At 43.7% G+C, this 141,757-nt stretch overlaps 9 protein-coding genes across 14 annotated transcripts; 3 read left to right on the plus strand and 6 right to left on the minus strand.

The window, feature by feature from the left end:
• The first annotated feature begins 821 nt into the window (after positions 1–821).
• LOC306711955 (E3 ubiquitin-protein ligase MSL2-like) lies at positions 822–7,112 on the plus strand. Its single transcript, XM_079181044.1, has 3 exons — positions 822–1,898; positions 3,161–4,473; positions 5,548–7,112. Exons 1-3 carry the CDS (start codon positions 1,757–1,759, stop codon positions 5,845–5,847), a joined length of 1,755 nt encoding a protein of 584 aa, XP_079037170.1. The 5' UTR covers positions 822–1,756; the 3' UTR covers positions 5,848–7,112.
• A 439-nt stretch (positions 7,113–7,551) lies between these two features.
• tnfsf10 (TNF superfamily member 10) lies at positions 7,552–17,292 on the minus strand. The gene is made up of 6 exons (XM_079181787.1): positions 17,117–17,292; positions 16,136–16,261; positions 13,422–13,467; positions 13,207–13,323; positions 12,356–12,597; positions 7,552–10,575 (listed from the first exon to the last, which is right to left on the minus strand). The coding sequence occupies exons 1-6, from the start codon at positions 17,222–17,224 to the stop codon at positions 10,366–10,368; spliced, it is 849 nt and encodes a 282-aa protein (XP_079037913.1). The 5' UTR covers positions 17,225–17,292; the 3' UTR covers positions 7,552–10,365.
• A 9,815-nt stretch (positions 17,293–27,107) lies between these two features.
• LOC306712481 (neutral cholesterol ester hydrolase 1-like) lies at positions 27,108–32,452 on the minus strand. Its single transcript, XM_079181785.1, has 5 exons — positions 32,279–32,452; positions 30,633–30,855; positions 30,435–30,504; positions 30,130–30,301; positions 27,108–29,380 (listed from the first exon to the last, which is right to left on the minus strand). Exons 1-5 carry the CDS (start codon positions 32,411–32,413, stop codon positions 28,760–28,762), a joined length of 1,221 nt encoding a protein of 406 aa, XP_079037911.1. The 5' UTR covers positions 32,414–32,452; the 3' UTR covers positions 27,108–28,759.
• A 15,776-nt stretch (positions 32,453–48,228) lies between these two features.
• Positions 48,229–52,822, plus strand: emc9 (ER membrane protein complex subunit 9). Its single transcript, XM_079181588.1, has 6 exons — positions 48,229–48,382; positions 49,177–49,386; positions 50,156–50,232; positions 50,332–50,401; positions 50,482–50,576; positions 51,442–52,822. The coding sequence occupies exons 2-6, from the start codon at positions 49,192–49,194 to the stop codon at positions 51,620–51,622; spliced, it is 618 nt and encodes a 205-aa protein (XP_079037714.1). The 5' UTR covers positions 48,229–48,382; positions 49,177–49,191; the 3' UTR covers positions 51,623–52,822.
• A 135-nt stretch (positions 52,823–52,957) lies between these two features.
• On the minus strand, positions 52,958–62,722 carry irf9 (interferon regulatory factor 9). 4 transcript variants are annotated; one of them, XM_079181587.1, is made up of 11 exons: positions 62,645–62,722; positions 62,222–62,291; positions 61,666–61,788; positions 60,904–61,084; positions 58,330–58,469; positions 57,954–58,038; positions 57,208–57,267; positions 55,667–56,056; positions 55,376–55,491; positions 54,822–54,873; positions 52,958–53,799 (listed from the first exon to the last, which is right to left on the minus strand). In XM_079181587.1, the coding sequence occupies exons 2-11, from the start codon at positions 62,276–62,278 to the stop codon at positions 53,747–53,749; spliced, it is 1,257 nt and encodes a 418-aa protein (XP_079037713.1). In that variant the 5' UTR covers positions 62,279–62,291; positions 62,645–62,722; the 3' UTR covers positions 52,958–53,746. The 4 variants fall into 4 exon arrangements, with proteins under 4 accessions (XP_079037713.1, XP_079037712.1, XP_079037710.1 ...); XM_079181586.1 differs by lacking the exon at positions 54,822–54,873; XM_079181584.1 differs by lacking the exon at positions 54,822–54,873 and having other exon boundaries at positions 55,370–55,491.
• A 1,140-nt stretch (positions 62,723–63,862) lies between these two features.
• On the minus strand, positions 63,863–78,602 carry LOC306712290 (E3 ubiquitin-protein ligase RNF31-like). The gene is made up of 23 exons (XM_079181504.1): positions 78,446–78,602; positions 77,611–77,816; positions 76,821–76,967; positions 76,476–76,631; positions 76,336–76,392; positions 75,628–75,757; positions 74,801–74,972; positions 74,272–74,423; positions 73,983–74,125; positions 73,090–73,320; positions 71,968–72,270; positions 70,904–71,089; positions 70,512–70,718; positions 69,820–69,993; positions 69,377–69,475; positions 69,048–69,137; positions 68,751–68,865; positions 68,140–68,252; positions 67,437–67,550; positions 66,570–66,618; positions 66,180–66,276; positions 64,711–64,876; positions 63,863–64,350 (listed from the first exon to the last, which is right to left on the minus strand). The coding sequence occupies exons 2-23, from the start codon at positions 77,812–77,814 to the stop codon at positions 64,303–64,305; spliced, it is 3,153 nt and encodes a 1,050-aa protein (XP_079037630.1). The 5' UTR covers positions 77,815–77,816; positions 78,446–78,602; the 3' UTR covers positions 63,863–64,302.
• Positions 78,603–79,351: 749 nt separating this feature from the next.
• psme2 (proteasome activator subunit 2) lies at positions 79,352–83,973 on the plus strand. The gene is made up of 11 exons (XM_079181527.1): positions 79,352–79,543; positions 79,792–79,824; positions 79,910–79,972; positions 80,058–80,144; positions 81,379–81,427; positions 81,516–81,613; positions 81,707–81,775; positions 81,858–81,925; positions 82,090–82,144; positions 82,844–82,930; positions 83,023–83,973. The coding sequence occupies exons 1-11, from the start codon at positions 79,496–79,498 to the stop codon at positions 83,101–83,103; spliced, it is 738 nt and encodes a 245-aa protein (XP_079037653.1). The 5' UTR covers positions 79,352–79,495; the 3' UTR covers positions 83,104–83,973.
• Positions 83,974–89,931: 5,958 nt separating this feature from the next.
• Positions 89,932–91,961, minus strand: LOC306712020 (uncharacterized protein). 3 transcript variants are annotated; one of them, XM_079181116.1, is made up of 6 exons: positions 91,553–91,961; positions 91,248–91,455; positions 90,996–91,170; positions 90,725–90,908; positions 90,241–90,619; positions 89,932–90,147 (listed from the first exon to the last, which is right to left on the minus strand). In XM_079181116.1, exons 1-4 carry the CDS (start codon positions 91,889–91,891, stop codon positions 90,842–90,844), a joined length of 789 nt encoding a protein of 262 aa, XP_079037242.1. In that variant the 5' UTR covers positions 91,892–91,961; the 3' UTR covers positions 89,932–90,147; positions 90,241–90,619; positions 90,725–90,841. The 3 variants fall into 3 exon arrangements, with proteins under 3 accessions (XP_079037242.1, XP_079037241.1, XP_079037240.1); XM_079181115.1 differs by having other exon boundaries at positions 89,932–90,141; positions 90,232–90,619; XM_079181114.1 differs by having other exon boundaries at positions 89,932–90,619.
• Positions 91,962–102,847: 10,886 nt separating this feature from the next.
• jcada (junctional cadherin 5 associated a) lies at positions 102,848–115,263 on the minus strand. Its single transcript, XM_079181409.1, has 4 exons — positions 114,860–115,263; positions 111,496–112,437; positions 105,838–109,391; positions 102,848–105,148 (listed from the first exon to the last, which is right to left on the minus strand). Exons 1-4 carry the CDS (start codon positions 115,228–115,230, stop codon positions 105,114–105,116), a joined length of 4,902 nt encoding a protein of 1,633 aa, XP_079037535.1. The 5' UTR covers positions 115,231–115,263; the 3' UTR covers positions 102,848–105,113.
• Positions 115,264–141,757: the final 26,494 nt, after the last annotated feature.

The raw sequence follows: 141,757 nt of genomic DNA on the forward strand, positions 1-141,757 counted from the left end.
AAGAGGAAGAAAGCAGAAGATAAGGACGAGTTACATCGATAGATAGCATCGGTGTGAGTGTTGCATCAAACAGTGCGTCTGTGTGAGGGTGTTGGTTTGTTTCCATGACGAGTCCTCTCCTCTCTTTGTTCACACGGCTCGTTATCGCCACACATTCTCTAAAGATCATGTCCTCTGTCATGTTTCTGGAGATTTGTTTTATCTATTTTTTGTAACTGTCCAAATAAACCTTTTTTTACAGAAGTTTTTACATTTTTACAGCAGGAAAATAAACGGTGTAAACGTTTAAATTAATGCCTGAATTCCATTTAGCTGCTTCAGTTTCAGGTCCTGGTGTTGTATTGAACGCAGCCATAATAATACTATTAGTAACAATATGACAATTAAATGCCTGCTGAGAAGAAATACCTGAATCGTAGTCGGACTCAGCAACATGCTGAAGTGGATTTATTGATCCCTGTTTGGTTACTTGTGCTCATTTGTTTTGCTCAAAGCAGTGACTTTCTCATATATAACGTTCATAAACGAGTGTGTTTATAAATGGGAAGTTATTGTGAAACAGCATAAAAAAGTTAAACTGTGACTCACAATCATTTCAGCAACAATGATTATAACAACTTTTTTTTACATGCATATATATATATATATATATGTATGTGTGTGTGTGTGTGTGTGTGTGTGTGTGTGTGTGTGTGTGTGTGTGTGTGTGTGTGTATTGTTTCTTTTAAACTCGCCGCGTTACGTGTGTTCCCGCGAGATGTGAGCAACAGCGCCCCCTATGTTTGTGTGTGTAAAAGCAACGGGACGTACCGAGGAAATACTCCGTGGCTAACGATAGCAAGGTACACAAATAGGGATTTAATTCACTCTGGCTCTTCGCTGACACTCTGGGGGGCTGCAGGAGGACATAAGAATTAAAAACATACTTTGGGATAAACCAACCTCCACGGGTTTCCGGCTACATTCCCACCGAGACGAGCGGAGAAGAACGAGAGACTCCCGCTAATCCCGAGAAGAGGGTGACGTGGCCTGCTTTTCTAGCCGCTTTCCGGTGCACCTCGGGCGGCCAGCACTGTTACTCGAGCCCGGTGCTTCTGCTGGTTCTTTTTTATTTACCCCAACAAGAAGCGTCGGAGGTTTAAAATCAGTTTTGTTTCAATAACCAGGTTGTAGTTTATTTATATCCACGCCGACGTGCTGCTGTGGGTATTTCTCGCACCAAAAGGAGCATTTTGAAGCCGCTGCGGCCTGTTTTTGTTGTTTTTTTTTGAGCCGCCTTCACAACAACTCCTCCGGAACAATAACACAACCATAACGAGCCTGATGGGGCCGCACGGCGGAGCCTCGGGGCGAGATAATAACACGCGCATTGTGTGACACACCGCCTCTGGACCGACGTGAAGCATGCACGTGGACTATGGAAGTATCAGGAGGAAGTACCACCACTTTGTCACGAAAGCCCCGGTTTGAATGTCGGAGTTTCTGCTGGTTTTTTAAATAAGGGTTGTATGGGAACCGAGCCGAACCGAACCGGATGAACCAACAGGTGGATTGGACGTGTTTGGGGATGAATAACCTCGATTGCTCCACGCGCAGGCTGCTGTATATGTTAAATCTACGCACGTGGAACATCTCCATCTAATGCGCTCGTCAAAGCCACCAGACTCCATTGATAAAAACAGTGATTTTACGGGACACGGGGGGAGTCGCCGGTCCGCCTTTGTTTTGTTGTGTGTTGTGTGTTGACTTTGCGGAGATGAACCCGGTGAACGCGACGTCCCTCTACGTGTCTGCGAGCCGCTCGGTGCTGCAGTGCGACCCGCGAGACCCCCGGAGCCTCGCGGAGCTCTGCAAGCTGCTGCCGTTCTTCCGCCAGTCGGTGTCCTGCTTGGTCTGCGGTAAGTGCGCGCGCGTGTGTGTGTGTGTGTGTGTGTGTGTGTGTTTTATTATTATTATTTACATGTGATGGAATACGTGTGTAACGGGACTGTTTGGTAACGTGCGTTGTTGACAGCTGAGCTGGCAGTGGGAGCGAAGCTTTAAATAATGCTGCTTTCAAGTACAGTCGGAAATATTTCAATCGGCACTATAATAATAATAATAATAACTTTATTTATAGAGCAGCTTTAAAGGACAAAAACAGAAAGCTCAGTGAGACAGTTAATACGATCAAAATAAACTAAGAAATGAAGAAAGTAAAAAAAATAATTTAGCAAAATCAACAAAAAAAACAAAAATTAAACAAAACAGTTTACCTAATTTATAGTTTATTTTACAACAATAACCACATGACATAAATACAAAAATATATATGTTGACACTAGTATATATTGCGCTTAATACTACTCTGTTTACCTCGTAAAATATCTGCATACTTCTTCCACTACCGTGTTGATGAACTCTGAACAGCGCAGTGAACGCACCACGGTTGTCAGCACCACCCACCGTGACACACCCCCCTCTGGGTGCTGTGTGGCAGCATCGGGGCCTTTCTCCTGTTAAATAAACCTCATCTTTGATTTATGTCGCTGGAGAGTTTAATGCATTGTTGTCACTGCTCATGCATGATGCAGTCGGTGCTCCTCAGCTGTAGTGGATGCACAGGAGAGCAGCTCCTGAGGTAAAGGAGGTGTTTGTGTTGCAGCTTTACTACACTCCCTGAAAGCATCTCAGCGTGCAGGTAATAAACCACATAAAAGCACTCCGCACACCGTGGTCAATATAGATGTTCTGCAGTGATGCAGGGTTTTATCAGACAGGCAGTGCAGAGTGTGTACCGTCGGTTGTTTCTCATGAATGGACCTCCATGCCCCCCCCCCCCCCCCCCCCCCCCCCCTCTCTCTGCAGCTGCACTCCCTAGTGAGCAGCATCGTTAAGGAAGCTGCTCTCAAAGAGCGGTTGTCATCCAGTCTGGCAAGTTGCCGAAGCACCGCTGTGGTTTACAAGAACACCACAGAGGAGGACGTTTGTAAATCCTAAATGTCGACTGTTTTTAAAGCCGGGGCCGTCGTGGGCTTTGGACTCTTTGCCACATTTGTTGGTTAGATAACAATTCTCTAGACGTCAAGCTGTGTTGCTTTAATCTGGTTCCTGTGAATGAATCATCAGTGTGAGCGTTTGTGTTCCTGTGAGATGTGAGATTTCTTCTTCTTCTCTTCAGGTAACCTGCTGCAGGACCCCATCGCTCCCACCGACTCGTCATGCCAGCACTACGTCTGTCGAGGCTGTAAGGGTCAGAGGATGCAGCTGAAGCCGTCCTGCAGTTGGTGTAAGGACTATTCCCGCTTTGAGGAGAACAGACAGCTCTCCCTGCTCGTCCACTGTTACAGGAAGCTGTGTGTGTACATCACCCAGTCGCCGCTCGCCCCGCACATAGCCAGCGCCGCCGGAGACTCGCCGGAGCTCCAGGCCGTCCTCAACGAGGGCCTTACGTTGGCCGAGAGCGAGCCGGAGGCCGAGGACGTTTCGGACTCGGCCTGCGCTCTGCAGACGGCCTCCACCTCCGACGTGGTCCAACCCGACGAAGCTCCGCCCACGAAGGAGCTCAAGGCGGAGGAACCGAGCCCCGTCGGCATCAACGGGCTGCACGATTGTAACGGCCTGCTCAGTTCTGACGCTCTGCAACACATCACCGTAGAAACAGGAGGAGGTGTCACCAAGCAGGAGAGCTTTTCGGAGGAGGTCCCGGTGTGTGTGAGCATCACGGGGACGGGGGAGGCGGGGCTTTGTGACATCAGCTCTTTCGGGGATGACTTGAAACATGGCGGGGGCCCGTTGTTGTTGAGCGTTGAGGAGGTGCTCAGGACTCTGGAGACGGACGCCGACCCTGATCCCACCCCCCAGCTCAACGGACCTCACTGTCTCCCTGACTCCTCCCGCCTCTTCCCCTCCCTCCCCCGAGGGAACAGCCCTCGCCCCCTCCAGCCTCACCCCCAGCCCTCCACGCTCGTCCCCCACGCCCCCCCTCGGTACCACCGCAAGCGCTCCCGCTCAGAGAGCGACAGCGAGATGCTGCAGCCCCTCCCCATCTCCACCCTCTTGCGAGGGCCCCCCCTCGGTGCCAACAGCTCCCCCCACCACCCTAACCCCGGGGCCACCACCAAGCAGGAGCCTAAGTTCTCTGCGGCCACGTCCCACCCCCACCTGGCCCCAGTGCCCAACGGCGGCCCCCCCAAGGTGTGCAAGACTGTCCTCGTCTCCAACAAGGCGCTGAAAAAGACTGTGGAGCACCACGGGGGTCCCAAGAAGGCGTACGCCAAGGCCCGGCAAGGGGCCCCCAAGCCCCGCACACAACCCCGAGACAGAATGCCCCCACACCCCCACGCTCACCCCATGACGCACCCACCCAGCCCCTCCAAGCCGCTGTATAAGAAGCCTGTGGAGAAGAAGGGCTGCAAGTGTGGCCGAGCCACACAGAACCCGTCGGTGTTGACCTGCAGGGGGCAGCGCTGCCCCTGCTACTCCAACCGCAAGGTGAGAACGCCCAGCCTCCTGTGGGAGCTACAGCAGACATCCCATAGTGTCTACAAATATTGAAACACACACTCATAAACAACATACATGTTGTTGTGATTGAGTGCTCAGCACAGCTCAGAGCCCACAGCGATGTGCTGCCGGTGTTTGGACATGCATCCATCTTAATGGCTGAGCAGCGCAGACATACTAACTAAGTGGGTTTCCTCCCGCGGGCGCATTGCGTTTAACGATGCTGGAGTTTGTTTACACTGCGCTGGAGTTTTATGACTAACTCGTTTCTGTGGGAGGATGAAATACTGTCGACGTCGTCGTACAGAGCTTTGGCTATTAGTGAAGTCAGACCTCTACGCAGTCGCTCTGAAACGTTTAAATACCGCAGCCTCCCACACACGCACACACACACTAACATGTGCAACATTAAAGCTACAAATGACACCGTGAATGTCTGTTTGTTACAGATATAAGTTATTGTAACAAACTTTTTCACGAAAAAAGACATTTTTACTGACTGAGCTTTCAACCATATCACACAGTCCTCCTCAGCAGATGTGTTTTACTCATGTGAGAGAACTCAAGCATGACTTTAGTGCACAATAAGTTATAATGACATACATAAATCAATATAATGACATACATAAATCGTACATAAATCAAGTTGAATTTCTTTGATAATTTGTTTTATAAAAATTGGAAAACAATTGAATCTCCTCTCCTCTCACCTCTTCTCCTCCTCTCCCCTCCTCTCTCCTCCCCTCCTCTCCCCTCTCCTCTCCTCTCCTCTCCTCTCCCCTCCTCTCCTCCTCTCCCCTCCTCCCCTCATCTCCTCTCCTCTCCCCTCTCCCCTCCCCTCCCTTCTCTCCCCTCATCTCTCCTCCTCCCCTCCTCTCTCCTCTCCCCTCCTCTCCTTCTCTCTCCCCTCATCTCTCCTCCTCTCTCCTCTCCTCTCCTCTCCCCTCCTCTCCTCTCCTTCTCTCTCCCCTCATCTCTCCTCTCCTCTCCTCTCCTCTCCTTCTCTCTCCCCTCCTCTCTCCTCTCCTCCCGATGTTGTTATTGATTGTTGTTTTTTCTCAGGCGTGTCTGGACTGTATCTGCCGCGGCTGCCAGAACTCCTACATGGCCAACGGAGAGAAGAAGCTGGAGGCCTTCGCTGTGCCGGAGAAAGCTCTGGAACAGACTCGCCTCACGCTGGGAATCAACCTCACCAGTATCGCCGCGGCGGCCCTCCGTAGCCCGGCAACCAGCTCCCCCGGCAACACCCTTCTCAACGTCACCACGGCTACGGGGGCGCCCGTCACGGCCGCCTTCCTGTCGGGGGCGGGGCATGACGGCAGGGGCTTCGACGAGTCACTGGAGATGAGGTTCGACTGCTGAGGTCTCGCCTCCGGTCACTCGTTAACGCACATTCCCCCGACAGCTGGGCGTTCTCCCGCTGGGGCGTTCTCCCGCTGGGGCGTTCTCCCGCTGGGGCGTTCTCCCGCTGGGGCGTTCTCCCGCTGGGGCGTTCTCCCTCTGGGGCGTTCTCCCTCTGGGGCGTTCTCCCTCTGGGGCGTTCTCCCTCTGGGGCGTTCTCCATAGTGGCGTCCTCCAATTGGGCATCCTCCAGCTGGGTGTTCTCCAACTTTACGTTTGGGGCCGGAGCCAGAACAAGGCAGCTACAGTGATGGTCGCCCGAAAACTGCGGCGACTTGCGGTCGTGCATTCAGACTCTGTGTGTAAGAGAAGAAGAAGAGGAAGAAGAGGAAGAAGAGGAGATGTAGCGTTACTGTTTGTTCAGGAGGTTCTGTTTCTTTATGTTTTCTTCTCTACTTTGGGTCGTGTGTGTGTGTGTGTGTGTGTGTGTGTGTGTGTGTGTGTGTGTGTGTGTGTGTGTGTGTGTGTGTGTGTGTGTGTGTGTGTGTGTGTGTGTGTGAGGGGAAGACATCTTCATCATCAAAGACTGGTGTAATTTATATGAAAGGAACTTTTTGTACGTGGACGGTTTCCATTGAAGAAGACATTTTATGATATATTTTATAAGTTACATGAAAACAGAAACAATGGAGGATGATGTGGGGGGGGGGGGGGGGGGGGGCACCTGCATTCAACCAGAATATATTTCCTCACAGGTAAAAGAAGATAGATTGTATGTTGTCATTTCTGCTAAAATATAACTGATAAAAAACCTTTTTTAATATCTTTCGCTGTGATTTTAACACCAGCAGCCTGATGTTTCAGTTCTGTCTGTTGAATGTTGTGTAAACTGTGTGAGATATCGACAGACACCGCACTAAACGTTACTTCACAGTTAAAATGGTGATTTTTGGAGTTCTTGTGTTCTGCTCTGTGTCGGGGACTCTGGTTGACTGCAGGCTCCTCGTGCTGCGTTGTTTGGAAGCTACACACATGCTGCTAAATACCACAGAGGACTCCAGAAGGGTTCCTCGTCTTTTGTTCCGTTTGTTTTATTTGTTATTTTTTTAACATCGTCAGTATTTATTGGTCATCTCCTGACGCAGGCGTCCGTGTATCTGCCTGTCGGACTGTTTCTGTCTCCTTCTTCGTGTTAGTCTCAGAACGTTGTTTGTGTGTGTGTGCGCGTGTGTGTGTGTGTGCGTTCTCCCTCGGGGCATTTAAAGACCTGTAATATATCTGTAACATATTTCCACAAAAAAGAAAGAAAATCAAAAACTAACTGAAGTGTTTGTGTGATTATTTTCATGCTTCAGACAGACACTAGAGGGCAGGATTGTTCCATCTTCATGTCTCATAAACCATAAAGAGGGCTCTGATTCTGACCTTATCTCAGTTTCCAACTTCGTTCATCTGTTTTATGCCATTTAAATGAGGATTTAATCTAAATTAGAGCCAATAAAGAGAACAGTGGAGTGGATTAAAGACTGATCTGATGCTCCTGCTGCTTTGCTCTCTGGATCTTTTGGCAGATCGCAGCTCTAAAATGTTACACCGTCCTTCATTCATCAGATGTTTTCATGCTTTCTCGTCTTCATCAGAGTGTCTGAGGTTGTCTTTACAGAACGTAATGCTCTTCCTCTTGGATACAGACACACAAGGAGTACTTCTGTGTTTTAAAGGGTTCACACGATGAGTTTTATTTCATGTTTATTTACATTCACATCTAGTTTATCAGGTTTAGTTTCATTGACTAAAAGCTGATTAGAGTGCAGTCTCTCTTTTCTTTATTTTAATGTCTTTCAGGTGTTGGAGGCGGAGCTTACTGCAGGTGGATGTGTTTCCGGTTGGTGCAGAAGGAGGCGGAGCTTGTATGAAGGTACTGAACTTCGCCTACATCAGCGTGTAAAGTTTCATTCATCAGGAGCTCCTTCTGTTAGACTGCTGTCACATGTCAGTCCTGGTCGGTTCATGTGCGACAGTGAAAAATAGTTTCATCTGTCATGAGCTTCAGGTTTTCACTATTTGAGTGCAAAGTTGAATTATTTTGCATGTTTAAAATGGAGAAAAATAATAAATTCACAGATCATCGGTTCATAATAATGCAAATCTAGAAATACGGCAGTATTTTTAATCAGCGTCTCAATCACCATTGTGTTGATGGAAAGTGACTTAACAGACATTTATGCAAATAAAAGTCAGATTGTTACTTTAAACATCCACCTCACAGTTTGTGCATTCATATGAAGGATGGAACCGCAACTAACGATTATTTTCATTATCTTATGATCTGCAGATTATTTTATAAATGTCAGAAAAATGTGACAAATGTCCATCCTAGTTCCTCAAAGTACAAGATGTCTTTAAATGTCTTGTTATTGTCTGAAGATATTTGTTTTGTGGCTGAAAACAGCATTTTCTGCATTAAAAATGACTGAAACGATGAATCGATTATAAAAATAGCAGATTGTTTTTCTATGGATCGACTGATCTCCCCGTTATCGTTGTGGATGCAAACAAATAAAAAAAAAAACATTTGATGAAAGTTTATACATTCAAACAACAAATTAAGAACGTCTTGAGTGTTGTGATATTTACATAAGTGCTGCATTCATGTCATATTGGAAAAAGGAGAACTTAAAACTTGAAAATTGAAACTGGACATCCAAAAAGACTTCTGACTGAATTTAAAGGAGCTTTAACTCGGGGTTCATTCTTGACCTGGAAAATGGTAGTTTGACTTCTGGAGCTTTCGGCCACGTCGCATGGCTTTCATCAGCCGTTGGCGCTTGCTCAGTTGTTTTTTTTATTCCTTCTATTGTTACTCCATCCGCTGACGAAGGTCACCGGAGGAATCTAGTAATCAGACATGAAATTAAGGAGTATTTATAAATTCAAGAATGAACTCAGTCGGTCAAACATCTGATGCTTTGGGTTTAAATGTCCTTGAGCGTCGATGGATTCGCTTCAGTGTTCATTACAAACCGCTACAGAAAGAAACGGAAAACACATTTCTGCTGTTTGGATGCCGACGTGCGTGATCGTTTTCAAGGTTACAGCTAATCCAACGTGACATGAATACCCGAGAATTACCACCGTTCAGGGAACGCTTGAATGCACCATTTGGAGTTAACGTTGAGACGAAGGAGCCAACAGCAGCCGAGGAGCTGCTGCCAACAACAACACGAAGCCTGATTTGTGGTTTTTTAAATGGTTCTGTAAAACTCGTGAAGGAAAAAGGTGGTGATTTTACACCATTAATCTTTCAACATGGCCGTCACCTAACTAATGTTAGAAGCACATGATCAGAGAATTGGTTCAGAAGTTCATTGAGCGACCCAGAGTTTGTAGGCTTATTAGAAAAATAGAAACACAAAATATCGCACAATATTTACATCTTTACACACATTCAGGGACTCAGATATTCACTAATGTTCAGCTGATACCAAGCTAATGCAAACAATTCTTTGAGGCAGACCTTAGTTTTTCAGGCATTTAGACATCAAACCTGACAAAAAAAAGTAAAATGTTTGAAAAACTAGTGAGCATGTTGACTTTGAACATAGCAATATAGTTGGTATAGACTGAAGAAGTGGACGTAATCATTGGTCACCCATTGGTGTGAGGACTGTCGTTTTGAAGCATTGAGTTGCAATTTTGGACGCCACCATCTTGGTTTTTCGCCTTCGGTTTTGCCATCTTTTTTATTTCACCGTTTTCTGGGGGGGGTCTCTGGCTGTTGCTGTCTTGCCGTCAACATGATAGTTTTTGGTCGTCGAAATCTTGGTTTTTGTCAGTCAACGTTTAGTCTTTTGTTCGGCCATTTACTAAATGAACATCATGCTGTATTGAAGAAGACTTGAAACTAGAGATTGAGACAATAAACTCATGTTTACAATGTTTACTGAGGTAATAAATCAAGAGAGAAGTAGAGTAATTTTCTCATAGACTTCTATACAACCAGAGGAGTCGCCCCCTGGTGGACACTAGAGAGAATGCAGCTTTTTTAGAGACTTCCGCTTTGGTTTCACTCAGCAGAACCGGAGGTTGCCGCCTGCAGTTGGCGTTGGCGCTTGGGTCATTTTGCTTTTTTATGTGCGTAACTGCTTCAAAGATTCACTGGGAAAAAAGCCAGTAATGAATCAAGCGTCAGTGGAATATCAACAGCGAATGACACCGGAATTCAACCATGGTGGTCAAGAAAAGAAAATCTGTTACTTTTAAAAACGTTCTGCCTTAAAGAAATGTTTGTACAACGGAAACTGTAATCCGTTGAGTCCCAGCTCCATTAACATACACTCAAAAACAAATATCTGTTGATTGATTAGCCCTAAACATCCACATCAGTCTCTTCTCCAATCACGAAGCGTCAAATCCGCTTCAGTTTGTGACCCTGAAAAAAGAAAGACGGACTTCCCCGTGACTCCCTGTAGCAGTTTTTCGTTTGAGTTCATTTTTAGGGGAAGTCAAGCGGCTGCGACATTGTTTTTTTTTTTTAGACTAGCTGATGAGAAACGCCCCAAAGAAGCTGCTCTTCTCGTCCATGTCCACGGCGGAGGCGTTGGTCACCGTGACAAACAGCCGGTCTCCGGCGCTGAGCGGGAACAAACCGCCCTGGTGGGCGGAGTACAGAGAAAACTCGGAGCCCCGGGACCAGCAGGAGGTCCGGCTCGTCTTCATCAGCAGGATGGGAACCGGGTAGGAGCTTACCTGGCGGGAGAAAAGGGACAGGTGAGTGAGAGGTGGTGGAGGGCGTGAGGCGTTCAAAGACAGTCTTCGAAAAACTGCTTCACCAACTAAGGAGTTCTCCTCTCTACAGCCGATTGATCAGCAACATTGTTGGATCGTTTACGGTCAAAACTAACGGCCTTTACAAACACAGTCGGGGTTAATTCATTCGCACATTCATATTTTTTTGAACACTTGTTTTTATCATAAATACTTTCTTGAATATTATGCAGCAACAAAGCGACATAGTGAGTTTGATTTCTGAGCATAAAGGCATCAACCAATCAGGTTGAGCAGAACAGACATATTCAAAACAAACACTATAGTTTACAACAACAACAACAACATGGAGGCTACTTGTTCCAAACCAAGATAGCAAACTTTATGACTCCTTAAAGATGAACAGATCCACTCCTTCTGTTCTTCCCTTTCACAATAAAAGCCCCAGACATATACACTGTAACTGTTCACCAAAGTGAACTAAAATTCACTCATTTCTCTAAAAGGAAACTGGATGAAACGTCTTCCAGTAGCTTTAAGCTACACAACGCTGCTCTGGCTCAATAGTCTGTCCTCTCGTATGTGTGAATCTACTCAAACCTTTTATTGGAAAAGTTCTGCAACTGTTGCAAAATTGACATCGCTGCCGGTATGATTATTTTTAGGCCTTCAGAACAAATCTGATCTTTGATTAATAATAACATTCTTGACCAATGCTTTTACTTTGGTAAATCTAGCATTGGTTCCAAGAGTTCACCTCTTGCAGCTCAATAATAAATTCTCCGTCCTTTAGATCCATAACTCTTGATTACGAGCGGTTGAGAGATAGACGACTGCTTCAGTCCTAATACCTGGACCTCTCGCTTCCTTTATGAAAACATCACATTTGGTCTTCGTTTAAATTCCTTGACGACACATCTGTGATCCAAATGTAAAGGAAATGCAAAGCGCGTTGATTTGATTTCCAACATTCTTTAAGACACAAACCCAAAGATGTTACATTATGAACATGAACTGTTCGATTCACAGTTGCAGCAGCTTTCAATTCGTGGCCTTTTAAAGTATCACAACGTCGAGTAGATCTGCTTTTATGGGACAAAGCTGATTGTGCTTCAAAGTCCACAACATGAAGTCACTCCTACGTTGTGAATCGGTGCCACAAAAACTAAGAGATTGGAATTTAACTGGCAGACGGTCAAGTCGCATAAATACGACGTCGTCCACGGTTCTAATCTAGCCGGAGACGTTCATTCCACACAAGTCGTCTCACTGTCTCCTGTCCGTCTCTGGTTTGGTGTCAAATGAAGACCAAATTAATCTAACCAGGAAGGGACGTGAAGGAGTTTACCGAACAAGCTTGTGATTTGAAAAGCTTGGCGGTAAAATCAAAGGAAGGCTTTTTAATTTGAACTAATTTACCATCAGAGCTGAGATCGGGTCTTGACATCTTGACACTCTCGGTAACCAAACTTACTCATTAGAAATGGAAAATATAAGCCTATTAATAAATAAATACAAGTAACAAAAACATAAAACAATTTTTTTTTAAATGTTATCCTTTAACTTTATTGTCATTTCCCGCCGGCGATCGTCGATCTCGAGTGACGCCGATCGGTCGATATGAAAATAGAAACGCTCAGAGGTAGAACATATCCACGAGGAAAAGTTTAGTTCAGATATTTATTAAATCAACAAAACAAGCGAACCAGACGAGTTAAAAATCAGCAAAATGACCGATGACGGAGTTTTAAAGTCTCCTCACCTTTTTATAGACGTACTGCAGCAGAGGTCTCCCTCTGTCCTCCTCACCCTCCTCACCCTCCTCTCCCTCCAGGGAGGGGGTGTGTCTGAAGTACGTCTGGGCGTAGACGTAGTAGAGGCCAGGCAGCGGCACCACCAGCTCCCCGTCCACCAGCTGGACGTCCTGCAGGAAGGCCAGACCCTTCTGCCCCTCCCACCACGAGATCTTCTGGCCCTGAACTCTTCGCCCGGCCGAGGCTGGAGCTGTGGAACAAACACACGAACCAGACGGTGAGGATCTCTCATGAAAGATGGTTCACACCAAGAAAAGATTTCTATGTGTTTAATGGATTAATTATTACATTTAAATAAAATGTCTTGAATATAGGACCTCTAGTCTCGACTTTATATATTCATGTGTGATGAAATAGATGCAAATTAATTCAAATTAAAATACTGATTTATGCCAAAATCATGAGGTTTTGTCACAAGTCAAACTTGTGACATTTACTAAGTCTAAATTATGACTTTATTATGAGAAATTCTTGTCATTTTGATTTGCAAAAACATTTATTTAACTACATAACATTTATAAATAACCATACCTAGCTGTACCATCAGTACTTTTTCATCTGTTAGATTTGAAGGAACACATGTGAGAAAATGTGCTTTTCCTTGGAAAAGAAATCTCTTTGATAAAAACAGAAATGTCATTTTCTTGGCTACATGTTAAATGTAGTCTGGTGCAGGCTCATCCAAAGTCTAGTAGCAAAGACATTTTGTTCTGCTCCACTCTCGATCCCCTCCCACCGACCATCAATCACTCGCACAGTTAAAACCGGCCTGCATCCATTAGTAAATGGAGACGCTCACCTCCAGCCTCTCGCTCCAGTTTGGGCACAAAGCTGCCGGTGACGTGGGCGGCGACTTTGGGGTGAGGCGAAGCCCTGTCGACCATCACGAGTGAGGGCAGCACCCGAGACACCTCGTCTGAGGGGGGGGAGGGGGGGATGGGACGCAAAGACAGGAGTGAAAACAGGTAACGTCAGAAATAGAAGCACCACAGAAGGTCGGTTTAGTTTTCTCACCTCTGACGACCGATGAGATCTGCTTCTGGTAACGCTGAGACAGAGACTGCAGGTGGACAAGCAGGAAGACATTCATTAAAAGCCGTAAAACGAACTGAACTCTCACCTACAAATGAAATAAACAGACCTGACGCAGCTCATTCAGCACCCAGCAGCCTCTTGTTTGACATGAACCATGAACCCAAAGCCGCTGACATGACGTTCAGGTCGGTAACGGATACACACACACACACACACACACACACACACACACACACACACACACACACACACACACACACACACACACACACACACACACACACACACACACACACACACACCACACACACACTTCCTTGTGTTTTTACGTTCCTTTGCCCAATTGGCTCAAAAAAGATGCAAAGACTGCCAAACTGATAAACGATTTTCTGAGCCGTAGTGAACTCTGGAGCGTGTTTATTTCAGTTTTCCTATAATGTGACGTGTTGATTATAATACATAGCTTGTGTGGAGGGAGAGTTGTTTTGTAGAGGTTAATGATTCCTTTTAAAAGCTTCAGTAATATCTGGGGGAGAGGCAGAGGAGACCCTGCAGTCAGTCAGCGCGAAGCAGAATTTATGGGTGAAAGACGCCTTCAATGCCTCTCAGACAGTTATTGTCTCTTGAAGTTTGCAAGACTTCATCCTGAAGGAGCTCTCAGGATGAAATTCAAAGGAAGACCTGCAGCTTTCTATATGGGACACTTCTCTGTGGAGTTCATACATCTGCCCCCAAAATACATGCGAGGTGCTGAATGAAAGAAAGAAAAATAGATTCAATCGAATCCACATGTGGCTGAATGTGGTGCCCCGTATTCCTCCTGACACAGAGGACGAGCACACGTTTGAATCATGGTTATTTATAATAATACACATCTTACCTCCCATGTGTGATCACACTGAAAGTTTTCTATGAAATATGTTTGAGTTTATTACCAGCAGGAAGCAAGATCACCAAATGTAATGTTCAGCTTCACGGGAGCCTGAAATGTGCTTTCACTCTGCGCCAGAAGAAGAAACCGGTGTGGCTCAAACTGCATCATGTTTATGTTCTGAACTCAATTTAATCTGCGTCAGCCGAGTCAGAAAATACCTTCAAGAGAGTGTGTGTGTGTGTGTGTGTGTGTGTGTGTGTGTGCGCGCACAGGTGAACACATTCCTGTGCTGATTAAACCTCACAGGATCACATCTCAGCTATGAAGGAGCTCATTGTGCGTCTGCAGACGGTGATTTGGATCATTTCAGCATTTTTCTTCTGCTGCTAACGTTCAGAGAACGGCAGAACAGGAAGCTCAGGATAATACTAATTATTTGAGAATAATATTACAAAATAATAATGATAATAATATTTTGGTAATAATGATTATCAGTCCTTTATATCTACTCAGGGAGCAGGAGGCGGAGTCCGCCATGCTGCACCGCCGTGTTCCTACAGAAGCCCAGAACGGACAAACCAAATGTTCACGTTGTCACGTTACCTGAAGGCCACCGTAGTTCTCTACGCGCTGGTGAAACTGTGATAACGTGAGACGCTGAGAACAAAACCGTGGGAACAGCAGCCGCCGTCTGACTTCTGTTGCTCCTAAAGTAGTGTTATTATGGTCTGGATGACCCCTGAGCTCACGTTACCGCAGGAAAGGGAGGAGTGAGCGGACAGATATTCTGTAGTTTGTTTTATCTGGAACTACGCCGCTAGATGACACTAAATTCTACACACTGTCCCTTTAAAGACGCAAATAGAGTTATTTTTTAAAATCAAACAAACAGGAGGAAACAGAGCATTTGTCGGGGACTATTTTCAGCGGCGGATTAACCCACATCCAGTGATTTGCATGTGGGATTGATTTAAGATAAACTACAATGTGTGTGTTGGTGGTGATGAGGGAATGCTTTTAAAGGAGCACGTGTTAGTGGACACATTCACTGTCTTTTCATGGGATTTATTATGAATAATAAAAACAATCAGTTATTAAGCTCCTGCTCCGAACACATCCTCCCGCTGTACAGTAAAGTCTGAACTCCTATGCTGTCAACAAGGAGAACTTGTGTGATGCAATAACATATGTTATTGATTATGCACAAGAATCTAAAATGATTGGAAATAGGATTAAAGGGGAAACTCCACCCGTTCTGTATCAAAGTAGTGAAGTCGGATAACTCATCACGTCAAATACTCACATTTAAGAAACTATTTTTGCTTTAAAAAACGAGTGAAACAATAGTTTAGTTGCCAAATAATCTTCTGTCACAAATGAACTAATTGTTTAAACTCTACGGTGAATATTTGTCACACTGAAGTCTTCAAAACAGAATTAAACCTTCGACTCAAACGTGACCATCGGACTGTAATAATAACGACAATGAGCTCAAAACTGATTTTCATTTGCTTGGTTGGCCTTTCTGCAGCTGAAGCGGGGGGGGCGATTGGTAACACTCTGAACTCCAGTGGGTGGGGAGTTTTTGATCCACAGCTGGTGGTGGAAAAAAACCTTTAGCTTTGAAAAAGCAGAAATCTCAGCATCTGGCCAAATAATCATAATCAACAAATACTGATACAGTATGTGAAGGTCTCTGTGGGCTGTGAGGCGGTGACGTCATGCAGATGGAGAGCCACAATTACAATCACGTTTTTTTACTTTCTGGACGCGTGGGGTCAGTGGATTTTTTGGAGGTTTTTTGAGGGGTCAGCGTTACCTTCTCAATGAGCAGGTGGAGCTGCTGAGTGACCTGCCAGCACGGGTCTCCGCGGACCGCCGTGATGCTCTGCAGGTCGCCGCCCGTCAGGCAGGAAACGCTGCTCCTGGCGAACGTCTCCTTCATCTGCAACAAGAATAACAGAAAATGTTAAGAAAGAGCATCAAACAACGAGGACGAACGTGTGTTTTGATTTCTCTGATTTTCTTTTTATGGACATGAAGCACCTTTTACACTTTCACTGTCACCTGAGTCATCATGCTGAACCTGAGTCAACATGATTTCTTGGCATGTATCCCTGTTTTGTCATGTTTAGGTTTCATTTCCTCCTGTATTCCTGCGCATCTCATCTGGGTTAATGAGTCATTCCTGTAAACACACACTGACAGTGGAGCTGGACGGAATCCAGAGGACTCACCAAAACAAGCAGAGTGAGTCCAACACACGCACGCGCACACACACACACACACACACACACACACACACACACACACACACACACACACACACACACACTGAAAGGTCTTCCTGATAATCACAGCTAATCATAAAGAAGCTGCTACCTCTGCTGCTTTACTTCCTCGTCCTCCTCCTCTGCGTGTTTTGCGAATGCAGAGAAAAGAAACGTGCGTGATTTCATGAAGCAAAACCTGTCTTAACTGTGAAAGCATGATATGTGGCCTGCATTGCATTGTGCAAAAACGAAAACGAGTAAGAAATGAGATGTTTCCTGGACTGTTTGTGCTCTGGAGCGCTGCAACAGAACCAACGCGCATAAAAAACGAGTTCCCTGAAAAGTGTAAAACAATCATTTACACGCTTAAGTTTGTAGAAATGACAGTGAGATGTTAAAGATCAATAAAAAAGTCTAGTTTATTTATAGCTGCGTTTACAAGCCGAACACCTCGCGGGGTGCGCACTGCGTGGCGATGCGTAAAAGCGCCCGCGCGTCTCCGCTCCGCTTTTTGTTAAAGTCCTTACCGAGTTGAGAGCCGTAGTGAAGTGCAGCACGGTGATGGTGACGACCACGGTCTGCAGCAGGACCGCCAGCAGCAGAAGCACCCCGAGCTTCGGACCGGAGCCCGTCATAACGACAGACCGCCGTCCGGTACCCGACCAGCGCCGCGAGGTCCCACTGTGCCGTCCTTTAAGACTTCCAGAACAAGAACAATGGCAGAGGGCTGACTCCTTCACTTGTACCCTCCCCGTCCCTTGCAAGCAGGAGGAGGAGGAGGAGGCGGGGACAACAAGGGCCTTTTTCCCTCTTTGAATTTCTCCTGGAGAGATTATTGTTTTATTTCTGCGCTGTAAAAACACAGATAGCCTCTTTAGTTTATTGTGAAGCTTCATATCTGAGCAGCAGATCTCTGGACTGAACTTCACTGTGAGAAAAACACATTTTTACACGAGATAACAATGAATGAGTGGCACAGCATGCATGACTTTTATTAACGATGTTATGCCGTTTATACTTTTAAGTGACTTTTAATACATCTCTGTGACATAAATTCATATTGTCTGCCTCTCTGAAGAGACAGATTCAGGGTTTATCACTGAGAGGACTCTTCTCGGGGAAACCCATAAATTAAGCTTTTCTTCAAAGGCTTTGGCTTATTTGCTGTATGCTGACTCAGACCACATGTATCTAAGCTGTCAAGTTGTTTAGATAAAAACAAGTCTGACATTCCTGGCATTTCTTTTTTACCTCCAGATCTCCACCTTTATCTAATTCTGTGCATCCAAAAAGGTTTCTGAGGGCACAGATATGTCAGAGAGCGCTTATATGAGAATATAATCATCTTTGTGTTCATATGAGTGATGGGAGGTGTGAATCACGTCTTATTAATGTGATATATATGTTTGGACAGACATCCAATGATGAGATTCTTGGAAGCTTTTATCTAAAACACGATGCTTCTCTTTCACTCAACGTTGCTGCCACCGCGTTGAAGGATAAAATGTGATAACGATGCAAAACAAATATTTGAGGTTAGATGACGAAAGTCAAAACACAATTCTTCACAGTTGTCTCACAGCGTTGACCCGTCAAAATAAGATGGAAAACAGTTTTCTTACTGACTGACATAAAACTTGTCTAGAATTAAAATATGCTTTTTGTAAAACATGAAGCATGTTAAATTGACAATTTCCTTCAGGCCTTTATTTATTTAATTTTTTTATAAAATGTAAAATGCCACATGGTTTAAAAATCTGGAGGTTCAGATGGAACAAACGCCATTAAATTATATACCGATATAAACCCTGAGACCATTTTACACCACGATATCTCACGTTTTAATCATTCATTGAAGTCAATGTTTTAAATCATGAACATTGAAGTTGACACATAAAGTTGGAGCAGATCTGAATTATGGTAGTAATAATTTGCATCAATGGGATGAAACAATGTGAGTTTAAATGGTTTGATTAACTGAAAGCAGGTTATTTTATCCATAAACAGGCTCTCAATTGATTTGTCTTGCAACAATATCTTGATATATTATTTGCGATGGAGACACTAAAACAACTTTTACACAATGTCGGAGTGTAACGTGCAGCCGTCGCGCATGTTATGGACGCATTGTTGTGCGGCGAGGCGGGCTGAGCCTATAAATGGATCCTGGTCCCGTTTGGCTCACTCCTGCATCTGCAACATCTGGCCTCAATCTGGGTCCTACACCCCCCCCCCTCCAGGGAGATGCTCTCCGCTTAGGTTTCACTCTGCAGCGCCTGCAAGGTCCTGCTGGGGGTAACGGAGACTGTGAACCGTGTGTGTGTGTGTGTGTGTGTGTGTGTGTGTGTGTGTGTGTGTGTGTGTGTGTGAGGAAGAGAACAGAGGGCATCCTCGGTACAAGCCGGAGACAGACATAAATATCATGAAAAAACCTCAAAATATATCTTTGCCGTCTGATGACGAGCTTTTTTTGTCCAGAAGTCTCCGCAACGTGATCAGAGTTCCGTAGTCCCCACAATGTTCTCAAGACGGGCCTCAAATGCACACACACACACACTTGAGTGTATTTCTGAACGGCGGCCAAGTTTTTGATAGGGATACGAAGACGAGAACTTACCGACTCCCCCACAAAGTCGACTCCCACCTAAACTGTCTCCCTCTGCCCTCACTCTCCCTCTTTCTCTCCTTTTCCTGTCTTTTCACATTTCATCTCCCCCCGTTGACAATAAGTACGCACAGTATCTCTAAAATCGTGTTGTAAAAGGTTTACAATGTACATATAGTAATGCAGAAAGTAAGAATCATCATTTTTCATGGGGCTTTGGCAACAACACTGGGAATCCGGCACAGCTGGATCCCAGGTGCTTCGCGATGTGGACTTAAGACGTTTCTCTGTGGTTGTTTATTTAAATACAAACAAATAATAAATAGCACCTCATGTGTTGATAGCCTCGCTGACTAACACGCTAAGTTGTTTATGTGGAAGACGAGTTGGAAGCTCGTGTGGACTTTAATAGATCTGACTCTGACGAACAGTTTGGGTGCTTTTTGGAGACAGGTGGTGCGTTGAGTAAGCACTGCGTTCAAGGCTGCGAGTCGCTTTTGATTTAGCTGTTGTTTAAAAAACTTGTTTAATGATGTAAAAGTTATGTGGTGGAGCGCAGGCAGCCAAGAGGGCTTCATTAAGGTTCAAATGCTGATGAGGCAATACATCCAAATCAAAGGCAAAGATCACGATTACGACGGGTACGTGTGTCTATTTAAATGTGTATTACGTGTACAAATGTGTTTACACAGTCACATTATGACAAACAGCAGTTTGTTATTATAAACATTATCTGTTCAAACTAACCGGTTTAAATTTGAATGCTGCTCTTCCACATCATGGAATGGCAGGTGGAGTGAGGAGCCCCTAAAGCAGGGGTGTCAAACTCATTGTCGCTCTGGGGCCACATCAGCATCATGGTTGCCCCCAAAGGGCCGGTTGTCGGCGGGGGGGGGGGGGGGGGGGGGTGGGTGGTGCTGCTCCTTCTTCGTCGGCGGGGAGGGGGGCTGCTGCTGCTGCTGCTGCCACATACGCTGGTGGAGGTGTGCGCGGCGCGTGCGGATCGGGGAGGAGCTCCGCCGTGCGCGATACAACGGATATTTGTAAATTGTCCGACTTTTACATTTTTTTTTTTGCTGGCGGATTCGCGGGCCACATAAAATGACGTGGCGGGCCGGATCCGGCCCGCGGGCCGTATGTTTGACACCCCTGCCCTAAAGCATCCCCTGCTTTATGGTCTGTTTGACTCTAAATGGACCATCATTTACTAAATGAACATCACACTGTATTGAAGAAGACTTGAAACTAGAGATTGAGACCATAAACTCATGTTTACAATGTTTACTGAGGTAATAAATCAAGAGAGAAGTAGTCATTTTCTCATAGACTTCTATACAACCAGAGGAGTCGCCCCCTGGTGGACACTAGAGAGAATGCAGCTTTAACACACGAAGCATTGAACTCAGTTCATAAGCTGCTTGTGGTTTATTAAGGGAACAGTGACTACAGGTGTGCATGTTTTTATAAATCAGAATATATCTTTTGGTGCACGTCGTTTCAGAGATTTTCAACGTTTAGTGTAGATCCTACGCGCAGTTTAATAAATGAGGCAACAGGTACCAAGAGCGAGTCGAGTCAAACCAGGCAGTGGAAATCTTTCTTTCTCTGAGTGCTTACCAAGGAAAACACCCTCTTAACACACCCAACACACACTCACACACACACACACACACACACACACACACACACACACACACACACACACACACACACACACACACACACACACACACTCAGGAAGGGAGAGGTGGGACAACCGAGGCGGCCAATGGGCCCGCCACAAACCTCAGAGCCGACCAATAAGCAAACAGGAAACCTTTGGGGGCTTTCCAACGTTTCCAAACTTTTTATTTTTGGCTCCACTTGCTTTTTTTGTCAGATTTCTTTTTTGGAGGTGTGTGTGTGTGTGTGTGTGTGTGTGTGTGTGTGAGAGAGAGAACAGAAGACAGGATTTAGTTTATTTGTGGTTTTGAATCACTTTTATTATGTCTTGCTTGGATTACATTTAGATGTTTCCCTGAGAGATGTGAATAAACTCCAATATAGATGTTTTGTTTCTTCTTTTAATGTTAACTTGTCTACCTACCTGTGTACCTACCTGTGTACCTACCTGTGTACCTACTTGTGTACCTACCTGTGTACCTACTTGTGTACCTACCTGTGTACCTACCTGTGTACCTACCTGTCTACCTACCTGTGTACCTACCTGTGTACCTACCTGTGTACCTACCTGTTTACCTACCTGTATACCTACCTGTGTACCTACCTGTATACCTACCTGTGTACCTACCTGTGTACCTGGAGGGAGGAGCGGTCAGTGTTGATGACTGGGAGACTCTCTAGATTTAGAGTCTTTTGCAGCTCGTGCTGCTACTTTCATTGCAGAAGATTTGGCCACTCTGAGCTGGTTTTAGGTTTGAGGATTTTGTAATCTAGTGTACTAACCCTGTCTGTATCTCTCACAGGATCATGTTTTGTAAAAACTCAGCTTCATAAACATCCTCTTTGTGTTCTTCTTGCTCATGGAGTCACTTCCACCTGCGATCCAGACCTGATGCTCCGGTGTCTGATCGGGATCAAATCCCAGCAGCAGGTCCAACATCTGGAAGAAACGCTGAAACCAGGCTGTTCACATGTGGAGTCACATTAATGCTGATTATCAACCAGCACACATGGGGGCTGTCCACATACTTATGGCCACTGTGTGTGTGTGTGTGTGTATGTGTAACATGCAGAATGTGTCCTTGTGCAGTTTGAGGCCCACATTGTGGTTCTCTCTTCCTCCCTACCAATCCTTCTCTGTCCTCCCTCTCTTTCTCTCTCTCGCTCTCTCTAGCAGTCTCACCCTCCCTCCTTTTCTTTCAAAATTACCTTCTCTCTCTCTCTCTCTCTCTCTCTCTCTCTCTCTCTCTCTCCCCCCCCTGTCAGGAAGAAGTGAACAATATGACCTTTAGTCGCAGCGATAACATTCTCCCTCATGAATTCCCCGCCACTCCGGCTTTCCTTTAACATTCTCACCGGTTTGTTTTTGCTCCCGGCGCCTCTGTTTTTTTTAGAAACGATCGCCCTGTGATTAACGAGCAGCACCGATGGGTGAGGGGGGGGGGGGGGGTCAGGCCTCTACGGGGTCTCACACACACGCACACATGTTCACACCAAGAGTGTCTCATCACTGCTTGTACCTTCTCACATGTGTCATACCTGGTTTAATCAGTTGGTGTCTGCAAATGAGACCCGGAGGCAGACACACACACACACACACACACACACACACACACACACACACACACACACACTCAGAATCAGTATCAGAACCGTTTATTGCCAAGGAAGTTTGCACCTACAAGGAATTTGTCCTGGCGGGTGCATAACATTTAACAATAAACAATAACATTAAACCATCAACACACTGCAAGAAATAGAAACATATTTAACATTTACAATAGAATATAAAAGAATATAAAATAAAGTGCACAACAAACATAACAGGACTGTAAACAAGTGAAATGTTAAATGTTACTCACACTCACACACACACACACACACACACCAACACACACACACACACACACACACACACACACACACACACACACACACACACACACACACACACACGCACCTACACACACACACCAACACACACACACTCTATGTATCTTGTCATTTTCAAACCTTTAATAGTGGACACAGCTCTCAACATCGTGTCTGTGCTCCAGAAGCCAAACACTGTGGTCATTTTAAAAGAGATTAAAAGAGTGTAAATATGTAAAGATATGAGCAGATTTAAAGAAATGTTTGATCAAAGAAGCATGATGGGACTTTATCTGCTTTGTTTATTTACATCCTGCAAGTTCTTTCTAATGACTCACCGCGTTCCAAACACCTCGTAAAACTTTCTGATCTATTATTGAATACACATAAAATATGCTCTTTGTCATTAGAACACAAAGAACATCTACACACATTTTACCATTCTTTATCATTAATATGTCAATCAATCTGCCAACTAAACTTCATAAGGAGAATTTAATTATTATATTTTTGTAGCTGTCTCGCCACCATCACTAATGTGTTTTAATTTTAACACAGCTTGTGGGTGGAAGAGGATGTCCTTGAACGCACCATTTGAGGGGCTGCAGAGGATGAACCAGGTGTTCCTCAGGCCGGGACTTGTTGACCTGTTAAGACCTGATCCGTGGAAAGAGTGCATGCTGGGGATGCGGGGAGTTCAGTGTTTTGGCAGCAGCGTTGCTTCACTGATCTAACACACGCAGACACACACACACACACACACACAACCACACAACCACACACACACGCGTGCAGTTCCTTTGTAATGAAGTCCTGATGGTCAGTCTGACTCAGCTGTGAAGGATCCGAGCAGACAGACGCTGACCCGCGTGCCGCTCCAGGTGCAGGTTTTTTTGGGGCTGCTAAATGGTGCACGGAGCACACCTGTCCGTGTGTTGTTCTCTCGCGCGCACTCCTCTGGTCACGTGGTCGGACAGGCACGTTGCGCTCTTGTCACGCCATCATCTGACGGGGTTGGTTTCTGTTTCTCCGCAGGTTTCGACTTGAAGCACGGAGAGAAAACGGAAGAAGACGGAAGCGGAGAGCCAAGTCTCTGAGGTGAGGGAAGCGACGGCCTTTTCAGACAGATGGAGAAAAGTGCGGCATAAATCTTCTGCTCCGAAAGTGTTTTTATTACTCTGCAATATCGCAGGACGGAAGATCACACGTAAATCAAAAGCAAAGGCTTTTGTCCAGCGATTCAAATAAACTATTGGACTATAAATCCATCACAACCCCATACAATGTTATGGTGTTCATCTGAGATACAAATGAGAAGAAAGAATAAAAGACACGATTCATGTGATAAATATTATCTCTGCACTTATTTATAACAGCTGATGTGCTGATTGGAGGCTGGTGTCCACGAGGGTTTGGCGCCATCTCCTGTTTCAAACTTTTATTTTGAAATCACCCATGAAAAAAACATATTTTATATGTATTTTTAATGTATTACATAATTTGTTTAGTACCAATAGGATTTAATAACCTAGTAAACTGTACTACTTCATACAAATACTTTTTAATATGTATGATAACAAAGAATTTAAATATTAACACAAACTATAATTTCTTGAAGAACTTTAAACTGTAAATGTAACATGGGAGGTTATTAGCAGCCTAAGAAGGTTGGATTGATTGATTTCAATACATACATTAATACTCATTATTATAAATAGTAACATCATAAACTATAATTTAATAACAAATAAGGATTTCATACTTTTTTTAAAAATTATGATTATGACAAATAACTGAACAATTAAATATATTACCAATATATATATATATATATATATATTTTATCATTAAAAAAAAATCTTATATTATTTTATATTTTAAAGGATTATTTAAAAATTAATAAATATAACTAATTCTGGTTATTGTTTATTAGGGATATTACATTTATTTTTAAGAAAATATATTAACAAGAAAAAAAACATCTCAATGTGTCACATAAGCTTTAAATTCATAAATAAATCATAAAATAGTAAATTGTGCACATTTGACATTGTGTACAGAAACAGTAGCTGAAGGGATGTACGCACCTTTAAGTTTTATTTACCTCAGTGAAGTTTGTTGACTTTAAAAGAGAGAAGTATGTTTTACATTCATCAGCTGATAAAACGCGTGATGCTATTGCACTTTAAATATGTGATCGTAGCTCCAGAGCAGCTACTCAGTGCACCTTTTGGTGAGATTGATTTCATTATTCTATATTAATTCATCATTCAGTCTATAAGATGTCAGAAAACCCCCAAAATATGAAGTATGCAATGATTTTAAAACAGAAAAGTGATTTATTTCCTCTCAGTCGATCGATTCCACTCGTCACTTCAGCGCATCATGTGATCATCTACGTTGTTTTAGGCCAAAGAGAAAGTAAAACCTGTTTCCATTGTTCCGTGTTTTGATCATATTTCACCGTATATTTCTACAAATGTTCATACTGTATCAGCACTGTAGTTACAAAAAGAATACATATGATTTTACATGTTATTTCATTCTGAAACATTTGGACAGATATGTTTAGATATATTGTGGTAAAGTGTATTTAGCTTATTGTGGCTGAACAAACACATTCTCTATCAGTAGCTCCAGAATGGCCACCAGAGCTCTGCCTCCTGCAGCTCTTCTTGTCCGTGTTATCACAGTAAAAACACATACAGTACATTCTTTAAAAGAAGAAACATAAATAAACTATTGTGATCCCGCTCCCCTACATTCCACTAAAGCTGCTCCAGAACCCAATAATCATCTGCTTTATGAGCTTTAACAGTTCATCTGGGGCCGGTTCTACAGCGTAAACAAACTGTTGCGTAAACTTTACTTATATTAAAACCTTATTTATGTCATATCAAACTATTTAATGTGTCACAGACATACTTTCTTTATAGTCTACATCGCTTTAACTCATTTTAAAATCCATGTTTGCTATTTATAAATGATATATTTTACTTAATTTGCATATCAAACAGTCTCTTTACTAGAAAGTGTACAAATGTGTGCGTATGTTTAAAGGTTAATGTTTCACAGAAATACACATGTTGGGAATAAACTCACTGGAAACATTTCCCTTTACACTCTTAGAAATAAAGGCCCCAAAGGGTTCCTCCTGAACGGTTCCAGCCAGAACCATTTGCTTCTGATGTACCCATTTTTTTTTTAAGAAAGAGTTCTTCAAGGTTTGTTGAAAGCATGTGTGATTAAAAGGGAACGCCCACAACCCCACAAACTGGTTGAGAACCAGGATTGTTGTGTGGTTCTTTAAGGTTCTAGATTAAACCCGGTGGAATATTAGAGGGTTCACGGTAGAACCCCCTGAGTGGGTTCTAGAGGAAACCATTGGAATGCACACAGGTTCACGGTAGTACCTCCTGGCTGGGTTCTAGATGAAACTGCTGGAATATGAAGGGGTTGTCGTTAGAACCCCTTTGGTGGGTTCTAGATGATACCGTTTGTTTACACATGGTTTCACGGTGGAACCCCCTGGATAGGTTCTAGATGTAACCGTTGAAATATAAAAGGGGTCTCTGTGGAACTCCCTGAGTGAGTTCTAGATGAAACCGTTGGAATATGAAAAGGGTTCTTTGTAGAACCCTCTGACTGGGTTCTTGATGAACAAAAGAGGGTTCTTTGTATTTATAGATGAAACCCTTGGGATACAAATGGGTTCACGGTAGAATCCCCTGGGTAGGCTCTTTTTAGCACCCTAAGACGCTTCAAAGGTTCTGGATAAAACCCCCAGAGAGGGTTCTGTGTGGAACCATTTACACCAGACACCGTTCTCTATAAAAAAAACCTTCTCATACAGCGTTGTGGGTGGAACCTTTCACAGACGGTTCTAGGTAGAACCTTCTGAAAGGGTTTCAGGTGGAAAACCAAAAAGGGTTCTTTGAGAACAAACTTGAAGAACCCTACGTTGTTCTAGTTTGCACCTTTTAGTTGGTCAGAGCGTCAGGAAAGCAGAGAGCCACATTGTTACCACGTCATCACTGTTCTCCGTGGTTCTCGCCGTCCTTTTGGGCCCGAAGCCAAAAACCGAGTCCGCCTGACGCTCGCTGTCGTTGGTTCATTATAGTAGTTCTAGTCCAGGGTGGGGGGGGGGACATGATAGTCCATTTGGGATCCCTTCTCTCGTGGCGATACAGTAATTCTCACATACATGTCACAGCTATCATCATCATCATCATCATCATCATCATCATCATCATCATCATCATCGTTGCATTGGTGCTGCAGTACAGTGGTCATCAGAGAGGCACATACTTTAAACATACAATATTGCACAATCCAGTGAGTATACACAGCTGTGAACTCTGGCACACTTTTACCACACACACACACACACACACACACACACACACACACACACACACACACACACTGTAAACTCGCCTGTTTAGCGTGTGTGTGTGTGTGTGTGTGTGTGTTTGTGAGAGCAGACTTTTTCAGTGTCTTAAAGGAATAAAAGATAAACTTCTGCAGGACTTGGACCTCTTAAAGTAGTTGGATTAGGAGCTCGTTTGTCAGAATATTTAAGGCTTTTCAGTTTCAGTTTTTACACAAAGACTGTTGGAAGTTGTTGGAATTGTCGTCGTGCTTCAGTTTACTAACAGAACAAACTGTGGATGAAACGTGAATGAGTTTTAAACGATACACAGATAAATAAGATCACGTTTAGCTGCTATTTTCACCTGTTTATTCTATTTTAAATAAACACCATTACACCACACAATGGTCACTGAGAATTCTCACATTTGTTTGCTGGTGTTAATTTAACTAATATTAATGCCGTTTTGTTTTATGATTTTGATTGTCATCCCTAGTTACGAGAGGAAACATTTAAAAGTGTGAGCATCTAAAAACAATCAGACTTCAAGCATTCCTACAATCAGCGTTTCATAAAATCTCTTTTACTTGTATGTTGTTTTAAATGTTTCCTCTCGTGTTTAAATATTATTTAATCGTGCAAAGTCAAAGATGAACTGAAGCCCCAACATTAATTCTCTGGATTTTGTTCCTCCTGAAATCAGCGAACCTGAAGTAAACTGACAAGAGTTTCTTTGGTTTCAAAATGATTTGGTGTCCGATTGACCGGCGATGTTCAGCTAGTTGATGTACGTGTTTGAATAGAGAGCAGCAGGGATGAGGTATTCTTTGCAGTCCAACAGGAAGTTAACGTCCCAAAGGTTTCCTCCACAAAAAGACCCACGAGATTCTTAATTTGTATTTTGGATTATTGCAGTAAATGCAAGGAGACAAGGAGACAGGGCGAGGAGTCGGGGCGAGGAGTCGGGACGAGGAGTCGGGGCGAGGAGACGGGGCGAGGAGACGGGACGAGGAGTCGGGGCGAGGAGACGGAACGAGGAGTCGGGACAACGAATACAATCAGCAGACGTAAAAAGCTAACGTTAGGCTATAAAGGAACTCCACCACGGTCACATGACTTCACGTCTCATTGAGACTCTTTTTGAGATTCACCAGAGGGGCGTTCACTGACCTGTTTTAAATCAGACAGCTAAACGTGCTCGTGTTAAACACAGACCTCATTTTCAGACTTTTAACCAGAAACACATTGACTTTGAAACGAGGAAACAGGAAGTACAGAAACACCGACTCATTTCTGGGTTTTAGGACTCGTTCCTGCAGAACGTGGCTAAAGGGATTTTTGCCCCCGAGCACGTCAACGTTGGTGGACAGCAAGTATATCGTCAGGCCTTTTGGAGAAGATCTCTTGGTTCTTGTTTTTTTTTTAAATGTCACATATGAAGCAGATGCTCCAAACCAAAGCAGCTGATTGTCTGGCGTCTCGCTGAGGATGCAGTAGATCTAAACCTGTGACCTTCTGTCCACCATTTCCCCCCCCCCCCAAAAAAACCACGTTACCTCTCTGCAGAGCCAACAAAGGAGCTCTCGGTTACCGGACTTTTCTGCTTCAGTACATCTTTGGTGTCACAAACCCTTTTTCTGCAGAGCGGTTCTGTGTGGTCTACAGGTTCTGGTCCAGCCAGTGGATGTAGTTGTTCATGCTCCTCCATCCGACGCTGGACATCATTGGCGGGAACGCGAACACCATGCAGCCGTGGAACCCGTCCTCGTAGTGGTCGCTTGTCACTGTAATGCCGGCGTCCCGCAGGCGCCTCACATACATCAACCCGTCGTCCCGCAGCACATCGAACTCGCAAGTCATCACGTACGCTTTTGGTGTCCCGCTGAGGATGCCCTGCTCCGCCAGCAGCGGCGCCGCCCGGGTGTCCATCAGCTCCGGCACCGCGCCCATCACCTGCGGCGATCCCGTTTCCCTTACCACTGGCCGGAAGTGCTTCCTGCGTTCCGCCGGGAGCAGAGTGGTCCAGTCCAGCTTGGAGCGCGCGCCGGCACCGATGGCCCGCTGGTCCAGGGAGCTGTGGTTGTTGGCGAGCAGGAGGGGCTCCAGGGAGGCGTCTGCGCCCAGGTACTGCAGCCAGAAACGGGCCATGACGGGCCTGTAGAGGATGGGCACGGCCCGGTTCTGCTGATAGGACGGGGTGTGAAAGTCGAGAGCCTGCAGCACCGGGTAGATCAACGCCTGGACCTTGAACTTCACCGTCAGTGTGTCATCGGAGCCGAGCTGTGGACATGAGCAGCTTTTAGATCATTTTAAACTGGAATAGTTAGTTAACGACTCTAATCCCCTGAACGCCACACTGATGTCGCTTCAGAGCACCTTCAAACGTAGACCGAGACCACCGAGACCACCAAGGTGAACCACACAACGCCACAGTGAAGTCTGTCCTACCTGTGGCCATCAAACTGTATAACTCCCTTGGCTTTTAAAGTTACTGTGAGGAACTATAACTTGTGTTGGTTCTGGTGCCCCCTGTGGACTAAAGTGGTAGTGTCTCTGAGCACCAGAGTCTCTTTAGAAAACCTCTCATGTTACTGCAGCAGGTCTGACAGTCTGCCCCTCTCAGTCCTGGTTCTGGTTCTCCCGTGCCTCCCTTCCCTCTAGGGGGTCCAGCAATACGTCCTGGGTCTCCAGCAGCGTGTTGTTGGCTCCCAGAGAGGAGAAGCTCTGTTCCTGGAGGAGGAGGAGGAGGAGACGCTGTTGCTGACGGGAGCTGAAGGAGGTTCTGGTGAACCTGCATGATTTCATCTGGTTTCACCAGAATCAGACCCGGTGGCTCCGATGACGAGCATCAAGAATAACTCTATAGAAACAGACCATCTTCTCTCTGATGGTCTCTTTACTGATGGAGGCCTGATAGAGGATCAGGACTACACTGAGACTGGTTCAGAACCAGTTAAAGTTCCTCACAGTAACTTCCTTCTCATTAATGCCTGTAGATGAAGACTTAACATTGATGTTTTCTTGTCTACCTCTTGGGCCACAGCAGCCGCCAGGTTTCCCCCGGCGCTGTCCCCGGACACACACACCCTCTCTGGGTCGATGCTGTAGCGCTCCAGAACCTGAGCCGACAGGAAGGCCCGCGACGCCGCCAGCGCGTCGTGGTACTGATCCGGGAACACCGCCTCTGGAGCGAGACGGTAACTACAGCAACAGGATATGAAGACGAGATGAATAAGTTCCGTGATACTTTACAGAACCCAATGAAGTAATCCGTAAAATAAACAAACATTCATTACATTCAGATGTTCTCCTGCATACATTTAGCAGAACTTACTCGACAGACATGACGACAGAGTCTAGCTCCTCCGCCATTTTCCGACAGAGACGGTCGTATGATCGCATCCCTGTGGAGCAGGTAGTGATGATGATGTTATGCAAACTATAAGGAGAGCATTATTTATCCAATTGGTTTATCACAGTGATGAATGTTTTTTTACACATTCCTCAGAGTTTGTTTTAACTCAACACTCACGTCCGCTGCCCAGCGCCCATCCTCCGCCGTGGAAATATACCACCCCCCTCTTCGGCTGCCTCCCCCCCTTCGGCTGGAAGACCCGGGCCGGCACGCCGCCCAGCGAGGAGTCGGTCACTTGCACGGTGGGGCAGGAGCGAGCCTCCACTTCCTCCACCCAGGACACCACCTGGTTCAACAGGTGGACCCGATGGCACACGCCCAGCGCGTGAGCCACGTCGCTCTGCAAGTGCAAACACACACCTGGGGGTTGGTTCATGGCTAGAGGGAGTTTTCTACACCTGAGAGGACTTTTAGATTCCTGGCTCAAGAAAGACAAAACTTTATTCGTAGAAATGAAGTCATTAGATGTCTTTGAGTGGCATCTGGTTCCACAAATGTTTTACCCTAAAACTTATGACGTGTATCTTTATTTTCTTCAAATCAGAGTTGATCCTCTCCCTGACATGTGGAAATGACAAGTGACATTACTTTAAATAAGTTTAAATATTCTCCCTGCCACTGAGAAAACATTGGAATATGTTGAACTATTATTCTCCTTTAAATAAAATAAACAACATTTGAATAACGTGGAAATATTCTCCGTTAAATAAAATAAAAACATTGGAATAAAGTGGAAATATTCTCCTTTCATTACAAAACATTTGCATAAAGGTGCTAATAGACGAGCAGTGAATAGATTCAGCGGGCGTGTAAACCTGTCCTACGTGCTGAGTAGGAACTTGTTGCTCCAGAACAACACACGGCTTAGTGTGTGAGCTGCCGAGGCATGTTGTGTATAGCAGCAGGGTCAAAGGTCATCTACTTGTTACTTCGATCACCAAATGCACCTGGTACGCTGGTTCACCTTCTGACCTGCTCATGTGACCATCGGTAGTCCTTTTGTGTTCTGTTACATTATATATATTATTTATATTTATATACTGTTCTATTCTATAGAAACATGCATATATAACAATACTTATTACTTATTATTGTGTTCCATTGTACTCTCCTCTACTATAGTATTGTACAGTACTGCATATTACAAGATATAGTATTCTGTTCTACTCTCTATAGTGTGGTACAAAGCATAGTATTTTATTCTATTTCATTGCATTCTGTATGTTACAGTATATATTGTATTCTAATTTACTATAATATAGTATGTTACAGTATATAATATTGTATTAATTTACTATAATATAGTATGTTAAAGTATATATTATATTTTGATCTACTATAATATAGTATGTTACAGTATATAATGTATTGTAATCTACTGTAATAAAGTATGTTACAGTATATAGTATTGTATTTTAATCTAGTAGAATATACAGTATAATATAACAGTATATAGTATTGTATTTTATTGTCTCTTCTGTTGTGAAAATAGCATTCAGATGTTCTTATTAAATCGGTTGTGCTGAGTTACTCTGGTCTGTTATTTTACTATTCTGAATGTAAAATATTTCCCTTTTCTTTCCCACGTGATATTTCTATTTATTTCTATTATGACGTGCTCTGTGGCCTGTCCTGTTTACTGGTATTGTGTGTGTGCTGTCAGTCACATTACTCTTGTTGTTATTGTCTCTTATTGTCTCTTATTGTCTCTTATTGTCTCTTATAGTCTGACCCACATCAACCTGTCCTCCTCCAGCTCTCACCGCCTGCATGAAGCTCCGGAACAGCGCGTCCAGCAGCATCAGCTTCCAGGGCTCGCTCACGCCGCTCGGTAGCGGCAGGTAGACGTAGTAGGCGGCCGCGGACAGCAGCACGGCTCCGGCCAGACGGAGCCTCATCGCAGCGGGACCTTTGTTTTCTACCTTGAAGACGCACCGTTCGTGGTGCGATACGGGTCGAACTCCGCCGGTTGATTGTTGGCTCCGCTCAGGGGACGACGAAACACGGAGGAATGACCCCAATTTCAAAATAAAAGCCGGGATTAAAATATCCTCTCGATAACGCGACGACGATGGGAACAACATGGAGAAATTCTCTTATTTTGAAAGCGTGTTTTAGGAAGTTGTGTAAACCTTGCGTAATGTGGTTGCTGATGGGAAATGTCGTTTTCGAAAGCCAATATAAATATTTATATATTTATATTTACAAAAAGACAATTGAAAATGATAATGTAGATTATTCTTGATATTATTATTATTATTATGCTGATTATTATTATTAGTTATTATTATTATTTGTATTTTAATATTGAGAAAGATTGCTTTGATACATTTCACATTGATTTCTTCATTATTTAACCTTCCTCTGTTTGATTCGTTACATTTCCACCAAATATAATCATGTAATTAAAGTCTTTGTGAATCCAATTTTGTATTAAATTCAACGTTTTAAAAGCCAGACTACAAACATGTATTTGTCTGAATTATTGTGCAATATAGCCCCATGTGAAACCTGATGTGAAACTCTGATCTAGTTTCTTCTGCCCTCTTCTGGATGTTTACTGAAACGTTGTTCTAACTCATCATATATGAAGCATGGCTGAATTAACACTGTGATGAAGCTGAGCATCTTTTTTAATCATGTTCAGGAATGATGTGCATCCTTTCATGTTTCCCATAATGCATTATATCTCCGCTGTCAGATAATTAGCCATAGCTGCCTTCAACTGCTCACACCTGTGTCCAGTTAATCATCAAGGAAAGACGGGTGGGCTTAAAAAGAGCTCCAGTGTGGCTTCAGTAACTTCCTGTTTTCAGTCTGGTTCATTTGTGTGGTTTTGTAGGAGGAGTGATTGAGTTTGCTGCTTCACTGGCCTACAACTGCGGCTGAAGCCATGGGGTTTCTATTACAGTGAGTTTTAAACCTTTTTCTGTTTAATTGTTTAAGTTTTTCCACTCACTAGTAAATCCTAGTGACTCTGGAATGTCTTGTCTAGATGGTTTCTGTTGTCCTTGCTAGCTGTTGGAAGACATCAAGCACATGGTAAGTTTAGTCAAGTGGTGAAGCTTAAATGTTCGTATGAATGGACTAACGTGTCTGCTCTACAGGTTTCAGTATTAGATCTGCTGAGAAGCATGGCGAAAATGAAGTACCAGTTGCAGGCTATCGACCATATTCAAGTGACTTTAAAACTGGAGACGGATTTTCATGGAGGACTTGGCTTCTTGGTGTTGGTGGTTCAACATCAAATGTATATAAGGCAAGTAGCTACAAAACGCAACAAATTACCAGCCTGAAGCTAAATCTCAGCAACCATATGATCAGTCTGTGCCAGAAATCCAGTATTCATCAAATTATCCTCAACAGCCACAGGTAGCAGAGTCTGGGTATCAGCCCCAGTGGCAGGGGCCCCAGGTTCCGCAAGAGTCCCAGCAACCTAGCTATAATGCCCAGCAGCAGCAGCAGCAGCAGCAGCAACTTGGTTATTTTGCACAACAACAACAACAACAACAACCTGGCTATCCTGGCCAGCAGCAGCAGCAGCAGCAGCAGCAGCAGCAGCAGCAGCAATTTGGCTATCCTGGGCAGCAGCAGCAGCAACAACAACTTGGCTATCCTGGCCAACAGCACCAGCAACCTGGCTATCCTGGCCAACAGCCCCAGCAATCTGGCTATCCTGGCCAACAGCCCCAGAAGCCTGGCTATCTTGGCAAACAGCCCCAGCAACCTGGCTATCTTGGCCAACAGCCCCAGCAACCTGGCTATCTTGGCCAACAGCCCCAGCAACCTGGCTATCTTGGCCAACAGCCCCAGCAACCTGGCTATCCTGGCCAACCGCACCAGCAACCTGGCTATCCTGGCCAACCGCACCAGCAACCTGGCTATCCTGGCCAACCGCACCAGCAACCTGGCTATCCTGGCCAACCGCACCAGCAACCTGGCTATCCTGGCCAACCGCACCAGCAACCTGGCTATCCTGGCCAACCGCACCAGCAACCTGGCTATCCTGGCCAACCGCACCAGCAACCTGGCTATCCTGGCCAACCGCACCAGCAACCTGGCTATCCTGGCCACCAGCAACCTGGCTATCCTGGCCAGCAGGAGCAGCAGCCGCTGCCGTGGCTGCCCCAGCAACCTGGCTATCCTCCCCAGCAGCCAAAGTTGCCCTGCCCAGCTGCCACCTCGTGTGCCCCGGCAGCCTGGCTATCTTCTCCAGCAGCAGCGGCCCGAGGTGCCTCGGCAGCCTGGCTATCCTCTCCAGCAGCAGCAGCAGCGGCCCGAGGTGCCTCGGCAGCCTGGCTATCCTCTCCAGCAGCAGCAGCGGCCCGAGGTGCCGCAGCAGCAGCGGCCCGAGGTGCCCCGGCAGCTTGGCTATCCTCTCCAGCAGCAGCAGCAGCAGCAGCAGCAGCAGCAGCGGCCCGAGGTGCCCCGGCAGATTGGCTATCCTCACCAGCAGCGGCCCCAGCTGCCCCGGCAGCCTGGCTATCCTCTCCAGCAGCAACAGTTGTCCGAGGTGCACCAGCAGCCTGGCTATCCTCCTCCGCAGCAGCAGCGGCCCGGGGTGCCCCGGCAGCCTGGCTATCATCTCCAGCCGCAGCCGCAGTGGTCCCAGGTGCCCCGGCAGCCTGGCTATCCTCTCCAGCAGCAACAGTTGTCCGAGGTGCTCCGGCAGCCTGGCTCTCATCTCCAGCCGCAGCCGCAGTGGTCCCAGGTGCCCCGGCAGCCTGGCTATCCTCTCCAGCAGCAACAGTTGTCCGAGGTGCCCCGGCAGCCTGGCTATCCTCCTTCTCAGCAGCAGCAGCAGCAGCAGCCCGGAGTGCCCCGGCAGCTTGGCTATCCTCTCCAGCAGCAGCAGCAGCAGCAGCAGTGGCCCAAGGTGCCCCGGCAGCCTGGCTATCATCTCCAGCCGCAGCGATCCCAGGTGCCCCGGCAGCCTGGCTATCATCTCCAGCCGCAGCTGCAGTGGTCCCAGGTGCCCCGGCAGCCTGGCTATCATCTCCAGCCGCAGCGGTCCCAGGTGCCCCGGCAGCCTGGCTATCCTCCTCAGCAGCAGCCACAGCAGCGGCAGTCCCAGGAGCCCCGGCAGCCCCAGCAGCCTGGCTATCCTCCCCAGCAGTAGTTGGCTCAGGTGCCCCGGCAGGCTGGCTATCCCAAGCAGCAGCAGCCGCAGGTGCAACCAAATAATCAATCTTTGCTACCTGTGGCTGTCAGAGGTTAACGTTTTAATTTCTTGCAAAGTCTAGTTATCAGCCCCAGCAGCCTCAACTGCCCCAGCAGGCACAGATGCCCGCCCAAGCAGCCTCAGAGACAGCAGGTGCCCCAACCAGGCTCCTCGCTACCTGCCCAAGCAGCCTCAGAGACAGCAGGTGCCCCAACCAGGCTCCTCGCTACCTGCACCAGCAGCCTCAGAGACAGCAGGTGCCCCAACCAGGCTCCTCGCTACCTGCCCCAGCAGCCTCAGAGACAGCAGGTGCCCCAACCAGGCTCCTCGCTACCTGTCCCAGCAGTCGCAGAGATGGCAGGTGCCCCAACCAGGCTCCTCGATACCTGCCCCAGCAGTCGCAGAGACAGCAGGTGCCCCAACCAGGCTCCTCGATACCTGCCCCAGCAGCCACGCTACAAGAATTGTCCAACTTTTGCCTGAGGAGCTCCCCGAATGGATTCAAATAGTAAACTTCATATTAACATTGGGTATGGATATGGTCTTCAATCAAATCCAGAGCAGCAATGGGAAGGGTATGTAAAATAACTAAGTAATCTGATTTCAGGCTTTCAAATGCAGATTTTCCTTAAAACTATTTCTTTGTGTTTCAGGCATGGCAACACTGGAGGTTCTACAGACTGCTTGCAACTGAGCCATTGCATTGACTCGTCAAATTAACAAATAAACTTTACTTTGTTTCCTGTAATCTCTTCAATGAATTATCCTTTTAGACAACTGAAGTTTAGCATCAAGTAGTGATCTCACTGAGATTACATCTTTCAGGTCAGGTTTTAGGGTTGCAACATGAAATGTTTGGTTAGTTGGTTGATGTTTCCGATACACTCGGTGTATCTAACTTTGTTTTAGGCCTGTTCAGAACTGCACTGCTACACACCCTACCAACACCCCAATTCCTTTTGTGATAAAGGCTTACTATTAATGATCCAAAAATTGGACATGTAGGGTGTGACTATATAAGACTTATGATAAAATACCCTTTGCATCTGTTCCAGAACATCATCTTTGAACAAAGGTTGCTAGCATGACTGTATTGTGGGCACGAAGTTTTGCAACGTGCAAACCTTGTTTAAAATGTAGTATAATAGTATTTTGTATTACCCCATTGCTTGTCATTTCAAGGCACATCCAAGGAGAGGTGTGTGTCCAGTTTGGGGACCCCAGAATTGCGTCCCTGCTTTATGCAGATGATGTGGTTCTGTTTGCTCCTTCAGAAGGTGACTTTCAGATCGCACTGGGGCAGTTTGCAGCACAGTGTCTAGCGGTTGGGATGAGAGTCGGTACCTCTAAGTTTAAGGCCATGGTTCTCTGCTGGAAAATGGTGGATCGCCACTGTCCAAGTGAGGGAGTAAAAGTATCTTGGCGTCTTGTTCATGAGTGAGGGTATAATTGAGCATAAGATGGACAGATGGTTCTGTGCGGCATCAGCAGTGACGCTATCGTTGTACCGGATCTTTGTGGATGAAGAGGGAGCTGAGCTGGAAGGCAAACATTTCAATTTACCAATTTAGTTTTCATATTTGCTGATAACTCAAACACACTCCTCTTCGTTCCCAACAGTTCTGTCCCACTGTCAAATCGTTGAGTGTTTGAGGGCTCTCTGACAGACATTTTGAGCCCTTTATGAACCCTTTACTTAAGTCAGCATTAGATGCCGACTTTGCCTAAGGGAATTACCAACAAATCATTGCAATGTGACGTTAAACACGGGGTAACTGGGGAACGGATTAAAGATGGAACCAAGACAAACATGAACAGAGGATATTTATTTATTCATCAAATATTTGATTTTGTTATCAAAGCCGTTTTGACAAAAACAAGTAAATAGATTATATGAAGTTACCTCATCTTGTGAGGAAAGAGCCTTGAAGACATTCAAATCAGGGAGTACAAAATATAAAATAAATACACACAATTGTACATCTTATTTTTTGTCATTGTCATGGTAAAGTGATATGTTGTACAAAGTGCTGTTCCACTCGTATTTAGACCATTTCAAGCCCTAACAGTCACTCACACTCGACCACTTACCAGGTGACGTCAGTAAATCCTTAAGGGTTGAGGATTCGAGGCTTTAGTGGGGACATTGGGATTGGGCCTCTATACCTCGTCTGGCCTGGGAACTCCTCTGGATTCCATGGAAGGAGCTGGAAAATGTTGCTGTGAAGAGGGACGTCTGGAATACCCTCCTGAGCCTGCTGCCCCCGTGACCCGGCCCGTGATAAGCAGAAGAGAATGGAAGGATGAACATTTGTTTTGACAGCTTTAGTTACTTTTGAGATGACAGTTTTTCACCCCCTTCATGGTCAGGGAAAACCACGTATCTCCAGATGTGTTGATATTGAATATTCCTTTATATGTTGAGAGAATCCTCCTAATGCTTCAGCTAAATAAAGTCTTTGAAAAGCCTCTTGGATCAGCTGGAAAATGCATCGTCACAAAGCTGAAAACATGCTGTTTGTTCTTTTTAGAGATAGGTGGTTCTCACAGGACAGCAACGCTACAGACATGTATTATAGAATATGAATTATTGCTGTAGATTCTGAATACTTCTTCCACCACTGTGTTTTCTATTGTCATCCCTTACACAGAACTCATATTACAGGTGACTCCCTCCCAACTAATGGACACCCTGCTGTACATAATAAGCATTACACAACAGATGATGAAGGCCTAAATAAATGATTGACACCTCGTTGCCCCAACTGGAGTGCAATGATCGTCTCGGCCAATCAGATGAATACATTGAGCTTCTGTGGGCGGGACCAGAAGTAACTGTTCAGCCGTTTTTTTAATTAGCCGCAACAGCTCTCCAGAGACTTGAATGAACTAATATATTTGAAAGTTGGAAACTAGCCATTTGTTTGTTAAAGTGACCTTAATAAAAATAATTACATATAATACCAGTCGAAACCTATGTTATGTTATATGTTAGGTTATGTTATTTTCCTCATGTCCTTATGGCCCCCTTGTTTTCGTCTCTGTCTTACGTTGTATAATTTATTGGCTCCTATATGTGTTTATTTACTTGTCTGCACTTGTTTTGTATGCACCTTTCTACAAACAATCATGTTCAGTAATAAAATGCAAAAGGCCGTTCCTATAGTTAAAATAATGCAGTGGTTCCCTGACGTCAGATAATTAGCCAGACCTGACTTCAACTGCTCACACCTGTGTCCAGTTAATCATCAAGGTAAGATGGGTGAGCTTAAAAAGAGTTCAGTGACTTCCTGTTTTCAGTCTGGTTCAGTTGTGTGGTATTGTAGGAGCTGACAGGCGTGATTGAGTTTGCGGCGTCACTGGCCTACAACTGTGGCTGAAGCCATGGGGTTTCTCTTGAGGTAAGTTTTAAACATTATTCTGTGTAAATTGTTTGTTTTTCTGCTCACTAGTAAATCATAGTTACTCTGGGATGTCTTGTCTAGATGGTTTATGTTGTCCTTGCTAGCTGTTGGAAGACATCAAGCACATGGTAAGTTTAGTCAAGTTGTGAAGCGTAAATGTTTGTATGAATGGACTAACCTGTCTGCTCTACAGGTTTCAGTATTAGATCTGCTGAGAAGCATGGCGATAATGAAGTAACAGTTGCAGGCTATCGACCATATTCAAGTGGATTTAAAACTGGAGCCGGATCTTCATGGAGGACTTGGCCTCTTGGTGGTGGGGGTTCAACCTCAAATGTATATAAGGCAAGTAGCTACAACACTAATTACCAGCCTGAAGCTAAATCTCAGCAACCATATGATCAGTCTGTGCCAGAAATCCAGTATTCATCAAATTATCTGCTTTTTAATGAACAGGCAGCAAAGTCTGGGTTTCAGCAGAAGGTGATCCTGGTTCCCCAGCAGCCGCCAAAATTGCCCCAGCAGCCGACAGATTTGCCCCAGCAGCCTAGCTATCCGCCCCAGCCTGAAGCTCCGCAACCATATGATCCGTCTGTGCCAGAAATCCAGTATTCGTCAAATTATCCTCAACAGCCACAGGTAGCAGAGTCTGGGTTTCAGTCGCAGCAGAAGGTGATCCTGGTGCCCCAGCGGCGGCCAAAGGTGCCCCAGCAGCCGCCAGAGGTGCCCCAGCGGCCTAGCTATCCGCCCCAGCAGCCGCCAGAGGTGCCCCAGCGGCCTAGCTATCTGCCCCAGCAGTTGCCGCAGCAGCCGCCAAAGGTGCCCCAGCAGCGGCCTAGCTATCCACCCCAGCAGCCGCCAAAGGTGCCTCAGCAGCGGCCTAGCTATCCGCCCCAGCAGTCGCCCCAACAGCCGCCAAAGGTGCCCCAGCAGCGGCCTAGCTATCCGCCCCAGCAGCCGCCAAAGGTGCCCCAGCAGCGGCCGAGCTATCCGCCCCAGCAGCCGCCTAGCTATCCACCCCAGCAGCCGCCAAAGGTGCCCCAGCGGCCTAGCTATCCACCCCAGCAGTCGCCCCAGCAGCCGCCGCCAAAGGTGCCCCAGCAGCGGCCTAGCTCTCCGCCCCAGCATTTGCCCCAGCAGCCGCCAAAGGTGCCTCAGCAGCGGCCTAGCTATCCGCCCCAGCAGTCGCCCCAGCAGCCGCCAAAGGTGCCCCAGCAGCGGCCTAGCTATCCACACCAGCAGCCGCCAAATGTGCCCCAGCGGCCTAGCAATCCACCCCAGCAGTCGCCCCAGCAGCCGCCAAAGGTGCCCCAGCAGTGGCCTAGCTATCCACCCCAGCAGCCATCAAAGGTGCCCCAGCAGCGGCCTAGCTATCCACCCCAGCAGTCGCCTCAGCAGCCGCCAAAGGTGCCCCAGCAGCGGCCTAGCTATCCACCCCAGCAGCCGCCAAAGGTGCCCCAGCAGCAGCCTAGCTATCCACCCCAGCAGTCGCCTCAGCAGCCGCCAAAGGTGCCCCAGCAGCGGCCTAGCTATCCGCCCCAGCAGCCGCCAAAGGTGCCCCAGCAGCAGCCTAGCTATCCACCCCAGCAGTCGCCTCAGCAGCCGCCAAAGGTGCCCCAGCAGCGGCCTAGCTATCCGCCCCAGCAGCCGCCAAAGGTGCCCCAGCAGCAGCCTAGCTATCCTCCCCAGCAGTCGCCCCAGCAGCCATCAAAGGTGCCCCAGCAGCGGCCTAGTTATCCACCCCAGCAGTCGCCTCAGCAGCCGCCAAAGGTGCCCCAGCAGCGGCCTAGTTTTCCACCCCAGCAGCCACCAAAGGTGCCCCAGCAGCGGCCTAGCTATCCGCCCCAGCAGTCGCCCCAGCAGCCGCCAAAGGTGCCCCAGCAGCGGCCTAGCTATCCACACCAGCAGCCGCCAAATGTGCCCCAGCGGCCTAGCAATCCACCCCAGCAGTCGCCCCAGCAGCCGCCAAAGGTGCCCCAGCAGTGGCCTAGCTATCCACCCCAGCAGCCATCAAAGGTGCCCCAGCAGCGGCCTAGCTATCCACCCCAGCAGTCGCCTCAGCAGCCGCCAAAGGTGCCCCAGCAGCGGCCTAGCTATCCGCCCCAGCAGCCGCCAAAGGTGCCCCAGCAGCGGCCTAGCTATCCGCCCCAGCAGCCGCCAAAGGTGCCCCAGCAGCAGCCTAGCTATCCACCCCAGCAGCCGCCCCAGCAGCCATCAAAGGTGCCCCAGCAGCGGCCTAGTTATCCACCCCAGCAGTCGCCTCAGCAGCCGCCAAAGGTGCCCCAGCAGCGGCCTAGTTTTCCACCCCAGCAGCCGCCAAAGGTGCCCCAGCAGCGGCCTAGCTATCCACCCCAGCAGCCGCCAAAGGTGCCCCAGCAGCAGCCTAGCTATCCACCCCAGCAGTCGCCTCAGCAGCCGCCAAAGGTGCCCCAGCAGCGGCCTAGCTATCCGCCCCAGCAGCCGCCAAAGGTGCAGCAGCCTAGCTATCCACCCCAGCAGTCGCCCCAGCAGCCGCCAAAGGTGCCCCAGCAGCGGCCTAGCTATCCACCCCAGCAGCCGCCAAATGTGCCCCAGCAGCAGCCTAGCTATCCACCCCAGCAGTCGCCCCAGCAGCCGCCAAAGGTGCAGCAGCCTAGCTATCCACCCCAGCAGTCGCCTCAGCAGCCGCCAAAGGTGCCCCAGCAGCAGCCTAGCTATCCACCCCAGCAGTCGCCTCAGCAGCCGCCAAAGGTGCCCCAGCAGCGGCCTAGCTATCCGCCCCAGCAGCCGCCAAAGGTGCCCCAGTGGCCGAGCTATCCGCCCCAGTGGCCGAGCTATCCGCCCCAGTGGCCGAGCTATCCGCCCCAGTGGCCGAGCTATCCGCCCCAGTGGCCGAGCTATCCGCCCCGCCTGCCGGCCCTGCACCTGCCCCGCCTGCCGGCCCCTCACTACCCGCCCCGGCTGCCGGCCCCTCACTACCCGCCCCGGCTGCCGGCCCCTCACTACCCGCCCCGGCTGCCGGCCCCGGCCCCTCACTACCCGCCCCGGCTGCCGGCCCCTCACTACCCGCCCCGGCTGCCGGCCCCTCACTACCCGCCCCGGCTGCCGGCCCCTCACTACCCGCCCCGGCTGCTGGCCCTTCACTACCCGCCCCGGCTGCCGGCTCCTCGCTACCTGCCCCAGCAGCCTTGCTAAAATGATTATCCAATCTCTCCAAATGAATTCCAATGGTAAACAAAAAAGCAATGGTCAGGGTTTGTAATTTAACTCGGCAATCTGCTTTCAGGTTTTCAAATACTGATTTTCCTTAAATCTATTTTTTTGTTTCAGGTATCGTGACACTGGAGGTTCTACAAAGACTGCTTGCATCTAAGCTATTGCATTGTCAAATTAAAATAAACTCACCTTTTGTATAGTGTAATCTTTTCAATTATTTATTTTAGAAAACTGTAAAGTTTAACATCAAAATCCATGTACATCAAAACAAAAGATTCATAAAATCTTTTGCCTTCCAGTGAGCCATTTCATTTTAACAAACTGTAAATGTGCGCAGCTGGCTCAGCCTCACATCCCACACGCACACCTTCAACAGCCAGTTCTGTTTGTTATAGTGTGTCGGGCCCCAGGTCGGTATTGTGAATTCCTATCGGAATGTTTCAGAGTTCTTATCTTGTCCTTAAAACGGACAAAGTAATTATTGTAGGTGACTTTAATATTGATGTGGCTGTCGAGAATGATTGCCTTAGTACTGCCTTTATCTCATTATTAGATTTGATTGGCTTCTGTCTGTGTACAGAAACGCTTAACCACCCCCTCAACCTGGTTCTGGCTTATGACATTAAAATGGAAGATTTAATAGTCTTTCCACAGAACCCACTTTTATCAAATAACTTTTGAATTTCTACTACCTGAGTGTACACCATTAGGCAAATGTTTCGACAGTAGATGTCTATCTGATGATGCTGTAGCTCAATTAAAAGAAGCGATTCAGTCTATTTAACTCTATACCATGCCTCAATATAACAGGACTCCTGTGATAACTTTAATCCCTCCCAGATTGATCATCTTGTCGATAGTGCTTCAGGTTCACTGAGTGAAACTAGATTCTATTGTGCCTCTAAAAAATATGGTAAAACAAAGGAGGTTCGCTCCATGGTATAACGAAACTCTCAAACATCACGATAACGTGGCGTTCCACCAATTTGGAAGAATCTGTTAGTCTGTCGAGACAGCCTTAAGACATAAGGCCCTCTGTAATGCCAGACATTTAACGCACATTACTGACTTTGCTTCTTCACCAGAGTGTCTCTGCTTTCTCGCCTCGCAGGTTTCCGTGGATCCTGGTAATACCTGGACCCTGGTCTGGCCTCCTGCTGTGGTTGTCATATGCATTGAATGTGTTGTAACTCTGTTATGACTCTGTACACATTACATCTATTGCGATTCTGTCCATCCTGGGAGAGGGATCCCTCTGTTTCTCTTCCTCTTTTCTCCCTGTCAAAGGTTTTTGGGGGAGTTTTTCCTGTTCTGATGTGAGGGTCCCGGGACAGGATGTCTCATTTGTACAGATTGTAAAGCCCTCTGAGGCAAATTTGTAATTTTGGGCTAAACTATTAGATTTAATTGAACCGAACAATTAATGGTCAAGGCAAAGCACCTTATGAAACTTGATGCATAGAAATGAGCTGTTGATCAGTGGGTCTTTACAACGAATCACGTTAACTACCAATTCTTCCATTGGAGTAATCTGGAGTGAATGAGAAAGTATTCCTTTGTGTGTTGAGAAAATCCTCCTTCAGCTAAATAAACTTAAAGTACACTAGTATCCATTTGGAACATCTGCATTAACAATTTATAAGGCTAGTACATTTGAAGAGTATTTTAGCTGTTTTTGTGTAGCATTATTGAGATAAGTACAAGCTGTGGGGAGAAATGGATCATTCTTAGCACATGGTTAGGATCATGGTCAGGATCAGGAGTGTGTCAGACTCTGGGTGGGGTGGAATCCAATCTGGATTGGGAAACATGTCAGGATTATTCTGATCTAATTTGAGATAGCGACCTACTTCTCCTGTGACAGTGTCTCCTATCCATCTATACATCAATGATTTCATACAGGTCAAGGTACACGTGCAGACACAGGATTATGCAAATGCAAACAAAATGGGGATCAGAATCTGGACCAACATCACTCCAGGTTGTTGATATTAGGGAAGGACGACGTAGTGGGGATTGAGTCTATCGTCAGTGTAATCTGAGTAGTAATAGTTTCTGTGGACGGTAACCAGTCATGCATGAGTCAGCAGGATAGGTACAACAATTATACAGGCTGAAAACCAAAAACACATTGTGCCCCTGAGGCCTCATAGTCCTGGTTGCCTAAATGGGTGCTAGGGTCTTGGGCATTCCATCGCCATCCAACGGTGGTGAATTTGCCTTTTCACTCGTGTAGGTGTTTCTCTTGTTCCGTGTACGGTGTTTGGTATTAGGCAGCGTAGCCACAGGATCGGAGCTTGGCTCGCGAGTTGAACACTGGAGAGGATCATTCAGGCACTGATAAAACATGTTTTCATAACCAGAGACGGGGCCATGGGACACATGCGCGGTGCAATGTAAGTGTTCTGGAGACATAAGGTTTGCACACGCAGACACAATATCATGGGCCATGTTTATCAGGTGTGTTGCAACGGGGAGAGGAATTCTCCACTGATATACATACAGAGGGGTATCTGGACTTTACTGTATTATTGACAAATTGTTGTTGATGAACTTCAATCAAATCCAGAGCAGCAATGGGCAGGGTATGCACGTAAACTCAACAATCTGAGATCAGGCTTTGAAGTACTGACCTTCCTTTCAATCCATGCTTTGTGTTTCAGGCATCGCACAAATGGAGGTTTTCGAAGACTGCTTCCAACTGAGCCATTGTATTGACTTATAAAATTTAAATAAACTCACATTTGTATCCTGTGATCTCTTCAATGAATCTTTCTTAGTTGGTTGAGGTTTCAGATATACTCAGTGTATGTAACTTTGTTTTAGGCCTGTTCATAACTCCACTGCTGCACAACCTACCAACACCTCAATTCCTTTGGTGATTAAGGCTTACTATTATTGAACAGAAAAAATCTAGGGTGTGACTATATAAGACTGATAAAATACCCTTTATCTGTTCCAAAACATCAGCCATCTTTGACCAAAGGTTGCTAGCGTGACTATGTTGTGGGCAAAAACTGTTTCAAATGTATTTTGTAATGCACTACTGTTTAACACTGGGGTCTTACAGGATCTCAGAAAGGACTTTTGGTTGGCTTCAAAAGAAGTTCTGGCAAACTATTAGACAACTCAGAAAAAGAAAGCAGGGCTTGGCTAAGGCTGTGTTTAGCAGGGAAGAAGAATGGTGGACCCGTGATGGGGATATTGTTGAGTGGTGGAAATCAGAATCTGCTTTATTGGCCATGTATGCGTACGCATGCATGGAATTTGACTCACATGGCTCTCGATGTACATACATAGATGTTGGGGAAAATCTAAATGACTAATTATAAGGTGTGCTTTAAAAGCTTGGTGTCCTTATGTGTCCTTGTTGTGTGAACTGCCTCACCACAGTTGTTTAGTCTATGCGAAAGAACACTCAGCAGCATGTCCTGGATTGAAATGATAATAAGGACTGTGGGAGCGTTAAGATGGGTACAGAGCTATGTTATGAGAACTTAGCCTCCTGACTACTACATGGCGTGGAAGCCATTTTGTGTGTGTGTTATGCTTTCGTGACGTATTGCCTGTGACACTGTATTGTTTACTTGGTATAAATATCCGAGGCTCAGAGTCAGACCTCTGAGCAGCCTTGATCCATGTATACTGTATGTGAATCAACTCTGTCTCCTTCTTTGCAAAGAATAAATGTTAACTGATTAATGATTTTCAATCGGTCTCGCGAGAATTTTTCTAACAATAGAATATACAAATATAAAAAAGTGGAAAGAAGCTGTTCCTGTGTCTGGTGGTTTTGGCGTAGAGAGCTCTGTAGCGCCTACCAGAGGGGAGGAGATGAACAGCTTGTGTCCATGGTGTGAAGGTCTGCAGTGAGGTTTCCAGCCCGTCTCCTGACTCTGGAGGTGAACAAGTCCAGGATGGAGGGCAGGCTGGAACCAATGATCCTCTCTGCAGACCTGACAGTCTGTTGTAGTCTGTTCCTGTTTAGTGGCCGATCCAAACCACACAGTGATGGAGGAACAGAGAACAGACTGGATGATGGTGGAGTAGAAAATAATCAGCAGCTCCTGCGGCAGATTGAACTTCCTGAGCTGGCGCAGGAAGTATAACCTCTGCTGGGCTTTTTTCCTGATGGTGTTGATGTTGGAGGCCCACTTTAGGTCTTGGGAGATTGTGGATCCCAGAAACCTGAAATGTCTCCGCAGCAGACACAGTTTTGAGCTTGTTTAGCTCCAGGTTGTCCTGACCACACCAGAGGACCAGCTGTTCAACCTCCCGTCTATATGCAGACTCATCACTGTCGCTGATGAGGCGATCACCGTTGTGTTGTCTGCGAACTTTAGGAGTTTAACAGACGGGTCCTCTGATGTCACTTTCAGGAACTCCTGAACCTGACAAGTCCTTCGTGGAGGAGGCAGAGTTTGAAGACTTAGGGGAAGACTCACCCATATCCCTAGCAGAGGTTGCTGTGGTAGTCAAGAAGCTCCTCGACAGCAAAGCGCCAGGGGTGGATGTGATTTGCCATGAGATCCTGAAGACTCTGGGCTTTGTTGGGTTGTCTTCGCTGGAACACATATTTAGCGTTATGTGGAGTGGCAGACCAGGATGGTGGTTCCCATTTTCAAAAAGAGAGACCCAAAAGTGTGCTCAAATTGTCGAGGTATCCCACTGCTGAGCTTCCCAAGGGACATTTATTCCAGGACGCTGTAACAGAGGCGCTGATCGATTGTCAAACCTTACATCCAGAGGGAGACATGTGGATTCTGTCATGGCCGTGGAACAGTGGACCAGCTATTTATCCTTGCAGGTCTGTTTGAGGGGTCATGGGAGTTTGCCCATCCATTCTGTGTTTTGTGGACTTGGAGAAGGCCTACAACCGTGTCCCTTGGAGTCCTGTAGGGGGGTACTGTGGGAATACAGTGTACCTGGGTCGTCGAAGTCTAACATAGATTTTAGACACTAATGAATGTAACTGATTTCCTGTTTAGGCCTGTGCAGATCTCTACTGCTGTACTTGTAAAACCTGCTAACTTTGTTCTTTAGTATTTTCACATATGACATTATTGCTCACAATAAGACATGGGTTTGTTTTGGGAGAAAGGTGATAACTTAACAGAACCATCTGCTGGACGCTTGCGTGTTGTGCTAAGATTTGTAATGCAAAAGGTTTACCTTCAATTTAGTTTACAGATATGTCCATTAAAATAAAATTAAACCCAAAGTAGAATAGAGTAGCATCAGACAAATCTCCATATACATTATAGTGAAAATAAAAAAGGAACAAAAAGTCTAATATTCTCTACTTTGTCTTCCACAAGGGCTTCAGAGAAGGATGATGTGTTCATTGAGTTGTGAAAATCCTCGTCCTTCATCCACAACTCTTTAAAAAGCCTCAGATCAGATGGAAAATGCATCGTCACAAAGCTGAAAACAGGCGCTTCTCACAGGACAGTGATGCTGTAAACGTATGATCTTCTAGAATATGATGCATTGCTGTAGTCAACAGTATTTAGAGTTAAAATACTGCCGTAATATTAATCCAGAAACATCAGATATGATAAAACGGACTGGGAAGATTTACTGCAACATCAATGCTTTTAATTTAATTCAAGTGCATTTTGCAGATAATACTTGAATACTTTAACTTAAAGTATTATCACTGAGTTGTGTACGTGCTTCTCCTGAAGGGTCTGAATTCTTCCATCACTGTGTGTTGCTCTTAATTCATTGTTTCCCATTTATATACTTCAGAGAACTCACATTACAGGCGACATCCTCTCCTCTAGAGGGCGCCCTGCTGTAGAGCCTCAGCATTACACAGCAGCCGAAGAAGACTAAAAATAAATGATTGACACCTCATTGCTCCAATTGGATCACAAAGATCGACCCCTCGACCAATCAGATGATAGATCTATATTATGGGCGGGATCGGAAGTATCCGTTCAGACGCTTGTTAGAATGAGCTGTTAAGAGAAACAGTTAGCCGTTTAAGCTCTTTAAAAACCTTAAAAACGGTTAAAAACGTTCAATAAACCGACATATTTAAGAATCGGAAAGTACAGATTCGTTACCTTACGCTCACTCTGTTATATCGTATATCTCTGAAGGTAAGACTTGATTCAGCGTTGATTGGTCTGCTAGTATGCTAATGCTAATGAAGCTAGCTGGTTTATTTATTCCTTATTTTCAGGTGAATTAGTGACGACTGCAGGTTGTAATGTTTGTAAAAGTGTTGTCGTTCACATGTGACAGGTCACGTGTCTTCAGCCTCTGCTTCAGTGGGTTTATTTATTGGTTTATTTGATAAAAACGTTGCTGTAAATGCACCAAGAGGCTATTTTCTCATCTGTAGTCCCAAGAGGCAGATGTTACAAAGTTATGCAATATTGACCCTTTAGAAAGCGTGCACAAACTATGAAAGAAGTGAGAATATTAATATAAGTAGTATCATCATTCAGGAGACTCTTGTTCTACGTTGTCAAGAACTAACTAGACAAAATCAACACACAAGACAATACAATGAGGATAACTGTTAAATAGAAACACGGACTAAAGACAAGATTATGCTGCATTGTTGGACACTAAAAACATCCATGTAACATAAAAGCATGCAGTGTGTTTTAAATATATAAGTCAGACAGACACAGCTGAACAACAATAAAAGACATGCATGCAGGTAGATGGGGGTCGACCAGCAAGACAGCAGACAGACAGATAGATAGATAGATAGACAGACAGACAGATAGATAGAGAGATAGAGAGATAGATAGATAGATAGATAGATAGATAGATAGATTGAGGACAGTAAGGTGCAGTTCCAGTCTAGTGCAGCTTGTACAGTAACGTCAGACGTTTGAAGGTGCTTGTCAATGCTTCCGTGTCTCTCCGTGTGTCCTCACAGTGACGGTGAGGCATCATGGGCGAGGTGGAGCTGTCCTGTCGGGCCTACGTGAAGATGTACCTGCACGCTTGTCTCTTTCCTCGGTGCAGCATCAACGGGCTGCTGTTGTCCTCCGGCTCTGCAGGCGGCGCTGTGTGTGTGACGGACTGTGTTCCTCTGCTCCACTCACACCTGCCTCTGGCTCCTATCAGTCAGCTGGCTCTCACACAGGTAGGTCACACCTGAGTACTGTATTTAGACTCTTTACTTCAGTACACAGGTAGGTCACACCTGATTACTGTATTTAGACCCTTTACTTCAGTACACAGGTAGGTCACACCTGAGTACTGTATTTAGACTCTTTACTTCAGTACACAGGTAGGTCACACCTGATTACTGTATTTAGACCCTTTACTTCAGTACACAGGTAGGACACACCTGAGTATTTAGACTCTTTACTTCAGTACACAGGTAGGTCACACCTGAGTATTTAGACTCTTTACTTCAGTACACAGGTAGGACACACCTGAGTATTTAGACTCTTTACTTCAGTACACAGGTAGGACACACCTGAGTATTTAGACTCTTTACTTCAGTACACAGGTAGGACACACCTGAGTATTTAGACTCTTTACTTCAGTACACAGGTAGGACACACCTGAGTATTTAGACTCTTTACTTCAGTACACAGGTAGGACACACCTGAGTATTTAGACTCTTTACTTCAGTACACAGGTAGGTCACACCTGAGTATTTAGACCCTTTACTTCAGTACACAGGTAGGACACACCTGAGTATTTAGACTCTTTACTTCAGTACACAGGTAGGACACACCTGAGTATTTAGACTCTTTAGTGTGTGTGTGTGTATATATATATATATATATATATATATCTATATATATATATATATATCTCTCTCTCTCTCTCTCTCTGGGATGAGGAGTCAGATTTGTCTTTGCTCAGAAGAGACTCCAGTAAAGTGACGTCTCTTGTTTCAGGTGGATGTGTGGTGTTCACAGACTCAGCAAAGGATTGTGGGATACTATCAAGCCAACGCCTGCGTGTCAGATAGCAGGTGAGTTTATTTTGTTATTTCTGTACAAGATCTCACACCAGACGTTTAGTAAAATGTAAAAAAACCTTTTTCTATCTCTCTTTGTTTTGAACTCGACAGCCCGACTCCGTGTGCGCTGAAGATAGCCGACAAGATTTCTGAGCAGTTTGACAACGCAGTGTTGTTAATGGTAAGAATTTAAACCTGTTTTATAAATGCAGATCAGTTTGATGAATATGTTTAATGTGTTTTTTCTGTTTTGCTCCACAGCTGGATGGCAGTAAGATGACTTCAGACTATCGGGTTCCTCCCATCGTCATGTACGAGCGCAAAGATTCAAGATGGATGCTCAAAGACAAACACACGTAAGTGACCGTCAGAGGCGACGTTTTAACACGATGTCTCGGGAACGCCAGCAGAGAATTTATTCGTTTTTGGGACACAAACGATTCGAATTTAGAGCTCACATGTCACAGAGACGACACAAAATATGACCTTCAGGTCTGAAAGGTGAAGCCAGAGCTTCATGTCTTGAAGCTGCATTCTCTCTAGTGTCCATCAGGGGGCGACTCCTCTGGTTGTATAGAAGTCTATGAGAAAATGACTCTACTTCTCTCTTGATTTATTACCTCAGTAAACATTGTAAACAGGAGTTTATGGTCTCAATCTCTAGTTTCAAGTCTTCTTCAATACAGCATGATGTTCATTTAGTAAATGATGGTCCATTTAGAGTCAAACAGACCATAAAGCAGGGGATGCTTTAGGGCGGGGCTACAGTGATTGACAGGTCTCTGCCAGAGTCGTGTACAGCGTCTCTACGTCACTCCTCCTCAGTCCAGATATGGTCACTTCCTGTTCACTGGTTGCAAAAAACAAGATGGCGACAGACAAAATGCCGAACTTGAGGCTTCAAAACGAGAGACGTCATGACGATGACGTCAATCCCATGTTAATTTATTTTGATTGTGAATCAGAGCCACCCAGCACTGCTTCATGTTTTCATTTGAAGTCATTGTTTCCTGTGTAATTAAATAAAGATTTATCAGTTTTCTTTTTACTTGTAACATTAATTTAAACATATTTCTGCTTTTAGATTTTTGTCTCCCAAACTTGTTCAACCCTTCAAATCCGTTCTGCTTCGTAACAAATAAGTCGATATCGCTGTGATTTTTAAATGAACGTTGATGACAGTAACACTGACCTGTCCTCACATCTGTCCGCTGTGTCCAGGATAATGCTGAGACAGTGGGAGGAGACTCAGGCGATAGCCGGTCAGATGCTGGAGTCTGGCGATCAGGCGCTGTTGGTGGATTTTGACAGCCACCTGGACGACATTACAAAGGACTGGACCAATCAGAAACTGAACACCAAGATCGCAGAGCTCGCCTCGCCGGCCAACGGGAACATCTAGACGAGGAAGTAGCTCACATGTATCTATGTTCTGTGATTTTAACAACAACGACGCACCAGAGTTTAGGTTCGTTTTTAATGCAATAGGGACATAACATAGTGCATGCATAAATAACAACATATTTACAAGTCCCCCCCCCCCTCCCTCCTGTGTGCCTTGTGCTCCAACAACCCTCTGATTTAAAGGAACAATCACCTTAAGAACATCGTTTAACACTTTTGTATAATGCACCTGTGGTGTTTTTGGTCCCGTTTTGTCTTTCTTTTTTTTTTGTTACACTTTAATGTTATTCCTAGATATTCACAGGCTCCAGGAGGTGGACAAAATAACAGAAGCACCTGACAATACAAAAGTTCTACAGTAAAAAACCTTAATTTGTTGAAGCCCAAAAGTAAAAAGTTTGCTGTTGCGTGTCGTGTGCTCAGTGGTTCACATCATGAAAACCTCGTAGTGTGGTTGTCTGTGTCATGCTAAAAAACAGAAGTAATTAATAAAATATACACTGTAAATATTGGGGTAACGACTCACTTAACTGCCTCTATTTAGCTCTATAGCATTTGTAAATAGCGAATTGGTAATAAATGGTTTATAACGCGCTATGATGTAGTTTTAAGCGAAGATAATTAATGTATTTGTCAACAACTGTATCTCCTCCGGTGGCTGTTGGTATGAAAAGATAATATATTAAAACACAATATTATAAAATGTCTTCAAAGGAAAAGTCATAATCGCTGACATTACATTTATAAATACTTAAAATGTTCTATAAAGCTCAAACATTATTGTCGGAAATTATGTGATTCGTCAAGAAGAAAAGTCAAACAGACAAACAGTACGACCGAGTTCAATACACGCGGTCGACACTCGACAGAAAACTAACATTTTGAGCTTCAGCAGACAAGTTACTGCAGCACGTTAGCACTGAAATGTAGCATGTCTTGTTTTTTGTTCCCCCCCCCACATAATACAAATGCACTGGACGTCCCAGATGAACGATTTCTAACAGTGAAGATTTGGATTTGTCCTTTTTTTAAGAAGTCTGGACTGAAGCACTGCTACGAACCTAGAGTCTGATCAAATACAACCTTCAACCCACGTGTGTAATAAATGTACCAGCTACAACAGCCTAACATGAACAATAACTATACCCTTAAGAGTTAAGTTTGACTAACAGGCGCTACATTAAAAACGTGAAAACTATTGCGTATTTTCTTTCTACTCTACTGAACTATTTTGTGTTTTTTATCACAGCTTCATCTTCTATTATGATGTTTGCTTTATGTTACTGTAAGATTAATATTTGACATGTAAAGGTTTATTTAGTGCTGTAGTATAAAAACAATATCAGCTGCTGAGTGCAGCGGTTCCCAACCTTTTTAACTGGAAACAAAGCAGTTTAGTTTGGAATAAAAACCCTAAAATAATCCAGTAATTCATGAGAATAAAAGCTCAAATATCTTAATATTGTAATAACTCGCGACCCTTTCTGAGGGTCTCCACCCACAGGTTGGGAACCAGTGGCTGAAAGGAGAAACACGTGCATCACATTTTCAACATTTCCAGAAAAAAAACCCAAAGGAAACAAAGCGACTCATGCTGCCACTAACGGTTATCGTCGGTACCGGTTAATAAAAAAATGTTCTTCAATTTGTATGTTTTTTCTTCCAAAACCTTAAGATATAAAATGTTATATCAAACAGAATGTGACATAAAAAAAATAGAGATTGTCACATTTGAGAAGCGGAAACAGGAGGATGTTAACGAATCAATCAATTATCAAAATGGTTCGATCGACTTATTGTCTGCAGCTGCGGAGTCGACTTCTCAGTGTCTTCTTACATGTAGTGCTTCCAGTACACTCAGTAATCTCTACGTCCAGGAGATGTTTATGTAGTCTATTGTTAGATGATGCGTTTACCGTGATAAATACGTCGATGTATCGCTCAGCCCTGTATGCTCTTATTTTGAAAAGAACGGGTTGTCTCTTATTTTGAAATGGACAAAGTGCCTCAGAAGGTCCCGCAGACGGTCGTCTCCGAGTCGGCTGAAGACACGGCGACCAGGTTCAGAGTTATCTCTCCCAGCGGAGACTCGCTGGCCAGAGACTGGAGGATGTTGATGGATTCAAACAGCGACTGGACGTTCTGGACCTGCTGCTCTGCCCACGGGAAGCCGATCTGCAGAGGAGCGCGAGTAAAGTGTTATCAAAATTATTATTATTAGTAGTATTATTATTTACTGGGAGTTCGTTCTTCTTTTACGTAAAAGTTCAGTTTCTGAGTTGCTTTAATTTGTGTCACGCTGCACTTTCACTATTGGGGAAATATTTTTTAATTAAAAAGCTGATTTCAACCAATTAATATTTGACCGACAAACATCCATGAAATGCGAATAGTTTTAAGTCAGGAATAATTATTAACTATAGTTTTAAGTTGGGAATAATTATTAACTATAGTTTTAAGTCAGGAATAATTATTAACTATAGTTTTAAGTCAGGAATAATTATTAACTATAGTTTTAAGTTGGGAATAATTATTAACTATAGTTTTAAGTCAGGAATAATTATTAACTATAGTTTTAAGTCAGGAATAATTATTAACTATAGTTTTAAGTTGGGAATAATTATTAACTATAGTTTTAAGTCAGGAATAATTATAAACTATAGTTTTAAGTCAGGAATAATTATAAACTATCGTTTCAAGTTGAGAATAATTATTAACTATAGTTTTAAGTCTGGAATAATTATTAACTATAGTTTTAAGTCTGGAATAATTATAAACTATAGTTTTAAGTCTGGAATAATTATTAACTATAGTTTTAAGTCAGGAATAATTATTAACTATAGTTTTAAGTCAGGAATAATTATTAACTATAGTTTTAAGTATTGAATAATAGTTTTAAGTTGATAATGACTCATTAACAATATTTTTTGTGTAAATAATCAACAATAGTTTTAAGTAAATAATAGTTTTTTAATTAATTAACAATACCTTTTTACCTGGTAAAATTGTTTTAATTAATTAATATTGATCTAAAGTTTAAAGTAATAGACCATAGTTAACTTAGTAACGATTAACAATAAGTAATAAATAGTACGGTACAAATAAATGTACTTTAATAACTTGAATCTCTACTGTGGTAGAATTTGATACATTTCAAACTAAAGCTTTATTCTGGTGTTCATAACAGTTCTGAACACCTATGAAGACGTTCTGGACCTGCTGCTCTGCCCAAGGGAAGCCGATGCCGATCTGCAGAGGAGCGCAAGTAACGTATTATTATTGTTATAATTATTATAATGATAATTAGTATTATTTACTGGGAGTTCTTTCTTCTTTTACGTAAAAGTTTAGTGTCTGTGTTGCTTTAATTTGGGTCACACTGCACTTTCACTATTGGGGAAATATTTATAAATTAAAAAGCTGATTTCAACCAATTAATATTTGACCGAAAAACATCCATGAAATGCAAATAGTTTTAAGTTTGTAATGATTAATTAAATAATAGTTTAAATTAATTAATTATGAATACCTTTTTACCTGGTAACATTTTTAAAATTAATTCATATTGATCTAAAGTTTAAAGTAATTGACCATAGTTAAGTTAGTAATGATTAACAATAAGGTACAAATAAATGTACTTTAATAACTTGAATATCTACTAGTGTAGAATTTCAAACTAAAGCTTTATTCTGGTGTTCGTAACAGTTCTGGACGTTTTTAAACATGGAGATCAGTCAACACGTACATTTACCTGAACTATGATAAGTTTTCCAGACGGGTCTTCAGTGTTACTCAACTCTTCTCCGAAACACAGAGTGACGCCGCACTGAGGAGGATCGCCGCCATTTAAACGGAAGAGGTCAAGTTCTGATGATAATAACAATAAAAAGAGTTAAATACACAATTCATTTCACTGTACTGAGATTAGACTAGATTAAGGTTAAGGCAACATCAACAAATTCACTGGTATGAGAATCCACGGTGGGTCATTAAACTCCTTGTTTTATTTGAATATATCTGACGATTGAACAACTGAACTCACGTTGCTTGAAGGCGTCTTTACTGAAGAGCATCACCGGTTCCGTGTTTCTCTCCATCTTGTGCAGCCCCTCCGTGGCCCCGTGCGGCCCCGTCCAGAACACCCGCCCCTGGCAGAAGCGTTTGCCGTAGACGCCCTGCCGCGTGGCCGTCAGCACCACGCCTCTCTCCATGAAGGGCAGCAGGGTGAACAGGGCCTGGCGCTCCGAGCCGGCCGGCAGCGTGGACGGCGGCTCCGGCAGCGGGATGCGCGGGAACCGGCTCTTCAGGACGGCCGGCGTCGTCGGAGCGTGAGACGAAGGCAAGTACATTATCCGCACGTCGGTGCTCTGGATTTGACGTTTGAGAACCTCGTGGCCTAAATAATGAACCACCACGTTGAAGGAGTCCTGAACTGAAGAGACACAAACAGGGGGGGGTAAAAACCTTTCAAAATAAAAGGTCAAATAATGTAGCTCCGATAGATACAGACTAACGTTTATTATGTAGGGTGTCGCACTGTAGTTCAGAAATACAAGAGGAGAGGAGACAGGAGAGGGGAGGAGAGGACGAGAGAGAGGAGAGGAGGAGAGGAGAGGGGAGGAGAGGACGAGAGAGAGGAGAGGAGAGGAGAGGGGAGAGGAGAGGGGAGGAGAGAGAGGAGGAGAGAGAGGAGGAGAGGAGAGAGGAGGAGAGAGAGGAGGAGAGAGAGGAGGAGAGGAGAGAGGAGAGGCTGGAAACATGTGAATAGTTCAATATATAAAACACGTGGAACCTCCATTTTTTTCCAACATGTTAATACACAAAAATGTTTGATATACACTACCGTTCAAAAGTTTGGGGTCACCCAGACAATTTTGTGTCAATTTTCAGTTTCTTTGCAATGTCTCTCATGGAATAGCTTCATTTCTAAGAACAAGAATAGACGGCGAGTTTCACATGAAAGTTCTGTTTTTCTGGCCATGTTGAGAGTATAATCCAACCCACAAATGTGATGCTCCAGATACTCAACTAGCTCAAAGGAAGGCCAGTTTTATAGCTTCTCTCACCAGCAGAACTGTTTTCAAGGGTTTTCTAATCATCAGTTAGTCTTCTAAGGCGATTAGAACACTGGAGTGATAGCTGCTGGAAATGGGCCTCTATACACCGATGTAGATATTTCATTAAAAACCAGACGTTTCCACCTAGAATAGTCTTTAACCACATTAACAATGTATAGAGTGTATTTCTGATTAATTTAATGTTATCTTCATTGAAAGAAACAGTGCTTTTCTTTGAGAAGGACATTTCTAAGTGACCCCAAACTTTTGAACGGTAGTGTATATTGTTTTCCAATTTTTGTCACAGAAATGATCAAATAAATTCTTCTTTTTAATGATTGATGTCTTCATAACTCTGTTGTTCTGCACTAAAGACGTGTTCTAGTTCTCTCTACTTCTAGTCATCATGGTTCTGTTTCTATAGAGGAGCAGGACTTTTATTTTGAAAATCAAGACCACAGAGGGAAACATGTGGGGAGCAAAAACAAACAAACGCCCCAAAACTGCTTGAGGTTCAGTTTATTACCTCCTGTTGGAGCATCGACGCTCTCCTCGATCCGCACGTCCAACCGGATCTCATTGACCACTGCAGACAGAGAGACGGTTATTCATTATTATTATAATTATTATAATTATAATAATAAATAGAGAGGGATCAGCTGGTTGTTTTGGAATGTTTGTTTTGTGGGCAGATACTGTTTGTTAACACAATATTGTGCAATCAAGAAAGCAGGTTACTGAATGCAGGTATTTGTACAACATGTACTGTAGTAACCTGAGTTCCCCACTTATTCTGGAAGCTTAACTTCTTCTAACTTGTCGTGGCGATACAATCGTTCTAGTTTCATCGGGATCTAAGAGTTAGATTTTCTTCTGTTGCGCTGATCTGTGATCCGCTGCAGCGCTACAGCAGACTGAGACCAACAGTCCTAAACTGTGCTCCTACCTAAAGGGAGCATTCAAAGGCTACGACTGTGCACGTGTAGAAAGCAAACAGCTGCTCTTTGTGGGGACAAGTTTTATTCATTTACATGCGGTGGTTTGCGTCTATAAATAGATGATCAGATGATTGTGTGTGAGCGATCAACTTGAAAATGGTGCAGAAGTTAATGGAGTTAGTTCAGAAGAAAGTAGCTCAGATGAGATGGAGTAAGAACTCTTTGTCAGGTTGTAGTTTCACTAAAGACTCCAGTCATGAATGTGAAGTCTGGAGTTCAGGAACCATTGAGACCAGTGATCGTGTTGATGGGTCGGTGACGGAGATAAACTCACCGTCTCTCTGCGCGGCGGCGACGTGCTGAGCGGGTTCTTCTGTCTGCTCCGGGCCGTCGCTCCACAGCAGGAGCTCCCCGGCACACTGACGAACACACAGTCGGGTTATCACGGACGAAGAGCTCCACTCAAAGTCAATGAACGTGATGTTTATCACACGTAAATGATCATCTTAACATATGAAATACATAAATGAGCCTGAGGAATACATCCTGAAACAAATAAATGAGGCAATGAATGTATTTAAGTATTTATTGATGTGTTTCATGTAGTTTAGTTCGTAAACTCTTAATGTGTGAAGTGACTCCAGCCGTCGGATAAACGTAGTGCAGTAAAAGTACAACATGAGCTGTAGTAGAAGTACACAAACACTCACCAGCTGTGAGGTGACCTCCTCCGTCTTTATCTGCTTCGCCTGATCGACGTCGCTGCTCTCGGAGTCGCTGCTCCTCCTCCTGCTCCTCCTCTTCCTCTTGAGGGCCTTCACTCTGGCTTTCTTCTCAGGAACCACCACACCTAGAACACGGAACACAGAACGTTCAGTATGCGACCAATAAATCACTGGAACAAGCAAACACCCGTGTGTTCTCTTGAACGAACAAAGAGAACGCGCTCAGCGCTCCGTGCTCCCGGTTCGGTGTCGGCTGTTTAGCTGAGTCAGCAGGAGGTGATAGCGCGGTCAAGTCACTTGATCTGTTCTTTCCTTCAGCGCCGTCGTTTTAATAATTCATCGGTGCAGATACGGAATCCTTAAGTAACGTCAATCTCTACACAGAGACCGAGAGATTTAACAGCAGAAGATTTAATAAACCGAGATTTAAAAGAAACAGAAGAAAAACCTCAATATTGTTAAATTATTATCTATTTCTTCGACTGTTTTATTTTTATTTCTAGAACGTTGTTTCCCTCGTTATCTGTGACAAACAATCGGAATACATCATTTGAAGTGTTTCATCTGTAAGAAGAAGACTCTAAAGCCTCAGACAGACTTTATAGAAGAGAACATAAAGACTAAAGTGAGAGATCCCAGAGCACCACAGAAGAAGAGTGCAAGTGACTCCGTGTTTCCACTTCCTGAAGTCACGTCGTTCACATCTCAGTCTGTCTCATCGCTGCAGGTATCACAGCACAGGTGTACTTGTACACCAGAAAAGTATCTTTTTGCTACTTTAAGTATATTTTAATGCCTAAAACTGTTGTAATTCTACTTTTGAATACTTGTAACAGAGTATTTCTGCTTTGTGGTATTACTACTTGTACTTCAGTAAAGTTCAGAGTACTTCTTATCACCTGAAAACTACTTCAACCAACGCGTTGAACACTGAACTGGTTGTGAAGCTCCGGTGTGAGCAGTGATGAGTTTAACTCTCGTGATGAGACAACAACAACAAAACACATTTAAACGTTTACACGTCGACTTGATTTGATGCAAATATCAGTTTTATCTCGAGCCACAAAAAAAACATTTCTAAAATGAGTACATTTCTAAATGCAGTCTGGTGATACTTCTATTTAAATGTACTGAATACACACTTGTGTATTTGTACATGAACAGGTTCTGTGTGTTGTATTAAGAACTCTGCATCAAAGCAAAGTTTGTTGCATCAAAGCAAAGATTTGATGAAGAAGAGTTTCTTCTTTGTGAAAACGTTCGGACTGATTGTGTCTTTATACAGAAAGTTGATCCGACGCTGCTGAGAAGAAAGAAGTCGACTTCAACTCAAAGCTACGTTTTCTTTGTTCTCATCATCTATTTTTATTTTTATTTAATCTGTCTATGAAACCTCAAAGTCACACTTTTTCTCAGGGCTTCAAACGTCTGGTTTTGTTTCACCAACAGTCAAAAACACAAAATATCTCATTTACAAAAAGGAAAAACGAAAAGATTTTTATATTTTTTGATGTTAAATGAAATAAACAAATGTCAAAATAGTTGGCGATTAATTTCCGTCACCAGACAAATAATTGAATCAACCAGTTGTTTCATCACAAATGTGCTGCAGCTTATTATACACAAATACATTAAAAATGAAGTTAAATATAAAGTTAAATCCTCACATCTGAGAGCAGTTTCTCCGTCTGTTTGAAGATCAAATGACTAAAATAGAATAAAAAGTGGATCTGGGTTGGGCACTCTGTCCCAGATGTCTGAGCTTTTTGTCGGCCCTTGAACGCAGCACCGTATTTCACCTCTAAAACAAAAGCTGCGTTCCAGATCGCATACTTTTGTCTTTGAAGTACACACTAACCCTGCCCTCACAAAGGTAGTGTGCATCTAACTGGGACAAACTACTTAGTCGTAACATTACGGCTTGAACGTTGACCCTCTTGCTCATAAATCTGCTGTGCAGAGGATTGTGGGTCAGAGTATCCAGAGAAGCACGCCCGAGTTACGCAACGGACAAAGACGACCGGCTGCAGCAAGACATCCTGGTGTTTTAGCATTTATAAAAACTATGCACGGTGACATACTAAATCTTTTTCTGGCATATTAATAAGTACGTTAGTACGAGTGTTGGAACCAGGCGGCAACCTCCGGTTCTGTAAAGTGAAGTCAAAGCTTCATGTGTTAAAGCTGCATTCTCTCTAGTGTCCACCAGGGGGCGACTCCTCTGGTTGTATAGAAGTCTATGAGAAAATGACTCTACTTCTCTCTTGATTTATTACCTCAGTAAACATTGTAAACATGAGTTTATGGTCTCAATCTCTAGTTTCAAGTCTTCTTCAATACAGCATGATGTTCATTTAGTACATGATGGTCCATTTAGAGTCAAACAGACCATAAAGCAGGGGATGCTTTAGGGGCGGGGCTACACAGTGATTGACAGGTCTCTACCAGAGAGAAACAGACCAGCTATATATCTCTTGTTTTGTCTCGGCCTGAAGTATCCATGACATCTTAAATACGTGTGCGGCAGACAGTCGGCCATCTTGAAGAGCAGAATCTCACCTTGCTCGCTGAGGGGCACCAGGCGGTAGACCTTGTAGGGCTCTGAGATGTCCAGCTGAGCTCGCTCCATCACCTCCGTGAACTCGGGGCTCTTGTTGAGGGCGCAGCGCAGACGGGTCTTCCAGGAGGCCGGGCTGTCCTGAATCCCGTCCGTCGGCTTGCCTTTGAACTCCGCCCACGCCTGCGGAGAAATCACAGAGAGGTCAACCCCGATCCCAAAACGTCCCCCTAAAGCCTCCAACCCTGAACCCTCAGGGACTCACTGACTCACCTGAGAGACTGTGAGGGCTTGAGATGGTGTGAATAAGATGTACAATTGTGTTTATTCATTTTATACTTTGTACTCCCTGATTTGAACGTCTTCCAGACTCTTACAGAATTTAAATTAATCTATTTACTTGTTTTTGTCAAAAAATGAAATATTTGATGAATAAATAAATAAATATTCTCTGATTTCATGTGTTTCTTTGGTTCCATCTTTAATCCTTAATGTTTCTGAGTACATTTAATACACCAGGCTGAACCTCTTCGTTTACGTCTCCATGCGTCCACTGGTTACCTGTTTAACGCCACATTGCAATGCATTGTGGGTAATTCCCTTAGGCAAAGTCTGCATCTAATACTGACTTATGGAGAGGGTTCATAGAGGGCTCAAACTGTCCGACAGAGACTCGAACCCCCGACAGTGGGACAGAACTAAACCCTCGGGCGAGGGTGGAGGTTTGGACCTGAGGCTCTTTGAGAAAGTCGTGAGTTAGAAACCTTGAAGATGGCGGCGTCCTCGTCTTTACGGAAGTCCTGTTTCCCGGCGTGTTTCCACGGGATGCGGAACATAGTTTTGGCGGCGTCGTCCCACACCAGCCCCGGGTATTTATCACTGCTGACCTGCAACCGCACCAACACACACGACATGTACTTATACATGATAGGCTGCTAAAATACTAGCCTTAACAAATACATACCCAAGGGAAAGTTAAATAAAGTACTTTTACTGTAACAGAGTATTTTTACTGTGTAGTACTAGTGCTATTACTGTAACATAGTATTTCTACTGTGTAGTACTAGTGCTATTACTGTAACAGAGTATTTCTACTGTGTAGTACTAGTGCTATTACTGTAACAGAGCACTTTTACTGCAGTAAATGATCTGAGTACTTCCACTACCACTGATGTACAGTGATGTCACTAGAGTTAATGTATCTCTTTCCCTTTCCTTCTCCTCCCTTTCTTCCTCCCTCACCCCCTCACCCCCTCACACACCCCCTCACACACACACACACACACACACACACACACACACACACACACACACACACACCTGTTCGACGATCCACGAGCGCAATCTGCGCGTGGATCTCATCCTGCCTGCTGCCATGGCTCCTTTAAGACTGAAAACACAATACACACCAACAGTAAACAACCAGCGTCACGTGCACGTCCTCCGCACGTTAACAACACTTTATTCATAACAACAATAAAAAATAAATAAAAATATTACATCTAAAAGTGTAATCATCGACTCAGTTTAGTGTAAATATCGATTTTAGCCTCGTGAAGGTTCAGCTCGAGCCCAGACAATAAACCAACATGACCTCACACATAAAGTCCTGTTTCTAAAATCAACTCTTTTCTAAACGGAGTCCGAGTTGAATTCTGTCTCACCTGCTTCTGTGGTTCGAAGTATTTAAATATAGACGCTGAAAGGTGTTGAATTAAGGAAGTAGAGTTGAGTTTCGTTTACCTCGGTTGCGTTTCCTCCGCGGTGCTTTGCGGACTTGACGCGTCTGCTCTCCGGCTCTGCGGTCCGGACTCTGCTGCCTCTCTCTGCAGGCGCTCCTTTTCCCAGAAGTCACGTGACTTTAAGGAAACGCTCTGCGTGTTGTCCGCCAGGGGGCGACAGCGGCCAGCGGCCATAAACACGAAGGGAACACATTTTCTGTTCCTCACACACACACACGGGAGAGCTGATGTTTCCTCTTTGGGTTTGACTCTTGGTCAAACTAAATAAAGTCAGCTTATATATAATGTGTGTATATATATTATTATATATATGTGTGTATATATATATATATATATAATTATGTGTATATATACACAGAACCAAAAGACATTATTTAAGACTCTTAGTGGTAGAAGAGGTATTTGGATACTTATACCACACTGAAAATACTCCACTACAAGTAAAAGTCCTGCATTCAAAACCGTACTGAAGTAAAAGTATGTAATCAGCTAAATGTAGTTAAAGTACAAGTATTAATTGTACTTTTTACTGTCTACATCTCAGAGGTAAACATTGTACTTTATAATGTACTACATCTCAGAGGTACATATTGTACTTTTTAAATCACTACATTTATCCGAGAGCTTTGAAAGATTGAACAAAACATGAATACATAAATCTAATAAATGTAGAAGTACTATTATAGATTAAACTACAAGCAGTATATAAGGTCATTAAAATGAGCTCCACATTCAGTCTATTTAATAATTATTTTGTAGTGTTTTTGATACTTTAAGGTACTCAAATACTTTGTTTATGCTTTAATATCAATAATCATAATACTTCTTATATTCCCTGTAATATTTAGCTCACAGGGTTTTTGTGTAATTATAAACGCAGACGTATTCTGTTAAAATCTGACCTCATTATATATTTTGTGTTAATCTGCCCAGGACACAAAAAGAGAGATTTGAAGGTAAATTTGCATAAAATTAATCTAAATTAAAATCAGGGATTTATTCATGAAAGCTGGTGAATCTCGTTAACAATATTTAGTAGATAAAGTAAATAATAACTTTTAAACAAATGGAGAACATTGTAAATGGTAGAGTTCTAGTATAAATAGAGAATAGAAATGTAGTATTACAAACTATAGTTAGTACAACAAAACATTAATAAACTGTAATCTTAGAGTTCCAAAAAACTATGATTGTCAAAGTCAATAAATCCACACTTCAAAATAATCAATATGTATTTATTCACCATCATATATAAAGCACAACAGACAAACCGATTAAATATCAATATAACTCTTTCCCTTTAGATTTATTTTGTTTTTTTTATATAATTTTGCTCGTGAGAAATCTTTAAACATACATTTCCAAAAAGACTTTTTTTTCTTTTTTTCTAAGTGCAAAAAATAAATCAACAAACTGTCATATTCGTAAAAATATCCAACTCTGTACCTCAAATATATTCCTCTTAAGTATTTTTGAAAGTCCTAATCAGTTCATCGTGATGATCAACAAGGAAAGAAAACGTTGAACACGTGAGAACAAATCACCAGATTTAAGCTTCCTTGTTGTTGTTGTGATGATTCAAACCAGCCGTAAACAAACAGATGACCTCAGTCAACACTCTGCTGCTCGATGAGCTGCTGACGTGTTCGGGGAAACCTTTCATTTGTTTCGAGGAACCTTTTCTCCGAGAGGGACCTCCATCAGCTTCTGTGGGTCGAAGAAAACAACAGATTTAAAGTCCGTAATCTTCAACATTACAGAAAACAACATACATGACACAATTCACATTCTACATACACAGAACAGGAAGTTATCCTCAAAACAAATGAAGCTAATCAGTACCGTGACCGGACATTATAATTAGAGTTTTATACTAAAGATAAACTAATTTATTCACAGATTGTTTTCTGCTTTATTTTGAAGGAACTGTGAAAAGAGAAACTTGGAATATTTCTGCAACATGGACTGAACAGCTGAGGAGCTGGACCGGATTAGATGGGATCTTTGCAGCTTGTTTGGTCGGTCTAACCTCTACAAACCAGACCTCTGACACAGATCGCTTGTCACCTTGAGGAGGCGAGCGGGGTAAACGTTGTCGTCCTCGTTCTCTCCTCTCTGCGTGTCCACCTGGTATCTCTCACAGGCTCTGATCAGCTCATTGGCGTCGTAGAGGGGGGAGGGGTCCAGAGAGTGAGTGTTGATCAGACTCACCAGGTACTCGCTGTAGTGCTTCCTGCAGGATCAAACACACCTGTTAGAGACTAACCAATGAGATCACACACCTGTTAGAGACTAACCAATGAGATCACACACCTGTTAGAGACTAACCAATGAGATCACACACCTGTTAAAGACTAACCAATGAGATCACACACCTGTTAAAGACTAACCAATGAGATCACACACCTGTTAAAGACTAACCAATGAGATCACACACCTGTTAAAGACTAACCAATGAGATCACACACCTGTTAAAGACTAACCAATGAGATCACACACCTGTTAAAGACTAACCAATGAGATCACACACCTGTTAAAGACTAACCAATGAGATCACACACCTGTTAAAGACTAACCAATGAGTCTTGAGACGTGTAGTTTAAGGAACACAGGTCTGTCTCCTTAACAAACTTGTGCTCAACTTTTTCCTTAACCCCGAAACTATGACATTATGTTAGTATTTCTCGACATGCTATACCTATATTTTTTTTTTAGGGTTTTAGAAATACTACACTATGACTAACTTTTTTCGACATGCTATATTTTTTATAACGTCCTCTGCTCATCATTTTTCTCACCTTGCAGGTTTCCATGGATCATGGTTTTGCCTGCTGTGGTTCAGTAGTTGCTGCTACTTTTATACCCACTGCTGCGGTTATTACTTTGCCATCACTGCTGCTACTTCCTCCCCATTAAAGGGTGTTTTTGGGAGAGTTCTTCCTGTTTCGATGTGAGGGACAGAGGATGTCGCATGTGTACAGATTGTAAAGCCCTCTGAGGAATATCTGTGATACTGAGCTTTACAAACACAAGGGAATTATACACTCACATTATATGAAATGTTTATGACAAATGATACTAACTTTGTCATGACATTTGTGCAGCGTATAGAATGACCTTTGATGGACTGTATTGCTGCTGTCTTGACCTCCCTTGATGGAGATATCCTAACCTCAGTGGGATTTAAAGGTTTAATACAATCTGTTAATCTTGTTGCTCTTTTTATATATACTATTCTACAATACAATAAACCTTTTTCTACATGATATACTATGACTTTTGAATACATATTTTCACCACAGTATACCATGAATTTGTGTTTTTCGATGAGGTGAATCATGCGTCAGTGACCCCTCAGTTAACCTTTTTAGGGCGAGCTGCTCACTAAAACAACAAGCACACCGTTGAACCATGTTCCTCACAGCTGGTTACAGGCTTTAGATATGAATGGTGGTGACACTAGTGTTTTGTCAGAATGATGGTGGACTTCCTGTCACAGTGACTGGAGGTGCAAACAAGCAGCCACAGACACTCACTCGCAGAGGCCGGCCTGACCCGGCTGTGTCTGGAGGCCACACGGTGAATCGATCTGCTGACCGGCTTCATCTTTCTGCTCCATCAAACAACAAGCGTCTGTTACAGAGAGAGGAGACATTAAGCTCAAGTCATGATCAATCGATTCAAACGAGCTTTTCAGAGGAGGGAAAAATAACAAATAGACATATTCTAAGACGTTTATTTTCATGTTCAAGTATTATTAAAGTGTCTCAAGATAACCTGAACTTTGAGTTTAACAAATCTCATCTAACTTTGGTTTTCTAGGTTTTTAAGGAATTCCAGGATGTTTGAAGACGTAAAGTATTTAAATGTCTTATTTTCTGTTTCTTTTCTTCCTGAGTGATGACAGACAAACATAAGACTTTTACCAGATTGAGTTCCATTAGAAGGATCCGTGTTGAACTCCACACCGCTCCTCTGAGGAGAGAGAAGGAAGATTAAGAAACATTAGTTCACATCCCTACATTTATTTTTATTTGTCACACGTTTACATTTTTATTAGTTTTATAGTTTATTTAAAGGTTCCAGTCGGGTCCTGAGTTACATTGAGGTTTTCAACAGCTTCTGCTTTCTTTCAGTCTGTATTTCAAGCTGAACCAGTTCAGTGAAAGTTTCGTTACGTCGTGTTTGTTGATGACAGAAATAGAAATCTAGATGTGAGTTCATGTCTGCTGGTATCACCTAACCTCTCCAACATGCTCTACAGTTAGTGAAAGCACTACCAGCTGGTCACAAAGTTGACACACATTTTCATTTTTGAATAATAGCCAAAAGGCTGAAAATGTCATTTTTAAAATGTTCTGAACATGATTACAATAAATGATAAAAGATGAGAAACATCTGCTGGTTCCAGAGTAGAGTCCCAGAAGGGTTGATGACCTCACGTTGACAATAGTGAATCTGTTCCTCTCAGTGGGATCAGTCCTCTTCATCAACCTCTTCATCTTTAAATCAAATCATCAACATTTGTTTTTGTGTTTCTTGTATTTTTATTTAGATTTCTTTCTCTCCTTTATTTTCTCTTTCATTATTACTTCTCCCTGCTACACCATCTCCATATTGGTATTTTTGTTATAATTAATTAATCCCACTAACAACGATCAAAGCTGCCAAAGATGATGCTGTTTGGTTTGTTTTGCTGTGATTGTACATGTTGTTAAATAAAACAATAGAGAAAAGCAGCAGATTTGAGCTTGTGAGACAGAAGACAAGAGGAGACAGAAGAGTCAGTCCACCTGCAGCAGAGCCTGCAGTCTGGGCGGCTCCCAGTCTCTGAGGTAGTACAGACAGTCCCGCGGGTGGTGAGCATGCAGGCTGGTGAAACTGCACTGAGCCGTCTTACACACCGTCTGCAAGAGACAACAAAGCAAACACAGGAACAACATGGGAACCCGCTTCAATGAGCTAGAACAACTTCACAGAAACAAAACAATATTTAAAATGAAATGAATCCACACATCACTAAGGACGCTTGAATCTGCAGACATGACGGTCTGTAAATAGTTTACAGGAGCTTGAAATAACAGTTTGTTTGCAAACAGGAGCTTCTGCTTTCTAACATATATCAGGTGGAATTCAGGTTACGTCACGTTGGGCTCAGACGGAGATATAAATGTAAATCCACATTGTAATGTGTGTCTGCTGGTACGCCATCACCTGACCTGTAATATATTGTTCTACGGGTATTTAAAGCACTAATTACAAACTAAAACATTTACGCATTTTATGTTAAGAACCAAAAGGCTGACAAGCTAATTTGATTAATTCTGTGAATCATTTCCAGATGGTAAAAGGTCAGAAACTCACAAAAAAGAAAACACAGATATAATTTGTACCCACTCTAATAACTGCTGGTATTTGTACAGAAGGCAATAAGTGGACGTCTGCCGTAGAGACACGTATTGTGTATTGTGGTGATGCAGAAGCTCGTCTCCTCACCTTGTGGTAGGGGTTGTTGCAGCCGCTGCAGAACTCGTACCTGCACTGGAAGCAGCTGAAGTGCATGCAGCCACCTTTGGTTAGCGCGTACTGGAACCTGCAGGAAGGGCAGGCTGCAGGAGGACCATTCACACTGGTTAATGTGGTGGAATGTAACCAAGTACATTTACTCAAGTACGCAAACGGACAGTGTGAAGTCTGGTTGTTTGAGCTACTAAATGTTATCTTCATCTATAGCGACTATTTGCACAAAATGAATAAAGAATGAAACCGAATGGAATCACGCTACGTTAGCTGTTAGCGGTGCTGCTAACGTTACTAGCTCTCCTGTAGCTTCAAAAGGGTCACAGCGTCATTTGTTCGTTCAACACTGTGATGAATAAAGACAGTAAAGTTTCCTTGAATGTTAATCCTGATTTCAGTCGGTATTTAGGAGCATTTGCTGGCTTCCTCTGAGATGTATAAAGTGATATCAAAATGGAGACACTAAATTGTACTAGAGTAAATTTATTTTCCTCCACTTCCTAATGCACCTTGAGTGAAGGATGCAAAGTGTCTCTGTAGATAATGTAACAAGTTAAAACACGAAGCGGGTCAACTCGTGTCCTCACTGATGCCGTTGTCTCTCAGGAAGCCGGCCAATCCCTGCCTCTGGTACTCCGGATCGTTGTCCCTCTTCCACTGCTGGAACTGTTCACAGGACAGATCCTGGTGCTGGGGCTCCCACTGAGAGACAGGGGGGGGGGGGGGGGAGGGAGAGAGAGAAAGAGAAAGAGAAAGAGAGAGAGAAAGAGAGAGAGAGAGCCTCCTCAGTTTCAAGGATGAATTCCTGACCATGTCTCTTTTCTTTATCTCTTATTTAAATGTAGGAGTTCATCTCTTATTGAATGGAGTTCTCTGATACTCACAGGTTTCTTGCACTGAGCACAGAAGCTCTTGCGGCAGGACGGACATGTGACCTTCATCTGGTCTCCGTCGTTGATGAAGCCGGAGGTGCACTGAGGGAGGAGGAGAGATTACCCTTCACACCACAGTTATAATATTATAATAATACAAATATCATTATTAATATGAATATTATTATTATTAATAAGCAGCAATCACTCACAATTATTATTATTAATAATAATAATAATGGGTAATAACAGATTTGACTAAAGAACTTGCAAAAGCAGAAAACAGTAATAGGATGAGCACATTGTGCTTCTTGATTGTGAGTGATTGCTGCTGAACTCACGTGACAGCACCACAGGAACTTTGGGTCTTTCATCAGAGCGTGCTCAGTCAGCTTTTTGTGAAACAGATCGTACACGTCCAGCTCTAGGCAGTTACGCAGCTGGAAAAAACAAATAGTTAAAAGTGACGATTATTACATCTCTTAACCAGTTGCAGTTCTTTTCTGTGTTTGAATACGAGTTCCCTGTAATTTAAGTTGGTGGATAAAAGCGCTTTGGTTTGCTTTTATTCCTTGTGTGAATTAAAAGTAATTAGATACTTTGCATGATCCATCCATCCATCCATCCATCCATCCATCCATCCATCCATCCATCCATCCATCCATCTCCTCTTATCCGGGGTCGGGTCGCGGTGGCAGCAGGCCAAGCAGGCTGACCCAGACTCCCCTCTCCCCCGCAACATTTTGTTTCCCTCTCGGTCTGTCTCTCCCCCCCCTCCCCGTACCTGTATGTCCAGCGTGGAGAAGTAGCTGTCGAGCTGCTCCGGGTCGTTGATGTCCGGCTCTCCACAGACGGGACACACCATGTCTCTGATGTGTTTGTCTCTCACAGCGATGGTGAAGTGCAACCCGAAGCACTCGTGGCACACGGAGCACTGACAGGAAGTCAGGGACTGCATCTGAAACACGGAGAGAAGAAGAAATAAATACAGTATTCATGACACAGAAAAACAAAGGGCAGCTGTCATAAAGTACCTGTATCTGTGTACATATTCTAAGGATATGGATTACTTTGCACTCTTACATTCTTCTTCTGTGTATAATCGACTCATTTGAGAAGATTTGTGGATACAATTACATATCTTTTACACATTCCACATTTATTTGAGCCCACATGCAATATAAATAAATAACTTGCATGTATTCTCCTTTATTTCTCTATTATTAGACACACATGACTTTAGCTTGTTTCAGTGTTTTTGTTGCTCCATATATCTGGGACAAACTGCAGCTCTCACTTTGTTTGAGAGGCTGAAGACTTTTCTCTTCGCCGCTGCCTTTTATTCCTTTATATATTCTTTCTAAGTGAGAAACAGAAGACTTACAGACGGATAGTCGTCGTACTGCGCTGTATAAGATGCCAATGTCTGCATCGCTCAGCGTGTGTGAAAGCGGCTCCGAGCCGTCGCTGACCCACCTTGCTGCGGGGGAAGATGCTCAGACAGATGGGACACTCATTGACGAGCAGGCGCCTGATGAAATCCTTGTCGTGCGACTCCTTCACAGCTTGCACCACGTCCTCCAGGGAGTAGGTGACGTCCGGCTCCTGGAGCAGCGCGAGGACGAGCTCGCAGCGCCCCCAGCTGGGCAGGTCGTACAGCGCCAGCAGACGCCTGCACATCCTCTGAGAGAGAACCCGGACAGGCGCGGAGTTAATGTGACACACTTCTTTTACTACATACAGTCGTCTACGAGGTGTGCACACTGACGGCTTCAGGTACGTTGCTGAGCAGCCTTAAGCTTTGATTATACTTGTGCAGACATTTGACTGTTTGTGACAGCCACTTGCCGCGACCGCTGAGCTGTCACCTGTTTGTCCGGGTGTTTGGGGTCGATGGGCGGCTCGGGCTGGTCGGTCCAGATGCGCTGGTGGAAGGGCTCCAGCAGGGGGCGCTGCAGCAGAGACAGAGCCCCCTTCACCTCTCCTCCGCTCAGCCGCAGGGCCTCCTCGCACCGCAACACGTCCCTGAAGCCCAGCGAGTGCAGCTCCTTCATCTGAGGGAAGCACAGGTTAATGCAGACGAGCCGCCTCATGGACAAGCGGAGGAAGGAGTCACTGAAGGAGCGAGAGCAAAACCTCAGTGTTCAAATACTCTGCTACAAAGTAAAGGTCCTGCATTCAAACTACAAAGTACTCAAAATACACTTAACTGAACTCTTTCAAATAGTATCGCGACATTTTGCGTGGCGATACACAAAGGTTACGTATCGATGGAAACAGATGCTGACAAACTGCATCATTTACAGTTAAAAAAGGTAACAAATCACGATGTTTGATGCTCTTACTTTGAAAGTCTCGTATTCGATTAAAAGAACTTCTCAGAATAACGAGGAATATTTAGGAAAGAAAATGCATTTAATGTGAAAAGTTGCACTCAATATTTATGATGAATCATATGTAGAATTAAGAGTTCCGTTAAATTCAAAATGTATTTTAGTTTCTCAGGATTGGCACCACTGCAAGAAGGGAATAATGACACAAAACCAAACATTTTGAAATAAAAAGACGACTTGTTCAGAGTGTGTAACTCTGTAAACCTATGAGACAAGCTGTTCTTTTCAGGAGACACATATCTAATAAAAAAAAAACAAGAGATTAAAAGTTTCCTTTTCTTCAAGAGCAGCTTTGTCCTCATTGACCCGGGTCAGGAGGGCCGTGAAACACTCCTCCACATCACTCCCAACGGACCACAGACTGTCTCTGTTCGGACTTATCTCATCACTGTGAAGACTTCCTGTTTTCTCATCAAGCTCACAGTGAAGGCTGCTCGCTGGTGATAAAGAACTCAACACTCATACATCTAGAACATATTAATAAAAGAGATTGTATCACATTATGCCGTAGTGGATGCAGCAGGTCCTGATTGTCCTACCTTGACCTGTCTGTCTCTCAGCAGCTGTCTCACGGCTCTGTCTGTGTCTCCTCCCGCCGACAACCAGGCCAGCTTGGCCTCGGCCCGGGACAGCTTCGCTCTGTCGCCCGCGACACCGGGACCGCTGGGCTCCGCCCCCTCGCCGGCCCTCTCCACCTGGACGGAGGCCGCCATGGCGCAGATTTCGTCTAGCAGGTGAGGCAGCTCTGACGTCAGCCAATCACAGGGGTTCGTGTTGCTGCCGCCGCACATGCCGATGGCGGCATACACCTCCTCAGCACTGACGCCGCGCTTCTCTGCTTCCTATGAAGGAGACACATGTTACTTCATCTGGAACTAGTTGCTGATTATTTGTTGCTGTAATTTACTTTTTATATTTTGGTTGAATTATTTACCGTATTAATTGACCGTACTCTTTGACATTTAATGAATCTACTAATAAAGAAAATAACTTAATAAATTAATTTAATAATAAAAATGATTATTATTTGGAGCGTAAAGATGGATAATTTATTTCTGCAACATGATTATTTTCATTATTAATACTTTATTAAATTAAAACGTGTTTAATCCATAAAAGTGATGAGAGCACTTCCAGCACATGAACCCTGCATCCCAAAATAAATCCTCTGGGACAAATAAATTAGGGTTCATTAATCTGTCGATTATCACATTTATATGTTAATTATTTGTTCAATAAAATGTCAAAAATAGTGAAAAAAAGACCATTAAAATAGTTATTAAAGTAATAGTAATTAAAATCATATAAAACTCACACGTTTGTGATTATTTTTGCTTGATACATAAAACACTTCTAACCGTCAGTTAACTATTTGTGATTAATTCATGCAGAACTGAAATAATTAAAAATGAATCTGCAACTATTTAGATCATTATTAAATCGTTTAAGTCAGTCTTTCCAGGAGGAAATGTCAAACATGGAATGTTTAAAGCTCATCAAGTGTGAGGATTTGCTTCTTTTCCATGTTTCACTCTTTATTGATGTTTTTATAATCCAAACAATTTATCAATTATGTGAGAAAATAATCTGCATAATTCCTTGTTTGAGACGGTTGGTTTGGGCTGCAGATGATGTTGACATTGAGACTCCCGGTGACCTACTCTGATCTGCTGGACGAGACGGAGGCCGTCCTCCCTCATCATCTTCTGCCTCTTGGCCTCCCCGTCGCCCTCGGGCCTCGGCTGGGTTCTCGGCTGGTCTTTGGTGCCGGACGGGTTCGGCTGGAGAGACAGCGGCAGAGAGACTCCAGCGGAGTCTTTGCAGGACAGGTTGCACATCTCGCACACCACGGTGGGATTGGTGTTCATGTAGGTGCAGAACTGGCACATCCACTGTGACGGAGGGAGAAAGGAAAGACACGAGCATGTTGAGTAGACGAAACGAGACAAAGTCTGTATGAGATGCCTTAAAAGAATATCACTTGTTTTTAAGAGAGTTGCCAAATGGTCAACTGTTCATAAATCCTTTAAAGTCGCTGCTGTAACCCTCTGTACCCCAAACACAGCATGTTTTCTGTTAAACTATCGTTGGTCATATCCAGAAGCTGTAACAAACGTTATTGTCGTCAGTCGTCTTCGAACACATCACATTTTTAACATTGGTAACACTTGTGAACATGTTGGAAATATAGATTCCATTGTTAAAAAAAACTTAATTATCAAAACATTCTACTTTTGAATGATTGAAGTCATTTCCTGTGTTGTTCTGCACTAAAGACTTGTTCTAGTTCTCGCTACTTCTAGTCGTCATGGTTGCGTTTCCATAGAGGAGCAGGGCTTTTATTTTGAAAATCAAGACCACAGAGAGAAACATGTGACAGAATATTGTCATATTCTGAATAATAGTGTGCATGTAAACATGGTCATTGTCACATTTAATGGATTGTTGTTACAGCCGCTTTTAACACAATGCAGAAATGTTTAGCATGGACCCCCAAACCCCCCACGCCCCACCCCGTCCCAAAGGACCGGAGGGGTTCCTCAGTGGGACAGACCTTTGCTCCAGAGTCAGAGGTGGATCCTGGGCTGGACGGCAGTGGTGCGACAGGCGGTCGAGTGGCCAGACGAGGGCGCTCACACACCTCACAGAGGATGCTGCTGCCTTGATTCACCACCGTGCAGCTCTTACACTGCCACTCTGAGGGAGCGAGCACAGACACATCCACACCACTAGATATCTGTTTTATTTGTGTCTTTGAATCTTTTCTCCTCTTTCCCAGCGCTGTGGTTCTTTGTCTTTAAAGCCGCTGTCTAAATGAAGAGTCGCGATGTCTCTAGTCTCACCTGTGTTGGGGGACGTTGGGACGGACGTGGGGTTTTCCTGAGCGGCGGATGCAGCCGTGGCGAGTCGAGGCCGCTCGCAGGTGGCGCAGAGGACGGCTCGCATCTCGTTCACCGTGGTGCAGTGAGCGCACTCCCACGGGGACAGAGACGGACTGCAAACAATGAAAATATATATTTACAGTGTAGAAGAGATCGATTCATACAGAGTGGTCCAATGAGAGCAGCTCACTTCCTTCCGCAGGGGCACAAACTACGACTGCCCTCCACCAAAGAGATTCTTAGTAAACAAACATACCATTTATTCAACTGATCAGTTAATCGATTTTATCGACAAATCTGTAAAACAGAGTTTCTCCACAAAAAAGAAGCACTATTAATCTTGAGACGTGCTCAGAAGTATCTTAGAAATTAGTTATTAAGCATGAAAAAAAGCAGTAAAAACCAACTGATTGCCGACATGCAGGTCGTTTATGTTTTTGTCGATTAGCAGAAACTCTTCTGAAGAAACACAGCTCCTCTTCCTTCTCACCTGGATGTTTTGGCCGCCGTAACAAACGCTCTGCTGTGTCCTTTGTCTCTCCTGTGATTGGCTCTGGACGGGTGGCGGTGAAAGAGGTCGTCACAGGCGTCGCAGAACGTTTGATTGTCACAAGACGGGCAAACCAGAGATGAGGCGGCACCGCACAGGTTACAGTCAGTCGCTGCAGGAAGAGCGAGAAGAATTATTACAGGAAGGATTATATTTAATGAGGCTTCTAGCTGCATCGTGCTCAAAGCACAATAAACTCAAACATACTAATCGTATAAATAAAACAGACAATCATGTAATCTGTTTATATGCCACACTGATGTTCAAGAGACCCGTAGGAAACAGCTTCCTCTCTGAACCACTCAGGCTACTTCCACACTTCTTCACGCCGCCAGAGGAAAACAAACTTCAGCCTTGATTACCGATCGACTACCAGGTTAATTCAACATGGACAACTGACTACAGGTGTTGCTGATCTTGTTGTCTTTACTAGCAGCTGTTGTGCAGTTAAATTCTGCATTTTATAATTCTACTACTGCCGACATGCGGAGGAAGCAGCTGTTATTAGAGCGAGTAGCGAGCGGCGCATCCAGCGGCGCTATCAGACGTCTGAAGTCACGGTTTGCGGCTTTGAAGAGGACGACAAACACAACAAATGGAGGACTTTACCGTTTCCTATTAACGCTTATTTAGTTCTGCACAACTATTGTGAAGTTCACACAGAAACTGTAAAGGAACAAAAGCATATATGCTCTCCAGTGATGACACCGGGAAGAACACAGGTGTGAGAAAAGACAAACAAACAAACAGAAGAGACGTGTGCTCACCTTTTGATGGCTCCAGAGGTTGTCCTCCGGGGCTCAGACTGGGTTCAGGTGGAAGAGACAGAAGCTGAGGTTTGTCTGCCGGCTGCTCCTCTTCATGCGGGACGAGCACAACATCAGCCACCAGCTCATCCTGGAGAGAAACCAGCTTCACAATAAAGCTTATTCATACAACAACAAGCATCAAAGTGTTTGTCAAGGCAGGAGAATAAAGGAGAGAATACAATGCCACACACACACACACACACACACATTCCCACATATATTTACACACAAATGTAAATAACTCTGAACATGGTCCGCAAACTACAAGCAGCCTACAGATCCGTTCTAACAGGATGGAACTGTTCTGAAACCTTGACCGACGTATTTAAAAGTGTGTGAAAAAGTCAGAACTAATATTTCACCAATGAAGGGATTTTGTGCACAGAGACACAAGGGGGCTTTTATTTTGAAACAGAAACAGGAAGTGTTGGGATCAATATAAATAGACTGTTTTCACGTCTGATACATGTTGAACGGATTAAGACTGTAGTTATGTTGCTGGTTTAAGGTCAACATACTGTAAAATATCTTTTTACTGTGTATTTTATACAAACAAAATCATAGAAAAGTAAATGTTATTTTTCCATAGCTGGTATGAAACGTTTTACAGTTACACGATGCATCTGGACACCGATACGTTGGGTACAGACGCGTGTCGGTACAGACCTGCTGGGTGATGAATGGGATGATGTCTCTGAAGTTTTCGGGGTGAGGATGGGTTCTCTAAGACAAACACAAGACGTGGAACGTTTGACACAGAACGCCAGCTGATGTTTTGAAAGCTTTCAGACGAGCGCTCCACAAACCTTCACGAGCATGTCCACCTCCGTGCGTAAGGTCATCACCTCCAGCGTCACCGAGGCCACTATGGCGGCGTCCGGTTCGGTGACGTCGTCGGGGAAACTGAGGCCGTCGATCTGCTGATTGGTGTAACCATACAGAAACAAGACGGTCCGGCCTCCCTGTGGAGGAACACCAGGATTTCACATGCTTCTTATGAGGTCATGATTCAGCAGGTTCAAGAGAAGAGGAAACATGTGCTTCTGCACAAAGAAGCTTGAAAATGCGTCAGTAAAGGCAGAGACCCACTTAAAAACGATATATCTGAACCAGACGACTGTTCCAGGCAGAACTATGTGACTTCTTCTCACCTTGACGGCATCCACGGTGGTTCTGAAGACGGGGTTGTTGTGCTTGACGCTCCTCCAGTATCTGGGCCTGGCCGGACTCGTCAGGTTACAGCCGTACTTCTCCAGGATACTCAAGGCCTTCACCAGTCTGCTCAAAGACTCCAGGACCTGAGGAGGAAACAGCCAGTGGGTGTTTCTCAAAGTCAAGGATGCTTCCTTGATAGGACGCGTCCTTACTCACAACAATCACTACATTTACTAGAAGGAATATCGATTTTATAACCTGCAAAACATTCAATTAATAAGCTCTGTCCACAGCCACAAGACTCCATTTAAAAACACAGTAGTGTTACCTCACAGGTGGTAACACACACTTTAACCTGACAGACACTAAGTAAGGGAGAAGAGAGGAGGAGGGGAGAGAGAAGAGAGGAGGAGCGGTGGAGAGGTGGGGAGGAGATGAGGGAGGAGAGAGGAGAGGAGAGGAGGGAGGAGGGAGTGAGGAAAGGAGGCGTGGAGAGGAGAGTAGGGGAGGAGAGTGAGAGGAGAGACGAGAGGAGGGGAGAAGGGAGAGAGGAGAGGGAGAGGAGGGAGGAGAGAGGAGGGAGGAGAGGAGAGGAGGGGAGGAGAGAGAAAGGAGAAGTGGAGAAGTGGAGAGGAGAATCCTTCCTAGACTTGAGATGTGCTCTAAACTCACTGGTTGTGTGTATTTATGTTTCATGTGAAGTGTAAATGTGTATCCAGCAGCTGCACCACACTGTAACTGTAACTGTAACTATAACTGTAACTGTAACTGTAACTGTAACTGTACCTCCTGTGTGTTGCGACAGGCTGCGTTCTCCCTCAACATGGCCTCCACTCCCAGGTGCCGGTACTTCTCTGACAGAGGCAGGAGGATGGAGGCCATGGTCTGGACCTCCTCCTTCACATCCTGGGCTGAACCTGAGGAGGAGAGGAGCGACTGGGACCTCCTCCTCACCTCCTCCATCTGCACAGATGCAGGGCTGCTGCTCATTACTGTCAAAGAAAAAAAAGGGGAAAGTTCATCAATACATTGTTTAAAATCACGGCTCAGTTCTCCCTCTCATTCTGAGGATCTGTTTCTCTCTGGTGACTTGAAAACTCTGAATACTAAAATATAAAGAAATCTTCTTGGCTAGAGGAAAATAAAATATACAGTTTAAATAGTAAACATAGCAAATATAAACATATAAACATTATTAATCTCTCAATGAGGGGAATACACACGAGGCAAGAGAACAGATCAATTACTAATATATATTCATATATTATTTATTTATATGGACAAATGCCTCTGAAATAAAGTTGAATAAATAAATAAAATAAATAAACATAATATTAATATATATTTTTTATTAATATATATATATATACTATATATCAACTATTTCACTTTAATCATATAACGACCGTTGGAAAGTCCGGACTAATCACAGTGTGACACAGTAGTCATAAAACCATAACGTCATCATAAACTAATGTTTCCTCGCGATAAAATAAAGTAATTTCATAAGAGTTGATGGTGAAATGTTTAAGTTTATGCTAGAAAACAAACCCCGAGAACAACAATTCATGACAGATGAAACCGAAACTTTAAGTTACTGTAAAAACAAACACAACGTTACCTGCTCGATTACGTTACCGTCGTCACGAGCTTCGACGGTTATTCGTGCTTCGGTGTGAAAGTCAAAAGTATTTCACGTTAACTAAAATAAGATGTTTTATGAATGCATGTCAGCGGGTTCGTGTGTAACCTACACTAGTTCCGTGCTGTCTCTGGAGCTAACGCCAACAACATAGCTTCAAACGCGGAACTCGAGTTTTGACGTTTTTAGGTTCCGGCTCCACTTCCTGTCACGATTTTGTATTTTTTCAAAATAAAAGTGGAATTTTCACAACTAGTTCCCAACGTAAGTGAAATTAAATGAAATGAAAATAAATTAAATGAATAAATAAATAAATGAATACATGAATAAATTAATAAATTAATAAATGGTTAAATGAATGAATAAATAAAATAAATAAATAAATAAAATAAAATAACTCTTATTCCATTATTATAACATTATTATTCCAACTAATTGTAGGTCTGTGAGTTCATTTCAATACCAAGGAGAAATGCACAGTGGGAGAAAAAGACTGGAATATTGTCTTTAACATTTCACTTGTATAATATTAAACAGAATAGTGTTGTTTTTCTCAGAAAATGAAAAATAAATGTAAAAGATAATGTTATCTACATTATCTTGAGGATTGTGGACACATATTACAACAACAACAATAATGTTTTTTTAAATTATAATTATAATAAAGATAACAACAATAATAACCATAATAACCATAATAATAATAATAATCATACAACAAATACTGATACTATTATTATTAATAATAATAACACATATTATTTAATTCATCAATGTATCTATTTATGTATTCATTCATGAAGCAATAACATTTCTTTAGCACGCACGTTAATGTTTAAACTCGGGACTACTTTCAGGGGCGGAGGGAGAGAGTGGGAGGCGCTAACTGCATCAGGCGACAATGAAATAGAAAGCAAACTGGACGAGGAAATAAGAAATAGCCATATTGTCGTCTCCTGCTCCCGAACAACACTTCTAACTGCATGCAGCAGCTGCTTTCTGTCCTGAGCCGTGAGAGTCCGCGCAGTCATGTCGAAGACATCGAGCCTGAAAATAAGCCGAGCGAATCTAGGAAAGGTAAGTGTGTCTGCTGTGAATGCAAAGTTACAGTCGGCTGCATGTGGCTTGAAGCAATATGCTGAAAATACTTTAAAATAACAGCTGGTTTGATTTGATTAGTTTCTGACCTTTAGGGCACAAACATGAGCTCGGTGAAGCAGGAAAGTCCCCTCGTGAGAGGAAACCGAAAGTAAAGCTTCTGACGTGAGTCAGGAGCTTCAACTGAAATGTTTCCTTCACTTCATCCTCTTTTCCTCTTTCCACAGGTGGAAAACTTCCGCAACACCCTGTGTCATCAGGTCTGTTGACTTTTATTCTGCTGTTTTTTTTAAATCATTTAACCCAAATAAGCTCCAAATAAGTGTTTCTTTCCTTGTTTTTCAGGCGGAGAACCTGTTCTGTAACTACATCCCCGAGAGGATCACACAGCTGGATGCTCTGCTGAGGGTCAGTATTTCACCACACAAGCTCAACAACCCCTCCACTGTGAATTATCTTCATCCTCTCAGTGTGTTTGTTGTGTTGTTTTTAGGATGATGCCCTCAGTATCACAGACATGTCATCACTCAAGGCTCCACTGGACATCCCCATACCAGAGCCTCCGCCCACAGAGGAGGAGGTGAGGTCTCACACCACCTCTTTCCCCTTAACAGGGATTACATCCACTTGTTTTGGTTCTCTTACGTCGTCCACTTCCACTTCAGTTAGCTTTATTTCCCCCAACCAGAGTACCTGTGTGACACCCTCCAACGAGAGGCCTGCACCAACCTGTTTGCACTCCACTCTTGATAATGAAGTGGGAGTGTCGGTTATAATAAGAGCAGGATCTGTCCCGCCGCATTGCATTCTGGTCTGTTACATTCGGCGTTGTTAACCAGTGTTGACGCCCCTCTCTTGTAGAAGGCGCCGGAGTCAAAAGCCAATTTCAATAGCTTTAATATTACAGTTGGAAGTAGTCTGAAATGCACTCAGTGGCCAGTTTATTAGGTACACCTGGCTAACACAACGTTCCTGCAACTGTACTCGTCAAATAACCACAGAAGAAGTTCAATATCCGGTTCGACTCAGATTCTCTTTCTATGGTTATAATGTTTAGATGTTGTTGAAACTCTTTAGGAGGCTTAACTCAGTAAACACTCATTCTGCCTCCTACGTACACGGACACCAAATACTGTTCTCAAATATAACACGTTAAATAAGGTTAAATACCCACCACTCAGCATACGTAACTCTTATTTAAAAAGAAGAAACTTTTAAAGGAGACGTGTTGTGCTAATTTTGTGGTTCATACTTGTACTTTGGGTTTTGTACTAGAACATGTTTACATGGTTTCATGTTTTAAAAAACATTATTTTTCTCATATAGTCCGTCTGAATGTACCTTGTATTCACCCTCTGAGTGAAACGCTCCGTTTTAGCGCCTGTCTCTTTAAGACCCCCCCCCTTCAATTTATGTTGAATATTGTAGATTTACTTATATTAAAAAGGGGCTATTTATGTTCATCAGGTTGAATATGATTTATTATATATGTTAAACAATATAATATTTCTTTTGAACACTAAAGGTGTTTTTATTTTTACTTCTTTTCTCACTTAGATTTTATTAAACTTGTTTTTTTTCTTTTAACTAAATGAACCAAAACATTGACGATGAGGGTAGATAATAATGAGAATAAATATGAAGCAACATTTAAATCACACCCTCTAAACTCCTAATCAAACACTGTTACTAGGCTTGTTTACTAGATATTTCCTCCGCATTTATGTCAATGGGGCTAAACAACAGAAAACCTCTCTGTAGTAAGATAAACTTAAAGATAAATGATTTTTGACCATTTAAAATTGATCTCTTAGGAAATGGAGACGGATAAGAATGACGCTGATGAGAAGAAAAAGAAGAAAGGTAAAATGTGTTTTTTTTTTATTTATCTCCACACAATGTACATGACTAGTTCAAATACCCAACAACAACATCATAATATGTCCTGCAGCTCCAAAATGTGGCTACATCCCGGGCAATGAGAAGATTATGGTGCTGCTAGAGAAGGTGAAGCCAGAGATCGTTGCTCTCAGAGAGACCATCATCACTGTGAGTTCACTCCTTCACCTCAATGACCACTGAGCTGCTTTCTTCTCTCAAACACTGAATTAACTTTGAGTTGAACTCTCTGTGTGACTGAAGGTCTCCTGCTGGATTCAGCACCTCGTCCCCAGAATAGAAGATGGAAATGACTTTGGAGTCGCCGTCCAGGTACGTTTCCCACATGCATGATGTCAACTTTATTATTTATTATAGTATTGATTAATAATTGATTCTTTTTGTTTCACCACAGGAGAAAATCTTGGAGAGAATCGGAGCAGTGAGGACCAAAGTTGATGGTTTTCAGACCAACATCAACAAGTGGGTTGGATATAAATGTAGTTATAAAGTTTAATAAAATACGACTAGATTGCGTCTAGTTCAGCTGTTTTGACAGAATAGTATAATTGTTAAGGTATATTGTTGTTAGTACGCAGACTTACGGTATATTTCCTGACTTTTGCCATTTCTGTTGAGTCATTTAGGTACTTCTCAGAGAGAGGAGATGCTGTTGGGAAAGCTTCCAAAGAGACTCATGTGGTGAGTGTTCACTCTGTCCAACAGTGAATGTATCTACGAACAAGTACTGTGTGATATCTCTTCTCCACTAAAAACACTGTGTCCCTTCATCTCCATAAACGCCATTAGCACCAAATGTGGATTAATCCGCTGCTGAAAATAGTCCCCCAACAAACGCTCTATTTCCTCCTGATTGTTTGATTAAAAACTACAATGACTAGCTGTTTTTAGGTCATTACTGAACCCTTTTAACTAACTCAATAATTAATCTGCTAATGATGTCACTTTCAACACAGTGGTGATATTTTGGACAGACGTAAACCCCAACGTGTGTTTGTGCCATGTACACTTTTACAAAAACAAGTCATTTTTGGGGGATTAAATCCAATGAACAAAATATCAAAACATTCACGGACGCTGTACCTTCAAGGTGAATCTCAAGCCCTCGAGGCAGCTCTACGTCTTCGTCTCACTCGCGACCTCTCGAGGTTCCAGTGGTATTACAGGCCGGTGCTAGCTGGTTAGCATGAGCTCATTTGACGATACAAAGACGTCTTTGACAAAACGTTAACGCCGTTACGTCTTCACATTCTGTTGATAATATTAGTTCATTATTTCAATGTCTAAATCTAAAATTGTGTCCAGATCTTACACATTGCCTCTTTGAAGCTTTGATAAAATGATTGTAAACACCTTTAACGTGGCTTTCTCCACCTGCAGATGGACTACCGCTCGCTGGTCCACGAGAAGGACCAGAACATCTACAATGAGATCAGAGTCATTGTTCTCGACATTCGCGGCTTCCACGTAAGTCAGACGGGTGTTTGTCAGAAGTATTTACCACGCTGCTGTCATAGAAGAAGACGATCTAAACCGAGCTTTCTACCCGTTTCCTGTAGGCCGAGCTTTACGACATCATCAGCAAGAACCTGGAGAAGGTGACCAATCCAAAAGGAGAGGAGAAACCTTCCATGTACTGAAGCTGGAGGGGATGTTCAGGAGGGACAGATTCTACCAATCAGCTGTCTCTGCTCAGTAATGCTGCATGTGTGCGTGACTCTATTCTGCTTATTCTTCCCAAAAATAACTGGATGAAAGTTATTAGTCTCTGCTGTTGAAAGTTATTAGTCTCTGCTGTTGTATGATGACACTTTGGTTTTGTACCGACACTTGCACTAAATTTCAATTGTACAACTCTGAGTTAAAATGAATAAAGAAAAGTTTTATTCTCCTTTTAAAAAGAAAAGTTTTTAATGTGTGAAGATAATCCATTTAGAAAACCTTTTACTGCATCAGGGTCTGACAGTCTCCAGAGCTGGCTTGTCAGCTAGCTCTCTTATCCATCTTCTGAGCTAGTCAGCTAGCTCTCTTATCCATCTTCTGAGCTAGTCAGCTAGCTCTCTTATCCATCTTCTGAGCTAGTCATCTAGCTCTCTTATCCATCTTCTGAGCTAGTCAGCTAGCTCTCTTATCCATCTTCTGAGCTAGTCATCTAGCTCTCTTATCCATCTTCTAAGCTAGTCAGTGGAAAACATGCACTTTTATAAATTAAGGAAAATAGTAATTTCATGGTGTATTGTATTGAATGTGATGTGATTGATAGGACTCATCACACATGAATACGTGGTTGAAATAAGATTGTTTTCTTGCATCGGTTGCTTTGTTCTGAATTGTACGGGTTGAGATACGTAGTGTTAAACTGTGATCTACGTAGGGGTCTTGATCTCAAGTCTGGGATCGATTGCTTTGGTCTCCACCGAGTGGCATTGAAAAATACCCGCGATCTTTTTTTTGCCCTGTGTTTTTTGTTGTCGATGAACATTAAACTTTCTGCTGAGAAGCAAACTATATATCACTCTCGTAATTATTCATCCACCCCTTTTTCTGGGGGTGTAACATTCTGGAGGCACCGCTGGGATTGCTGTTCAGATGTCCAGTGTCCACGACCTGTTCGCTGAATTCCGAGCTAGCTAAATCCCTCCATTACAACCCAGGCAGGCGGCAGAGAAGAACGTGTTGCTGTACAAGGAGAGCTGCAAGCTGGAGGTTGAGTACACGTCACCTGAGGCCAGTTAGAGATCATCAGGGATAGAAAAAGACCTTCCAGTTCAGAGTTGACTCCTTTACAGTTGAAACCCATCCTGCCCTGTCAACATTATGGCAGCCCTGGAAGAGCTACAAGAAGAGGTAGTAGGTGCATTACACACCCTGTCCAAAGATAATTTACTGGAAATATGTGATTTTCTCAACATGTCAGACAAACAAAGAGCAAATGTTAAAGGAAAATCCCGCATATCATTGTTGACTCATATATTGAACCACCTTGAAAGAGAGGAGGTGGCAGAGCTAGAAGATGACGGCATGTCCGAATTATTGATACTGAAAGACTACATTGTTGAAGTGGTACAAAACAAGCGCGATGAGATGTCAGGAACACAGAAAGAAATGGAGGCGCTAAGAGCTTTAAACCAACAACAAGGATTGGAATTCAACCAGACTACTAATGTTAATGCCATTGCTAATGGTTCTCTGCACCTACCTCAAACTCCTCAAGTGAGCATGCAGCCAGTGCTTAGTCGCAGCCAAGCCCATGCTGGCGCAAAGACTTCAAAATTTCTGGTCAAATCGGTGAACCAGGCCAGAGAGATAAACTAACATTTTCCAGTCTTGTTCACCAGATTGAGAATGGACTAAGCAGAGGTTATCCTGAGATAGAAATAGTAGATGCGGTAATCAGGGCTATTTCTCCAGGCGCACAGCTACGCAGCTACTTGGAGGGAAAATTCCACCTTACCCTTTCCACTCTTAGGTGCATCCTATGCTCGCACTTCCAAGAAAAAAGCGCCACAGAGCTTTACAAGCAGCTAGCTTCAGAAGCACAGCATAGCAAAAAGACCCCTCAAAGTTTCCTGATGCGAGTCTTCGGTCTAAGGCAGAAAGTACTATTTGCGTCCCAAGAGTCAGAATCAGGGCTTAAGTATGACCCAGCTCTAGTTCAGCGCATGTGCTTACACACAGTACTTACTGGTCTCCAGAATGACAGTATCAGGATAGACATGCAACCCCTCTTGTTAGATACTAACACCTCAGATGAGCTTTTGCTAGAGAGGTTAAACATTGCCTGTGCCAATGAGACTGAAAGAAAAAACAAGAAGAGGTTCAGCTCCCCACAGCCAGCTACAAGTGTAAGCGTAGTCCAGTCAGAAGACCCGCCATCTGCAAAATGTCCTGTGAAGGAAGCTAAAGCAAAAGTGCCCCCTGAGTGGTTAACAGAGTTAGCAGAACTTAAGACAGGTGTTGCTTCTCTTAAAGGCCTCAGTGCAGAAATAGCTCAGATTAAAGAGACATTGCAGCAGCCTATGTTCCAGTCACAACCCTATGCCCCACCTTTAGCTAGAAGGCCAGTTAGGGACCCCCAGGCCCATATTTCATAACAGCAGTATCATAGCAGCCACAGCCAGCCCCAAACACCAAATCCAACTCACCCCCAGCATGCACCTCACCGGTACACCAACGGCCCTGCTTATGTTCCAAGGAGGTGTTTTATCTGCCAGCAGACTGGATCAGAGGAACGTTGCATGCACTGCTACTGCTGTGGAAGTGGAGAACATTTTCAAGCTGGATGTAAAACTAGAGGAGTCGGACCATCAAGAGAGGCCCCTTTAAACGGGAGATGGTTACCCCTGCGGGACGAGTGTTAACCATAGCAAATGAAATGTCCCAGAAATGTGCAAATTGTGGCAGTGTGAGTTCACCAGAGAAGCTGAAACAGTGCTCATCCTGTAAAGAGACACTGTATTGTTCCATTGCATGTCAAAAACAACATTGGACTGAACATAGGATAAAATGCACTCCCCCGACAACTAAAAGTGAAAAGCCTCCCTGCAAAGACAATAGTGCCCACTATTTGCCACCCCTTGCTCCAGTTTGCCACCCCCACAAAGTCACCTGAACGGTCACCAGCTCCAAGCTTTATGGGACACAGGCTCTCAGGTATCGATCATTGATGAAAGATGGAAAACTGAATGTAAGACTGAAAACCAGATGTAAGACTGAGAGATGTTTCAGAAATACTTGACACACCTGATGGATTAACATTGACTGCTGCAAATGGAATTGAAATGCCTTAACTGGGATGGGTTGAGACCACTTTCCGGCTAGCCTCTGAAACCGACCAAACAAAAGAACTGATCGTTCCCGTGCTTGTGATGAAAGGCTGTCACCTGTCCCATCCTATCATAGGTTTCAATGTTGTTGAACACATACTGGCAAAGACTGAGAAGACCAAACAGTACAGCGCTGTGATGAAAGCTTCCCAAGTCTCAAAAGAAATAAGGTGAGAGCTTTTATACAGGCTGTGAGTGTTGAGCAGATAGACGAGTATACAGTGAAAACAAAGAAAGAGATGGTTACAGTGCCAAAACACAGCAGTATTCAGATTGAGTGTCGTGTAGCTGTCCAGCCTTTCAAGCAAGACGTGACCATGCTATTTCAGCCAGACCTGAACCCTGGGTGGCCAGATGTTCTTGAGTTCTACGACACACTAGTCAGAATCAGGAAAGGAGTGGTACCAGTCGTCATAATTGATGTCTCTAACCCAACTGACCATGACATTGTTGTGCTAGGGCGCACAGTAATTGGAACAGTACAAACCATTCTGACTGTGATGCCTGCCCAGACCTTTGAAAAAGTTACAACACCAGCTACAGTGAATCACACTAGCACCCAAACCTCCTGTAAAGCTAGTGAACAGTGGGATCCACCTGTAAATTTAGGTCATCTGGACAGAGACAGGTAGTGAGACAGATGCTTAGAGAAGAGTGTCATTCATTTTCGAGATCAGACAATGATATCGGCTGCATTGAAAGGTTGCAAATGACCATCTCTCTCAAAGACCCTGAACCAGTCAAACGCACGTACATATCAGTGCCAAAACCCCTGTACCAGGAGATGAAGGGTTACCTCCATGACCTAATAGCACAGGGTTGGGTGAGAAAGTCTCATTCTTCATACTCCTCACCTGTTGTGTATAGACTATAGAGACCTGAACAAGAAAACACAATCTTATTTCAACCACGTATTCATGTGTGATCAATCACATCACATTCAATACAATACACCATGAAATTACTATTTTCCTTAATTTATAAAAGTGCATGTTTTCCAACTTGTCACACTAGCTCTCTTATCCATCTTCTGAGCTTGAATATATAACCCAACATATTAAACCAGAATATCTTCACATATTTCCATTATTTTCTAAATGTGGAGGTCATGTCAGTGGTGGAGAGTCACTGTACAAGTCTGAGGTGTTTTCATTTGATACTTTATACTTCTACTTTTATTGTACGTTTTACTTCTATGTATTTATCTAACAAATGTATTTTGTCACTACTTACTTTCAGATTAGGATTTTACTTCCAAAACTACTTAAATATCCAGATTAAAGCAGGCTTCTTCTCCTTGATAACTCAGCGTATGAGGAATTCATTTTATTTTATTTTGCATCATTGTTTTTATTTATATATATTTTTGATCTTTTAGAGTTTAGGTTTCTATCTGCTTTATAAAAATGGGCAAATAATACATTTAAAATAATGTCCAGTAGATGGAGATATTACACCAGTTATTAGATATTAAGGGAAGTTATGAGGTGAGAAACATTTAGGATTTTAGACAAATACTGACACAAAGACCTCAAAATATGGTGGAGTAGAGAGAGACAGACGCATTTTGTTTCAGTCTAAATGTCATATTTTGACCACTTTTAGTTGAATAATTCAATAGTGAATATTGAACCATATAGTCAGACAGAAACATCAAACTCAAATATAAGCTTTCTGATTTCTTAAACCTTAATGTAATAAAGGGGATAAATGAAACAAGCCACAGTTAAGTGGATTCATCTTCTAGTTTCTGTTTCAGACGTTCAGGAGGAAACTAATCTGCTCTCTTACAATATTTAGGATGACTTTAATAAATCTATAGCTGTACCTTTTCATAACCTGAGCAGCCGAATCCCTGAAAAGTGAAGCAGAAGTATTTAAATCACCGTGTGGGGGAATTACACCAGACACCATAGTGACACTGAGTTTACAACACAACTGGTTTATTGGTAGATGCAGCGTTCTGTCAATGTTTACAGGTTAACAAGGTGAGACAGAGATAAAGACACAATCAATGCACCAATGTTGGGGGAAAGAAATGCTGCTAATTAAGAAGCTGGTATAGCTAGAAAAAAGAAAACACATTTTTAAATATGTAATCAACCAGTTCAAGATAGCTTTCCCAAAGGTCTGGACACTAGCTGCTTGTTGTGCTTATTCAAGTCATCAGCTGGAAGGTTTCAAGCCATTTTCAAGCAGTTTCAACCATGTCCTGAGAAGTTATGACCATTTGAAGGAGGGACATTTGGGCATCACTTTCCATTCATTTTATCCTATAAAAATTCCCTATTCAAATGTAGTCCACGTGACCCTCCTCCCGCGCAGGCATGCCAAGTGCTAGCGAAGATCATCCAACGTGAATGTGCCTCATTTGGGCTTGGCTACAACATATTAAAAAGACGGGGCTCCGACAAATTTAGAAATAAAATTTGATTCAATCTGACCAACTTCTTCACAGGGTGTACAACTTGTTAAGCCTGACAGCCTCCTGTTCTATGACTTTCATACAGGCAAATTTATTTTCTGGACAAGTTAGACGGGTTTTGGTCACGTGACCTTAATGCAGGCCCAGTCCACAATATATGTTCACAATCTAGGGTCGCTGGGACCAATATTTGAGATATTATGGTCATTTTTACATAGGTCAAAAGAGGCCCAAATATAAGGGAATATGGCACCAATTTAGCCCTTTGGGGCTGTTTTTGGGGACCTTAAGATGCAGCTACGAACACCAAATTGTAGGTATTTAATGTTGACAAGCCCCTCTTTAAGAAAAGGATGCAAATCTCTACTTTGATTTAAAGTAGAAAAATGAAGAGAAAAGACTGTTGAAAAATGGCTTACGCCTTTCGGGAACATCTATGACATTAGGGAACATGCATTTACACTTAGTCAAGAGAGTTTTATTGGGGTCCTATAAAAACGCAACTAAACGACCTGTTGTCATGAAATTGAAAAATGGTGGACACAAGAGGACACTCTACTAGCATGAATTGGTTTGATCTCATTAGCATGCTGCTGAAAGAAGATAGCTTTCCAGAGGGCTGAGAGGTGGGCTCTTTGTTGAGCAAGCTCAGGACCCCAGATAAGATGTTGGGTGCAGATTCCAGACTGTTTGAGCCATTTGATGAGTTATTTTGCATGTTGTAGAAATGGAGGACACTTGGGTCAATGTCGGCCGATTGGGTTGGGATTATTGGTCTAAATTGTCAGCCCATACATATGTAGTTGGAATGTCCCTTTTTCGAGTTAAGAAAACGGCCATTTGGAGGACAAAAAACGTCCTCCAAATGGCAGTTTTTGAGTTATAAGGGAACTCAAAAAGGGTCATTCTGACTACATCTGACTAACCCAAAAGGCATTGGGAAACCGGGACAATTACTGCCACTCGGGCTGGATTTTGGGGTGGAATGGGAGCCCTATCAAATGTAGTCGAAAAGACACTTTTTGAGTTCTAAGGCTAGTTTGACTAAATACCTTATTTGTTTGAATAAAGAGGAGACAGTGATTGACATCAAAATGGTCATTTATTGAACAAAATTTAAACACAAATAACACTTATACTGTTGAACTAAAATATTTAAACTATTTGAACCACACAAACATAAGAAAAAAAAACATAGAAAAAATAAAAACATGGAGGAAAACAAAACGTAAAACTTATTGATCTTATTAGATTCTTCGAGAACTAGAGTGTGTTAGTGTGTGTGTGTGTGTGTGTGTGTGTTTGCTTGTGTGTGTGTGTGTGTCTGAGTCGCTCCTATTTACTATTTAATCTGCCTTTTCTTGGCTTTGATCGACTGCTGCCTTCGCCAGCCGTTGCCTGGCCCTCTTTTCTAGTGGGCTGAGCTTCTGAGTCTGTTGAGGAAGCACAAACAAAAACACATTGAGTCTATCATTGGAGGCTTCGTTTTCAAACAACTGTCATGTACTTTAAAGAACACTTTCCACCAGCGTGGTTGATTCCTCCTCTTCGTGGAGGTCATCCATGTCATCATCCAGGTCATCATCCACGCAGGAACTTCCAGATTCGACGTGTTCGTCTTCTTCCTCTGTCTCGTCCTCTGAGTCTTGTCTTTCTTTAGTGGTCTTTGCTTTTCTCTTTCTTCCTTTTGATTCAGATCGGGAGGCAGAGGATGGTCCAGGTTGGGCTGTGGTGGATGAGGTGGTGGTGGATGAGGGGGGCAATGACAGCTTCAAACTGCTGGCGCATTTCTTTAGCCCTTTCAGTGTCAAGTGCCAGCGCATGAAACTTATCAGCCGTGTATGTGCTGTGACACATGAAAGCTGCTACTTGGTTTCGTACGTCATCCTCGTGGTGGTTTTTGGCCTGGACTCAGTAAAAAAGAGGAGCACGAAATGTTTGTACTTGTTAGTAAAGCCAGCCAAGTGTAATAAAGCACCAAGGGGAGAGCGACTGAAAAAATGAACTTACATGTCCAGACACTGCCGTCCGTATGTCATTGAAGTTGGGCAACCCCGGCAGGCCCATCTTCGCCGTCATCTGCAGAGGACTTATTGGCCTCCTTTGCCGCCTGGACCTCTTCTACTGTCACGTTTGTAAGTACACCTGGGCGGTTGTCACTAACTTTCCCGCGTTGATGAGGTGACCGGCGTAGCTGCAGAAAGAAACACTGCCATTTATTCGCTGTTCACATCAGTCTTGTGTCACAACTGCTCCATTTGCATGGGAAAACAAGGCTTACCTGCTAATCATATTCGAGTTGTCCATAAACAGCCAGGTGTGTGTCTCAGGATGGTCCTCGGACAGAAAGAAAATTAACGATTTGACCCTGCTCACTCTGGAGAGGGCGTTCTCCTTTTGTTTGTCCGAGGGACAACTGCCCTCTTGGAATTGCTGGTATTTTTTCAGGTACTCAACTGTGATTAGAAATTCAAAATGTAACATTGAAATAGAATCTTAAACCACACACACATAATGTACTTTTCCTTCTTACCAATCGACGGGGCGAGAGATAAGTCCCTCATGCCGGGGCCTCTCCTACTGCCTCGGAAGGGATCTTGTTTCTGGGCACTGGGCACTTGGGACTGACTGGGCTCTTGGGACTGGGCACTGCTCAACTCAGGTGGTATGTTGCTTGGACTGGCCACTTGGTCTCCTTCGGTGTTTTCCACCTCCTCTTCCACTGCTCCAACTGGCTTTGGCTGAGAGAGAAAAAAGCAGAAATACAGAGGGTATAATTAGTATTACTATTTTGAAAACCAGTATGATGCGTCTCACCTTCCAGCCATCCGTACTCACAGTTTTTTGGAGCTTGTGGAGTCTTTTAGCTAACTGTTGATTTGTTTTTAGGCCCTTGGCCAACTCCTCCTTCAGTTTCTTAACTGACAACTTCAGCTTACTTCTTTCCTCCACACACTGTGGGTTGTCGCATGGTGCCACAGCCCCCTCCTCCACTACCTCCTCGTCATCTGGCACCTGCTCTGCCTCCCGCTCCTCCAGGTCCAGCGCTGTCATCATTGGGATCGCAGGGTTGGAGGCTCGTAGTTTGGCCAGTAGTTTGATGGTGGCCGTATGTCTGACAGTTTGCACATTACTCTTTAAAAGGTCTTGGTCCAACTCCGTGTGGCCTTGGGACATGTGTTTGTCCAGTCTTGGGCTGTCATATTGACAGCCCAAGACTGGACATTTTTCGTGCCGGATGTTGACGCGACCCGTTGCCATGCCGAGCAGTATTTTACGTTCTTCGATGTTTCTAATCATGTGCGATCTCTTAAGATGATGTGGAAGGGCCCCATACACCCGAAGGCAGAGAGGGCAGCTGCTCGTTGATTTTGGTGGTGTCATATCTGGAAAAAAAAGAGAAGACAATGTAGTGAAAAAAAAAAAATGTTGTGACAAAGTGGGTGAGAACACACCATTTGTCCCCATATTACATTAATCTATAAGTTCTAACCATGCTTGTCAATTGTTTATCATACCCACCATGTGTTCCAGAGGCTAAAGGGGAAGGCACCCAACCATTGCCTCTATTTATACACTGGATGATGTCATCCGTGATGTCATTGGGTCAGACCAAGTATGGGGGGGGGAGTAGAGTATGTGTAGGTAATTGGTGTCACCTGCACTGAATTAGATCCTGCTGATAGGAGGCTCTATATAAAGGAGATGACTTTGACTGAACGGGGGAAAAGAGAAGATCAGTGTGTAGCTGTGTGCACGTGATTATGTTATTTTATGATGAGTTGAGTTTATTCAGTTCCGCCAAGTTAACCGTTTGTTTGTTTGATATATGTTTGGTTACACGTGTAGCAGGGCACTTTTTGTAAATAAAACACCTTTTGTTACTGGAACAAAGTCTCTCGTGTCTGCCTCCTACCACTTCAGAAGCCACTCCGGTCAGGCTTCACCACAAATGTATTGAAAAAAAAAAGTTATAAAAAACATTTAATGAGCTAAAAAAAAAAAAAAATTATAAATTTCTTTTTTTTATAAAAAATAAAAAATTAATAAAAAATGAATTTAACATTAATTAAAAAAACAATAATTAATTAATTAATTACAAATTAAAACTACCCTTTTAGCTGGTCTCTCACACCTAAACCGGTCAAATCAGTTAATTAATGGATAATAAGAGTGAAGCCCTCCCATCACAAGAAGAAATGTTGGACATATAATGGAGATCTTGTTTGACAAAGATGGGAACAAAAGTGCCATTTCGATGGTAGGCCTAATTGATGAAGTTCTGATTGATTAACTATTCTTTTTTTTAATCCTCATTTCTACACTTTTATATTAAAAATACAATAAAAATGGACAACTTTGACTCGCGCACACTTAAACCAGTCAAATCCGTTAGTTAATGGGTAATAAGCAGTAAAAATGAAGAAAGAGAGTGATTGACTTTTTTTACACTTTAACACAATAAAAACGGACAATTTCAACGTAACATTTTAACTAGATAGCTCCACAACCCTTTGGGCTAGGAAGCTGAAATTTTGATAGTAATTCAACCTCTTCCCATAGATTACATGCTGTGAGTATCAAGTGGATATTCCCTACACTTTTCCCAGAATCCTTTTACTTTCTTTGGCCCAGAATTTCATAGAAAACAATGTGCGAGCAACCTGAAAATTTCACAGGAATTCAACCCTTTCCCATAGATTTTATGGTGTGAATATCAAGTGGATGCACCTTATACTTTTCCCAGAATCCTTTATGGCGTTTTTCTAGCCCATTGTCTTCTCGGATAATGCCTTTCCCCAGACCAGAATCTAGGCCAAAACAAATTCTGGGTAGAATGTCCACTTAGCACTTGATATTCACACCATTTAATCTATGGGCAAAGGTTGAATTAATGTGAAAATTTCAGCTTCCTAGCCCATGGTTTTCTATTTTATTCAAGGTCAAATCGCCAAAACTTCGTTAAAGAAACGGCTCAGCCAATCAAAATAGGGTTTGAGCTGCATTAAATACTTTCGCTCAGTTTACATGTGTCATTTCACAACTGATCTCTTCAAAGGTAAGTGCTAAGCTCTTTCTTTCCCCTAAAGTCATGTATAATTATGGTTAATATACATTAACTAACTTATATGAGTGTTAGATAGTGTTAGACAGATTTTCATTCAGAATCGCCTCTAAATGGTAGCTAGCATTAATTAGAAGGTGGGAATGTGATCTTTAAAATGCAGTATAACTTCAGAAAAACAAATGATGCTATCATGTAAAGCAAGGCTGATTATATGAGACAGATTTGACCGCCGTCTGACAGACCGTGAAAGGCATTACAGTAGTGTCTGCACTAAAAGTCTGTTCATGAGCTGTCAGCTTGTGCTAGGATTGACAGATCTATACTTGTTTGAAAGCCAAGAATGCAAGCTTTAATTTGATATGCCATGATGTACCCCAGGTTTCTCTTCAGCACTGTAGCCAGGCTGACAGAGAGTCACAGCTCTGTTGAGCCGTGTATTCCTATAGACCTCAGTAGTAATGACTTCATGAACTTCTTTAATGATAAGATCATAACTATGAGAGAGAGCATTGGCAATGTACTGCCCTCGACTAGTACCGATCTTTCCTCAAATAGAGTAACCTTAGAAACAGCTGCAAACCCTGATATATGTTTAGATGGCTTTACACCCATCAACCTTGACTAATTGACTTCAACGATTTCTAAGTCTAAACCTTCTACCTGTCTTTTAGACCCTTTACCAACAAGGCTGCTTAAAGAAGTGTTACCATTGATTAGCACGTCTTTGCTAGATATGATCAACCTGAACTGAAGTTATTCTACTAGGCCCAGAACACCTCCGACATCAGTTATCTAACGATATAGTTTCTCTAGATGGCATCGCGCTGGCATCCAGCAGCACCGTAAAGAATCTTGGAGTAACTTTTGATCAGGATTTGTCTTTTAACTCTCAGATAAAACAAATTTCTAGGACTGCCTTTTTTCACCTATGTAAAATTTCAAAAATCAGGCACATCCTGTCTCAAAGCGATGCAGAGAAATTAGTTCATGCATTTGTTACCTCTAGACTAGATTACTGCAATTCTTTATTTTCAGGCTGCTCTAATAAGTCTCTTAAATCTCTCCAGCTGATTGGAAATGCTGCAGCTCGTGTACTAATAAAAACTAAGAAAAGAGATCATATTACTCCTGTATTAGCTTCTCTGCACTGGCTCCCTGTAACATCTAGAATAGAATTTAAAATCATTTTACTTGCCTACAAAGCTCGAACTGGTCAGGCACCATCATATCTTAAAGAGCTTATAGTACAACATTATCCTACTCGAGAGCTGCGCTCCACTAATTCAGGGTTACTTGTGGTTCCTAGAGTCTTAAAAAGTAGGATGGGAGCCAGAGCCTTCAGTTATCAAGCTCCTCTTTTGTGGAACAAGCTTCCCGTTTAAGTCCGGGGGCCAGACACACTCACCACATTTAACAGTAGGCTTAAGACTTTCCTTTTTGATAACGCTTACCTAATTAAGGCTGGCTCAGGTTTGCCTTGGACCAACCCTTAGACAAGCTGGTATAGGCTTAGACTACAGGGGGACTTCCTAGGATACACTGAGATCTTCTCTCCTTGACTTCATCTCTGTCTGTATGAATTGATGTCCTATTAATGCTCACTACTAACTTTACTTCTTTCCTGAAGTCCTTGTGCTTTCTCGCCTCAAAGGTTCTCATGGATTGCAGTTTTATCTGGATATTGGTCCTTCCACCTGCCATGGACCTGCTGACACCTACTACCAATTTATGTTATTAACATCACTACCCCTATTACCGAAACCATTAATGCACATTACTGACTTTGTTTATTGCCCGGAGTCTTTGTGCTTTCTCTCCTCAGAGAAGTTCCATGTATCGTGGTTTCATCTGGACCCTGGTCCATCATCCCGCCATGACCCTGCTGACTCCCACTAATAAATAACACTCTTATTATTACTTACATTACTATTCATATTATATATGTTGCTGATTTATGTTATTCTCACTATAATTGTTTGTATTTGGTTGTACATTCTTTGGTTGCCATGGTTTCTCATGCATCAATTATTAGGAAACACAATTATTATTACACAGAAGAGCAGAAAACACAGGCCTACAGATAAATGATGCTACTTAGTTATTCTCTGACAAATCACTACTGTAATTAAATACCCCTGCAGTATAGTATAGCAAAGTTCAACTAGGCCCACAAAAGAGTTGTGCTTTGTCTCGTAGTGGCGCTTCACATTACTGCTTTTAATTATAGTCATGGCCTCTGAACATATGAGACCTACTTGTTTTAAACTGCCCGTGTGAAGAATTAACCTATTAGAGTCTGTTCATTCTTGGTTAAAGACTCTGGTCTCTCTGGTCTCTCTGAACACTCTTGTCTTTTGGAGAACGTGTAATGTGAAATAACGTCTGACTCACGTTATTCTTCTACTCTTCGTTCTCTTTCCTCGTCTCTTGAGTCGGGAACCTTGTCGGAATATACGTATGTGATTGGCTGAGCAGCATCACCAAAATTAAATAATTCTCAATTATCTATCGGTTTTAGGTCAGGGGTCTGCCTATTGTTGACCCCTGCTCTACTGTATTAGTAAGGGACTCTCACGCAGTGAAGCAAGATATCCAGTGCACAAGCTTGAATTCTTGGCCCATAAATGGGCAATCACATAAAAGTTTCACGATTACCTGTATGGGAACTCCTTCACTGTTGTCACAGACAACAACCCTTTGACATACCTACTTACCACTGCCAAGCTTGACGCTGCCGTTGGTTAGCCGCGCTGTCAACATTCACTTTTGACATAAAGTATCGAGCTGGTAACCAGAATATGGATGTGGATGGTCTGTCAAGGAGACCCCATGGTAAAATGATGCCATATCACAAAATGCCAAAGGATTGGCCATTTCACTTCCCACCTAATGGCATCCATGGATGAGTTTGAACCAGTGTTGGAATCTGACCATGTGACTCGCCATGTGCTTTGAGACAAAGAAATCAGGCCTTCCTTTTTGCAGAGCAACCTGGAGCCTGATTTGGGGTTGATAAGGGCCAAACCCCCCCCCAATAAAACAATTTCACACACTCTTGTGAAATTCTGAGGTAGTTTGGTTGAGAGACCAGGGATGCCGAGGCGGAACTTCCGGTTTCACGGCCGGAAGTGATTAGCCTTATAAAACCGCTGAGAACGCTTGAGCGCATCGCTATTCCCCCGACCCCGTGTCGGTGCTCGGTAGCACGCACGCAACTTTTGCCGTTTTAAGAAAATCCTAGGTTTGACAGTTTTAGATTCGCTGGACGTATCTACTGGACTGTTTCAAGAAGAAGATTCCATCAGAGGATCTCTGTGCTGGTGCATAAGTATGATTACAGAGCAAATGCATATAAGAAAAACACTTAAATAACTTTGAGATATGACTCATTTTGAAGGTCAAAGGTCAAACATATCTGATAAAAAAATCAGTCAACGTTCAAGCCAGAATATTTAAAAAATAATAGCTATCTGAAAGCTTATACACCTCATCTAGTGAACTTGAAAAAGGGGCTTTATAAAAATACTTAAATAGGTGTGAGATATGAAATTAAAAGATATTAGAGATTAAAAGTCAAATGTATCCAATTAAAAAGTATTCAATGTTCAAGCCAGAATATCTAAAAAGTAATAGCTATCTGAAAGCTTATACACCTAATCTAGTGAGTTTGTCCAAAAGGACAAAAAGTTAAACAACTAAATATGGGTGAATTATGCCGTCAGGACCCGAAGCAGTATGGCTTTTTATAGCAAGGATATTTGACGTCACCTCCAAAGGAGTGATCAGGCTGCAGAACACGGAATTGTTAACACGGCCGACGCCCTCAAACTGCCCCAGTCCACCGAACGTCCCGACGTTGCCCCACCGGCCTCCTTTGAACACGGATGTGATCTCACTCTCTCCCCCAAACCATATTTCCTCAAATCCCTCATCGGGTCCTTGTGACGTGTGGCCCGATGTGAGGATAATTCCAAATACACACATCAAATCTCTTCCTAACAAATTTATAGGGCAGCAATCAGACAGCAGAAATGAGTGTTTAACTGTGATATCATCTAATGTACAGGACAAGGGCTTTGTGTATGGCTCACTAATTGGTATGCCTCCTGAGCCAATGGTCCCGCAATACCTTCCATTCTTTTTGGGAGGGACAGGTAAAGCAGACGTACAGAACTCCTGAGTCAGTTAAAAATGTAACATTTTTATCTAGTTAACATAATCGGTGGTAACTTTCTAATACCTTCATTTTCATTCGAATACACATGGTATGTGGGTGTTAGTGGTGTTTGTCTAGTTTCTAATGCGTGTATTGAATGTACAAGGTTGTCATAGTCAGAATCTAAAGTTAACTCACCCTCTGTGTTGTAATGTGTGTGCGTTGCTGGTCCATCGCTGAGGTCCGCCCCGCCGCGCCTGCTCCTCCCCTCTTGACTGCTGATGTTGAGCCCTCCCACCAGTCTTTGTTCCATGGAGATTGGTGGCCGTCTCTTCTCCTATGTCCGGATTGGCCACATTGATGACACACAACGTTTTCATCTGGTGTGTGTGTCTCAAAGTCTCTGCCTCTCTGTTTTCCTCTTTTGGCCCTGTTGTCTCTGTCCTTTCTTCCTCACCTGTCATGGCCTGATTCCATTGTCAGCTGGGCATCTTCGGGTTGGCGCTGACGAAAGTCTTTGCTTGTTGTCTGTTGTTGTTCTGCTCCTCAGCGTGTTCAGCATGTTGCAGTCTTCCATGTCACACAACTCTCTTTGGTGTGATGTTTTCCAGATTCATAGATGACGTAAAAGCCTCCTTACAAAGTTCAGTCAGAGCTGTCACTGCATAGTTATACGGCCAGACTTTGGATGAGTCTCGTTCGTCTTCTTCAACCTCGGAGTGTTGACTGGTGGGTGTTGGCGGTCATGTTGTTTGTGCCTGGGGAGCATACGGCAGCGGCATTGCGGAGTCAGATCAGGATCCGCTCGACCATGTACCATAAATAAAAAAACAAAAACAAAGTTCAGCAGTAAATTTTCCTTTTTTATCAGTCTTATTTTCCCTGTCTGTCTGACATTCATTTCTTAATCTCTTTCTTTCCCACATTTTTTTTCCCTCTGTAAAAAAACATTTCTTTCTTTTTTTTTACTCTTTTTTTTGCTTTTCTGCTTTGCCTCTCTCTCTGCTCCAAACACGTTTGAGTTGATCCAATTTATTTTATTTATAGGCTAAAGACTGCCTTTTTCAGGGAACCCCAATTTGATCCATTTTCCAATTGTTTGGCCGTCTGATTATCTTTGTCCCACATGTATTTTATTATTGGAGATAAGACCTTGCATCAGGCTGCTTAGGCTCAGACTAACTTTGACTTTTACCCATTTTCTCTAGTTACTGTTGATTCTGGTATCTTCAAAACCAATCTGGTCCAATCAATCAACTTGAAAGGATACACCAAATCTTCTAAAAACACTTCAAGTTATACTAAGACTCTAATGTCCAGCACCCTTATGTGCGAGAATTAAGTTTACCACTTCAAAGTGTCTATTCCATCACAACATTATTTCTCACCAGGTGGGATTCTTTTTCTGGTTCCAGGATCGGTACGGCAATCTCGAACCCCGTCTGACGACAGCCTCTCACCTGTACAGTATGAAAGGCGATGTATACAAAACAAGATGTACATCGTTGCCAACGGTAAAAAGAGTCACTCACCTTATGTTTGATAAGAAAACACACCCCGGTTTAAAATGTTCCATCTGTCGACATGGCTGAGCTGTCCGAGGTGCCCTCCTCTTTATGGTCTGCGCACAAATATAACGTAGTAGGACTGGTGAGGGTGCGACACCTCTGGTGGTTCACCCACAATCTGATTTACGTCCATGCATGAAGCAATATCCACTCAAACAAGAGGCTGTTGATGGTATTACACCCGTTCTTGAGTCTTTATTGAAGGCTGGTGTAATAGTCAAATGTTATGATTCACCGGTGCGCACACCAATTTTTCCAGTAAAGAAAATGTGAGACATGGGGGGAACCGACTGAGTGACGATTTGTTTAAGATTTACAAGCTTTACAAGCTTTACAAGCTATGGCGCACCCGCGAGCACCTACAATTTCTCACACACCATTATGTCACTCATCCCTCCAGACACGACCCATTTTTCGTCGGCGACTTGGCCAATGCATTATTTCCTGTACCTGTGCACAAAGACAGACCATTTTGGTTTGCTTTTTCATTTAAAGGAAGAAGCTCGACCTGGACCCGGTGTCCCCAGGGATATTCAGAGAGCCCTGGTGTATTAAACAGTGCCGTGAGAGACAATTTGGCTAATTTACACTTCCAAAATAGTTGTGCCTTGTTACAGTATGTTGATGACATCATGATTTGCAGCCCCACAGAAGAAGCATGCAAATTAGAGTAATTTACAATTACAGTTATCCTACTTAAATCTTTGGCTGCAAATGGTCACAAGGCTATCTGTCCAAATTGCAATTTGCTCCTGATAAAGTTTCATATCTGGGACATGTGATCACAGCAGAGAGCAAAACCCTCTCTCCCAAAAGAATACAGGCAATTCAAAATGTGCCTAAACTACAAACTAAGAAACAAATGATGAGCTTTATAGGAATGACAATCATATATTAGATCAGTGGATCCCAACTATTCTGAAAGAGAGGCTTTCCTCTCTTGCATGATTCATGGTAAACATCTTTCTGCGCATAAAGAACTGACCCGGACTGACTCCTCGACTGAGGCCTTTAATGACATTAAGAGCGCATTACTGTCAGCTCTGACATTGGACTACCTAAACTTGACACACCGTTCACACAGTACGTTGACCAAAGAGACGGTTACATGACATTAGTTTTGACTCAGGGACTTGGGAGAAAACAAAGTCCTGTTGCATATTTCTCTACTAGACTAGAGCCTGCAGCAGCTGACCTTCCTCTGTGTCTGTGTGCTGTTGCACGTGACATTGTTGTTTATGGTGAGCTCATACTCAAGGTTCCTTATGCTGTATCACACATTAGATTAATACATTATATTTGCCTAATATTACTTTGAAACAATGTTCTATCTTTAATCCTGCTAATCCTGCTCCTGCTACTAAATAACTATTTTGATTTCTCCTGAACAGATCTGCACATGGAGACCTCAGAGACATGCCCACCAAATGCTGATTTACAACTGTTAGTGGACGGTTTGGTATCCCGCTCGCCGGACACGGGAGAAGGGTTGGTTGGGTTTGCTATAGTCTCATCATACGACACTCTGTGCAGCGGTAAATTGGCATCACACTTTTCTGCTCAAGCTGCAGATCCTGAGGCTCTTACAGAAGTCTGTAAGCGCGCTGTCGACAGAACAGTTAACATTTACACAGACTCTAGTTATGCCTTCGGTGTAGTGCACGACTTTGGTGCCCTGTGGGAACACAGAGGTTTTTGGAAATAATCCAGCAAGCCCATTCCTCACCACCGTCTCGTGGCCGACCTGCTAGAAGCCATACTGCTCTCTGAGACTGTCTGTGTTATGTTATGAAATATGATGCTCACACTAATGCTGATTTTTCAGATTATTTTTATGTATGATGTTCAAGAATTGCAGACATTGGCCTAAAGAGCAAAAGTGTTTTGCCTCATCTAATCCAGTTTACAAAATTATGGATGGGCCTAGACAATTGCCACGTGATCTCTTTTATTGTTACGCTAAATTAGCTCAAAGCAGAGATAACTTGGCAAAAGGGGGAATAATGTAATTTTATTATTATTATTTATTTAGATTAAATCTACATACTTTTACCTTGGTAACTGTCCCATGCAGGTTTTAATCCTTTTATTCAATTGTCTCATCAAAGCAAATAAGAACACCACTTACAGTTAGTATAAATGTTTAAGAACATTTGACCTCTTTTATACTATATCAAATTCTCATGAAAACACATGATGATGTGATGAGCTGGCCCTCTATATTTAATAATATGAATATCACTATATTCAAATTAGTTGGTAACTGACATTAGAGAATGTAAGAGAACTGCAACAATAAATATTCATGTTATTTAATACAATACGATGCGATTTCACTGAAACAGTCACCTTCCTTATATTGAGAGAAACAACTCTAAAATTCTCCAAGACTGGACTGGTGTTTTTCCTTCCCTGTGAAAATACATTTGGCCAAAAGGGGGCAGCAAGCTACTTTTCTATATCTGTGTCAATGCAAGTTTATTGTTTATTATAATTTCCATAATTCCTAGATGTTTCAATTTAGCTAATGGGGTGGGTGCGTTGTTTGGACACAGGCACTTCTTCTGTGTCTAAACATATATATACATACATATACTGTATGTATATATATACATACATAAATATATAAAGATAAAGGTTTTTATTGTTATTGTAGTGATACAACAAAATTCTGTTTGGTAGCCCTCAGCCAGCCAGCAGTAGCGAACAACAACGATAACAAACAATATACAAGATTAAAATACACAATCACAAACAGACTGTGACCTGGGTGGGTTGGGTCCTTGCTAGCCTTCTTGTGTAGACGGCCAGCATACACCGTGTCCAGAGTCGGGAGCTTGGTTCCTACGATCCTCTGCGCTGTTTTAACTACCCGGGCCAGGTCTCTCTGGTTCTCTGCCGTGCAGCAGGTGTACCACACGGTGGCGCAGTGGCAGAGAATTGTCTCTATGGTGCTCCTGTAGAAATTGTCTCGGAGCTGAGAGAGGAGTTTGGCTTTTTTTTGTTTCCTCAAGAAGAAGAGCCTCTGTTGGGCTTTCTTCACCAGGTGGGAGGTGTTAAGGGCTCAAGTTATTGTCAGTACACCACTCAACCAGATGTTGTACATCATCTCTGTAATGCGCCTCCTCGTTGTTTGATATCAGTCCTACTATAGTGGTGTCATCAGCGATAAATATAAATAGTATATATATATACATAAATATATATATATACACATACTACATATATATATACATACATATTATGTACATGTATCACCTTATGTTATGATAAAATGTGCACATAACTGTCAAAACTTTGTCCTTGCAAAAAATAATCAGAGACAAAATGTTTCATGCAAAGACTTTTATTTATGAATAGTCTGCAGTACTGTACAATAGCACACACTTGTCTCTATTTCTGATCATCGTCACCGTCAATGATCATTTTAAATAGACAAATATTGTGCCTTCAAAAACAGTTCCCTTTTCACAATCTAAAAATACCTTGTTCTGTTTTAAATATGTAGCATAACTTTTTGAAAATAAAATATACATTATATGAAATATAACAGTTGTTTATTGGATAGACTATATAGTACCAAATGCAATTATATGTAAATACACCTTCTCTCTGTGATTTCTTACGCATTTGACTTCTTACGCATTTCATGCAAAAAAAAAAAAAAAAGAGGAAAAAAAAAAGATGCCACGCACATACAAAAGAAGCTGTACATACTTCTGTATGAAAATAGAAAATATCAAAGCAAGATGTGCACCAATAGTCTATATCATGTTACAAAGAACTTGTAGTACAAAAAGACCAACGAGATAGGTCATAACACGTTACCTGGAACACAGAGGTACGGGTACTGGGTTGGCAACAGGACAAAGACACAACCTCGCACTGAGCATCCACTGATGAACTCCAGTCAGAGCTACTTCTATGCACGTCTACAACCAGATCCAACACGTCCAACATCAAATACTGGATCAAAGAGTGACAGGGTCAAACAAGCAGAACCAGAAGTTGCAGTTTTAGTTTTGAATTTTGGTATTACACCCAGTAAATGTAGATGTCCAATGCATAGCATAAAGTTTGGTTTGGTATGTTTTTTAATTTCTTGTATTGCTACCCCGTAAGTGAAGTGAGTGTAAACCAATTGCCAGTTATGCCCACAACACACAAAAGCACTGATATGTCAACATTAAAGTATTGAACATGTTCAGATATTGTGATTATGTGATTAGTATTCCAACAGCAATATTCTGTACAGCATCAATATCAAGCTTCTTCGGCTGAAATACTATTATTATTATTATTATTATTATTGCCAAAACAACTCCAAATGTCTTTCTTCAATGTAAAATGAATTGCTGATGTCCAGTTTAAATTAAGATTCGTAAACTGACAACACTGGATGTGTTACACACAAATGAAGTTCTCTACAGAAACAGTGTGTACAAGGCACACTGCGATCAATATAGCTACATCTATTATTTCCTGCGCAAAAACAAAAGCACTTCTGAAATCACTGTGAACAAAGGAAAACTCCACGGTTAAATATAGACTCCTGCTATTGCCACAAAATATAGATTTTCTTCTTCAACAGTATGAGGACGAACAAAAATAACTCTCAAATCAGATGTTTGTGACGCACAATGTCGATTGCTGATGCGGAGACTGACGGTGCCGGAGAACGGGATGAGTGTAATCTCTGAGTATTTGAAGAGATTATCAGGTGCTCACTGGTAACATAAAGCCAATAATCTCAGCAGTGCAAACCTAATACTTGTACCAAAAGGTAGCGCTTTGAAGCAGACGTTTAAATGAGATCAGCTCCTTGCTACTCAAATCATGTCACAAATGTCCCGTATACGACGATTATATTGCTCTTATGTGAAACTATTCAAGGACCACAGTGTTTCTCATTGCAATGCTCTTTGAGTACATTCTCTATCACACAAGTATAAGAATAAAGAACAGGGGCTTTCATTATTAGTAATACACCCAAAGACTACACTTCCAAAAATCTAGTCTTTTCTTAACATAGATAAGAAAATATACATTTTTTCTGCAATTAAATGACTTAAATTGATTTTTATATTCTTAATAAAATCTTATAACTCTTTCTTATTTACATTTGGTGTAGGTTAATACTGATTGTAATGCAATACTTTTGCCTTCTTGTTTTGTTTTTTCCTGTTACATTTCTTTTGTTTGTTGAGCAGAAGCACTTTTACATTCATTTTTCAACACCCAAGCTCGAGAAGGAGCCCAAGTGCAGACGGGAATAATGACATGCATTTTTCCAAAAGCAAAATACGTGGGACAATTTCAAAAGGAGGAAGTCAACTTGCTTGAGCAAATAAACTTTTGGAGAGAATGGAAGGACGAGGACGCCGGGGTTGAAAAGGCCTGGAGAATTGGCACCGGCGGTGCCTTTATTTGGCTGTAAAAATGCTCTCGCAGCACCAGGACAGTCAGTTCTGTGAGAAGTAATGCGTAACAATATTGGAGGGGTCACGGCTGACTAAGCCGCGAGGTGAGATGAAAGCCTTTGTTGTTGGAAAAAGCTGTTAACTTGAGAAAGACAGATTTCCTCAGTGGCGAAGGCAGTGTCAGAGGTTACACTCTCTCGACTTGACTGGGGTCGTAGGAGTCTGATTAGAAAAGAGAAGAAAGAAAAGATGAGACAACACAATCAAAACGAGGCAGGATGATATTATTGGCCCTTAAAAAGGTGGACATTAAAAGGTACCCTGTGAAGTTCTTCATCGTTTGTTAGAGTTAAAGAATGACCTCAATTGCCCCCCCTCTCCACTTCCCCCGCCGCTCAGCTTTCCCGTTAGCAATGTTCCATACTTTAGCACATGCCATCATCTATGATCTATGATCTTCAAGTAGACCTGCCCACAGTTAGTACAGTACACACTGCTCACACTAGTCAAACAAACTTTGGGGTCAAGTGTGCTTGGATCTGGGCCCGGGTCCCTGATGTGAAAGCATCCAAACACTGAATCTAAGCAGTAGCTTTGTCAAAATTCTTGTAAATGATCAGGAATGTAGCTATCCCTTTCAGAACCATTTATCCGAACCGATTTATCTTTAACACTAGATCAAACTTTAACTGAGGAAAAATGGCGGCAACCTCAGGTAGAGCAACTGATGAGGGATCCCTCTCCAAGGACTGACAGACATGCAATGGATGTTTCTGTGGACAGAATAATATACCCGTAGTATACCCATTTTTACATAGCTAATACCCATACATTATACTATATGATTCTGCTTCACTTTGAAGTCAAAATAAAAGAACAAATGGTTAATCTCTTAGTTCCTTCGTACCCACCTGATACAGAAAGCATCTCCTCATCCTCCATATTCAAGGGGCCACAGGTCCCAGTGCTGAAGCTGAGAGGCAGCGTTATTTCTCTCTTGGGAACACTGCGCGGTTTAGGAAGCAGAGGAGGTTTCTGCAGCTTGGTGCGCTGCTTTGGTTTGGGCAATTTCTGTCCCTCCGCATCTCGAGTTGCCTCACCTCTACTGACCTCTACTGTATTCTGTCCACCTCTAACTGTCTCCAAAGGCTTTTTTTTGTCATGCTCCACAATTTTAAGCTCCACCTCTCCGTTTGACGCTGCCTTTTTTATGTCAACATCTACTTCTTTACTCTCTTCATTCCCAGCTTTTAGTGCAATCTCAACATTCATGTCTACCGCCTCCTCTTCTTGTCTTTGCTCTTCCTCACATATCCCTTCATTCGCTTCTTCTTTAGGTTTACAATCTTCTTTAGGATCTCCCAACTTGTCATGTGTTTCATGTGCAGTCTCATGCTCATCTGGGTTATCCTCCCCCTCCCCTCCTTCCTCTGTTTTTTTATCATTTTCTTCTTCTCGTTGCTCCACAACGTCCTCCTTTGTGACTTCCTGACCTTCACTCTCCTCTCTGTCACCGTCCCTCTCCTCAGAATCAACTTCTCCTCCAGAATCTGAACCTTTGAGGCTAAGGCGTCTTATTCGAGACACTGAGTCCAGCTCTTTCAGACGGGCCATTCTGTCTGGGGTTGACCTGCCCAGAGATGTAGCAGATGCGGCAGCAGAAGAGGATAGCTTATCTTGCAAGGATTCGATTAGTTTGCATGCTCCACCTCGCCCCCTCCTCTCCACACTGCACGTACTGAGTGCTAGCTTGTCATCAGGGGTGACGGGGAGGGATAGAGGAAGCGTATGAGGCGGGAACTCGGGCAGGTCAAGTACCAACAGGGACTGAATCTCAGTATCTTCACCGTCACTGTGGTTGCTGCTGTGCTTTTGTCCATCTCCTTCCTCATGGTCTACTCCTGATTCTGTCCCCATGACTTCTTCTGTCTCTGCTCCCTGAACAATCGGGGACTCAACTTTGACTTGTTCACACTCTCCTATCACCTGCTGTGTCTCTTTGCCTCGACTGTGTAGTTTCTCAACTACATAGGTATCTATATCGTCCTGATTGTCAGCCACAGCCAAGGACTCAACTGGAACAGCTATACCCAGGATTCTGGCAGCCCTCTGCTCGATGGACTCATTTTCAGGGATACCTTTTGCGTACTTGACCTCATACAGGTTGCTAAGGTCTTCTGCAGGTAAAGAATTGGCTTTCTCCCGAATCAGTAAGTTCTCGAGATGCTTATCTGCCATGGTCGAATCATTCTTGTAGGTCAGAGGCTCAGAGATGGCATATCTCCCATTGCCATCATCATCCTTTAACACAAAAGAAACCCCCCTGGTCAGCCTGGTGATATGTGGTGAAGCCTCTTTCTGAGGTGATCTGCTGCTTTCACTCCTGGTTCTACAGATTCTTAAATTCACCTCACCCCTGAATGGTAAAACATTGTCTGATTTAGGCTTTCTCTCAGTCTCTACCTCAGCTGGAAGCTCTTTATTTGAATTGTGCTCAGGGCTACCACCATTTTTAACAAGTACTGTCCTGCTCTCCCACGAGAGCTGCACTGACTGACTAAACTCCTTATGATCAAGTGGCGATGGGACGGACAGTGAGCGCTGCATTGGCTCTCCAGGACCACCAGGAGTCTCTGTGTAGACAGTTAACCCTACATCCCTCAGCAAGGACTCTTGAGGGACTGGGATGTCCTGCCTATAGGGCCGGTTTGGCTCATTGTGTGGGGTTAGTGAGGGCAGGAGGCAACTGTCTCTGTAGCCTGGGTTGGAGAGAATGGGTAAATCATTGTTTGATGGTATGTTGTTGGCCTGTGGTCTGGAGAAAGCACTCTTTATGTCCATGGAGTCCAGATCAGCAGTAGAAGCTAAGGACGTAGATCTGACTTTTAAATTGTTAGGTTTTTCTATGTGCATAGGTGGAAGACTGATTGCTTCCCTATCTAATTCTGGACCAGCAGTGAAATGTGCTCCTGATTGAAACTGGTCTAATCTCTTATTCGCCCCATCTAGATCGTCAATGCACTGACCCACATTGGGTCTTTTGCTGATTGTGTCTTCCATCTTCTTATTAATGGTCTCCAGCTCTCCAATAGCATCACAGGGTCGACGGTTCACTGGCTTTAAAAGAAACTGACCAAAGGTCACTTGCTCTGCAGTCTCAGGGGGATTGGAGTTGCTCTTCCTGGGTGACGACGGCTGCTCTCCTTGATCCCAGGCCTTCGATGGGGAGGATGGGTCTTGTGAGGGTTGGAGGCATGTTGTTTGAGTTGGGCTGAGGCTAAGACGGGAGAATGCGCTGTTGCTGGAGGGATGAAGGTTTTTCTGGCCTGCCATGGGGTAACCATAAGAAGAGCTACTTTCTGGCCCCACACCAATATCTGTGGTTTTATCTGAGACAGATTGAATAGGCTCTTGTCCCCCAGGAGGACTCTGGGGTTCTGGACTTTTCATCAATGTCAAAGGTGAGCCAGTCTGGGTTTCCTGGTTACGGTACTGGTTTCCAGGCCAGGACCCGGCATAGCACAACTCTTTGTCTTCCCTGGCTTGAAGTGCCCAGGCATCTATTATCTCCTTCCTTAGAGGAGCCCTCTTGTAGTTCCTCATTGAGGATGTGCTGCTGGTGTGAAAGTGAGAGTAATGGGGTTTAATGAGCAACTCATTCACCGACTTGCTCCGTACGTTGGGGCTCTCTTTGAGGCCCACAGCAAAAGTCTCTGTGTTGGTGACAGTCAGGCTTGGTATTGTCTGATTGTTGTTCTGATCAGCCGCTAAGTCTTTGCTAATGTTGATTGGTGTGTGAACAGGGACAGACACAAGGCAGAAGATGGTTTCACTCACTCTTCTTTTAGTGTTCACTGGCCCTGAATCTGGGACAATTTTCTTCACTTGGGTGATGGTTTCTGCAAAGACCTGATCTGAGCTGGACCCCTGACGAGAACAACTTCTTGTTAACGGGGCCTGGAAGGCTGAAGAGGGAGATGAAGGAGGACGTTGGTTTTGGGGATATCTGTTGCAGTTTTGGTCAGTTGCTGGGAAGTTATCGATAGCCTTTTTGTGCAAATCACTGTGCCACCTGTTATTGTCATTGTCGAAGTCGCTAGAAGACGTCTGGTTAGCATCATCGGCAGCGATGAAAGGCCCCAATGGCGGGGGCAAAAAGGCACTGTCACTGGATGCAGGCTCCGACACTGTGACACTGGGAAGCTCATTACGGATGTGCCGGATCTTGTCAGCATCCGTCAGGGAGTTGCCACTCAGGGCTGAGGAAATATGGCGGATACGGGGGTCATCAAAGGGGATGTATTGGATCCCTCCACCAGGGCGCTCCTGGGTAGTATACACAGGGTAAAGCTGCTTCATGCTTCTTTCTCTATGGGGATCAGGCCAGGAACCAGCTGGATGTCTGGTGAACCAGTGAGATCCATCTGGAGCCACATGTATCTGCTGGTACACGTCCCCTCTGTATCTAAAAGTAAAAACAACACAGTTTCATTTTATCTTTGCAACAATAACTCCAACAAGCCAAAAAGGAATAAAAAGTGTAAAGAGTGAAGGCTTAAAAAATGATTCAAGTGATGCTACACAAATTATATTGCTCTACTCCGGTATCTGTTTAGCATGCTAAAAAATCTAGTCACTCAATTTTAGAATACAATATAAAAGTACCTTCGTTGCACTGAACAGACATTTCTAAATATCAATTTATATAATCAGAGAACAAATAATGATCTTGAGAAGACAGGAGCCTCTCCAGTGTTATTACATAACATAGAAACCATTCAAAGAGATCAATCACAATCTGCTTTAAAAATATATACAGTATATATGGTAGTTAGATATATGCTTTGTTATTGAGCATCATCTGAGATACAGGTGTGCCATGGCATAGAGGATTAAAGGGTTATACCAGTGGTCCCCAAACTACGGCCCGCGGGCCGGATGCGGCCCGCCTCCACATTTGGTCCGGCCCCCTGAACAATACCAGAGACGCATTATGATTTTTTTTCAGTCTGCACAATTAATCGAATTTTAATCGCGATCACGATTTTGGCTGCCACGATTAAATGAGCATGATCGTCTGCGATATTAACGTTTAAAATACGTGCTCTGCTACATATCAAATCAAACGCTTCCTGAATCAGCCAACCACCAGGGGGCGAACGAGATGAGAGCTGTCATGCGCGCACCCTGTAGAAGTAGAAGAGTAGAAGAAGAAGAAGAGCAGAGAGACGAGAGCTTGAAGGACGAGTACTTGTGCTTAATTTATTTACACGCCGGCATGTCATGTCTGTCACTACATGGTTGCGCGTTTTCAATTCCCCTGCTCTCTGTATCGCGCACGGCTGTGTTCCGCCCCGATCCGCGCGCACGATGCAACAGTCGCTCACCTGCGAGTAGCACCCCCCCCCCCCCCCCCCCATTATCGTGCAGCCCTAGGTCAAACGATTATTTTTTTTGTTCAATGTTATGGTCAGTTATGTGGCCCTCACAGGAAAAAGTTTGGGGACCCCTGGGTTATACCATCTGTGGTCATACACACTGAGTGCATTTTCCTACAAATAAAATATCATTTAAATGCTCATATTCAGTTTTACTGTCTTTTAAATAAATTAAACACAACCTTACATATCATTTTTTAAATAATCTTGAAACGTTTGGTATATGTGGATGATCTGTACTTTTGACAACTCTCTGAGCTACACATTTCTCACACTGAATTAAAGATATGTTTTAGTCTCATGTTTACACTACCGAGCATTACAGCCTCTTGAAGAAGTCCGACCATACACACTCTGGGGAAAATTCATAAAGAATGGATTGCAGCCACTAATAGCACCATGAATTATGCAACATTTGCAACAGCTATCTGCCCGGTCATATGGTCCAATTCCCCAAAGATATTGTGCTAATGTTATTTTAGCGCAAACAAGCCCAAAACGTTTTGCAGCTGAGTACAATTTGCCCTTTTTTACATCTGACGCCAATTATCGACGTGGCAAAGTATAAATGTGCATGAGGCCAATGCGTCGGTTATGAGGGGTGAGAGTCAGCCTGAGCGAGAGGCCTTATCAGTAGGGGCTCATTTGTGTATTTGTTTATATTATAAACATTATTTTTCATTCATGTTTTTCTCGTTTTATGTATTTTCAGAAATGTAATGGAGGGGAGCTTTATTTGTTCATTCACACTACATGAACTGTCACTGCATCCCAAAATAAATGAGCTTTGAGTGACAACCCTTATGAATGCTCTTCAGATACCTCAAACTGTCTGAAGACAATTATAATTTAACTGTAACTGCTTGCGGCTGTCAGTGCTGATCTTTGTTAACTTGACTGTTTTTGCAATGAGATCCATTTGCATAGACATGAGAACATTTCTGCAGATTACATAATTTAAACACGTTCAAAAAGCACAGGAGGACCAAAATGCTATGTGCTTGGCAGCTCTTAGCGGCAGCAACAGCCACGCAATTATTTTGTAAAGTTGCCCTCTGTTTTCAATTTAAAAGCACTGCTAATTTATGTGAAAGGGAAAAAACGCTTAACTTAAGATAAAGAAAAATGTACCTGTAGTCAACAGCAATTTCACCATATCCCCGGCGCCCCCCTGCCATAATAGGAACTCTTTTATATGATGGAGGAGGGTTGTATCCTGGAGGTCCAGAGTCCTGTGCAAAATAGTCCAGTTGAGGGTCAACCGTCCTCGATATTGGAAGTGGGGTTCTGTCCCTGGCCTGGAGAATCACTGAATCTCTACCAGACAACATCTCACAGCTTCCCCTGATCTGCTGGTGCATCTCATAAGAGGGAGGTCTGGGGGGTCGCGTGAAGCGGGGCTTTGGTGTCATCGAGAGTTGGTTAGCGCTAGCCGGCCTGCCATTCTCCGGCCAGCGGGGTGGCCTGTAAAGGTCATGGTGTGATGGTGGATGGCCATTGACCCGCCTGAACAGTTCCAGACCGGATGAGTCTATGTCCCCATATTGCAGGCTTTCAGGCTGCAGCATCCTGGGCAGGGACTGGGATTTGGCTTTGGCCCTGGGATGGACTACCATACCCTCTGGTGTCCTGGCATGGAGTCGCTGCTGCTCCTGTGCCCAACGCTCACCCTCACTTTGTGACAGCTGGCGGCTAAAGCTCACGGCTGGACGCCACTCATCTGTCCCCAAGCTCTGGCACTTCCTCTCACTCGCCATCCTCCAATGATGGAGAGCTGCTTCCCTCTCCATAGAGCGGGCCTGAGCCTGGACCTGGGCCTGAGCCTGCACCTGAGCCTGTGCCTGTGCTGCCCAGCGCTGCCTCTCCTGAGCTGCTCTCTGACGCTCCTCTGCAGACAATTCTTGGCCTCTTGCTTGTTGAGACCCCTCCGGCCTGCCGTAAAACCCGTGGCCTCCTCCATGAGTCTCTCTGAGGTCAGCATAGTCCAGCAGCACAGTGAAGTCCTGGCCTCTCCTCCTCCAGTAGGACACATCCTTGGACTGCGACTGAGGACCTCTTGTGCCATCACAGAACCTGTGAGGAAACACACAAACAAAGGCGTTGTTATGCTTCAATCAAAGTGCTTGTTGGATGGTTGAATAGTGTCTGAAGCCACCTCCTCTACACCTTTCCCACTTCAGAGCTGGGTTTTTATTACAATCTGACAAGCAAGCCCAGTTTACACAGCAATTGGACAGGTATGCAGAGATAAGAAGGGTTTGAACTTCATTTGAAAGCAATTACTTCTGCCCCTTTTAGTTTTAAAAACTATGAATTATTTCCATGAAAGACTGAGCCAAAGTGTTTACTTTTATCCCCGTATTTGATTGATGATGACAGGCTGTCCAACCAGCCTTGGAGCATGGCCGTTTGGAACAGCTATAAACACTTCTGCCTTCAGACATAGTCAGACTATGTGTCGCACAAACTAGTTTGTTTCAAGCATAACCCAACCTTTAAGTTCCTTTAGTTTATATCTGATTTAGAGATACGCCAAAGCAATGTGGTAAGCTACTCACAGCAAAGTTATGAGCACTTTAAAACATTAAAGCAATCCAATGATTAAAACACTGAAATACAATAATACAGGACCATTAAATGCCAACAAATAATGTCCCAATGGTAAGAGGCAAATGACAACTAACAATGAGGACAGATACAAAAAAAAAAAAGAAAGCATTTCCCACTAGATGGAGACAGATGTCCATGAGTAGCAGTGAAGCATCTGGTAATTGGGATTTTCCATGGAGCATAATGAACACATTACACAATGATACACTTTGGCTGTTAGTCCCGGATGTCCTCCAAGACAGATCAACAATTTAGAGGACGTTTCATTGACAGTCCTTGTATTGCACTTTTCTTTAGCTCCTAATCTGAGTAATCCGCATTTTCATGTCGCCACTCTGCTAGTGCTATCAGAGCATTATGTTGGGAATGTGGGAATTGCTAAGACATATGTTTTGTGATTTCAGTCTGTTATTTGTTCATCCTTCTTTTTTTCCACTCATCCAAATCCATCTTGCCTGGCAGCTTTAGTTTAGATAAGGAACAGGCCTATCTTGGCACTCCCATTAGGCAGTGCTACTTAGACCCAATTAGGCTAATGATGGTAACTCATCTTACATAAGATGCCCTCAAATTCAGCAGATTGGCATTCCTATTCCCCCTTCCCCCAGCAAACATCTCTGGCCAGTGATGATCATGGATGGAAATGTCAAGGACGCTCAGTGGCCTCGGCCTTGAGGGGGTGTACGCATGTGCTTGCGTCTTGTTTGCGTTGTCAGTCAGTCAGTCACTCCACAAATAGCCTGAAATGATCGGACTGTATGCAGACACCCATCGCATCTTGTTGTAGCCCATCAGGTCTGCCATCAAACATCCTCCCAGAGATATAGCTGGAGCTTTCCTCGCACTGGTTTAGAGAAATGCTGCTCATTACCTCGTCTCAAAGAATAAAAGCGAAAAGTGAAAAAAACAAAACACCAACCACTGACATTATTCAAGGTCATTTGACTATTTTCAGATGATCTGTCACTGGCTGGTGGCAAAAAGGGATTAGGGGTGGGGAGAAAGTCAGCCAAACAAAATGTAAGGAAAAAGCCTGCCTAATTTGTGTGTGGACATGGGAACAGCTGTATTGACTTTGTCTCAGTTACAGCACAATTGCCCCCAGAACTGGTGCAAATAGACAAATTAAACAATCCTGTTTTGAGAAAAAATCAGATTGGCTGCAGCCGGGCGATATCTCTGGAAATATCATACGGTCCCTACCCAAGAGGGTTTCAATTGCATAATGCCAGACGAAGCTAAATATAGCCTATCCTCCATATACATATTTAAATACACCCTATGTGACTCCTGTATTATTGATGGGGAATGTATTATGTAAGTAGGTATAATACTTGTGAAAGAATGGACGTCGGTAAGGCAGATTGGTTATGTTAGAGGGCAGAATGGGGAAGGGGGTATGCTGACAAACCTGGCAAGCTGTGTGTGTAGGATTGGGCATGCTCAAATGGGGCACATAGGTTTGCCCAAAAGCTGCTTTGATTACAACTCCGAGGTCCCATGTGGCAGATTAAAACTCCACAGTATCCCTCCTCCCCTGCCCAAGACTTGATTGGGAAGTGGAGGAGAGAAGGGAATAGAGCTGAGCTGAATGCAAGGGGAAAGACGCAAGAAGCAAGACTGAAATGGCAGAAGGGACTGAGCAGCAGTGTTATGCAGTTCCATTTAGGAGGCCATGCAAAATCCACATGCAAAAAACTATGTGATGATGACGTACATATTTTCATTAATCTGCTCCATCAAAGCATCTTAACAATGAATGATTGTGTCATTTATCATGAAAGATCGATGACACACGTCGGTCAATCGGGATAGGGCATGCAAAAGGGTCGATCAGACAGGCGCTCATCACTGGTGTCAAGGTACAGCACAGATTTTGTCTTACCCGCTGTCTGAGGTCAGCGACTCTCCCAAGGAGTGGGTGTCGATTTGGCACCGGTTCTCGCCCTCCCGCCTGGACAGGCCTCTGTCCCTGGGTTCGTTGTTGTTGTTGGGACAGCCGCTGCCATACGCTTGGGGCTGCCTGGATCCGCCACCGTTCCCATAAGGCATCCCAGGCCCCCTTTCGTAGCCGTTCACTGTCCTGGGGCCGGGCCTGTTCTCCAGAATTTCATGGTGTTTGCTGTAGGACGGCGGTGAGGATGAGGGAGCCTGGCGGGACGAGGACACAGGGGCTGGGGTGGGGGTGGAGGAGGAGGTGGTATGCTTGGGCAGCTTGTATCCATGAGAGATGAGGAGGTCCTCCACGCTGTACATGGTCGCATTTGTTTATGCTGGTGTGTTTTCTTTTTTTCCTCTCTCTGCCTTTTTTTTTTTTTAGAGAGAGAGAGAGAGAGAGAGAGAGAGAGAGAGAGAGAGAGAGAGAGAGAGAGAGAGAGAGAGAGAGGAAGGTAGGTCGGTTGTCAAGGCGTCTCTGCTTCTTCCCTACATGCAGCGGCAGGATCACCGGCACAGCTGCGCAGCTGAGACCATCACTGGGAGAAAAAAAATCAGAGAGAGGGGACGACATGAGGAGACAGAGAAGAGTGTGACGCTAAAACCATTATACCCGTGTCCAGTTTTTTGTCAAGGGTCCCAGCCCATAAGGACAGTTGTGAGGACGAAATGAAAAAAAGAGCCCCCCCCCACCCAACCCAAATTCTGAGCCGCCACGACAAAACCGAAATCACCCGCCTTCCCAGCAGCCCGTCCCTCCCTCCTCTCTTCTCCAGTCCTCCTAGCAACAACCCTCTTTCCATCTCACTCGGAGATCACCGGCACCAAACCCGTCTATGTCTAGAACTGATAAGGCTGGGCAGGTAAACAAACGCCCTCAGAAACAACCCTGAATAGCATTATGATCAGTGGCAACAGGCGTTTCAGAGAGCTGCTGGTGCTGCGGTGAAATGTCACTGTTTACAATGGCTCCCTGTAGACTTCCATACAGTGGCTGCAAGGTAGCTGTTAGCAGCCAACCACTGCTCATGTTTAGCATCAATGAGGCAACTGGGGGTTTGTGTTCCTCTCCATTCACTTCCGCATCCCCTCTCTCAACATCTTTTCTTCATCTCAAAGGTATTTTCTGGTTACAGTCCAAAAGGATTGAGGACATATTTTCAGCTGCATGCCCTAAATAAATGGCGGTCTGGGATACGGGTTTGCATATTCCAAAACTACTACCTTCATTTCTGAAAATGATAGAATATCAGAATCGGAAGGAAGGATTCAGCATGCTCAGTGTCTTCTTTTTCAGTGTCTGTCTGCGTGTGGAGATAAAATGATTTGCAGATCGACACAAAATTAATCTGTTAAGCAATTATTCTTGAAAAACAATGGCAAAAGATTTCATGATTTCCTGCTCCTCAAATGTGAATTTTGGTCTATGATAGCCGACAATACATTGAGGTTTTGAACTGGTTGGACTAAACAAGGCATGTAATGATGGGATGGACATTTTTCACTAGTACATGGCACTTTATAGACTACACAACACCACAATTAATCAAGAAAATAAGCATTAATTAATGAATTACTCATTATTTAAACTCATTCATTTGAATAATAGATAGGTGAAACCCTATCTGTGTGTTCTCCTTGACAAACACCAATGCTGAAAGTGTTTTCATTTGGCTTGAAGATGGAATAGTTGTCAACACTGAATAAACCCTAATAATCGTCAAAGAATATAAAAGGTAAACAAGCATTATGACTTTTGCTTTCTGCCCCCAGAAAATGACTAAGCTATACGTATTAGTATCAAGGACGGATGAAGAATTGAATTGGTGATACCCAGGGTGCATGTGCTCATGATGTAACGCCCTTGATGAAGTCATGCTTGCTGCCTTGTCAACAGGACAGATGCTGCTGCGGCCCCCCTCATTCAATACTCTCCACTGGAGCATACTGCCAACAACCTGGCTGTCCTTAATAAGAAATGGCATTCGGGATCAGCGGCGCCAGACTCGCTGCCAGAATCAAATGCTGTACAGAGTTTAAAAGTCAATCACACACTATGATCGTTTAATGGCACGGCCAGATTGCTTGCTTTCGGTTTTGAAGAACAGACTGGCGACACAGCCTCGCCGGAAATTTATTCTGCTGCAAACAGATTAGCATTTGTTGTGCTTCTTAGCATTTGTTTAGCCACAGTCCCACAGAGATGACAAAATCCATCTATGAAAGGAGTCCTGACTCAGAGGGCAGCATCGCTAACCCCTCTCTATTTCCCTCCCTCCCTCCCTCCCTCCTCCTCGTACCTGAACCCTAGGATAGCCTACTAGGTGATTAACAGGATCCAAGAGTGTGAAATGCCGCTCTCTTTGTACGTCTGGCTCGCTAATACGATTATCTTTCTCATTTAAAACCTTAAACCTGTTAGTTTTGGAGGATTGACTCTTGGCACTTACCCAGTTAATACTTTAGTTGAGTTGAACTCTTTCCATTTGCGTTTTGACTAATCTCCTCAAGGAGAGGCTGGCTCTGAGTTTGGTCGGGGAGGTTCTTGTGACCAATGTCGACACAAAAAAAAAGGGGGGGGGGGGGGGGGGGGGGGGGTTGGTTTTGCTCATTTGCTAGCATGCAGACCAGGGACATGCAAAGTTTTTACACAGACTGTTATTTCATGAACTGTAGCTGAGCTTTCTGGGCAACAGGCCAGTGACTATGTTCTATAACATAGGGTCTCTGAAATTCTGTAAATGCCGGCAAAATGGAACTCAGGCGGTAATATTTGTGCTCATTTGTCATAACGGATTATTCAAAATCATTTGATGAATGGGAATGTTTCTCTGAAATTTTAAACACTTTTCACCTATGCTACAAATTAAGAACCAACACCAGGTGTCCCTACAGCGTGGGAGAAGCCCGTATCAGACTCAGATCAGTCAGATTGGTATCACCACCTTTTTCTCCCTGCAGATGAAGTTTATTCATCCAACCAGGCAAAAGGCTTAATTAGCCCAAGTGAGCCTTGGGTCAAGGGCTATGTTCATTAAAATGATAATTCACTTTTGTTATGATCGTTGCACATTAACCTGTTTTATCTGCACATCCATATGCTTTCTAATCTGGCTAAACCCTTAATCTGAGGCAATTGCTCTTGGTGTCATCACCAAATGAGGATTATCTCCATCATCAGTAAAAGCGAGGATTTCCTCCTGTAAAGTGACCTGCCTGCATTCAGTCCTCCGCCAGTAAGGTCCCCCCCCCCCTCCTTCCTTCCCATGGCAAGCCCATTTAAATACTGCTAATGCTGTTATGCAATGGAATTATCCATTTTATATCAAATAAAACCTCGGATTGAAGCAACGGTATGCAACAATGGTCGGCTTTCATCCCCCTAAACACAACAACATTGTGTTTCGCTACAATGCCGTCTTGTGTGAAAGAGATTGGCATTACAGTCTCTTGGATTTGGAAATTCGGGGGTGTGTGTGTGTGTGTGTGGGGGGGGGGTATTTTAATGACATGGCTCATTCGAACAGAGAAAATAATGATAGAGTTTAAGGATAACATGCTGGAAGCAATAAAAAGGAAGCACAAGAGGACTGGCGTTTCCCTACAGGCGACCCTCACACCAGCCTCCACGTTTTCTCTAATCCACCACTGTACACAATTACCGTAACATCAGTCACATTTACTACACAGCCAAAGATGTAAGGCGGCCGCTTTTGGGGTCAAGTGAACTTTTGTCAAGGCCATGGCTTGTTTACTAAAAAAAAAAAGAAGGTACAAACATCTATTTTAGCTGCACGATGAGGAGGGGGGGGGCTGTGCCCTTACTGGCAGCTACACCAGCGGCAAGCTGCAGGGGCATGACGGCTTGCAGGTTGACAGTTTGGTGTCAGCTCCTTATTCATGGTCCAACTGAGATGAGGGCATAGTGGGGAGTTGGGGAGGAAGGGAAGCAGAGGGACAGCATGGGTGGAGACTAGGGCTGCACGATTATGGCCAAAATCATAATCACGATTATTTTGATCAATATTGAGATCACGATTATTTATCACGATTATTCATTAATTTTAGGGACAACATCATTTTATTGCACTTTCACGTTTAAATGAACAAGAACAGCTGCTTCCACTTCCATTGTTGTGCTACATTCTGGCTAATGTAAAAATCTTTGCATCAGACTGGTCCTTATCACAGTGCGTCTCGTAGAAGGAAAATATAAATAAAATAGTATCAACACTTTTTACCCAAAATTAATTCAACAGAGCACTGCTTTCACTTCCATGTTGTGCTACATTCCAGCTAATGTACACGTCTTTGCATCAAAATAGAACTTGTACAGTTCTTCACCTGAAGCAAAATATAATATATACAATTTTTACCCAAAATAAAGGGCTAACTAAAAATAGCTAGGGACTAGCTCCTCGCCTTCTGCGCCTGACATTTGATTTCCCTTTCACACGATACCCGTGACCGTCTGCTCTCTGTTCTGTCGTCTGTCTCTCTCCTCTTCTAATACCGGACTCGACTGCAGACAGAATTTGTTTTGAGGCTGCCGCTGCAGGGTGCGCGCATGACACCTCCCATCTCGTTCGCCCCCTGGTGGTTGGCTGACTGTTAGTTGAGGAAGCGCTCGATTTGATATGTAGCAGAGCATTTTAAATGTCAATATCGCTGACGATCATGCTCATTTAATTGTGGCAGCCAAAATCGTGATCGCGATTAAAATTCGATTAATTGTGCAGCCCTAGTGGAGACAATGCAGGACGGAGACCGAGATCAGGCCTCGGGGAGAACAGGAGTGCAGAGTAAGAGGGTGTTACTAAATAGTCCAGATTGTGGGCTACAGTTTATGTAAATAAACTTTATAGATTGTGAGCAACCATGACAGTCGATGAAAATATAGTGTGTAAGAAGCAAAAAGCACAAAAACAGAAGATGGTCTGCGATGCGGTCAAAACAAATTGAGTAACAGTGATGAATGTTGTCCAAAAGAACACACTGAGATGTGTGAAAATAGCACATCCCTCCCAGAAGTGACGAACTACAGACAAAAACAAGTCTAGAACGAACAGGCATGAAAAACACCACAACAAAAGGAATCTCAAAATGCCAGAGCCTGGAAGAAAAGAGGCGTTTAGCCCGCTTCCTAAAAATATTCCACCAGAGCCGCACCTCTCCGCCACATTGTTCCCAGTCTCCTTGGAGAACAACTGACCCGAATGGGTGTGTACTTGGCTAGTCTCTGGCCTGCATCTGTTAGTACTGTGCACGCACAAGGGATTTCTCAGATGACAGCCCATCACATTCAGCAAACAGCAATGCTCCGCAGATTGTTTATCTATGTGACATCACCGTGTCCAGCGGAGGGGCCGTCTCCCTTCCTGAGGAAGTGAGAGTCGTTGTGGGGGGGGGGGGGGTTAACGGAGGACAGCCGACGGTGTCGCAAATGTTTCCAATCAGGCTCTCTGCATGCTCCTGTTTGTCCCGTGGAGAGAAGTTGGTGAGGCCTGTTTTTGGCTGGGGCCCCCTCAGGCCACATTTTACCCACGCTGACCTCTAGAAAAGCACAATGCTCTCCACTTCAGGTGGGCTGTAACTCAGCAACATCAAATGTGGGCATATCATCTGGGGTCACATCAATCAGAAAAAAAGTTTCGGGCTATTATGACCAAATTAGCAATGACGACAAATTCAAGTGGAAAATCTCTGGAACGGGTTTGTGAACTGACAAGTGAACATCTGTTTAAGTGATGGGTAACAACAACAACAACAACAAGATATCACCATCCATCACAGCTCATCCATGTGCTTTCTCTAGCATTCACGCCCTCGTAGAAGAGAGTAGAAACAGGCAGGGCCGCCGCGCATTGCGAGTCAATTAGCTCATGTGGAAAGGTCGAGCCAAAAAAACACCCACTAACATTAGTTTGTTGAGCATATCCCATGGCAACGGTTGTTTTGCTTTTGTGAATGGCAGCCCTCAGACAATAGCATGTGGGCTGCTCAGATATTCCCACTGCATTGCTTCAGTCCAAAACTTATTACAGTTGGACTCCGCTAGCAGCGAAATCAAAGGCAGGAGGGGATAGGGAGTGGGAGTGGGGGATGGGGGTGTTTTTATTACACCATATTCCAACACATCATGGCCTGAAACAGTATGATCTGGTTGTGATTCATTTTCAGACTGTCAAAAAGTAGTCCAGCCAAACATTTGTTCGTGTTTCAATCCAAAGAACATGTTCAATAACAACTGGCTCACGCACTGGAGCGGTGTAGCTGATAGCTCATTAACGTATGAGGCAAAGCTGCGCAGCAACCAGTAAGTAAGACACTGACGATGCGAGGGTTTTTATATCAATGGACTCATTTCCCCATTGTATGGCGGGCTTAGCTCAGTTCAGCTGAAAATGTAGCAATTTGACGTCATGCGATTTCCTCCAACCGGATGCATCCAAACACTCGCATGTGGAGGGAGATTCGGGGCATTTGCTCAAAAAAAAAAAGCTGCTGATCGTGCCAACATTTGAAAAAAATGATCATTTCATATGGGGGAACAAAAGACAAAACATAAAGGAGGGGTTATTAGTCACGGTAATCCATGAGGCACTGTTCTGCAGCACAGTGGGCTTCACCTGCACTGAACTGCTCCCAACCCATGCGGTTTCTGAGCATGCCAAACTAGCTTCATGGTAATTAGTGTCTGTCAAGGTCCGGGGCTTGCTAGAGATGACAGTGGAATGGTTTATCAGCCAGAAACACAGTGATCAAAGGGTTAGCTCGCTCCGGCTTCCTGCTAATCAGATGGACTCTGCATGCCTCTCGCACAGTATTACAGAAGGAAAGGGTAATAAACAATCTAACATAGATGAATTTGACCAATCCAAGAGACCATGCCTCATTAAGGCCGGTTAAGCTCATCGAGAGTATGATGTCTAAAGGCAGCTGACAGGACGTGGCAACGGCAGAACTATGGTGACAGAGGACTGTGATGCAGATTACAGGTGGGATAATAAAAGGCTCTCCCACGCAATGGAAGTACAGTGTTGTTGTGATGGATGGTGAATGTGGAAAAGTAAAATGCGTGGAAGTGAACGATCAGGGTTATCTCAAGGGCTTAATCATACAACTGAGAACACGGACATCCCAATGCGGGCAGTTTAATCTACGGGCATCATCCGGCTAGGACATAACGGTATCTACACCAGAACTTGCACGCCAGTGTGCGGATCACACTCTGCCCTGCGCTCTCACTCTGAGAGAGGCACACTGGCAGATGTCAGTGGCTTTCACACGTTGGTGGCTGGCTCCGGTCCGCCGGCCTCCTTCCTCCTCCTGCCTGCGTCACCTCTGCTCTGACATCACACGTGACATCAGGCAAGGACCTCCGAGGGGATCCCTGTAGCCGGGCAAACATCGGATGACTTTCAAGGGCTTTGGCTGCTACCCAAAGGCAGAAAAAAAGTAAAATAAAAATAATTTTCTTGATTCACTTGACCTAGAAATAAAACTGAAGACAGACAGGGATTGGACTGAGAGAGAAAGATAATCTGTCAAACCTACAACAACCACTGCACACACACACACACACACACACACACACACGATTACTGGAAAGAGAAAGTCTAGCCTGCAACAGCAGGAAGTCAGCCCGGCCCACACTTATCGCTGGCTGTTTGTACCGCTCCTGAAAGTTGAACTGGTATGACTCATTTTCATAGCCGTGGAGGGCCCCTCCAGTTTTCGCTGACCAACCCTTTTCCTCTGCTGCTGGAAGGAATTAATGAGCTGCTTCCCTTCTTAATACGCTCCCCGTCCCACCAAACCCTGTCCACCCCCCCCACCCCCTCTCTCCTCGGGGCATCTAGCAGGGCCTTGTGTTCACACACCATGCCGGTCACAAGGATGTGCGAGAGACCTACCACGTAACACACATGCGCCTACGCACACACCACACCTAAGATCGCACCCTTTTCTGTGAAAATGCACATTAGCTGGTGCTGGTCTGGGCTGTTTTTTTTTTTTTGCACTATTTTATTTTATTTTTTTTTAAATCTACAAATCTGCACGCTGTCAGGAAAATGCTTCTTTACTGACATTTACCAACAGCTTTGGATGTAAGCTCGCTGAGCTATGAAAGGTCTTGGCAAGAAGGAGCGGATCACTCCCGGGCAATGTTAATAGCACTTTCATGAGTACTAACACAACCCATATTAATCAGACCTGAGGCTGTGAGAGAGCAGCCAAAACAAGAAGTGGAGATCAAATAGGAAAACGCTACACCTACTTGTGATGATGATGCTCCATTTGTTCACTGCAGCAACATAACTAAGCGATCATCTTGAACTTGAACCAATCAGGTGGAATCTTGGCTTTGAAAATCTGGCCTCTAGAGGTCCCTAAGTGACAGTAACATTTATGTCCCGAGACCTTCTGAAATTAAAGCCATTAAGCAGTTGCAACCGCTGTGACATAATGTGAGGTGCGAGTAAAGAGCAGAGCAGTACTCTGATCCATCCGGTCTTGTAGGCTATTAAATATTACTGCGCTGTAAAAACCCTTCTCGAGTTCAGCGGTCAATATCAAAAACGTCAATCTTAAGCACATTACATTATTTACCAATCTGGGCACACAGGCAGCAGGATGCCTGTACTCACAGCATCTATGCATGCAAGCTCGCGAAAGGCGGTGCGTGCAGGAGGCTGCATGGGGGGGGGGGGAGAGAGAGGTCAAGCAGCAGCCATCATCATCATCATGAAAAACAGCAGGTGTGACAAAGTGACAACATGCAGACATCAAAGCGACCTAAACTTGGCATACCATTTGCCAAAGGGCTATTCGCAGCTTATTTCCATCGCCATTTGGTGCCGCCGAGCGTCCCACGGCAGGACCGAGAGCTGCACACGTTGCCGGACCCGTGTGTTGTCATCGTGTCGTTGCGAAATGATTGACAGGCTTGGCATGACGCGAGCCCCGCTGGTTCCGTTGCAGGTTGCTGCCGTGTAGCTTCCTAGCCTAGCCCCCCGACGCGCGCAGTTCACAGATGCGGAGAGAAACCATGCCAAATCCCGTGGAAACATCTGCCCGTTTAAGGTTCCGTAACAGTGAGGATGACACGCATACCTGTTTTAACACGACTTAAGACCTTACACGGATCAGTACAGGTACATGGTTAAATTCGTCGGATGGGTGACCCACCATTCCGACTGTGTTTCAATGATAGCTCTGTTTTATAACTCCAACTGCTCACTGTCGCCCATCACAGCAAACTGTGGATGGAACGCCGCTGAGGAAATTGAAGGCAGAGCAATTATAGAAGTTAAAAATCCAATACAAGTTCTAGCTGTTTAGAGTCACAGGGAAAGCCAACCGAATACAAGCCATGGCCGCAGTGTTACACTTACGACCTTAATTGGGGCTCCTGTCTCGACATCAACCTCTGCTCGAAAGCCAGGACACACAAAACTGCGTAATTTGGACGTAGTTTGGCCTCTCTTCCAGAGCAGGGAGAACGGCACATAACGGGGCTAAAGCTAGCCCCGGCTAGCTCCATCAGCAATTTTTAACCTTCAGCTGATAGGAGCGCGTCCGCAAACAGTGGCAGTCGACCCGCACACGCGTCAAGTTATGAAAAAATAAACAAACACCGCCATCCTCGCGCTCCTTCACCTTCTTATGTCGCGTCCTGAATGTGGCAAAGTGTGTTTCCCAAAATCTTCTTATCCCGGCGGAGGAGGCAGGGACAAGCCGGACCGGAGAGCACCGAGGAAGCTGGCTTTGGCTGCAAGTTGAGGGACCCGCTGGAAATGTTGAACGCAGAGCAGATGCGACTCTCAGCCTCCGTGTTAGGCTACTCTTCGCAGCGTCGCGCGCGCCTCCTCGGCCGAGCGCATGGGACGTGAAATAAAAAAATAACAGAACCCCAGCGGAAGCCTGAATTAAAGAATGGTATGTCGCTCGACCTGGAGCCGCTCTTACCTGTGAAATGGGTCGTTGCGTTGCCTCCTGGTCCCCCGCGCTCATCCCCGCCGCTGCTCTGGACGGACTGAGCTGGGATCTGCTGAGGGAACAGCCCCTCGTCTATAGCCTACAACACAGCATCGAGGAAACATCCCTCTTCTCCAGCGGGGAGGCAGCTGGATGCTGCTTAGCGATAGGGACACTTTACACTCAGCATTTCAAGACAGAGTACCCTCATCTCATAGAGTCTGTCTGTCTGTCTGTCTGGTCCATAAGTCGGCAGACTACATGAATTAAGGCTGAATTAATGGCTGTAATCAAAATGATTGATGCCCGCTATTAGAGGTGGATTACTTTCAAATAATAATATAGCCTATGTGAGCTCACCATCACCTCCGCACATCTCTAATGGTATCTTTCTTTATGTTGTATGGTGTATGTATGATATATCCACACGCTCAATATAGTTTTTTTAATTGTAATACTTTAATACTAATTTCTTTCTGTTATCATATGCAGAGCTGCAAAATCTAGCCTAGTGGATCATAATCATAATACATTAGTTAATCAGCATAAAATTAATCTGCAATGATTTCGAGAATTGATTAATGATTCAATCAAGTCAGTTTTAAAGCAAAAGTTCTCTCGGTCCAGGTTGTTGAAAATTAACTATAATATACACGTATCTGCTGGAATTTTCCACCACATGATCACCATTGCAGGAGACAAATCATTATTTGTGTATAACATCATTATTATAAAAAACAAGTTATTTACAGCATTTGATCAAACTTTGGTCCACTTTTTTGTTTTGGTTCTCCCGTAAGGTTAGCCAAGAAAACCTGCTCTATACACCCGTCTGGCTCCAGGCCATCAGAGCTGAAAGTCGTACTCCCTCTCCACCTCTTAAAAAAGAACGGACCCTAAAGCCTCCATAATATTGACACAGATGTTGCATACAACTGAATTCCCTGGAAACTTCAGGGAGGCTGGTAGGCTTCTGTCGGCCCTTGCTTGTTGTATTCCCACAATGGGAATCATTTCAGTGGACTAGTGTCGGACCACTAAAATACATCTTTGACTGATCACAGCTGTTAAATGTGTCCTGTTGGCAAGAGCTGCAACGATAATGACCATGTTTACATTAAATCAGCTTAACTTTCAAATTACAGACTAGATGATTGTCTATCTGTTGATGCAGAGATTCACTTTGATCCACCTTGATCCGGATTCATGCAGACAACTGGGTTCATATTGTGTAGGGGAGCCACTTTTGGAAATTGCACGATGATCTACCTGTTTTTAAGATGAAATATTCTCCCACCAGGGCCGGATTAAACTACTGGCGGGCCATGGCAAAAAGTGAGCCGTCTCCCCCCCGTGTTTCCTAACTCAGTTTGGTCATAAGTCAATACAATTAATTTATTTTATGAATATACAACATGTAAGCATTAGGACTGTCCTCAACCAAAGAAATTCTTAGTCGACTAACAATCATACGATTTTGTTAACTAGTTAATTTAATCGACATATTAACAGAACCACCCAAAAATACCACTTTAAATCTTGTGTTTACATGAGATGTGCTCATACATTTCTTAGAAATAAGTCACTCAGCATGAAAGAAGCACAAAAACAGCTAATCGACTAAAGAAGTCTTGGTTGACTAACCGGCTAAGACGATGCAGTCGTACTAATCAGTGCATGAAATTATCAGACGGTGAACCTGGGGCCCGATTTCCACAGATGGTATTAAGCCTCGTCACCCAAAGATACTCTTGGAATACATCTTCACCTGATCACAGCTGTTAAATGTGTCCCGTTGGCAAGAGCTGCAACAATGATGATCATGTTTACATTAAGTCCGCTGAACTTTCAAATGACCTACTAGATGAGTATTTCCTTCCCTGTAAAGCCAGCCATTGTTCCAGTTGTTGACTTCACCTGTCCTGTGACCACTACTATACGGAGAAAAGCCATAATGACTTAATAGAGTCGAAGAAGTGAGACAAACCCGACGAAAACAATGGGAGTGATATGAGATACTCTTAACTGCTTTGATACAGGAAAAAAAGGCATATCGTTTGAGTTGGCCCTGCGACTTGCCGGCATCTGCTCAGTGTCACTGAAGGTCAACACTTCTGCTGCTCCCCGCACTCACAGAGTGCACGCTGCCCGCACTGCCCATGCAACCAACGCATGGCCCGGCCTCGTCTGTTTTCAATTGCGCCGTAACACATGCAGCTCATGTGCAGCGCTGCTGAAATGTGGTGCAGAGATGCTGATGTCACCGCTCCATTTGCCAGTTGTGGTTTTGGAGTCTGAGCGGGGTTTCTGAGCTCGGTGAGGAGCGAGCTACCCGCTGTGGGCTGCTGCTGCAGTTGCCGCTCCCCAATAAACCCAGATCTCTGGTGGAACATCTTGACTGTAGGTGTGGGAGGGGGGTTTGTGTTGGTTGATCTCTCTCTCTCTCTGCTCCTCTAGCCAGCGAGCAGTAGAAAACCTGGGGAAAGTCTCACATGAATTCATGAATCTTAAAAGTGGCATTATATAAAGGGCGGCGGCTGGATTTCTGGCAGAGAAGGAAATTGGATAAGCTGAGTCTGGGCAATTTTTATAAAAACTAAAATGAAATATCAGGGACATCTTGATGGAGTTGCAGTCCATTTGGCACAAACATTTGAATTGTTTCTTGAAAATCTTCCTCTTACTCCTCTGCATTTGTTTACATAAAGCTCCTCCTTTGTGATTGGTTCATATTTATAGGAACAGATCGACATTACTAAAAAGTTAAACCAGGCCATTGATGCCACTCTCGTATTTGTCCGTTATATATGAAACTACAGCCACAAGACTGGAAACAACGGGGAAACAGCTAGCCTGGCTTGTTCAGAGGGAAAAACAATTCCTCTTAAGCTAGTCACTATGTCTAGACAAGAATAGTCACACAACCTCCCATAAAACCACAACTAGAAACAAAATGTTAATTAGAGCTTTGGAAGAGCTGGTAGGTGGATTTAGTCACCTTCAGACAGGCTAGCCATTTCTAGTGTACATGCTAAGCTAAGTGTCCCCGAACTGTTGTTTCACATTTAACGAACAGATATGAGAGTAGTGTCAATCTTCTCATTTAAGTCGTGGCAATAAAGCAAATAAACGTATTTGCCAGAAAAATTGCTCTTTTAATAAGTGAAATATATTTAAACAGATTTACACTAAGAGTTTCTAGTCTGAAAACAGGGCCACATAGACAAGATGTTTCTGATATTTAGAGCACAAGAATCCGTTAAGATATAAAGTATTTAGCTAATTTAGATTTTTGTTAGTATTTCTCCTACATTATGTTTTCTCTATTATATTTTCCTCAACAATTTTCTCAATAAGCTTTAATATCCTGCTCCATACAGCCATAGAAAAACAAGGGGGAAAGTACTTTACTTTGTAGGTCTAATAATACGAAATAAAATTCAAACAAATCGAGTCTGAAAAATACTGGAGGGAGTCTGCTAGAAATCCCAAATTACAGGAAAAATAGAAGAGAAAACAGAGGACATTAACTCGGTGGCCGTAACTGTAACTACAGAGCTGTCTGAAAAGACTACATGTCCCTCATTATGTCCAATCAGTGGACATTGGTGTATTGTGTAAGTAACTGCCACTGAGGTGAGGCTCGCATCAAAGGCGGCTGTGGAGAGAGGCTTGCTACAGTAGCTAATGGGCTTTGGAAAGCTATAATTGAAGCAATCCTAATGTAGCGAGTGTGGCCACTTTTTAAACGCTTGGCATGGGCCAGGCAGATTAACATCAGGGGGGCTACGGTGCCACCTGGCAAACACAAGCCTCTCTGTGATCCCTCTAATTTATGGCCACCGTTCTCTTCTGACAAATAACCGTCGATGATTTAACTTTTCTCCCCGGCAACAAAAGAGAAAACCTGCCAGGCCGTTGTAAAAAATGCAGGGGTTGTGAAACCATTTCCAGACGGATTTCGTTTAACGCCACCTTGGATGGCTCGCTATCAAAGAGAATGTCGAAGAATGATTTTATGTTGCTTCTTACTCTATCTGGCTGATTTCAAAAGTTGGATGTTTTTTTTTTTCATACAGAAAGAATGTGCTAAACTTGGCTCGGCTATAATAACTGCGCATTTGTGGGCCTCGTGGACCAAAATTGTCCATTTCCCATCAGAATCCATCCGCAGACCTACAATTACGATTATTTTAGGAACGCCAGAGTATCCAGTGGTCACTGCATCCTCTGGATCTATCTCACAGAGCCACAGGAGCTGCCCTGAAACCCAAACAATTGCACCACAGTGTAACATAAACACACAAAACTGATGCTACATTCCTCAATCCATCACGACCGCCTCTCGATGTAATTGTGAATCAACAGCAGGAAACCATTGTCAACATTTGGGGTATTGCTGGTCAGTGCATGTTGCTCCTTGTTTGCTGCTCGGTAACACGGTTGTCTGTCCGTAACAAAGCGTCTGGACACCAAAGCCATCTGAAAGCGAAACGTGTTATTTCGCCGTCACATGCTACGAGATGATTGCTTTTCAAATACGCTGAGAAAGAGTGAGCTCACCACATTGTGTCCAAAACACTGGTTATCTAATCTACTCAGTTCCTTCCTCCGGTCAGCAACTAGCTGGAACAGCGGATAAAAATTAAGTGAAAAAGCAATGATTTTAAAGGCATTTACAAACGCATTCTCACACACACACACACACACACACACACACACACACACACACACACACACACACACACACACACACACACACACACACACACACACACACACACACACACAGCAGTAGTGAATCTTCTCAAATAGGATTTTAAGGCCTCTTGCCACATAACACGGCCCTGATCAAACCAGCTCTGCACCAAGTAGGCAAATCCCGAAACAGCTGGGATTTGACGGAGTAAACTGCCTACCGTAACTCGGGACAGATGTGGAGAGGGCCGGACTCGTACGAGGTCTGAGCCTCCCTAGCGGTATCACACCACCCACAGGCATCTGCTCAGGAGATCTGAAGGGCCGACCGGGGATTTCTTTTGGTGTTTTGGTCTGGCCGTGGACTGTGGATATTGTTGTAAGGTAAGAGATCTGTGGGGAAGAGGGCACGCGGTCCACTCTCAACACATGAGGATCATGTAAAGCCCCCTCACCTCTGAACCCGTGGTGTGAACAGCTGCCTTGTGTTGATGCAGAGATTCACTTTGATCCACCTTGATCCGGATTCATGCAGACAACTGGGTTCATATTGTGTAGGGGAGCCGCTTTTGGAAATTGCACGATGATCTACCTGTTTTTAAGATGAAATATTCTCCCACCAGGGCCGGATTAAACTGCTGGCGTACCAAGGGGCAAAACGTGAGCTGTCGCCCCCCTCGAGTTCCCCAACTCAGTTTGGTCATAATTTAATTAAATTAAATTACTTTATGAATATACAACCTGTAAGCATTAGGGCTGTCCATCAACCAAAGAAATTCTTAGTCGACTAACGATCATACGATTTTGTTAACTAGTTGATTTAATCGACAGATAAACAGAACCACCCTAAAACACCACTTTAATTCTTGAGTTTACCAAAGATGTGCTCATAGGTTTCATGGAAATAATTCAATCTGCATGAAAAAAAGCACACACAAAACAGCTAATCTACGAAAGAAATCTTGGTTGACTAACCGACTATGAGGATGCAGCATCAGTACATGAAAATATCACACAGTGAACTTGGGGCCCTGGGAAGTTGCCAGATTTTCACAGATGGTATTAAGTCTTGTCACCCAAAGATACTCTGCAAATTACATCACCAATTTGTGATGATCCATGCATTCCAGCAGTTATTTGGGGATAAAAAGCTGAATTTCCCCTTCATGTCGTTCTCACTCTCCCTGAAACAGGCTACTTCCACTCACTACAGTGAATGACTTTCTACAGTTCCCATAAATCCTTACAACAATCCCCTTAAGCAGACAGTGATTAACAACCTCACAAACAGGCTGATCCTAAGAATACGAGGACATTGCCCAATTGAAAAAATTTCAACTTGTCAGTGCTTTCTGGAAGACAAATTATGTAATGGAGATACCGGTTTTTTACTGACCTCAAGCACATCTTTGAATTTATGTACATCAATTTCATGTCACTTATCAGCCGACCTATATGCTGATAGGGATATGCCTGGAATAAACATATATCGGCTTATAAATTGGCAATCCGTTCTCATTCTCAACATGTCACATGCTAACTAGGACCCCTTGGAGTCACGTTCTACTAGGCTATGACGCTGTGGAACGATGTGAATTCAAACAAAACCATTTGGTTAAGTTTAGGAAAAAAATCTTTGTAGAGTGAAACTTAACGTTGTGACCACAAAGACGACACATCATTTCACACGGGACACAGACAGCGGCCTTCTAACCAACACCTCAACACCTTCTGTGTTAGTTAGCAAGTTGAATCTCAACGTAATGGAGAAATGGGTGAAATGTCACAATGAGACAGAGAGCTAAGAAGTATTTTCCAGTTGAAAAACAAAAAGATACGTCTTGTAGCTGCATTGCACTCTGGTCCGATTTCTGCTTCTGTGGGCGGAGAAAGTGTTGTGTCAAGAAGTTGTATCAGCAATAGCTGTATTTAACATCTGTCGTAATGTTTGTGTGTCTTAAGAAATTTCATCAACCGGCTTTCCGTTAATGCGTGGACCTTTGAGCATGGCTTGGGAGAAAAACAAACAAAACTGCAGAGCACTGAGGAAACAGTTTGCGTCAATACAATCCTTGTAGTTAATTGCTTGTTTCAGTGGATCTCAGATATTTAGCCAAGGACTGCAAAACATGGAGCCATCTGGCTGCAGACCTCATCAGCTCCTCTCCTCTTTGCTTTGCTTAGTTTTCATTTAATCTGCTTTAAGCTGCTTGTTTAAAAGCGTTGAAATAATTGGTGGGAGTGGAACCAATGAAGTAATGATACACCCATTCTCTCCTCGCGCTAATTGGTAAATGAAATTAATCCACATCCCTCATTCGGCTGTTGCCAGCCCGAGAGGAGCCTGCAAGGTCACGGGACCCCCTACTTCTCGTTTTGATTACATTTAAGCAATTTGCTGAGGCTCGACGATTCGCTCAAAGGCACGGCACAGTGAAACACATCAGCTCAGACCTGCAGCCTCGTGGTGGATTGGCAAAGCACAGGGCACCGGCCCGCTGCGACGCGTCACTCTGTTTGCATGCAGAAGTATGTCTCCCATTATCTGAATTAGATAAGATATAGACGCTTGGTGGAGGCAGGACACGAGGTGCCCACGGGCGAGACATTTGACCTATGTTTGGTATGTGACTCATAGAGATAAGTGCTTTCATGCAGACGTCATGGCTAATTTGATATGTCCACATGGGGGGAGTGACATCAGTACACTTTGCAGGGAGAAGACGCATAAGAAAGGCAGTGGGACTGATGGCTGTCGACCTCTTTGCTTTTGCTGAAAAAGTATCGGAGGTGATGATCTATTTCGCTTTAACCGTCTGCAGCTGGGACACTGAATCGCTCTGCACTAAACAATCCTTCATAAATCATTACTTTTAACTCGTTTCACCACACGAATCATTTGGATGACAGATCTGCTCGGGAGCATGTGCACTCGCATGGATCACTCTTTTGGAAAATGCTTGCCAGGCTTTTGGTGACCGGCTAAGTGAATCACTCTCTGTGTGTATTTTGCCATCCTCGTGTGTTGTTTGTAGTCTTTTGCTCCTCTAAGTATCACTGGGCTGTCATATGGCAAAGCACACAATCCCAGTAACACACACACAAACACACACACACATGGTCACAGCAATATAGGCTGTCCTCGATTTCTCATGGGATCTGACTTGAGTGCAGCAGACACACAGACAGCCCAGTGAGCCAGACATGGAAAAGAGAGGGAAGGAGGATGGAGGAGTGCCAGAGGGGAAAATGCAGGCTTATCGTGAAGACAGCCCGGTGTTTCCAATCTGCAAAAAAGTTTTATAAGTTAGCAGTAATGTGTAATTGCGCCACAGCCAGCCCTAATTACCAGCCTGACAATGCAGAGAAAGTGTATTATTTCAGGGCTAAGTGGTGGATGGTATAAAGGTGACAGACTGAGAGCTGCAGAGTCTTTAAAGGGTTTGTTCACACAGAAGAAAAAAGGAAAAAACTTTTGTCGCTTAACTTTTGCCGTGTCTGGTTACTTTCGTTTTTTCTTATCCAATCCACAAATAATTTTCAAGAAAATGTGTCACTCTGGATAACACACTAGCAAAGTTTCCATTCAATACTCAAGCAAATTAAGCACATTTTTTAAATGTCGCCATAAAAACAAATGGGAATAAGGGGCGTTTCCATCCACTGGTTTGAAGCGAATAAACTCAGCTACAGTGTAGCTGTCTCAGAGGGTGGCGTATGAGCTATGCGTGGCTGTAATAAGCCAGTAAACAGAGTAGAAGAAGTAAAGTTTGCGAAACGAAAAACAAAACAAGTTGGCTTGCCCTTTTAACCAAACCTTTTTAGAGAAAATGTAATACCAGAGGTCTTCAGGAATTTGTTACAATTGAGCAAGTAGCAATTGTTGTTTCATGTCAGCTAGTATTGGCCACATTTCATGTATTCACATGTGGGAATATCGGAGACGATGCCAACAGCGGAAACAGTTAATCAGTCATGTGAGTTAAATGTCCGCTAGGTCTAAATTTATTCTGCAAATCCATAATCCATTTAGTGCATCAACTCTTTTGACAAAGGCAGAAACTACCTCAAGCAGGCATAAAAACATTGTCTTATTGAATCTAGCCGTTTCTATGCAGCTTCTTTAATGCGATACTTTGAAAAGCGCATCAAAATAAGTGAATGTAAACACGACTCCTGTCGACAGTTCTCATTGAAGCCATTATGTACAAAGTTCATCATTTCTATAAAAATAGTTTGTGTTCCAGAGTAACTGAGACATTGTTTCTGGAGCGACATGCTGCTGTAAAACTTTAGAAATATAATGTGTCAATGCTTCATGTGCTAGAAACCAAATTCCATCCATCTTTTATGATTGAGAGAGCCAAAGTCCTGATATCACCCAGGCAGCCCTCTGCTCCAGGAGCTCACGCAATATCTTGAAGGTTTCTGTCATCTATCTTTTTGAAATACTATTTCTATTCTACGATTGGTGTAACTAATGCAGCACTTGCTTTAAGTAAATTCAAACCCATGGTTTAAAGGGGGACTGCCCAATGTTCCGCAGGACGAGTATTCTGAAACCCCAATAGTCCCATAAATGTCCCACTGGACGGAAAGCCAATTTGATGCATGAGAGCGCGTATTTTCAGAACAATGTGCGTTTGTTTTCGGGATCACAAGCTGTCTAACAAATGGGCTTTCGGTCCAGTGTCTTTAGGTCCAGTGTCGGAACAATAGCAATAGCATGTGTTACCATTAGCTCCAATTAGGTTTTACTAGCATAGCATACAAACTATGCCATCACAACTGTTGGTTTCTCCCTTATGACGTCCTTCTAATGTTATCTTTCCCATCTTGTGTCATTTTTTGTGTCTAAAAAACACCTAAACTGTTTGGGCCTTACTGTTCTGCTGTTGATACAGACATGTCTGAACTTGCCTCCTCTGTAGCTGGTGACATGTAACCCCCAAGGGGCTTGGGCTTTTGGGAAATGGTGTTTCTTCAATACTAGCAAATGCATAAAATATGAGAAAAAAAAGATATATATACTGTATGTATATATACATATATATCACTAACTTTATCTAGACGTAAAACTGGAACCACACAACATTCTGAGCAAGCATGCTCAGTGTTATTGAGTGGTGCTGAGCAAGGTTATGTTTTAAAGTTGGTTTTCTTTGTCATTTCTGTTATAATAAATAATTTGTCAGTGTAAGTTTAGCTCTCCGTTAAAGGTAGATCTCAGATGTCAGGTTTCTATCCAAATATAGCGCTAATTTTAAACAAATTTCCAGAAAACCAGCAAAGAAAAGGCTGAATATTATGAGTTGGGCGTAATACTCCAGTCAAACCTCAAATGGATGACATTGTTACAAATTTTCCACCTTAATCAAGCTTAGAAACCTTTTTTGCAATATTTCTACTTCATTTTCAATATCTGCGTTTCCATTCAAAAATGTCATGCAAAATTTGAGAATGCATTAAAAGGTGGAAGGAAATACACTTACTGTCATATTGTTTTCATATTTATTATAGACATTTTAAAGGCCAGTAAAATCAACAACAAAAAATGAATAGATTTTTGTAATTATCATCCTTGTCTGGAGTGAACTGCACACATACTAAGCAGGTATGCTGAGCGGTATGGAGTGGTATTGAGCAAGGAAATGTTCAAGCTGGATTTTTTGTTATTTTTTCATCTTAAATTGTTTGTTTTTTAATACTTCTAGAATGAAACTCTTAAATTCCCATTTCACTTCGGTCCTCTGTTGGGGCAGATGCAGAAATCTCATCAGCAGATAAACCTGGACAAAGCGAATATTTGCAAGTACCATCTTAAGTATTTCAACACCTTTAAAGCTGATGATCCGTGTGCCTGGAGGATGACGCAAGTCCTGCCCTGACCAGTACCAGGCACCCATCTCTACCCATCAACCCACAGTTCACCCTCCTCCCCCCTCCGAAGTCCATCCACCCCATGATGTGCATGCTGAGCAACTGACATGGGAGATAACTCACATCTGGAGCCAAAAGCAGGGTCTCCGCTCAGCTCTCACTGGAGTCACTCAGGCGCTGGAGAGAGGACAACAAACCCTCACTTGAGTCAGCTGGAACACTTTTATATTCCATCTAGTCCACTACACTGGGCCTCTCCTTATTCATTGTTCAGTGGGTAAGCAGAGCGCTGAACAAGAGGCAGAAAAGGGAACATTGAAACTGACCAAAACCACAGGATTGCATAATGTCTGTAAAGTCTTTCCTATCAAAACTAAAATGGAATTCCAAAATAGCTGGGGGTGATGATAACACGTTTATTTAACTAAAGCCTGCAAACCTTTCCGTGCTGGTTGATTTTTACAGACGATATGTATGCAAAAGTTATGATTTAGTCAGAGGCGCATGCCATGGAGGCTCCATTATCACTCGCTCACACTTCAGCGTGCGCACAAACACACAAAACGACATCCATCCTTCCCAGAAGAGACATTAGCAGTATGATTTGCTCTGTGGGGGCCAACAGGCGTGAGAGATGGATGAGCGACGACGGTTGATGGAGAGTTTATGCACGCGCACACACACACACGGTAGACATGTTTGGGATTCCTCAGCAGGTTCCCTCCCTCTCATGACATGTTGCTCGGGGATAAGGAACTCTCTTCCTCCACCCTGACGACTCACAGCGGCCACTGTTAGCTTTCCACAGAACCCTTCCAGTGACTAATTATAGTGTCAGCCTATCTGCGCCCCATTTCTACACCCAGCTGTTCCACATGCTCCCTGCCTATAGCAAAGCAAACTTCACTCTTACTGGATGCAAGGAACAAGGCACAAGTCTTGTTCTTTACTTACTTCTTACTTTATTTTAATGGGTGGGTTGTTTAGGAGTGGAGCGGGAGCCGATGGCAGGAGAAGCACTTCCGATAATGTTACATAAGTCCCATTGCACTTATAAAAGGCTTAACTGTGTGTCCTGTTCCAAGGGATGATATTTGGATATTTGGAACTGATGCAGATATTTGAGAGAAACTGACCCAAGGAGGGAGAAAAATAGAAGACAAATAAAGAAGCAGGAATAAATGGGGAGGTGGAACACGGGGCAGTGGGAGAGGTATGTCCTGAGTGTATCAAAACAAAAAAACACTCGCCCTTTTTCAAGCTCAATTGAACATGAAATCACCTTGGGCGAGGGAAATATGACACAGTGTTATTTTTTTGCTGCGCTCCAACGCAAGCGCTCTTGAGAGGTAGAGACGGAGCGCAGAAGTTGAGCCAAGAGGACTAAAAGCGTTTGTTGTTTTTCAGCATGTTGATCCTGAGTGGAATGTGAGCTCCCTCCGCGCCGCTCTGTGCAATGCTGGAGGTCTGCGGCGAGGATGAAGTTAAAGGCTCAGCCCGCAACTCTCAAAGGGCCCGTCCGTGCCTCGTAGTTTTTTGCCGCCTCCGGCTCTGCACAGTGCGGGACAGAGACGGGGAGGGTGTCATCTGCGTCTGGATTTATGATTCAAGCATCTGGTTTGTGTACGAGTAAACAGCGTGCTGGGGGGATAGCAGGAAGCTCTGGGTGCTCCATTGTGCTGTTCGCCCCGCCCAATTAGATCTGCTACCGATCAACGACTGCGTGGACATCCTTCGCCGCGGCTGTACAAGCACACATCGGTCAGCACGTTTCCACTGACTTCCAGCAACTCATTTATGAACATTATCAGCAATTGCCCAGTTCAGCGCGAGTCCATTGGAGCTGACTGGAAGCAGCGCGCAGGGGTCAAACACAGTGCATCAGCGCTGAATCATTGTTCCAGAGTTTACCCTGAGCCACAAGACCGAGGCAGCTGAATGCAGATGCAGCTGTAGCCAATCAATGCAGCCCAAACGGTCCTCACTTTTCAGCTTTTTAAAAAGATGCACGTACAGTATAATCCATGCACAAGTTAATTGGAAGGCAAGACATTTGTGTTAAAATATGCCTGTTCAGCTCTGCAAGATAACGTAGAGGCACTTGAGTTGCCTGCCTTCCTCGTTCTAATCACTGTGATGTATTAGGCACAACCTGTAGTGCCAGAGGTCATTAATTCAGCAAATGAATGCAATAATTAGCACAGACGTCCAAGTCCACCCACTTCAAATGACCGCTATTAATATAGATGGATCTTAAAGGGATATGGTGCTTTCATTAGTATGCAAATGTATGCATCTAGGTGCTCCGTCAATCTGCTCCATAGGGGGAACATGCACTGTGGTAGTTCCTAGCATGTATTGTTTTTCAGCACAAGCACACCCTGATTACATAATGTACCAGAGGAGGGACATGATAGTAGAAGCTTCCACTAAATGTGGTGCCTGTATATCAGCTGAATCTATGATCCAATTGCACAATTTTCAATTTCCACAACTTTTTAAATGTAATGTGCCGTCTAAACCCCCACCCTCCTATTTGGGGCATGTCTGGTCTAGCCCCAGCAGAATCAGGCGAAAAATAAAAGACATTTAGAGGGTTTTAGTCTTTTTGTCCCCAATATTGTGTGTTAGTATATTCATAGTTGGTCTTTAATGACATTGACGTCGTCTCGTCATGGTCTGAAAATAAATCTTGTTGACGAACATATTTCGTCATAGTTTTTGTTAACGAAATTTACACTGCTGCACATTTGATGGGTATCACAGATAAAATGCTGGGCGTAGCAAAAATCTAAATCAATCAAGAATGTGACGTGTGCTGGTGGGAACACCAATGGAGCAGTGCAGGTTTTAGTGCCCCGGCTTGTTGCAGGGCAGATCTGGGGCTGCCTGGCAATGACTGATTTGCACTGAGGTTTATATGCACACAACCTGTGATCTGAAGCCAGCAACTACCCAACCAGCCACCTACACCTCCCTGTCTCTCTGTAAACAGCAGTAATCTGCAGTCCAGCTGCAGCTCAGGGACAGTGGTGGGAGTCAGGGGCACGAGACGGCCATGGAGCCTCTAGGCTGTAGCCAAGGGGAGATGGGCAAATGTATAATGTGGCTAATAATTAAAACACCTTCACAATCTGCACTTATTATTGTGATCAACATTTTTTGCCTCCTCATCTTTTTCTTTGTTTTCAACTTCATCCCACAACAGCTGGCCCTGTGTCAGTGCCTGCATTACAGTAGGCTCTAGGGCCATCATTGTTTAACATAACAATAGACATCCGTACACATTAGGGTGCTTCCCCACGTGCAATACATTAACAGCATTCCACTTCTACTTGCCCCTTTTGCTATCCAAGAAAGACCTGAGAGCTCTGACTAGGCTGCGCCATAAAAAATGGGAGGCGGGGGAGGACCACCTACGTAGCCAGGCCCATTGGAGGGCTCGTTTAGTGGTCGTTTTCTACCGCTTCCCCACACCCCCTGGTTAGTGGCTATTACAGGCTTTTGCCGTCCAGCCGCATCAGCCCTCGCTGATGTCTGTGGAAACAAGACATGGTAAAAAACAACTACGAAAATATTGATCCAAGTGGTTTGATGGAAGAGGAAGATTTTGTGATAACGCTGCTTCCTGGAGAAGGATTTTGCTGTGTTTATGTGGGGCAATGATGAATGCTTGGACACCTGCAGGTTTACAAGTGGATTAGAAGAAAAAACAACCATTAAACACCGGTGCTATTACAAATGGCTGTTAGTGATGTAATATTATGTTTGGGCCCATTCTGTTTTTTGGTTTTATTTCCTGTGGCCGAATATAGATTATTCGCTGAAGCAGATATTCTTTGTTAAGTCACTGTTTAACACCAAAGTTTAGTATTTGTTGAGGGGAAAAAGTGTTGTAGAGGCAGAGATCCCAGTTTCTCAACCAGCTGTGACCTCAGTAAACCAGAATGCAATGCACATGCTTTGAGTAAGAATCACAGCTTTCACCCGGAAAAACTATCTCCTCACACTGTCACACTATGAGTTTGTGGATTTTAGCAACCTGAGCAGTTTAGATTTTACAAATTAAAACTGCACTACTCAATATTTTAGAAAAGAATGCCACTCATAGTGATGGACCCACAGGGAATTATCACGCAACTTGAGTTCCTGTAAGTTGTACGGACATTTTTTACGTCTCTCAGCTGGTAGTTTTACGGCCCGCAACTTGAGTGTTTTAGTTCAGTCTCTTCGCTATAATCAACCCTGTTTCCAGCCAAAGGCAACAACAATGTGCTACCTGCCTGGCATCAAACAGCAGACGGACAAAGTTAGAGACTATAGCTGGTGAAAACAGTGGAGCATTTAGCAGCTTAAGAGCTACATATTTCCCTCAGGAGTAGGTAGAGACCAAAAACAGAGCAAAAAGGAGAGTAAACATAGGACTTAAATTCACCAGGTGGCCAGAAAAACGGCACCAAATGAATGCTAATGTTTCTCCGTGTCTGCTAGATGTGTACTGTAAATGGGCAACAGTTTTTTAACAAGTTCAACATTACAACTTTACAATAATGTGTCAGTGTTTTTGGAGTTTAGTTTGTTCCACTGCCCCTAAGTGGCCAAAATATGAATTAATGCAGCTTTGAAGATACACATAGTTAACTTCTAAAGACTGATACCATAATTAGATAATATCAAAGTAACTCTTATAGTAGGCTCATCTGATTTAGCTTTTTCAGACTAAGAAAGTATATTTGTATTCCTGGCAAATGCTCTTAGAATAGCAGTTAGATAAGCATGGTAATCCTGCACTACTGCTTTCAAATATAAAATATAATTTACCAATATTTATATTTGAACAGTTGAATAAAATAAATATGGAAAAATCCTGGAGACTTATTCATTTTAATTATTGATTTTCTTTTCAGTATCTTCACACAAACTGACATGACTGAAAGTAGAGTTTTCTTCCATGCAATTCAATTTATCAAACAAGATTCATTCCTTCCCACAGTGAATCCTCTCTCCCTCCCCCCGTCTTCACCTCACACACTCAGACGCCAACGCCACGTCTTGATTTCCAGGTAAGCCGTGATATCTGCACCGTCCTCGCTCGCCCTGGACAGCGTCTCAGGTGGGAGAAACACCCAATCCCGTCCCTGTGGGAGCCCAGCCAGTGGCGACCCACATTCCAAGAGATAACAGCCTGGGAAAACAGACTGCGATAGCACTCCATAACAAACCTGATAACACACTATAAATACAAGACTTCAAGACGGCTTGATTCCATCAAAACGCAGAATATTTGCCTTTGAGCGCTGCACTGACAGCTAAGCTGAAGTAGTACAGTGACAAAAGGCATCCATCATAATTATAGCATGAGCCTTTAAGTTTACACCCACATGCTGATTTGTTTGTAGAGTGAAGATGTTCCATTTGTCATGTCGGTTTAATAGGCTACCATGTAGGTCGGAGGAGGGAGCGTGTTGTTTTGGGCTAATGCAGCTTTCTTCAAATACACTTCTACATGTAACTCACACACAGACTGACTTCAGGAGTTCAAGCTAGGTGCCAAGTCCAAGCTGGCTAACGTAACGCTGCAGCCAGCGCCCACGTGATGAAAAAAGCATTTCCGTAAACAACGCTTCGGTCCCCAACGGGCCCTAATGGTGCTCCTTATTTGGGGGGGGGGGGATTGGATCAGCTGTGATCCACGGCTCCGCTAAGTTATGAAACGAAGGGAGTTTGTTGTCCCAGAGGTGGAGAGGAAATTATACTAATAAATTGCTCCGGGACAAACAGTGCGGAGTGATGTCTGAAATGCTGCAGCTCGTGCATGCTGGAGTAAATTATAAAGTGCGTCTCAGGGTAGCAATCTGAAGTGGGATGTTTGGTCTGGCCCAGGGGTCGGCGACCCGCGGCTCCGGAGCCACATGCGGCTCTTTGGCCCCTCTGTTGCGGCTCCCTGAGGCTACATCCACTACTACTGGAGCGGAGTTTGGAGTTTTAAAACGAAAACGATCTCCGTACACACAGTGTTTCAGCATTGTTTTCGAGATGATCTCCAGCCAGACTAACACGCCTGAAAACGAATATCACGTGACTCTTCACGTACACTGGGCATGAAGGTGCCGGTGTAAACAGGAAGTAGATTGGTTTCTTAGTTAAAAAGATACGACAGAGTAATAAAGTGGTCTTTAATAACGAAAGGTCGTGTTTGATACTTTGCTCTGCTGGTGACTGAACTCTCTGTCGTTCTGGAGATTAATCAATGTTTTGTTCCTTTACGGTGTGTGTGTGGACTTCACCA

The sequence above is a fragment of the Pholis gunnellus genome (assembly GCF_910591455.1).
Source record: "Pholis gunnellus genome assembly, chromosome: 20".
Lineage (NCBI taxonomy): Eukaryota > Metazoa > Chordata > Actinopteri > Perciformes > Pholidae > Pholis > Pholis gunnellus.

What these genes read in the sequence shown, in the direction of transcription:
- LOC306711955 (XM_079181044.1), top strand. Translation starts at nt 1,757, where the DNA reads ATGAACCCGGTGAACGCGACGTCCCTCTACGTGTCTGCGAGCCGCTCG. An exon ending in GGTGTCCTGCTTGGTCTGCG is followed by an intron (nt 1,899 to 3,160) that starts GTAAGTGCGCGC and finishes TCTTCTCTTCAG; the next exon opens with GTAACCTGCTGCAGGACCCC. An exon ending in CCTGCTACTCCAACCGCAAG is followed by an intron (nt 4,474 to 5,547) that starts GTGAGAACGCCC and finishes GTTTTTTCTCAG; the next exon opens with GCGTGTCTGGACTGTATCTG.
- tnfsf10 (XM_079181787.1), bottom strand. Translation starts at nt 17,224, where the DNA reads ATGACGGGCTCCGGTCCGAAGCTCGGGGTGCTTCTGCTGCTGGCGGTC. An exon ending in TCCACCTGCTCATTGAGAAG is followed by an intron (nt 13,468 to 16,135) that starts GTAACGCTGACC and finishes GTCCACCTGCAG; the next exon opens with TCTCTGTCTCAGCGTTACCA. An exon ending in ACTGGAGCGAGAGGCTGGAG is followed by an intron (nt 12,598 to 13,206) that starts GTGAGCGTCTCC and finishes TTTGTTCCACAG; the next exon opens with CTCCAGCCTCGGCCGGGCGA.
- LOC306712481 (XM_079181785.1), bottom strand. Translation starts at nt 32,413, where the DNA reads ATGAGGCTCCGTCTGGCCGGAGCCGTGCTGCTGTCCGCGGCCGCCTAC. An exon ending in TCTGTCGTCATGTCTGTCGA is followed by an intron (nt 30,302 to 30,434) that starts GTAAGTTCTGCT and finishes CTGTTGCTGTAG; the next exon opens with TTACCGTCTCGCTCCAGAGG. An exon ending in CGGCTGCTGTGGCCCAAGAG is followed by an intron (nt 29,381 to 30,129) that starts GTAGACAAGAAA and finishes TCATGTCCACAG; the next exon opens with CTCGGCTCCGATGACACACT.
- emc9 (XM_079181588.1), top strand. Translation starts at nt 49,192, where the DNA reads ATGGGCGAGGTGGAGCTGTCCTGTCGGGCCTACGTGAAGATGTACCTG. An exon ending in GCCTGCGTGTCAGATAGCAG is followed by an intron (nt 50,233 to 50,331) that starts GTGAGTTTATTT and finishes TGAACTCGACAG; the next exon opens with CCCGACTCCGTGTGCGCTGA. An exon ending in ATGCTCAAAGACAAACACAC is followed by an intron (nt 50,577 to 51,441) that starts GTAAGTGACCGT and finishes CGCTGTGTCCAG; the next exon opens with GATAATGCTGAGACAGTGGG.
- irf9 (XM_079181584.1), bottom strand. Translation starts at nt 62,278, where the DNA reads ATGGCAGCAGGCAGGATGAGATCCACGCGCAGATTGCGCTCGTGGATC. An exon ending in GGTGCCCCTCAGCGAGCAAG is followed by an intron (nt 58,470 to 60,903) that starts GTGAGATTCTGC and finishes TCCGTGTTCTAG; the next exon opens with GTGTGGTGGTTCCTGAGAAG. An exon ending in AGGAGGTCACCTCACAGCTG is followed by an intron (nt 58,039 to 58,329) that starts GTGAGTGTTTGT and finishes TGTGTTCGTCAG; the next exon opens with TGTGCCGGGGAGCTCCTGCT.
- LOC306712290 (XM_079181504.1), bottom strand. Translation starts at nt 77,814, where the DNA reads ATGAGCAGCAGCCCTGCATCTGTGCAGATGGAGGAGGTGAGGAGGAGG. An exon ending in TCCCATTCATCACCCAGCAG is followed by an intron (nt 75,758 to 76,335) that starts GTCTGTACCGAC and finishes GTTTCTCTCCAG; the next exon opens with GATGAGCTGGTGGCTGATGT. An exon ending in GGTCAGGCCGGCCTCTGCGA is followed by an intron (nt 64,877 to 66,179) that starts GTGAGTGTCTGT and finishes TTGATCCTGCAG; the next exon opens with GAAGCACTACAGCGAGTACC.
- psme2 (XM_079181527.1), top strand. Translation starts at nt 79,496, where the DNA reads ATGTCGAAGACATCGAGCCTGAAAATAAGCCGAGCGAATCTAGGAAAG. An exon ending in AGCTGGATGCTCTGCTGAGG is followed by an intron (nt 79,973 to 80,057) that starts GTCAGTATTTCA and finishes TGTTGTTTTTAG; the next exon opens with GATGATGCCCTCAGTATCAC. An exon ending in TGAGAAGAAAAAGAAGAAAG is followed by an intron (nt 81,428 to 81,515) that starts GTAAAATGTGTT and finishes TATGTCCTGCAG; the next exon opens with CTCCAAAATGTGGCTACATC.
- LOC306712020 (XM_079181116.1), bottom strand. Translation starts at nt 91,891, where the DNA reads ATGTCCCAAGGCCACACGGAGTTGGACCAAGACCTTTTAAAGAGTAAT. An exon ending in TCCACAAGCTCCAAAAAACT is followed by an intron (nt 91,456 to 91,552) that starts GTGAGTACGGAT and finishes TTTCTCTCTCAG; the next exon opens with CCAAAGCCAGTTGGAGCAGT. An exon ending in ATCTCTCGCCCCGTCGATTG is followed by an intron (nt 91,171 to 91,247) that starts GTAAGAAGGAAA and finishes TTCTAATCACAG; the next exon opens with TTGAGTACCTGAAAAAATAC.
- jcada (XM_079181409.1), bottom strand. Translation starts at nt 115,230, where the DNA reads ATGTACAGCGTGGAGGACCTCCTCATCTCTCATGGATACAAGCTGCCC. An exon ending in TCGCTGACCTCAGACAGCGG is followed by an intron (nt 112,438 to 114,859) that starts GTAAGACAAAAT and finishes GTTTCCTCACAG; the next exon opens with GTTCTGTGATGGCACAAGAG. An exon ending in GAAATTGCTGTTGACTACAG is followed by an intron (nt 109,392 to 111,495) that starts GTACATTTTTCT and finishes TTTTACTTTTAG; the next exon opens with ATACAGAGGGGACGTGTACC.